At 39.4% G+C, this 144,179-nt stretch overlaps 1 protein-coding gene across 1 annotated transcript; it reads left to right on the top strand.

The window, feature by feature from the left end:
• The first annotated feature begins 28,322 nt into the window (after positions 1-28,322).
• On the top strand, positions 28,323-100,123 carry CNDP2 (carnosine dipeptidase 2). Its single transcript, XM_053714863.1, has 11 exons — positions 28,323-28,512; positions 29,450-29,593; positions 35,436-35,598; positions 38,025-38,113; positions 40,633-40,833; positions 41,404-41,488; positions 52,495-52,655; positions 53,734-53,898; positions 54,310-54,451; positions 79,555-79,702; positions 99,912-100,123. The coding sequence occupies exons 1-11, from the start codon at positions 28,453-28,455 to the stop codon at positions 99,976-99,978; spliced, it is 1,425 nt and encodes a 474-aa protein (XP_053570838.1). The 5' UTR covers positions 28,323-28,452; the 3' UTR covers positions 99,979-100,123.
• The last annotated feature ends 44,056 nt before the right edge of the window (positions 100,124-144,179 follow it).

Raw genomic sequence — 144,179 nt, 5'->3', positions numbered from 1 at the left:
TACCAGCACTGTAGGTAAGTGAGCGGTGACAATAACGTGCAAGTTAGAACCGCACCTCTCATAACGCAAAACTCGTAATCTAGCCGATAGTGTGTAGTTAATTACAGCAAAACTAATGCACAAATCTGTCTGAGCTGAATAAGTGCATGTGAATAAGATATATGTGACATGTATCATGCAACTAGAATATGGTCTGCATGAGAGAACAGGCACAACATGGAGGAACAGGCAAACAATGAAATGCACATTAGCATATTAGCATGCGTTCCTTACTTTGACCGCAACTTAATCACTATACAGCAAATTTCATATACTATACAGACAATGCGAGAAAACCTGTTATACATAAATGGGGCTCTGTAAAGCCGTTGTTACTTACGGGACCGTTACAGCCTTATCAGAAAACATAATCCAAGTACTTCCTTAAAGGGCACATGCCTACTAGACCCAATCAGCAGCCAGCATCAGCGTTGCCATGGCAACGCACCGTTCATTGCCAAAGTGCTCATAATAGTAGAAAAAGGAAGACCCAATCGATAACACAGATCCAATGGACGTTGCGTGGTCACAACAAACCAAGGCCACTGCGCTGCAAAAAACATGTTAACAGCATTAATCAAATAAGCACCTAATGAAATGACTAAAACATTGGCTAACCCTAAGGATATATATCCCCATGTATAGTATGTATTGAAAAACATATGACTAGATCCAATACAAAGTAATGTGTGTATAAAAACATAATCTGTGCATAGTACAGATAAGAGCCTATGACAAGAGGAAACAATTAACAATTGTTAAGGGAGTTATCCTAAAACCAAAATATACTGCAAGGGGATAATCGTCTATTGGAAATAAATGATGTACCAAATCTAGTACATAATTAATACTGACCTATTATGTATAATATAAAATGGAGCCTATGACAAGAGGATATAGTGGACCCTAAACTCAAAAATTTATACCAAAGTATACAGCAAGGGGATAATCGTCTATTGGAAATAAATAATGTACCAAATCTAGTACATGATTAATGCTGACCTATTATGTATAATCTAAAATGGAGCCTATGACAAGAGGATATAGTTGACCTTAAACTCAAAAGTTGATACCAATGGTCTAGGACTCTCATTAGATTTAAAACGGACGTGGACCCTTATTATTGATGACAAGATAGTCTACACACTATCGGCTAGATTTAGAGTTTTGTCGGTAAGGACCCGCGTATCTAACGCTGGCTTTTTTCTGGCCGCACCTTTAAAATAACTCTGGTATTGAGAGTCCACAGAATGGCTGCGTTAGGCTCCAAAAAAGGAGCGTAGAGCATATTTAACGCAACTGCAACTCTCGATACCAGAGTTGCTTAAGGACGCGGCCAGCCTCAAAAACGTGCTCGTGCACGATTCCCCCATAGGAAACAATGGGGCTGTTTGAGCTGAAAAAAAACCTAATACCTGCAAAAAAGCCGCGTTCAGCTCCTGACGCAGCCCCATTGTTTGCTATGGGGAAACACTTCCTACGTCTGCACCTAACACCCTAACATGTACCCCGTGTCTAAACACCCCTAACCTTACACTTATTAACCCCTAATCTGCTGCCCCCACTATCGCTGACCCCTGTATATTATTTTTAACCCCTAATCTGCCGCTCCGTAAACCGCCGACCCCTATATTATATTTATTAACCCCTAATCTGCCCCCCACAACGTCGCCTCCACCTGCCTACACTTATTAACCCCTAATCTGCCGAGCGGACTGCACCGCTATTATTATAAAGTTATTAACCCCTAATCCGCCTCACTAACCCTATAATAAATAGTATTAACCCTTTATCTGCCCTCCCTAACATCGCCGACACCTAACTTCAATTATTAACCCCTAATCTGCCGACTGGAGCTCACCGCTATTCTAATAAATGTATTAACCCCTAAAGCTAAGTCTAACCCTAACACTAACACCCCCCTAAATTAAATATAATTTTAATCTAACGAAATTAATTAACTCTTCTTAAATAAATTATTCCTATTTAAAGCTAAATACTTACCTGTAAAATAAATCCTAATATAGCTACAATATAAATTATAATGATATTATAGCTATTTTAGGATTAATATTTATTTTACAGGTAACTTTGTATTTATTTTAACCAGGTACAATAGCTATTAAATAGTTAAGAACTATTTAATAGCTAAAATAGTTAAAATAATTACAAATTAACCTGTAAAATAAATCCTAACCTAAGTTACAATTAAACCTAACACTACACTATCAATAAATAAATTAAATACAATTCCTACAAATAAATACAATGAAATAAACTAACTAAAGTACAAAAAATAAAAAAGAACTAAGTTACAAAAAATAAAAAAATATTTACAAACATTAGAAATATATTACAACAATTTTAAACTAATTACACCTACTCTAAGCCCCCTAATAAAATAACAAAGCCCCCCAAAATAAAAAAAATGCCCTACCCTATTCTAAATTTCTAAAGTTCAAAGCTCTTTTACCTTACCAGCCCCGAACAGGGCCCTTTGCGGGGCATGCCCCAAGAAGTTCAGCTCTTTTGCCTGTAAAAAAAAACATACAATACCCCCCCCCAACATTACAACCCACCACCCACATACCCCTAATCTAACCCAAACTCCCCTTAAATAAACCTAACACTAAGCCCCTGAAGATCTACCTACCTTGAGTCGTCTTCACCCAGCCGAGCCAAATTCTTCATCCAAGCGGAGCAAGAAGAGGTCCTCCATCCGGTAGAAGTCTTCATCCAAGCGGGGCAGAAGAGGTCTTCCATCCGATTGAAGTCTTCATCCAAGCGGGATCTTCTATCGTCATCCATCTGGAGCGGAGCGGCAGCATCCTGAAGACCTACGACGCGGAACATCCATCCTGGCCGACGACTGAACGACGAATGACGGTTCCTTTAAATGACGTCATCCAAGATGGCGTCCCTCGAATTCCGATTGGCTGATAGGATTCTATCAGCCAATCGGAATTAAGGTAGGAATATTCTGATTGGCTGATGGAATCAGCCAATCAGAATCAAGTTCAATCCGTCGGAGGTCTTCAGGATGCTGCCGCTCCGCTCCGGATGGATGACGATAGAAGATCCCGCTTGGATGAAGACTTCAATCGGATGGAAGACCTCTTCTGCCCCGCTTGGATGAAGACTTCTACCGGATGGAGGACCTCTTCTTGCTCCGCTTGGATGAAGAATTTGGCTCGGCTGGGTGAAGACAACTCAAGGTAGGGAGATCTTCAGGGGCTTAGTGTTAGGTTTATTTAAGGGGGGTTTGGGTTAGATTAGGGGTATGTGGGTGGTGGGTTGTAATGTTGGGGGGGGGTATTGTATGTTTTTTTTTACAGGCGAAAGAGCTGAACTTCTTGGGGCATGCCCCGCAAAGGGCCCTGTTCAGGGCTGGTAAGGTAAAAGAGCTTTGAACTTTAGTAATTTAGAATAGGGTAGGGCATTTTTTTATTTTGGGGGGCTTTGTTATTTTATTAGGGGGCTTAGAGTAGGTGTAATTAGTTTAAAATTGTTGTAATATATTTCTAATGTTTGTAAATATTTTTTTATTTTTTGTAACTTAGTTCTTTTTTATTTTTTGTACTTTAGTTAGTTTATTTCATTGTATTTATTTGTAGGAATTGTATTTAATTTATTTATTGATAGTGTAGTGTTAGGTTTAATTGTAACTTAGGTTAGGATTTATTTTACAGGTAAATTTGTAATTATTTTAACTATTTTAGCTATTAAATAGTTCTTAACTATTTAATAGCTATTGTACCTGGTTAAAATAAATACAAAGTTACCTGTAAAATAAATATTAATCCTAAAATAGCTATAATATCATTATAATTTATATTGTAGCTATATTAGGATTTATTTTACAGGTAAGTATTTAGCTTTAAATAGGAATAATTTATTTAAGAAGAGTTAATTAATTTTGTTAGATTAAAATTATATTTAATTTAGGGGGGTGTTAGTGTTAGGGTTAGACTTAGCTTTAGGGGTTAATACATTTATTAGAATAGCGGTGAGCTCCAGTCGGCAGATTAGGGGTTAATAATTGAAGTTAGGTGTTGGAGATGTTACGGAGGGCAGATTAGGGGTTAATACTATTTATTATAGGGTTAGTGAGGCGGATTAGGGGTTAATAACTTTATTATAGTAGCGGTGCGGTCTGCTCGGCAGATTAGGGGTTAATAAGTGTAGGCAGGTGGAGGCGACGTTGAGGGGGGCAGATTAGGGGTTAATAAATATAATATAGGGGACGGCGGTGTTAGGGGCAGCAGATTAGGGGTACATAGCTATAATGTAGGTGGCGGCTCTTTGCGGTCGGCAGATTAGGGGTTAATTATTGTAGGTAGCTGGCTGCGACGTTGTGGGGGGCAGGTTAGGGGTTAATAAATATAATATAGGGGTCGGCGGTGTTAGGGGCAGCAGATTAGGGGTACATAAGTATAACGTAGGTGGCGGTCGGCAGATTAGGGGTTAAAAAAAATTAATCGAGTGTCGGCGATGTGGGGGGACTTCGGTTTAGGGGTACATAGGTAGTTTATGAGTGTTAGTGTACTTTAGAGTACAGTAGTTAAGAGCTTTATGAACCGGCGTTAGCCCAGAAAGCTCTTAACTACTGACTTTTTTCTGCGGCTGGAGTTTTGTCGTTAGATTTCTAACGCTCACTTCAGACACAACTCTAAATACCGGAGTTAGAAAGATCCCATTGAAAAGATAGGATACGCAATTGACGTAAGGGGATCTGCGGTATGGAAAAGTCGCGGCTGAAAAGTGAGTGTTAGACCCTTTTTTGAATGACTCCAAATACCGGCGGTAGCCTAAAACCAGCGTTAGGAGCCTCTAACGCTGGTTTTCACGGCTACCGCTAAACTTCAAATCTAGGCCTATATTAGTTTACTTTGTGATTGGGTGGTTACCATGACTACCTTTTGGCGTTTTTTTTGGTCTTAATGGTTTGTGTAATGTTTGTTATATATTGTTTGCACTTTGTATACACTGTGTCTGAGGAAGGGGATACTTTGTCCCCGAAACGTCACTACTTTCACAGTAAAAAAAATTTGGAAAGACCAGAGAATGCAGTTTTGTGTTCAGCTATATATATATATATATATATATATATATATATATAATATTATATAAAGGTTAGATATGTACAGATATATATAGGAATATCTATATAGAAATACATAGAACCAATTCTGCTATGTGCAGAACATTGGAATATAAAAAGAAAGATGTGGTGTGATAGCTCCCAGATGGACAGTGACTTACAAAAATCCCCAAAGAAATTCACACAAATCTCAAAAAATGTGAAATTATGAAAGGTATAGTGAAGGGAAGGGGGAAATGCGCTCCAAACAGAGCTGTCTCTAAAAGTTTATAGAGGAATTGTCATTAAGTGCAAAATGATAATATATTAAATATTTAATAAACTCTTTATAAACAGCAGAAAATATATAAAGAATTATATATAAAAATTAATCAGGGGGGGCAGAGCCGGCCACCACCTTACTAGTGCTCCGTTATGTAGCATACTTCTGACGGTCCTACTACCTGCACAGAGCTCACAATAGGCAGGCTCGCATAAGAAGCTGCACTCGATACGCTGATGCCCTTAAAATGGGCGCATACGCTCCTCTGACGGCTCCATGCAACGAAAGATCTAAACCGTCATCCAGCCTGCTTGACTGGCCATGTGATTTAGGCCTCATTTTCAGCGTGTCCACGCAGTTATTAATCCTACTGCCAGCGCACACTAAAGTGCATCAATACAACAACAGACATCGGCCAGGTCAGTCAATAAGTCATACCCCCCAACTGTCCCGATTTTTGCGGGACAGTCCCGATTTTAGGGGTCTGTCCCCCTGTCCCGGGTTGCTAGCCATCTGTCACGATTTGCCCCATGCATTTAAAAAAAAAAAAAAAAGGGTTAGATACCTGTTAGATTCCCTGTGGAAAAGGAATGGTGTGTGGGTTAAGCAGGAGTAAGAAGACTGTATACACTCTGACCACGGGTAATGGTGACCTCTCTAACCTACCTCTGGTAGTGATGATGTCTAACCCCTGATGATAATACTAGCATGCCTTCAGTTTTATACAATGAGCAGTGCTAATACCAGGGTAACGAACAGTGACAGCCGCAGACTGCCAGCTAATGTGCTTGCCAACCCCAGGATCCCATACAATGTATTACAGATACCCATATATGATGTATTGTGTGTGTCTATCTGTATCCATAACTGTGTGTGTGTATCTGTATGTATAAGTTTATGCTATGTAGTGTGTGTATGTGTATCTGCATGTATAAGTGTATGCTATGTAGTGTGTGCATCTGCATGTATAAGTGTATGCTGCATGTATAAGTGTATGCTATGTAATGTGTGTGTATCTGCATGTATAAGTGTATGCTATGTAGTGTGTGTGTATCTGCATGTATAAGTGTATGCTATGTAGTGTGTGTGTATCTGCCTGTATAAGTGTATGCTATGTAGTGTGTGTGTATCTGCATGTATAAGTGTATGCTATGTAGTGTGTGTGTAACTGCATGTATAAGTGTATGCTATGTAGTGTGTGTGTATCTGCATGTGTAAGTGTATGCTATGTAGTGTGCTACTGTGCATTTTTGCTGACTTTAAAGGCCAGAATCTAGAATATTAATGGGGAATGCAGAGAGCAGTTTTAAAGAATGTATTATTAAATGTCCAATTAAGATAAAAATATTTAGCAATGTCTCTGCAAAGGTTAATTAAATACATAGCTCACATAGCCATACCAGTGGTTTGAGCTTGTGTTTGATTTGCTGCCTAAGTGTATTAAAATATATGACTTTATTTAGAATTGTATTAAAATTACTTTGGTCTTATGATTTTTAAGCCCCGCCCACCACATTTCAATTTTTTTTTGCCGCGGGGGGGTCGGGTGGGGTGGGGGGGGTATCCCTGGTGTCCCTCGTGTCCCTCTTTTGAATTTTGAAATGTTGGGAGGTATGATAAGTGGAAACACAAACCGACACCCAAAATAAAGCCACTTATCAGGCTTCCTCTTTAATGGCAAAAGCTGCAACCGTTATGGTACCCTGCAGTGACTTGTCAGCTATTTTATTTTATTGTATTTTGGCATGTTGTTAAACATTAAGGAAAGGCTGCATATAACACCTCAGGTAGAAAAACATATAACTAATTTAAAGAAAATATATACTCGGATGTGAGTCACAAAAATAGCACAAGCTTCATTCCAGCTCCATAGCGACACAGAGTAAACAAGAATCTAAACACAATTTTTGCAAATCATCTGCAAGCGGAACTTATACACACTTAAATACTCTAATAAATATTTATACTCCAGCTGGGGGTGAATTCTTGGCTGCAAGCAGAACTCCTAACTTTGGATCACATTGCTCTTTATTATACCTTTTTAATATCGCTCAGAAAACCGCACAGGCTGCTCTGAACAACATATAATATCTACTTGAAATATTGTCATCTAGAAGAACACCCAGGCAGGACACATTATCTAATTCAAAGCTGAATAACTTCTTCAAAGTACTTGAAACACCTGGTGTGGACCTCGCAAACACACAGGAACAAGATATGGAGGCCATGGAATCAGAGGCCAGCTTTCCTGAGCAACGAGACCATGAACCACTCACTAAAGCTGACATTGAAAACTTACCCATCAAAGCAGACTTCTCTTCTTTCTTAACAGATGTTGGGAAGATGATAAATAAGGCCTAGCAGAGGTGAAAAAAAAAGCTCTGACCTAGGAGATAGGGTCACATTCTTGGAAGAAAACATTGAGCAAATTAATAATGACAGTGACCTGCAAAATCGTGCTGCAACTATACAAGACTCCATGCTACACCAAATGCAATCACATATTGAACACCTTGACAATAGAGGACACCGTAGTAACATTAGAATAAGAGGCATATCTGAAAAGATAACGGCAAACTCAATACCACAACACCTGCAGGGCCTCTTTCAATCACTCCTTCAAGATGCCGATACCCCTAACCTACCCTTGGAACGGGCTCACAGGGCACTTAGGCCGAAACCACCGGATGACAAGTCCCCCAGGGACATCATACTTAAGTTCCAGCTCTACACAGATAAAGAGAAAATCATGAGTGCAGCAAGGAAGGCCAAGCAAATATTGTATGCTCTTCAAATATACCCAGACTTAAGCCCAACAACACTGGACAAGCGAAGGGAAGCTAAATACCTTACAACACATCTGCAGGACCTAAAGATCCCCTACAGATGGGGATTCCCGTTCTGCATTAAAGTAATCTCAGGCTCCCAAGTTGCTATCTATAGATCTCTGGATGATCTTGAGCAATTCTGCAAGCAATTGAACATACCGCAACCGAAACCTCCCTCCCTAAACAAGCCCATCGATAATGGAGATTTGACAAGGCCTGGCAAAAAAAATGGCTGGCTTAAATTCGCCCACAAAAAGATCAATAGCCCTCAACTGGTTCCACAAACAGAAATGTGAAATCATTTTCGTACAAGAAACCCACTTCCTGCAACAGTCTGAACCAAAGTTTACCACTAAACACTACCCGCTAGTTTATTTTAATTCACATGCAGATAGGAAAAGAAACGGAGTGGGCATATTATTCCATAACTCCCTGCCCTTTAATTTGCACTCCAAGCATACTGACAAGGACGGCCGCTATCTGATACTGGTTGGGGACCTCTTTCACAAACCCATCACGCTCGTAAACATATACGCCCCCAGCACAGGACACGCACAATTTTTCAGAACTATCTCTAAAGAGATATTGGGAATAGCAAAGGGTATAGTCTTCTTAGCGGGGGACTTCAATGTTGCACTTAACCCCTCTTTGGATCATTCACACACCCCTAACTCCCTTAAGGTTATTACACAGTATTTACGCTCTGTCAAACTCCTAGATGCGTCGAGAATCAAGCACCCGGCCAAAAACCGTTCACCTTCTTTTCCAATCCCAACAAAACTCACTCTACAGGGAGTGCAGGATTATTAGGCAAATGAGTATTTTGACCACATCATCCTCTTTATGCATGTTGTCTTACTCCAAGCTGTATAGGCTCGAAAGCCTACTACCAATTAAGCATATTAGGTGATGTGCATCTCTGTAATGAGAAGGGGTGTGGTCTAATGACATCAACACCCTATATCAGGTGTGCATAATTATTAGGCAACTTCCTTTCCTTTGGCAAAATGGGTCAAAAGAAGGACTTGACAGGCTCAGAAAAGTCAAAAATAGTGAGATATCTTGCAGAGGGATGCAGCACTCTTAAAATTGCAAAACTTCTGAAGCGTGATCATCGAACAATCAAGCGTTTCATTCAAAATAGTCAACAGGGTCGCAAGAAGCGTGTGGAAAAACCAAGGCGCAAAATAACTGCCCATGAACTGAGAAAAGTCAAGCGTGCAGCTGCCAAGATGCCACTTGCCACCAGTTTGGCCATATTTCACTGGAGTGCCCAAAAGCACAAGGTGTGCAATACTCAGAGACATGGCCAAGGTAAGAAAGGCTGAAAGACGACCACCACTGAACAAGACACATAAGCTGAAACGTCAAGACTGGGCCAAGAAATATCTCAAGACTGATGTTTCTAAGGTTTTATGGACTGATGAAATGAGAGTGAGTCTTGATGGGCCAGATGGATGTGCCCGTGGCTGGATTGGTAAAGGGCAGAGAGCTCCAGTCCGACTCAGACGCCAGCAAGGTGGAGGTGGAGTACTTGTTTGGGCTGGTATCATCAAAGATGAGCTTGTGGGGCCTTTTCGGGTTGAGGATGGAGTCAAGCTCAACTCCCAGTCCTACTGCCAGTTTCTGGAAGACACCTTCTTCAAGCAGTGGTACAGGAAGAAGTCTGCATCCTTCAAGAAAAACATGATTTTCATGCAGGACAATGCTCCATCACACGCGTCCAAGTACTCCACAGCGTGGCTGGCAAGAAAGGGTATAAAAGAAGAAAATCTAATGACATGGCCTCCTTGTTCACCTGATCTGAACCCCATTGAGAACCTGTGGTCCATCATCAAATGTGAGATTTACAAGGAGGGAAAATAGTACACCTCTCTGAACAGTGTCTGGGAGGCTGTGGTTGCTGCTGCACGCAATGTTGATGGTGAACAGATCAAAACACTGACAGAATCCATGGATGGCAGGCTTTTGAGTGTCCTTGCAAAACAAAGGTGGCTATATTGGTCACTGATTTGTTTTTGTTTTGTTTTTGAATGTCAGAAATGTATATTTGTGAATGTTGAGATGTTATATTGGTTTCACTGGTAAAAATAAATAATTGAAATGGGTATATATTTGTTTTTTGTTAAGTTGCCTAATAATTATGCACAGTAATAGTCACCTGCACACACAGATATCCCCCTAAAATAGCTATAACTAAAAACAAACTAAAAACTACTTCCAAAACTATTCAGCTTTGATATTAATTAGTTTTTTGGGTTCATTGAGAACATGGTTGTTGTTCAATAATAAAATTAATCCTCAAAAATACAACTTGCCTAATAATTCTGCACTCCCTGTAGACTAGATTATGTTTGTATAGATCAACTAAGTTTACCTCTTGTTCAAGATTCGGACACTAGCCCCACACCATGGTCAGATCACTCTTCGGTGTTTGTGGACCTGGAGTGGCCAGACCGTCCTTCCTCGGACATTGTCTGGAGATTAGATAACACACTCTTATTTCAACCCCACATAACAGATAAAATAGTGTGGGCACTGCGCCAGTATTTTCAATAAAACGATACTAACCAAACCTCACCACAAACAGCATGGGAAGCCCACAAGGCGGTAATTAGGGGAGAGTTCCTCAAACAAAAGGCTATTTTACTTAAAACATATAAGGCAGAATATAACTATATAATATAAGTTATTGAGCCAATTTCGTGAGGCTGAGCTTGCTGAGCAACCCCTCAAGTGACACAAATAGCAATAACCTCCTAGCAGCAAGACAAAACCTAAATAATTTGTTAAACAAAGAAGCGCATAAAAAGGCCTATTATCTTAAACAATTATACTTTACCGAAGACAATAAAGCGGGTACTCTTCTAGCCAGATCTCTTAAAAAACAGACATATGAAAGCTATATCCACAAAATGACCAAGACAGACAATACGGACACTTTTGACTGTAGAGAAATAGCAAACACTTTCAGCACCTACTATACTGATCTCTATAACATCCCCCAACTAGCTTGTCCACTGATATCCCAAAGATAGATCAATATCTCGAGAGGGCTAGGCTCCCAGTGATCCCAGAAACTATATCTCAATCCCTAGAGGACCCAATTAATAATAGGGAAATCTTAGAAGCAATCAAAAGTATACCCACGCAAAAAAAGCCCAGGGCCAGACGGGTTTACTAATCTCTATTGTAAACAGTTTAGACAAATACTAACACCGCATCTAGCTAAAATGTTTAATTAACTAGATCAGGAAGGACACTTCTCGCCACAACAATTGAAAGCCCATATTTAGGTGATCCATAAACAGGCCAAACCAGCAAACGACCCGAGCAATTATCGCCCTATATCGCTACTAAATGGTGATATAAAAATGTTTGCAAAAATTATAGCCAGACGACTTAATCCCATTATGCCCTCCATAATTCATGTTGACTAAGCTAGCTTTGTGCCGCGCAGGGAGACCAGAGACAACACTATCAGAGCTTTACGCCTGATAGAATATGCTCACGCAACTAACCAACCCATGGTCCTGGTCTCCACTGATGCGGAGAAAGCCTTTGACAGGCTGAATTGGGTTTTCTTACAAAGAACGTTGCACTTCTTTGGTCTCGGGGAAAAAATTATTAAAAGAATATTCCATCTTTACTCCACACCCACAGCAAGGGTGAGAGTGAATGGAGTTTTGTCCCAGGGCTTTTTGATACGTAACGGTACCAGACAGGGCTGCCCACTTTCCCCTCTATTATTTGTATTAACAATGGAAGCGTTATCATCCCATATCAGGAACAACCCAAATATTGCTGGACTTAAAATAGGACCGAACGAATACAAAATATTGATGTTTGCAGATGATATCTTATTGACATCTCATCTCCAAATGATTCCCTACCCCCCTATTAGAAGAATTTAATAACTTCGGTAACCTATCTAATTTCTCAATCAATAAACAGAAATCCGAAGTCCTTAATATAACTCAGCCAGGGAACAAATTAAAGGTCTCCAGCAAATCTGCCCATACAAAGCACATTCCGGTAAACTAAAATACATAGGCATACAATTAACCCCTCAGATATCACAACGTTACGACAATAACTATAAGTCCCTACTCAACTCTACCCAGCATACTTTGCTTACATGGCAGGATAGGCAACTCTCTTGGTGGGGAAAAATGCAATCCATCAAGATGACTATACTCCCCAGAATACTTTATATACTCCAAACTATACAAATTTTGCTCCCTAAATCCTATCTCCTGCAATTGCAAAAACTTATCAATACATTTTTATGCGTCAAAACTCGCCCTCGTATAAATGCAGCAACTATGTATAGACCACATGCGGGGGGAGGATTGGGAGTCCCTAAACTTGAGTCCTACTATAAAGCTATAATACTACAACAGATACTAGATTGGCACAATAAAAAAAGAAGATAAGGCTTGGATTTCCCTTGATTCACAGATTTTTAAAACCCCAAGCCCTGGTGCTTCATGCTGGATGCCTAAAAACATACGGCCCACATTCTGTTATAAGTCACAATTATATAGACACATATTTAGTAACTGGGATCACTTGGTCTTGACTACACCAAATTTTTCCACCCATTACTCCCCACTGACCCCAATATCTGCAAATATTAAGATTATGGGAGGATATGAATCAATGAGGAAACCAGTGGTAACATGGGATATCCCCTATACAGTCATTGAAACTTTAGAGCAGGGGAAACTAAAATCCCAAACGGACCTCCACAACGTAATAAACGGGACATTTACCTCTTAGCTCAAACATTCACAATCAAACCACTTTATACAGCACAACCACCTTAAGCGAAATCTCACTAGAACCCCAACACCCTTTGAACATCTGTGCCTTTCGGTTACTCTCCCCAGGGGATCCCTTTCGATATCCAAAAGGATATTAGACACGGTAAGCCAAACTCCACTCCCTCTTTACACAACATAATGGCAACGGGAGATAGGTACACAACTAGACGAAAATGACTGGACCAACATATACTGAAACACTCACAGATCCTCCACATCTGCTCGCTTACTAGAGCTAAACTTTAAGGTCCTTCTCTGATGGTACTTGATGCCTACTAGCCTCCACAAAATCTACCCCCTTTCCTCCCCACTGTGCTGGAGAGGATGCAAAGACACGGGAACCATGTTACACATGTGGTGGAAGTGTCCCAAACTCTCGGCTTTTTGGAAAGCGATAGAACACACACTGAAAATATTACTCGGACAGGACATCACTTTAACACCAGAAATTGCGTTACTGAATAAAAGCACTACTTGTAGATGCAGAATACGTTCCCTTCTCACACAGATGTGCCTAAATAGTACAAAACTCCTAATAGCGCGACACTGGAAGTCTACATTTATACCAACACACCATCTGTGGAAGGAACAAATGAATGAAACATCCCATTAGAACAGCATGGCTTTTATAAACGGAATAAACTCCCCCAATTTCTAGAGGCAAAATTTTACTGGGAATCTTTAGACAAAATGAGCCTCAACCCGGACCCGCCACCCTGAAAGACCAATACTGACAGTTACAGATAGTAAATAATAAGTAACCATACCCTTCACTTAGAATGGAAACCATTACCCCATCACATGCACCTAATTCTTTAAATTTTGAATGTATTTATCTCATGAGACATCTATCTTGTCTCGTGGAAAGCATTGTTTGATATTTTATTGTTTAATAGTGTTATTTGTATTTGTTTAAAAATGAGAGAGTTTCGGCATGCGAAACTGTCATTCACCTGGGTCGATTGTATTACCAGATATCTTATTTTCTTATGTTGCCAGACATGTATACCCTTGATGATGGCTACTTCGAACCTACTCTATGTAACCTTGAACAATGTCAAATGTTTTGTATGACATGTTGTAAACCAAAGCTCTCTTTAATAAAAAAAAAGAATAATAAAAAAAAATTAATCAGATGCCAGCATCTACATGAGAATACGTTAAAACATGTTAGTGTATACACAATAAAATTGCCAATTGGCACACAAACAAGATAAAAAAGTTTAAGACAAAAGATAGTCGTGTCACAGTCTCTTGAATACCAAAGTCTACATTTGACACACTCAAAGGAGCACAAAACAGGTCTGTTGTAATATGGGCTTAATAGCTTAAAATAAGCACCATACGTGTTTTCTTTGATCAATCAGTAGTTGGCGGCAGCACCTTTACCCTGCGTTTGTAAACGCTTGGCTTCTAAAATCATTGTCTGTTATTGTGAAAAAAAAATCCCGGTCACATGATCTATGTTCCTCCACTCCGATTGGTTGGTAGATCTGTCTGTTGAAACAAACAGTCTTCTCGTAAGTGATTTTTGATGTGCCATTTGTGTATATTGTAACCATGCAAATCCTATTACACTGTAATTCCTATTTCACTTGTGTAGCTAAAGATCCAAGTAGTCAGGGTTTTTTTCTTGGAAGAAGGTCAGTTAGAGCACCACAACAAGATTTAAAAAACAGAAACACTCGTAAATTTCACAAAGTGCTGGTTTAACCTGTCATGCTCCACCAACCTTCTATAGATGTGAAGGGGTGATATCACAATTTTCAGAAGTGTTCTAGGATCATAGAATAAGAGCACCACAATAGGTTTATTGTTGAGCACAAACTCGTTTTTATCACAAAGTGCTCGTTGCCTCCGTTCAGCTCTTTATGTCTAACACTTCTACTGTTAATACTAGTGAGCAAATCTACGCATTTCGGCAGTTATCAAGATAAAGGCAGGGTTAACTGCCGAAACGCGTAGATTTGCTCACTAGTATCAACAATAGAAGTGTTAGACGTAAAGAGCTAAACAGGGGCAACGAACACTTTGTGATAAAAATGAGTGGTTTTTGCTTAACAATAAACCTGTTGTGGCGCTCTTATTCTATGATCCTAGAACACTTCTGAAAATTGTGATATCACTCCTTCAAATCTATAGAAGGTTGGTGGAGCAGGACAGGTTAAACCAGCACTTTGTGAAATTTACGAGTTTTTCTGTTTTTTAAATCCTGTTGTGGCGTTCTGACTTTCTTATAAAAAAAAAAACCCTGACTACTTGGATCGTCAGCTACACAAAGGAAATATGAATAACAGTGTAACAGGATTTGCATGGTTACAATATACACAATTGACACATCAAAAATCACTTACGAGAAGACAGTTTGTTTCAACAGACAGACCTACACACCAATCGGAGTGGAAGAACATAGGTCACGTGACCAGGAAGTTTTTTTCACAAGAACAGACAACGATTTTAGAAACCAAGAGTTCACAAACACAGGGTAAAGGTACTGTCACCAAATACTGCTTGATTAAAGAAAACACGTATGGGGCTTATTTTAAGCTATTAAGCCCATATTACAACAGACCTGTTTTGTGCTCCTTTGAGCGTGTCAAATGTAGACTTTGGTATTGAAAAAACTGTGACACGCCATCGACTTTATCTTTTGTCTTACACTTTTTTATCTTGTGTGCCAATTGGCAATTTTATTGTGTATACACTAACATGTTTTAACATGTATTCTTATGTAGATGCTGGCATCTGATTAATTTTTATATATAATTCTTTACATATTTTCTGCTGTTTATAAAGAGTTTATTAAATATTTAATATACAGTATTATAATTTTGCACTTAATGACAATTCATCTATAAACTTTTAGAGACAGCTCTGTTTGGAGCGCATTTCTCCCTTCCCTTCACTATACCAGAACATTGCCAAATATTTACACTAAATACATAGTTAAAACTTGTATTAAAAATGAATTTTGCATAAATATGCTTTTACATGTTTTCATCTACTTAACAGCAAAGGGCTCCAATGCACTTCTATATATTTCTTTATATGTATACATATGTATTTATATGTCTGTAAATACATATATACACATATATAAATAGATATGTACACATATACAGACATACATACATATACATCTTTAGAGATGTATATATCTCAATGTTAAAGTATTTTCCCTTCCTTTTTTTTTCTAACACCTGAGTTAATTAAAGCTCTGAAGTCGCTTTATCATTCTAGCGTAAATCGTGATTGCACTCACGCGATCACATTTACTTTTAACTCGTAATATTAGCAGTAAGCCCAATGAGCACAAACCTTCGGGATAAACCCCTTATCGCTCGGGCGCTCCACTCGTTATCTAGCCCTAAGTTTTATTGTGAATCAACACTCCTTTTCATCTTAGTTGGTATGATATTGTGAAGACAAGCCCTTCCTGTGTTTACTCAAATATATTACTGTATTTGTATCTATCATGTTCAAACATTAATAAAAGATAAACACATTTGGAACAGTGGGATTGCAAAATTAGAAATAAACTTGTTTAGGACAGTGTGAAAGTACTTTAAAGTTGCGCAATTGTTGCAGCTGCAAAAATAGAATGTTGAAAAAGCAGTCTTTTTTTAAAAACATGTTTTAGTGGAATGTTTAAAAAAAAAATCACTATTGTAAAACAAAAAAATGGCAGCTACTGTCTTCTATGAGATATTAATGTATTGTACACAAAATCTTGTTCCTAAAAAGAAGAAACACGCCAAAAATGTACAACATGTTTATTTAAATAACGATCTTAGTAAAAATACATAATATAGTATAATACATATTTGACACATTATATACACATGTACAATATACCCGCAACCCCCAGCTCATATAGGTTTATTATTTACATACAAGTTTCACTATTGTATTGTAACAAAAGAGTTTCAATTTCAGCTCACACTTTTGAATTTTATTGTCATTCAATACTGTCTAAAGCGATGATTTTCATTATACCCTCACTGCACATGGCGATGCTGCTTTGAATGTTCCTCCACTGGCAAAGAACCAATTCTCCACTGGCAAAGAACCATTGCATCCCACAGTCAAGTGTAATGAAACGCCTCTTGGCGAGACCATCTTCTAACAGTGATTAGATTCCTTTAGAACATTTCACCTGCAATTTTCATTGAGATACAGATACCTCTTGAACATAGTGCTATTGTGACAATGCTTTCAACATCGGGCCCTTTAAGGACCAGTCAATACAGTAAATTGGCATAATTAACAAATGCATGATTACACGACAGTGCAATAGCACTTATGGCCGGATTTAACAAGCAGCGGATGCTGCTGAATCCGCCCGAAGTTTCTAGCTCGTCGGAAACTGAAGTTAAGAAGCAGCGGTCATAAGACCACTGCTCCTTAACTTCTCTGCTACCTTTTAGGTACTGGACTGCAATCATCCTGACCAGATACAATCAGGATGATTGACACCCCATGCTAGCGGCCGATTGGCCGCGAATGTGCAGGGAGCGGCATTGCACAAGCAATCACATTTAGCGATGCCGGGCTACAGCGAATCATGTCCGCCCGGTATTTAATATATCTACCCCCTCGTCTGAACTTCAAATGAGTAGTATATTCTGTGAATTCTTGCACATGTTTAGTAGGAGCTTTGTCTTAAAAAATGTAAATATAAAAAAACTGAACACATTTTGTTACAGAAATTAAAATTGGAAAGTTGTTTAAAATTGCATGCTCTATCTGAATCATGAAAGTTTCATTTTGACTTGAGTATCCCTTTAATCTTTGCAAATATACATATATTGGTCTTTGAACCAATTTTTAAAAAAGGACATTGCAGAATTAGAAAATGTTCAGAGAAAGGACACAAAACTAATAAGAGGAATGGAGGATTTTTACTATGAGGAGAGGTTAGCCAAACTAGGTCTCGTAAGATTACTTTATACAAATATTTAAAAGACTAAAATACAGTTGGCGGTAGCTCTGTTAATTCCAAGGCAATTGTTTGTGACAAGAGGTCACGATTTAAGGCTAAAGGAAAGGAGGTTTTTAATCTCCAGCAATATAAATATTTTTCACTGTAAGAGAAATCAAATTGTAGAACTCATTGCCTAAGGAAGTAGTTAATGCCTATACCTTAGATACATTTAAAATGGCTTAGCTATATTTCTGGCTAGAAACAAAATTCAGGATATTATTGCTTGTGTTAAATGGGTTAGGTTTCTAATTGTATTAATGATAGTTTAATTGGCAGCTTCTTATTATAAATCAGGTAGGATATGTACAGACTGCATTTGATAGACTTTTGTTTTCTTTCAGCCTCATCTACTATGTTACATAATATAACCATAAGAAACAAAAGCATTTGAGTGAGATCTCACTTTAGAAGAAATTTATCAGCCTTGGTAGGTGGATGCTCGATTACTATCATTATGACAAAAATAGAATATAAGAAAAAGGTGCATAATATTGCTACACAAAAACAACACTTTAGTATCAGTCTTAATATTACCAACTACACATGACCAAACAATAAAATTAGAGAGTATTTACTTGTGTTTTCAATATAGTAGCTGATTTATCAATCTTGGGTAGTCACTCCAGCAGTTATTGTTCTAATCAAACTATAATGTTCTACAATAACTGTTTTGAGAAAATGGGTATGCTTACTTTAAGCTATCAGTGCCATTAGGGAAGCCATATATATATATATATATATATATATATATATATATATATATATATATATATATATATATATATAAATAATTGGTTGAGGCCCAAATGCAGAAGGTCAAAATTTAGGGCCTCAGGCCTACCAACTCACAGCAGACTGAGAGGTAGATATCTGTGTCATCCAAGATGGGGTAAGGTGCCACTACAGTAAGTAACAGCTCATATAGAGTAACATATATATTGTGTATTTTTTGTATAGTCTGCTACATTCATGTTGATCATAGTCATACCCTAATTTTTGTTCCCATTGCCCCATAGTTCCATGTTTAAAGGGATATGAAATTCATATTTTTTCTTTCATAATTCGAATAGAGCATGCAATTTTAAGCAACTTTCTAATTTACTCCTATAATCAATTTTTCTTCATTCTCTTTTTTATCTTTAAAAAGCAGGAATGTATGCTTAGGAGCCGGACCATTTTTGGTTCAGCACCCTGGGTAACGCTTGCTGATTGGTAGCTACATTGGAGGAAAAGTTGTTCTACTGAGTGCTGAAAACTTTCCCAGCCACAAAATGCAGCTAAGTGTAGGGGCAGTACAACACACACTGAAGACATTTATTTTAAGACAAAATCATTTCTAGCTAAAGCAAGATCAGAAAGCGCTTAAGTGATCATACCATCAAAAAACTAGTATATCGGGGGGCGGAGCTAACCGCCGAGGTGACTAGACGCACAGAACAGTAGCTCCTGGCTTTATCATAGATTTTTGGGGCTCCTTTTGTTATAGCAGTCCATACAGGGTGGAAACATAATCTCCCTCTACCTAAAACCCTGCTGTACAAGCTGGAGCAAGATTTGGGAGTGCTCCCTCAGCTTATTGTCTAATCTACAAGGTGCGGCCTATTTCCGAGGTGGTGTGAACATGGAGAGCTCCCACATGGCTATACTAGCCCTCTTTTTGACGAATACGATCGCAATCTGCTGAGAAGATTGGACCGGCTCATATCGATTACCAGACCCCTGGGTACAGAATGAGATGATAAAGAACCTCTTGTGGCTCCTGATACCCCTGCGAGTCCTACCCAAGTGTCTACCACTAGGCATTCTGCATCGGAGATGGAGTTCCCCAAGAACAAAGGAGGGATGAATTCAGATTTACTTAAAAGGGGTGGTGAAGCACCTCTAGATAGAAGCCTGCATCCTGTTGTGACTCCGGAGGTCGGTGTGCGAATGGATCCCTGTGGGACCTCCCTGCCTGCCTTGGTCCTCATCCGGGGAGCTACTGTTGGCTCTATGAAGGCTGAGGAGGACGCACGAGCTGAGATGGTGACAGGGGAGAGTCTACGTGTTCAGCCCGTGCTCTTAGCGCTGGGACACCTCTCCCTGCATAAGTACAGATTTCTATTGCTGCACGATTGCCCGGAGGGGGACTGCGGTTCTCAGTGCCTGATGTCCGATATCCGTTTCTTACTCAGAGGAACTGTCACCTGGCTGGTCACACAGACTTACCTTACCGATCCATGTGCGATCTATACTGACCCGATCTATCAAATTACCACTGTCTTCTTTGCTGTCCAGACTGGAGTGGGGTAGTCACTCATGGCCCTGGTACCAGAGTGCCTGCAAGTATGGTCGCGGTGGGACTCTCTGATCTATGTGGCACTGGGTACAGAAAGTTTACTACGGGACACACGTATGAGGGACTACCTTTACCACTGTGACTCTGAGGGTTTGATCTGCAGAGCTTCATATATGTATGGCCTTGGAGTACCTAACACTATTTATCTGATTATCTATATTAGAATGTTGGTTTCAGTTTTTTTTTTACTTAATAGGATGTTTTACCTAGATTTGCTTTGAGAATTCTTATTGGTTATGTTTTTGTATGGGTGGTGTTGTGTTTATGGTCTACTATCTACACATATCATTTACTGACACAATATTTGACTCACATTCTACCCAAATGGGTTATTATACATCAGCTACTGTAACCTTATCATGGTTTCAAAACGGTTGTAAGCTAGAGCATGTTAAAACTTTTATTACCTGGTAAGGTATCCTAATTGATAGGCCAATAGTGACCCTACAATATAGCCACCTACACATGTGTCTTAGTCTCCTAATAGTTTAGCAGTAGTATATACTTAACCCATGATTGTACATTGCACCTCACCTAATATAGTGGGTGGGGTGATTTTATAATCATAAAGACACATGTTCTGAAATTATGTAGATTCCATACTTGTAACTTTCCTACTTGAGCTCCTACAGTCTTTATATAATAATATATACATTTTTCTTAGAACTTGAGCCCCCTCCGTCTTAAGCCCTCAGATTAGGGTGCACATCCAATGAATACTTGGCCCATGGTCATAGCCTGGAACTCACCTAGTATGTATTAAGCCTGATAGCCATTAGGTTATTGTTGATACATAAAGGGTTAATTATTTTTTATTATTGTTTATTTCCTATATTACTGATCACCACATCCATACCTTATAGTAAAGGATGACCATTGGCTTAGTGTTTTATGACATATCTTCCAGTCTGAGAAGTCTGAGGAATGGATAGATTTTTGTATTGTTACTGGAATCTATCGTGCACCCCCCCCCCCCCTCTTGTGCGGTGAGGGATAAGTATCTTTATCCTCTGCACTCTTTTTTTTTGGCAGAGTTACGCAGTCTCTGCCCAGCTTGAAGAACCTTCCATAACGTTTCTCCCATTTATATGTAAATAGGTTTTTCTGGCTTTAGCACAAGCAATATTGTCATGTTCATATGTATTTTCTATATTACTTATAAGCAACAAGTTCATACAATTTTATTAAGATTTCTGGGAATGCCTGTAAATTGTCTAGACTAATACTTTTACTAATAAGTATATTAATACAAATGCTCTATGTTAATATCCATCTATGCTTATACTACCAGCTGAGGAATTTATTTGGCACAACATACTTCTCAGTTTACAGTTACTGATGGCGGCTGACGCTGATTCAGATTAATTTTGGTGCCCTCCTTTATCATTATTTTCTGAGATTGTATCTACAATTCAAAGATTACCTCTACTTTATATTCGCTGAAGCTAGACTTTTTACTATTAGCTCCATTGACATGTCCTCACTAGTTCATTACAATCTCTGGTCCCTTGAATGGACCTGTTTGTCTGGAGGGCACTGCGAACTTATCACAAAACTGAGGTACCTGGACTATCCCGTCATGTTGGTCTTTTTTGTGTTGATGTCTCTGTAAGTTGTTCTGCTTTGTTTTTTTTTTTATTAATTTCTTATGACATGAGTATAATGTAACCTGTCTGATGTGACTGTCTGTATATGCCATTTTTACCTCAACAAAAAAAAAAAATATAAAAAAAAAACAAAAAAAAAACTAGTATATAAAGTTTATATCACATTATAAAATATGCTCTTCATCAACAATTCAAGCCCAGTTTCTGACACCAACAGTCATAATGCTAGTACTTATATATTATAAGCATATATAGCCCATTAATCCCCACCTAAGCCGACCCTCTAACACCACAATAATTTGCTTGGTCTCTTAACAATTTACACTAGGAGGCCCATTTATCAAGCTCCGTATGGAGCTTGAGGGCCCGTGTTTCTGGCGAGTCTTCAGACTCGCAAGAAACAGCAGTTATGAAGCTATATAACCCTGTCCACCTGCTCTGAGCAGGCGGACAGGAATCGCCACAATTCAACCCAATCGAGTACGATCGGGCTGATTGGCACCTCCCTGCTGGCGGCCCATTGGCCACAAGTCCGCAGGTGGCGGCGTTGCACCAGCAGCTCTTGTGAGCTGCTGGTGCAATGCTGAATATGGAGAGCGTATTGCTCTCCGCATTCAGCGAGGTCTTGCGGACCTGATCCGCACTGTCGGATCAGGTCCGCAAGACCTATGATAAATAGGCCTCTAGGTATTAATTCTAATAGCATGGTCCTGCTAGTGCTTCTGCAAGTGATCCTTCTGATACCTTTGACAAAAAAAACTGTTAAAATAACTTTTGTAATAATCTAAAATGAGCTTTGTGAAGAAATTGGAGGACAAGTTGTTCTACTGAGTGCTGAAAACTTTCCCAGCCAAAAAATGCAGCTAAGTTTAGGGGCAGTACAACACCCACTGAAGAGATTAAAAAAAATAATTCTATTTAAAGCAAGCTCAGGCAGTGCTAAAGTGACCACACCATCAAAAAGTATATAAAGTTTATATCATATTATAAAATATGCTCTTCATCAACAATTCAAGCCCAGTTTAACTAGGAACATCCTACTCCAGCAACCAAGAGCACAATTAAATGATACTAGGCAAAGTGTGGTCTTCAAAAGAAAAACATTTTTGTTAACTGACAAATCATGTGCAGGAAAACCAATAAAAACACAACTCATTGCCATGGAAATCCCATATTCTTTTGGATTTTTTTTTAGACCTTTTCTTGCAATATAGGGGTCTCTTCGTCACATACAGAACCCTGCATAGTGAGCTAAACATCTCTCAAGGTAAAAATTGTTTCTAAAAAATTTGGAGGGAGCTTGCAGTACTAACAACTTCTTAGATCATCTTGCCTGAGCGGAGAGCATTAAATCATTGGGCCCTTATTGATCTATGGAAAAATAGAAATGGGCCCAGCACTCACCATCCAATTAAGGGTGCACGCTACAGGGGTTTCTGCACTAACCCCCAAAGTAGACAAATTTGTAGAAAAGAGCAGCAGCACCACACTTTATGAACTTTTAACTGCTTTTAATGATGAAACATACAGGAAAGCAACAACGTTTCGGTTAATTATACAACATGATTAAGGTCAGTTGATGACCGAAACGTCATTGCTTTCCTGTATGTTTCATCATTAAAAGCAGTTAAAAGTTCATAAAGTGTGGTGCTGCTGCTCTTTTCTACAAATTTCCCTTATTGATCTATCACAGTCCACAATTTAAAATGTGGGTACATTTGCTCTAGAACTACTTGAGAACTCTCCTTTGAAAGAACAGCTGCAGTGAAGGCACTGCATAATCTAATTGTTTACCTGTAGTAAATCTAACATTAGAAACTGCACATCTCATCTTAATATGATTTTTTGTTGATAATTGTAACCTTCCAATCATTGTGAAATTAAAGGGACACTCAGGTTAATTTAAATTTTCATGATTCAGATACAGCATGTAATTTTAAACAACTTTCCAATTTACTTCCATTAAAAATATTTGCACAGTCTTTTATATTTACAATTTTTGAGTCACCAGATCCTACTGAGCATGTGCAAGAATTCACAGACTATACGTATATGCATTTGTGATTGGCTGATTGCTATCACATGGTAAAAGGGGAGTGGAAATATACATAACTGAAATTTGTTATAAAAAAATCTACTACGCATTTGAAGTTCAGACTAAGTGCTATTGCATTGTCTTGTTATCTTGCATTTGTTGATTATGCAAATCTAATGTGTTGACTGGTCCTTTAAATAATTATAACTTTTCAGGAGCTCTCAACCAAATGTCATCTTGTTTCTATAGTGTCCAGGTTTATATCTCTGAAACCTGTGTCTAACAAACCCTGTTAAGATATTGTATCAGGTACTATTAGTTTTCTAAGTGTATGCTGTCTCTAGCAGCTTGATGGTGTTTGCTGGTGTTGACTCCGTAAGTTTGCTAAACTAATAAAAAGGCTAGATAGTTTGCTGTGTCTCAAGAACTGTCATCTCACTGTTTCATTTCAGGTGTTGAGTATGAGCTGTTGACGATGGAGTGGGGGCCCTGTGTCTGGATAGGAGGTCTGCTTTGGGGGCCCTACTATACTGTGGGATCTGGTTCTGGAGGGTGGAGACCCTAGGGGGGTGTGGTGGTGTGGCCCTTGATGATATGGGCTCTGGTGGGGGGAAGCAGGCAGATGAAGGGTTGAAGGGGCAGAGTGGGAGCCCTTCCCTAATTTTTTTCACTGGGGGCTCTGGTTGGTCTGCCCCTGGTCTTAGGCACTGAAATATACTGTACTCTGTGTCTCAGGCTCTTATTAGCTTTAAGTGGTATGACTGTTGTGTTATACTGTAATGAAAATAGTGTCAGCTGCTGAGCCTTACTGTGTCACAGGTACTATCAGCTTGCTGTGTTATACTGTAATGCAAATAGTGTCAGCTGCTGAGCCTTACTGTGTCACAGGCACTATCAGCTTGCTGTGTTATACTGTAATGCATAGTGTCAGCTGCTGAGCCTTACTGTGTCACAGGTACTATCTGCTTGATGTGTTATACTGTAATGCAAATAGTGTCAGCTGCTGAGCCTTACTGTGTCACAGGCACTATCAGCTTGCTGTGTTATACTGTAATGCATAGTGTCAGCTGCTGAGCCTTACTGTGTCACAGGTACTATCTGCTTGATGTGTTATACTGTAATGCAAATAGTGTCAGCTGCTGAGCCTTACTGTGTCACAGGCACTATCAGCTTGCTGTGTTATACTGTAATGCATAGTGTCAGCTGCTGAGCCTTACTGTGTCACAGGCACTATCAGCTTGCTGTGTTATACTGTAATGCATAGTGTCAGCTGCTGAGCCTTACTGTGTCACAGGTACTATCTGCTTGATGTGTTATACTGTAATGCATAGTGTGTCATCTGCTGAGCCTTACTGTGTCACAGGCACTATCAGCTTGATGTGTTATACTGTAATGCAAATAGTGTCAGCTGCTGAGCCTTACTGTGTCACAGGTACTATCAGCTTGATGTGTTATACTGTAATGCAAATAGTGTCAGCTGCTGAGCCTTACTGTGTCACAGGCACTATCAGCTTGCTGTGTTATACTGTAATGCAAATAGTGTCAGCTGCTGAGCCTTACTGTGTCACAGGCACTATCAGCTTGCTGTGTTATACTGTAATGCATAGTGTCAGCTGCTGAGCCTTATTGTGTCACAGGCACTATCTGCTTGATGTGTTATACTGTAATGCAAATAGTGTCAGCTGCATACTTACTGTGTCACAGGTACTATCAGCTTGATGTGTTATACTGTAATGAAAATAGTGTCAGCTGCTGAGCCTTACTGTGTCACAGGCACTATCAGCTTGCTGTGTTATACTGTAATGCATAGTGTCAGCTGCTGAGCCTTACTGTGTCACAGGTACTATCTGCTTGATGTGTTATACTGTAATGCAAATAGTGTCAGCTGCTGAGCCTTACTGTGTCACAGGCACTATCAGCTTGCTGTGTTATACTGTAATGCAAATAGTGTCAGCTGCTGAGCCTTACTGTGTCACAGGTACTATCAGCTTGCTGTGTTATACTGTAATGCATAGTGTCAGCTGCATACTTACTGTGTCACAGGTACTATCAGCTTGCTGTGTTATACTGTAATGCATAGTGTCAGCTGCATACTTACTGTGTCACAGGCACTATCAGCTTGCTGTATTATACTGTAATGCATAGTGTCAGCTGCATACTTACTGTGTCACAGGTACTATCAGCTTGCTGTGTTATACTGTAATGCATAGTGTCAGCTGCTGAGCCTTACTGTGTCACAGGTACTATCAGCTTGCTGTGTTATACTGTAATGCATAGTGTCAGCTGCTGAGCCTTACTGAGTCACAGGTACTATCAGCTTGCTGTGTTATACTGTAATGCATAGTGTCAGCTGCTGAGCCTTACTGTGTCACAGGCACTATCAGCTTGCTGTGTTATACTGTAATGCAAATAGTGTCAGCTGCTGAGCCTTACTGTGTCACAGGTACTATCAGCTTGCTGTGTTATACTGTAATGCAAATAGTGTCAGCTGCTGAGCCTTACTGTGTCACAGGTACTATCAGCTTGCTGTGTTATACTGTAATGCATAGTGTTAACTGCTGAGCCTTACTGTGTCACAGGCACTATCAGCTTGCTGTGTTATACTGTAATGCATAGTGTCAGCTGCTGAGCCTTACTGTGTCACAGGCACTATCAACTTGATGTGTTATACTGTAATGCATAGTGTCAGCTGCTGAGCCTTACTGTGTCACAGGTACTATCAGCTTGCTGTGTTATACTGTAATGCATAGTGTCAGCTGCTGAGCCTTACTGTGTCACAGGTACTATCTGCTTGATGTGTTATACTGTAATGCATAGTGTCAGCTGCTGAGCCTTACTGTGTCACAGGTACTATCTGCTTGATGTGTTATACTGTAATGCATAGTGTGTCATCTGCTGAGCCTTACTGTGTCACAGGTACTATCAGCTTGCTGTGTTATACTGTAATGCAAATAGTGTCAGCTGCTGAGCCTTACTGTGTCACAGGTACTATCAGCTTTCTGTGTTATACTGTAATGCATAGTGTCAGCTGCTGAGCCTTACTGTGTCACAGGTACTATCTGCTTGATGTGTTATACTGTAATGCATAGTGTCAGCTGCTGAGCCTTACTGTGTCACAGGTACTATAAGCTTGCTGTGTTATACTGTAATGCATAGTGTCAGCTGCATACTTACTGTGTCACAGGTACTATCAGCTTGCTGTGTTATACTGTAATGCATAGTGTCAGCTGCTGAGCCTTACTGTGTCACAGGCACTATCAGCTTGCTGTGTTATACTGTAATGCAAATAGTGTCATCTGCTGAGCCTCACTGTGTCACAGGTACTATCAGCTTTCTGTGTTATACTGTAATGCATAGTGTCAGCTGCTGAGCCTTACTGTGTCACAGGCACTATCAGCTTTCTGTGTTATACTGTAATGCATAGTGTCAGCTGCTGAGCCTTACTGTGTCACAGGTACTATCTGCTTGATGTGTTATACTGTAATGCATAGTGTCAGCTGCATACTTACTGTGTCACAGGTACTATCAGCTTGCTGTGTTATACTGTAATGCATAGTGTCAGCTGCATACTTACTGTGTCACAGGTACTATCAGCTTGCTGTGTTATACTGTAATGCAAATAGTGTCAGCTGCTGAGCCTTACTGTGTCACAGGTACTATCAACTTGCTGTGTTATACTGTAATGCATAGTGTCAGCTGCTGAGCCTTACTGTGTCACAGGCACTATCAGCTTTCTGTGTTATACTGTAATGCATAGTGTCAGCTGCTGAGCCTTACTGTGTCACAGGTACTATCTGCTTGATGTGTTATACTGTAATGCATAGTGTCAGCTGCTGAGCCTTACTGTGTCACAGGTACTATCAGCTTGCTGTGTTATACTGTAATGCATAGTGTCAGCTGCATACTTACTGTGTCACAGGTACTATCAGCTTGCTGTGTTATACTGTAATGCATAGTGTCAGCTGCATACTTACTGTGTCACAGGTACTATCAGCTTGATGTGTTATACTGTAATGCAATTAGTGTGTCAGCTGCATACTTACTGTGTCACAGGTACTATCAGCATGATGTGTGTTATACTATAATTAATGCGAGTTGCTGGGGTTTGACGTGTCTCAGGCATTATCAGATTTATAGTTCTGCTTTTGCTATAGAGTTGCCACCTTGGGCATATTTGTGTGATACGCGGTGCAGGATTTAGCAATGTTTCAGACACTAGTAGTAGTCAGCTGATGGAGGCTTACTCACAGGATGTGGCGGTCATGTGACAAGCTCAACCCTTACCCAGCACTTTTCTGTTGCACCGGTGAGTAGGAGGAGTCTCTAGAGCAAGCGGAGCAGGTCATCTTATATAGCGAGCAGCTGATACTGGCACCGTCTCACTTTCCTTTCATACCTCTGTAGCTTACCGTAGTCCCACGTGTCCTGCACAATGGTTAACCTACAAAATTACTTTGAACACATTGAGAAGAACCAGGAGATCTATGTGAAGGTGAGTATAACTTGCGCGTAGGTTTATTTTTAATGCACTATTTATGTAATGTATTTGCAAAATTTTTTATTTTTTATTTTTTTTTAAGTCTTCATCATAAAATAAACAGTTTCTGTAAATGAATAGTGGCTAACCTCTCTAATTTACGACAATGCTTGTATGAAAAAAAGATGTATCACAGTGCTTATCTACCTAGGTGGTGTTTACCTGCTGTTTCTGGCTTCTTGTTTTCGAACTTAGTTTCTTGGGCAATACTGCAGTTCTAATACGAAAAAAGTGTAAACGGAGATATATTTAAAGGGAAAGGAAGCCCCAATATTTACTTTCATGATTTGCATAGAAAATAAAATTTTAAATAACTTTCCAATTTACTTCTCTTATCAAATATGCTTTATTCTATTGTTATCCTTTGCTGAAGGAACAGCATTGCACTACTGGCAGCTAGCTGAACAGTCTAGTTAATCACAAGACACAAATGTGTGCAGACACCAGTCAGCAGCTAACTTACTAGCGTAGGATATGTGTGTATTCTTTTTCAACGAGTGATACCAAGAGAGCAAAGCACATTTGAAAATAGAAGTGAATTTTAAAGTGTCTTAAAATTGCATGCTCTATCTAAATCATGCACGTTTAATTTTGACTTTCCTATCCCTTTAAAAGTGTTTAGAACAAAAATCACATAATGCAAAATTCTATACCATTATTTTTGCACCTACTTTATACTTCAAAGTATTAAAAAGATTTTTTTTTATCCCAAAGTAGAATTTTGTAGAATGCCTGGCTCTACACATGTGTAGGTTTACTGTCTCTTTAAGAAAGCAATGAGTGCATTTGCCAGGTGCTGCTGATGTTACAAGTGAGGAGGTGGGAATGTATTGTATTCAGATGTGCATATATTTATTTTATTGTTAAATTGTCCCTTTATTCATTTTCTCAGAGATTGGCAGAATGGGTTGCCATTCAGAGTGTTTCAGCCTGGCCAGAGAAAAGAGGTGAAATTAAGAAGATGATGGAAGTTGCTGCCAAAGAAATTGAGCGGCTTGGTGGCACAACTGAACTGGTAGACATTGGCAAACAAAAGGTAAAAATAAGATGATGGTTTAATGTGTAGAAGGCCACATTACATATGTCCTAAAAGAAAGGGACATTAAAGTGTCAGTAAACCTCAAAAATAATGTTATATAATTCTGCACATAGTAGTGCAAACTTTATAAAACATAATATTCCCTTTGATTTTTTTAAAACAAAAGCTGTTTTTCAGACCCGCTTTCAGTGCTCTTCTGAGCGGGTCTGTTTTTTTCACACAGCGCATCGGGCCAGCTGTATAGTCACAGCCCGGCCCGACCACGTCATTATACACAGTGCAGCTCGCTCCTGCTGTCAGACAGAGCAGGAGCGAGCTGCACTTAGTGTTATGGCGCGGTCGGGCCGGGCTGTGACTATACAGCTGGCCCGATGCGCTGTGTGAAAAAAACGACCCGCTCAGAAGAGCACAGAGAGCGGGTCTGAAAAACAGCTGTTTTGAAAAATTCAAAGAAAATATTATGGTTTCTAAAGTTTGCGCTAATATGTTATATAATTCTGCACTATGTGCAGAATTATATAACATTATTTTTGAGGTTTACTGTCTCTTTAAACGTGTAATTACAAGATGCAAAACATGTCCTATTAAAATCTAATATTTACTTTAAACTTATACATACTTTGCAGAGCCTGATTGAACTAAAAGTAAAGTTTATACAAAAGTAAAAAAAATCCATCCCCTTTACTCCCACTTACCTTTATATCCCCTCCCCCCCACTTGTCTGGCTCTGTTCTTGCAAGTGCTTGAAGACCCAAACTTTCAGTAGAGGCAGAGAGAAGGCAGCATAAGCCTTTATCTGTATGGATGCTAGCGTTACAGCTTCTTATTGGCTGTGGCACTATGCATGAGAGCAGAAGAAACGGCAGTGGATGGGTAATGTAAATGCAGAAAAAGAGAGGTGTGCTCTTCCATTTCTCAGATATTGGAAAAACAGACACAGGGATAAATAATGAAAATATATAAAAACTTTTTTTGTTTTTTTTTAACTGATTAAATATTTGTATATGTAAATGTCAAGGTGTTTTATGTCCCATTAAAGGGCCATAATACCAAAATGTTGAAACACTTGAAAGTGATGCAGCATAGATGTAAAAAGCTGACAGGAAAATATCACCTGAACATTTCTATGTAAAAAAGAAAGATATTTTACCTAAAAAATTCCTCAGTAGCCACATCCCATTGTAAAGGACTTCTAAGCAGCAAATCAGTATGTCTGTCCCAGGACAGCGGAAGGAGCAAGCGAAGGAGCAAGCTTTCGTACACTCTCATCTTATTTCCCTATTAAGTTTAAGGAAGTTTACTATGAAATCTCATGAGAGTTAAGTGAAATCTCATGAGATCACAGTAAAAGAGTTCATGATCTCAGCACTGTTGATGCTGATTGGCTGCTGTTCATTTCTTCAGTTTTTTTTTGTTTTTTTTTACCTGCAGCTGGGCAGCAGCTGAGTATAACATTTTACACAGAACTTACTCTGCCGAGCTGAGGAAATTGTGAGGTAAAATATTTTCCTTTTTTAAATAGAGATGCTCATGTGATATTTTCCTGTCAGCGTTTTTCAGTTATACTGCATCAGTTTCAAGTGATTTAGCATATGAGTATTATGTCCCTTTAAGAATTTTGACAAAGAGAGAAGGTTCACTAAATTCATACACTGAAATGCTTTTAAAAAGCCAGTGTGCAGTAATGTATGTATCACTCCTTAGCTACAGTTCCAGACTGTTGGTTTCTTTACATGATCGTCTTGCTAAATGCTATTTGGTTTCTGTTCCTGGAATATGCCAGGAGGAACATAAACATGTAAATATAACCAGCTGCCTCAAACAAGCTCTGCAATGAAAGAGCCCTGATTGTCAGCACTGACCTGGAGTGGTGTAGCTATACTATTAAAAGCTTAAAGGCATGCACTGTACATTACACTGCCAGGAAGTAGGCATTTCAAGTTATTTTGGCAAAACATTTTATTGTTGTAATGTTGTGCTATATTTCCTTTTGTTGTTTTAAACAAATTGAGCTCTGTACATGTAAATGCATTTGGCTCACACCCTTTCTTAGTAACATGACCCTTTTATATTTGTATATTTTCTTTAAGCTGACCATACCTTGTTAAATGCAATTTGGCTGATAATCAACTTTGTACACCTTTCTTTTACTATAGTTAAAATCCTGATTTTTCTTAAGTATAACCCACTGATTAGTGTTTTTTGTTGCAACAATGAAACAGACTGTTTATTAGACACCATTATTATTTTCGGTTATTTTTAGAGCGCCAACACTAGTATTTTGGTGTATCTCTTAAGTCTAAGAGAGAAATGTTGTCTGTGTCATGATAGCTATATCTAATATTAATTGCTTAGCTAGATTTATTCTGAAAGAGATACATTTATCTTTGCTAAATGTTATCTCACAACTTAAAGGGACAGTCTACACTGCAACTGTACTTACATTATTGTAATGCTTGCCCATTGATCACACAGTATATTATTATCCCCAGGAACATTTCTATTCCCATTCAGGTAAAAACGAGTAAGTTTCCAAGCGTTGGCTGTTTTGAAATGGCCTCTTGATCCCTCCTACATGTGATATCACTATGTCCATGGGGTTGTGGATGTGAACAGGGGCTGTGTATCGTGCAGAATGAGTTACGCTCGTGCACAGCAATTTGTGCATGTGCATTGCGCACTGACACTCCAGACCTTTCTGAACATGGAACCCAACTTGAGACCTCATTTGTTACAGCGGTCGACTTACAGAATGGAAGCGTTTCTGAAGCACATTAGAGGTTTAGAGACCTCAAGTTGAGTTCCTTGTTCAGAAAGGTCTGCAGAGTCACTTAATGCGCATGCGCGAATCGCTGTGCACAATACACAGCCACCATTCGCATCCACAACCCCATGGACATAGTGATGTCACATGTAGGAGGGATCAAGAGGCCATTTCAAAACGGCCAACGCTTGGAAACGTACTTGTTTTTACCTGAATGGGAATAAAAATGTTCCTGGGGATAATATTTATTATACTGTGTGATCACTGGGCAAGCATTACAATAATGTAAGTACAGTTGCAGTGTAGACTGTCCCTTTAACAACAATGCAAGGTAAAGGTATTTAACAGCTCAGTAGATTAAAGGGACATTAAACTTGTAGCATATATTGTCAGTTAAGCACTGCATTGCAAAAAATGTTTAAAAATAGTTCCTGTCATTTTGTTAGCAAAAATCATGTTCTTGGTTTTAATTGGAGTGGCCAGTTAGGGACAGGTATAAATGAGCGTGTGGTCTGAGATGATAAATCCCTGTGTAGAATATTGCAGGCTAGGTAAATGACCCCACACTTAAAGGAAGATTAAACACTTTGACATCTATAAACCTTTTTAATTCTGTGTATTTGAAAAAATCTTTTTAGTGATGGGGTGAAAAATAGGCCACTTGTTCAGCTGAGGAGAATTAGGGACAGATCAAGAATAGGCAAGAAGCATGTGCAAACAACCATTGTTTGAACCTCCTTTTTTTTTTTTTTTTTTTTTTTTAATATATGTTCCGAATTTGTCCTCAACAGAAAAGCTAGATAATGGAAAACCTAGGTTTCAACATGGTGGTGCTCATTACCTTATTGAAACTAGACCTTTTAATTTTATATCTTCAATATGTAAACAACTAATATGATAATAAAAATGCATCTACATACTACTCTAAGGCTAATCTCTACTTTGAATACATCATTATAGCTAGCATTAATTTACTGTTTAATGTCCCTTTAACTGTAATGATGTCATTTTAAGTGCAAGTTAGCCTCTCTTGGAAGAAATGGAACAAGTAAACCTTTTCAGAGTTATTCTACACATCTAGTACTGTCAGTACTGCAAAGCCCCTCAAATAATTTTAGAAACACACATTTTAGCTTGAGAGCCATTTGTCTCACTAGACGGGGTTCTGGATGTTGAAGGAGAGACAACTACAACATAAGTTGGGGGGGGAATCCCAAAATTTTGGTGTGATTTCTCTCCATGTCGACACGATTTTTATCTCGCAGACCTTTGGCAGTTTAGTGAACAAAATACTGTATTCTAATTTTTGGTCTCTATTGCATTGTGTAAACTAAATGTAGAAAGAATGTTGCACTGAGTAACAAGGCGCTGGTAGAGCCTGTTCCTGCCCCAGGACAATGTTTTACCGGTGCTTTTGTTATGGCTCTGCATAGAAGATAAAGATATTGCACCCTTGTTGCTCTTCAGCAAAGGTTTTCTCATCTTTCATATGTTGTGAAAATATTGGTCTTTACTTGAGAGCGCCTCTAAATTATGTATACTCCTAAAAATAGTTTCCTTATTTTATAAAAAAAGACAATGTTGCAATATGTAATGTGTCTTATGTTTGTGATCAATAATTTAGTTGCTTTCCTTAACAGAAACAATGTACTGTACTGGTTCTTTCAGTTAAAGGGACATTATACACTAGATTTTTCTTTGCATAAAGGTTTTGTAGATGATCCATTTAAATAGCCCATACAGCTTTTTTTTTTTTTTTTTTTTTAAAAGGATAGTTTTGCTTATTTTTAAATGACATTGCCCTGATTTTCAGACTCCTAACCAAGCCCTAAAGTTTTAGGAGAATACCGACATATTCCTACTCCAGCTTGCTTCTGTTTGTGTAAAGGGTCTTTTCATATGGAGGGGGAGGTCTATTTATTTCCCACTTGTAGTAGGGGTTCTAGTTATATTTTAAACAGTGCTAAACTGGGAGCTTCTAAGTAAGTTTTTTTTTTTTTTTTAAACGGTTTTATACTGGATTTTTATATCAGTATCTGTGCATATTATTCTTTATAGTAGTGTCTATATCATGCAGTTATATGAAAATTGGTGTATACTGTACCTTTTAAGAATGAAATATGGGACAGCACTGAAACAAACTTACAATCTACAAAAATATAAATCTTTTTTTATTTAAAATAACAATATAAATGTGGCATAATGGGTGAACATCACCAATATGGGACCACATGCATCAAAAACACACGCATAAAATCAATAAAAGAGATTCTTGCACTATATGTATAATGGAGATGGTCGACTTGGCCGCAAAACAAAGCGCGTACACTCAAACTGCAGACCACAGACAGGATTACCGGCCTGCAACTCCACTACTCGTTTCAAGGATAACTCCTCTTCCTCAGGTGGATTAGTTTACTGAGGGGCAGCTCCCTATTTATAGCTATTACTCCTTAATGAGTTATAAATGTGCATGGACTCTGGATATATCAAAAGTGCCACAATAACTTTTAAAACTAGTAGATATGTTGTGAAAATGTAGGTACCTTAGCTAATGTAAGGTAGCTACATTTTCACAGCATGTGAAAGATGAGAAAACCTTTGCCCTGTGCAGATGACCACCATACAACTTGGGTAAGACCCCCCCCCCCTCCTTTTGGTAGCCGGTTTGCACTTCAGAATGAAAGATGGAAAACCTCACAATAGTGTGTGTAATTTATTTTTTTATTATTATTATTATTATTATTATTATTTTTTTAAAACCATGTTTTCATTAAAAGAAAAAAAAATCTGATTAAAAGCTTCTAGTACAATTTTCCAAGAGTTGGCAGAAAGCTTCATGGGACAGAATTAAACAGGTAAGGTTATGGATTCCCCTTTAGCTAATTCACCTTGGAGCGCACAAATTGTCCCTATAACCATAACTTGTTATGCAATATTATTTATTATTATTCTTGTGCTCCAATGAATGGCCACCTAAACATTTTTATATTTACAGAGTTATAGTAGTTTTGGGAGCAATGGATGCTGCTTTATTACTTAAAGTAATGTATCACTATTTTATAACATTTCTAGCTTCCTGATGGCACAGAGATTCCCCTTCCTCCTATTATCTTGGGGATACTGGGCAAAGATCCTAAGAAGAAGACAGTTTGCGTCTATGGACATTTGGACGTCCAGCCAGCAGCTATTGAGGATGGCTGGGACAGCGAGCCTTTTGATTTGGTAGAAAGGGATGGTAAGCAACAGAAGTTTCATGGGCACTGTAAAACAGAGACTCATGGTTTTATAAGCCAATGGTTTGTGTTTGAATAAGGATTGTATTATTGTTACTATAGATATATCTAGAGACCATGTTTCTAATACATCTTGCACCTAGCTAATCCATTAATACTGTATAACAGTACACAAATAGTGAACTAAAAGAGTGCATATGTAGGCTTAAAGGGAAATGAAACCTTTTTGGTTGTTTTTCTTTTATGATTCAGAGCATGCAAGTCTTAACTTTCCGATTTTACTTCTATTTATTTTTTAGCTTTGTTGGTATCCTTTGTTGAGAAGCATGCCTAGGTAGGCACAGAAGCAGCAATGCACTCCTGGGAGCTAGCTGCTGATTGGTGACTGCACATACAGTCCTTGTCATTCACTCACACGTTGTGTTAAGCTAACTGTTAGGAGTGCATTGCTTCTTCAACAAAGGATATCAAAAGAATGAAGCACATTTTGATTGTAGATGCAAATTGGAAAGTTGTTTAAAATTGTGTGCACTATCTGAATCATGAAAGAAAAATGTTATGTTTTATGTCACTTTAAAAACCACCAGATCTGATCAATATTAAGGGGTTTTCAATTCCTGTTAGGACTCCAGACATAACACTACTATATTCTACACTTATGCCGGTTCCTAAAAATAGGAAAGAGAAGAGGCGCCTAATGGTGTGATATCCTGGATGCAGGCAAATATAGGCTTAAACAGACGTCGGGTATACTCACAAGCCCAGGTGCACATCCAGTGCAATAGTAAACCAACCGAGACTTCAGAGCCGCTCGGCTGACTCAATCACTGGTAGCAGCTTGCACTGGAACACGTCCTCAACAATGTAAGGTCCCAGGGTAAATTCAATTTCCCAAGAATAAAGCAAGGTTGGGTAAAAGGTAATGTATACGACAGGAAACACAGCAACGCGTTTCTCAGTGCTTATGTTGTTTCATCAGGCTATTATTCTACACTATCATAGGTTGCACACTCTAGTGACCCATTTCTAATTATCTCTAATAAGCCTCAGCAAAGAAGAAATCTTAGGTTAAAGTATGGTGATGCCCATTGCTTTAAGGACACTAACGCTTCATGCTGATTTTTATGATTATATAAATATATATATATATATTGTTTTTTTAATATAAATAGGTGAGCGTGCGCTTTATTTGAGAGATTTATATATATATATATTATTCTTAGGCTAATCTTTGCTTTAACAACATCATTTTCTCTAGCCTTTATTTAGTGTTTCATGTCCAATTATCGCCTCATTGCATTAAGAATTGTCACAGCAGCTGTACTTAAAGCAAAACGGGATAAAACTTAAGCTTCCTTTTTTTTCATACGTGCGGTGTCACAAGATTATTTCTGTTTTGCTGAGCACATTGGAAATGGTCATAAAACTTTGCAATCACTGCAATTTTCAAGCAATCTACACTTCTCTGATAAGAGTCTATCAATGCTTTAGTTTATCTTAAGAAAATATTAAGTGGTGCGTTTTTAAAGCAGGTCAGCAAATAACCTTATTAATTATATATACGCAGATAACAAGGTCTGTGAATTGTTCAATTTCTACAATTTGTTATGATAGCTATGGAGTTGTTAACATTGTTCTGTTTCTCCAGTTTTCTTCATATCTTTTTTACATTAGTGTTAAACATTCATTTTTCACTTTGTCAGTTTTATAGACTTTGATCATTTTAGCTTGTTTTTGCAGTGCCACCTTTTCTTCCTTGGGTTATACAAGGCTCTGGTTTAGGCATTCAGCCAGTCAGTATGTGATTTGTCAGCAACTTGAAATTCCTGTTCATAGCAGACTTCAGGCTGTGAACTAGATCTTTTAATTAAACCGTGACACAAACTTTCAAGATCCATTTGTAATGTACACTAGTAGTAACCAGGCCTTTTGGTAACCTATTAACAACTTGTTGCATGTAAAAGAGGGCATTTTGGGGGGAAAATAAACATATTTGTTTTTTTCTTTTATGCATGTGTGGTGGAATTGTTCACTATAGTTTTGCTCTTTAGCTTCTTTAAAATATGCGCTTTGCTAGCATAAACAAATAAATGACCCTTTTCATGTAAAAATATATTAATGTGTTTAAATACTACTATTCCATAAATATAGTAGAAATGTACCGCATTTAAAGATAATTTAGTTTCTTTAAAGTCCTACCATTAAATATTAGCACTGGAACACACTGCAGTATTAAAACTAGCATTTCTGAAGGTTTCTACATGTACGTGTTTTTGTTTTGTTTTATTCTGTGCAAGTTGCACATCTCTCTTACCTTTGCACCCAAGAGCATTAGAATAATGTTACATTAACCACATACCAGGCAGATGGTGTACTTGCATTACATGTGCCAGTGTGTACACTAAATATGCACTTTATTTATGTTTAGGTAAACTGTATGGGAGGGGTTCCACAGATGACAAAGGTCCAGTTCTTGCATGGTTTAATGCCATAGAAGCTTATCAACAATTAAACCAGGTAAGTGAAATCTAGTGTTTTATATGACTGGAAATTAAACAGTAACAAGTATTGCTCTTATTTTATTGATCTATTTAGAAACGTGTCACAGATTACCTGAACCAGACTATATTCCAGTGATAAAAGTGAGGATCTTTGTCACTGGTGTACAAGTCCAAAGTCACCCACAGTTAGACATAATTTGTGTTTAAAGCTACACATCACAGTGTAAGGTAATTACATAATCTTCATAGCATTTCTTTGTGGTCTATTGATCACATTTTTTTTAAAACCTTTTTGGGTTTTAAAAAATTAAATGTGTATTGTTTTGGAAGATATGTGGTCATCCTCTGCACTGAGCTGACAGTGTGGATGACTGCCGCATGTGCAATGCATATCCTGGGTAGTGCATGCATTGCATCTTAAATAGGGAAGACTGGAGTATGCAGGTGTCTTAAATTAAGATGTCTACCATAAGAATTTGACTACCGCGTCACCTCCGGTGACGTGTAGTCAGCTGCTGGAGGGTTGTGAAGCTCTCTGCGCATGTTTAAGGCACAAATAACAGTGCTCACTGGAGGCCCAACCTCCTACAAACAGCTGTTTAAGGCAGAATAGGTGACAACTTACTTTAGAACACCGATGTTCTAAAGTAAGTTGTCTACCGCGTAGAAATTGCCTCCTGATCGCTCTGTCCTTATCTCCATAACACAGATTTTATTTTCAAATAATTTTGAAATAGTTTTTACTTGCTGTATTTAGGTCCTTTTTCGCGGTTCTATACCTTTTTTATAGCAATATCTCAAATTACTCAACGCTGTACCGTGCTGTATTTTTGTGTTTTCTGAATGATCATTTCCTAAAGCACAGTACAGCGTTGACTAATTTGAGATATTGCTATAAAGGTATAGAACGGCGAAAAAGGAACTAAATACAGCAAGTAAAAACTATTTCAAAATTATTGCAAAATAAAATCTGTGTTATGGAGAGAAGGGGGTCTTATACCCCTGCCATTTGTATTTTATTTCCATTTTATGGCAATCGCTTACCTAATGTATTTACTGTATGGGGGACAGTTGCTCCAAAGGAACCCCTATTCCCCAAAGTCTGCGTAGTGGTCTCATGTTTCTTTAGGTAAGAGAAATTGCAGTTACGTGATTAATAAACAGGGCTGGTGACCCCTCTTTTGAAAGAGGCCTTTATTCCACACTCATCATAATGGTTCCTAAGACCCCTTATTTGAAAGAGTGAGGTCCCGTGATACTTTTAAAGGGTTTCATGTATAACCATCAAGTAAGAAAGGAAAGGTTGTTTTTAGAATGATTTTTCTGTCCATTTACAATAAAAATTATCAACATTTAGAACACCTGTCACATAATCATGATTTTTGCAGAGGGATTCCAGAGGCTCTGTCCTCACCCTCGTATTAACTTAGAAGAGCATAAGACCTCTCTATTTATTTAAAAAGGAAAGCCCTTTAACATGCAGGTGATTACAATTATATTGGTAATTACTAGCATCACTAGGGAGTATTTTTATGAAGGGGTTAATTAGAGCCCCCATGCTCCACAAAATGGGTGATGAGCAGTGATAGTAAGAAAGAAATGCGGCTTTGTCCAGTTTAAAACATTGAGTGGACTATTAACTTTATGCCCTGGCTGAGACACTTCTATATATATATATATATATATATATATATATATATATATATATATATATATATATATATATATATATATATATATATATATATATATATATATATATATATTCTCTCACATACCTCATATGATGTGCTCTTCTAGATAGCAGGTGATTATTATAAGAATAGCAATCATCTTTTTAGTGTATTTTTGGAGGCACCAGGCTCCAGTACACTCATACGTGCATTGACCTGGGGCAATTGATCACTCTTATAAGAGGAGAGATCCATCTTCCAAATGCGTGGTCACACACCCAAATACCCAAATTACTTTTGCCATAGTACATATAGGAAATATGCTTATGGAACAGAGTTGCTCTGACCACTACAGTACAAGCTACCTCAAACTAGCGACCTTGTTTCCATCCTCCTGTCAGGTGATTGTGAAAGAACTCCAATGGTGGAGTTGGAGGCCTGAAATAAAATAGGGTTATTTTCTGTTCTTGTAACATTAACTTTGTAGCGCTCTTAGCTTTTTTGCGAAATGTATACGTTTGTACCTTTTTTTTAAACACTTATGGTAAAGCTCCTTGTAATGATTATTAGCTTTTATGTAAAATTTTAAATAGTAAAATAAACCTGTACACACATGTATACTCTTACAGTTACCTTTTATTTTTATAAAATCTCCTGTTTGTGCTGGAATTCTTAATTTTGCACTGTTGACTTTAAGTTATGCACATGTCAGGCATATTTCTATCCTTACCAATATCTTTCACATAATGTAAAATACAACCATCAGCTGTATAGGCAAAAACAATAAGTGGGAATAAAAATCTTTTATCTCTGTTTATTTTAAGAATATGATTTAATAGATGGGTTTATATTTTCCTCCTAGGAAATTCCTGTAAATCTCAGGTTCTGCCTTGAAGGAATGGAGGAATCTGGATCAGAAGGTTTAGACGATCTTATTTTTGCCAGGAAAGATACATTTTTCAAGGATGTGGACTATGTGTGCATTTCAGATAACTACTGGCTGGGAAAAAACAAGCCCTGCATTACATACGGCCTACGTGGTATTTGCTACTTCTTTGTTGAGGTAACATATAAAAGAGTCCTATCTCCCCTTTTTAATTTAATGTTTGGCCTATTATAATTAACATTTGTCTTTGTTTTGCAGCAAACAAGCTGTGTATTATAATTAAGAATAACTGGTAATAGGAGTAGATTAGAAAGTTGCTGAAAATCGCATGATCTATCTGAATCATGAAAAAATATTAATTTGGGTTTCATTTCCATTTTTAAAATAATCTAATGTGTACAGTTACACAGTATTATGCAAATAACATACATTTCCTAATTTTAGACCGTTTTTACTCTGTATCTGAATGTGAAGATTCTCTTGATAGATCACGCAGTGCTGTGAATGTATTTCACGTGCCCAGTGCCGCTGTTCACTTACAATTCAAGGGGGTTAACATAAAAATAGATTGCAGTAGGTTATATTGCAGCACATTATTCTCGAACCGTGTATGGCTTGTAGTTGGCAGACTTTAGCTTCCTGTGTCCTATAAAGCAGTTGGGCAGAGTTCTTCACTGAGAGCGGAAATCACTGCAAACTGGTTCTATATGAAAAAAAGTATATTTCTCTCTCTCTCTTGCTCTGCAGGTGGAATGCAGCAGCAAAGATCTTCATTCTGGGGTCTATGGGGGTTCTGTCCATGAAGCAATGACTGACCTCATTACTCTAATGGGTATGTACTATCTAAATGCAGCTTATAACAAAATATATGCATACATACACACATATATATATATATATATATATATATATATATATATATATATATATATATATATATATATATATATATATGTATATATATATATATATATGTATGTATGTGTATATATATATATATATATATATATATATATATATATATATATATATATATATATATATATATATATATGTATCTCTTAAATAGTAGGACATTTTCAGCTAAGAAAAAAGACTGACTTAACTAAGTTGCCTAAAACCCAGCAAACTTAACTGATATTTAATACATTAGCAATAGTATAGATTTTTTTTTGTTTTCCCTCATTGTTGAAAGATTAGCTAAAATGAGTCATTATCTTAACAAGCACACACACATTTCATTCTGTAGTATCTAATTAAAATTCTTTCTAAGATATGTTTGTATATTTTAACTTCCAATTAACTCCTATTAGCAAGTTTACCTCTTACTGTTGGTCTTTGTGTTTGATGTTTGGCTCCTTTCTGTATGTTAACACGAGCATGGGTTTGTAACAATGTTATACAAGCTACCTATAGGGGGAGCTATAGCTGCAGCAAGAAGTGCAAAATGACATCAGGGGACCAACAGCTTTGCTTTTACTTTTTAATACACACACACATGCAGTATAGATGCACTCTGTTTTTGTTTCTAGCTATACTGCTGTCCTGTGCACAAGCTTAGTTTATTATAGAGCCCCTGAGCCTACTACACTCTCTGTGTTGCTTTTACACACATTGCTATGTGTTCTGCTTCTACACAGTGTGTCTTATATCCTCAGGTACCCTGAGCAGGCCAGATGTCTTAACTAGAGCACGGATGAAATAATCTGGCCTGTTAGGGGTACTTGAGAGCTGGAGTTAAGAGACACCGGCTGTAGACACATGCACACTCCTGAGCTTACGTAGTGTGCAGTTGTGGAAATATGACCAAAACCAATCCTGTATGGAATGAAAAGAGGCGCCAATAGCGTGATAACGTATATACAAAAGTCAATTGCAGCAAGCGACGATGATTATACTCACAAACAAAGCGGCACTGATTTGCGCCAGACACAGCAGACCGGGACCTGTTCGTCGCCCGGCAGACCAGCACTCGATAGAAACTCCAGGCGGTCATGTGGGACCCTTCAGCCAATCAGGTACGGGAACACGTCCACACCTTACTCCTAGCGGCCGCTCCACCAATGCAGCTTCAATGGCGATTATATCCTGCTATTGGGTTTATTTAAAACTGCAGGCAAATTTGATCTAATACTGTTACTAACCTGTATCAAATGTCACATTTGTTGTTTACGATAACTAGTATATATTGTAAAGTATTATAGGAAATTCTTTTGTGTATATTGACATAACAACATTGCCAATTGGGGAGTGTTTTTTAAAATAGAGCTTTTCATTGGTCCAGAGGGGTATTAATACAACAGGTGTGTGTTAATGATTATTACAGCCTGATGAAACGGCTCTGTGCAGCCGAGAAACGCGTTGCTGGTTTCTTTTTAAATAAATCCTTGTAATTATACCCCTTTGGAGTCCTTTCCTGTGATTTCGAATTCAAGCTTCTGGGTCTAGTGGATATTGGACGCTAATACCACCCGCCCTGTGTGTCCTACAAAGTATTCATTGAATACTGGTATTCCACTGTGCTCTTAGGGGAGGAAGGTGTGTATCCAGATCGTCTATGGATTGGTGGAGCGGCCGCTAGGAGTAAGGTGTGGACGTGTTCCCGTACCTGATTGGCTGAAGGGTCCCACGTGACCGCCTGGAGTTTCTATCAAGTGATGGTCTGCCGGGCGACGAACAGGTCCCGGTCTGCTGTGTCTGGCGCAAATCAGTGCCGCTTTGTTTGTGGGTATAATCATCGTCGCTTGCTGCAATTGACTTTTGTATATACGTTATCACCCTATTGGCGCCTCTTTTCATTCCATTCAGGATTGGTTTTGGTCGTCGTTTTATTTGAGAGAGCAGCCTTTTGATCTTCGCCCATCGTTTGTTCTTCATCTGCTTGGCGCCTAGCGCACCTCCAGAGTTTGACTTATCATTCTCTTTTTCTAGTTGTGGAAATATCACTAGGACATCTGAAAAATACTCCAATTCAGTATACTGTAGTAAAATAATAAGTATCTGTGTTTTAATGCACTGCACAGCTCTCTGCTTTCTGTTCCTCTTAGAAACACAGCAGCTTGAGGTCTCTGGATATGAAAATACTAATATTTATATAAATAATGCTGATATATTAAAGGGACATGAAGCCCATTTAATACTAGCAATCATAACCATGAATTTGGTTTATAGACAGAAATGTATCCAAATTTTTAAATGTATCTAGGGTATTAGCATTCACTACCTCCTTTGGTAATTAGTTCCACAATTTTATTGCTCTTACAGTGAAAAAACCTGTAAGAGATTAAATCTCCTTTCCTCCAACCTTAAATTGTGACCTCTGGTCACAAACAAACAATTTTCTTGGAATAAACAGAGCTTCTGCCATCTCTGTATATGGGCCTTGAATATACAGGGAGTGCAGAATTATTAGGCAAGTTGTATTTTTGAGGATTAATTTTATTATTGAACAACAACCATGTTCTCAATGAACCCAAAAAACTCATTAATATCAAAGCTGAATAGTTTTGGAAGTAGTTTTTAGTTTGTTTTTAGTTATAGCTATTTTAAGGGGATATCTGTGTGTGCAGGTGACTATTACTGTGCATAATTATTAGGCAACTTAACAAAAAACAAATATATACCCATTTTAATTATTTATTTTTACCAGTGAAACCAATATAACATCTCAACATTCACAAATATACATTTCTGACATTCAAAAACAAAACAAAAACAAATCAGTGACCAATATAGCCACCTTTCTTTGCAAGGACACTCAAAAGCCTGCCATCCATGGATTCTGTCAGTGTTTTGATCTGTTCACCATCAACATTGCGTGCAGCAGCAACCACAGCCTCCCAGACACTGTTCAGAGAGGTGTACTGTTTTCCCTCCTTGTAAATCTCACATTTGATGATGGACCACAGGTTCTCAATGGGGTTCAGATCAGGTGAACAAGGAGGCCATGTCATTAGATTTTCTTCGTTTATAGCCTTTCTTGCCAGCCACGCTGTGGAGTACTTGGACGCGTGTGATGGAGCATTGTCCTGCATGAAAATCATGTTTTTCTTGAAGGATGCAGACTTCTTCCTGTACCACTGCTTGAAGAAGGTGTCTTCCAGAAACTGGCAGTAGGACTGGGAGTTGAGCTTGACTCCATCCTCAACCCGAAAAGGCCCCACAAGCTCATCTTTGATGATACCAGCCCAAACCAGTACTCCATAAAACCTTAGAAAAATCAGTCTTGAGATATTTCTTGGCCCAGTCTTGACATTTCAGCTTGTGTGTCTTGTTCAGTGGTGGTCGTCTTTCAGCCTTTCTTACCTTGGCCATGTCTCTGAGTATTGCACACCTTGTGCTTTTGGGCACTCCAGTGATGTTGCAGCTCTGAAATATGGCCAAACTGGTGGCATCTTGGCAGCTGCACGCTTGACTTTTCTCAGTTCATGGGCAGTTATTTTGCGCCTTGGTTTTTCCACACGCTTCTTGCGACCCTGTTGACTATTTTGAATGAAACGCTTGATTGTTCGATGATCACGCTTCAGAAGCTTTGCAATTTTAAGAGTGCTGCATCCCTCTGCAAGATATCTCACTATTTTTGACTTTTCTGAGCCTGTCAAGTCCTTCTTTTGACCCATTTTGCCAAAGGAAAGGAAGTTGCCTAATAATTATGCACACCTGATATAGGGTGTTGATGTCATTAGACCACACCCCTTCTCATTACAGAGATGCACATCACCTAATATGCTTAATTGGTAGTAGGCTTTCGAGCCTATACAGCTTGGAGTAAGACAACATGCATAAAGAGGATGATGTGGTCAAAATACTCATTTGCCTAATAATTCTGCACTCCCTGTATTTATATAAAGTAATCCTGTCACCTCTTAAGCGCCTTTTTTCTAAAGAAAACAGACCCAGTTTGGCTAGCCTCTCCTCATAGGTTAAATTCTCTAATCCCCTTATTAGCTTTGTGGCCCTTCTCTGAACTTCTTCTAGTTCAGCAATATCTTTTTTTTGCGATTGGTCCCCAGAACTGCACTCCATACTCAAGGTGAGGTCTTACCAGTGACAGAATTATGCTATCCTCCCTTGAGTCAGTGCCTCTTTTAATACATGCTAGTATCTTATTAGCCTTTGAAGGTGCTGCCCTGCATTGTGCACCCATCTTTAGCTTGTTATCTATTACTACCCCCAAATCCCTTTCCTCCTGTGTTTGGCTAAGTCTTGTCCCATTTAAATAATACGTAGCCTGCTTATTTTTACTTCCAAAATGTAGAACCTTGCATTTTCCCGTATTAAATCTCATTTCTCCAACATCGGTGTGTCCGGTCCACGGCGTCATCCATAACTTGTGGGAATATTCTCTTCCCCAACAGGAAATGGCAAAGAGCACAGCAAAAGCTGTCCATATAGTCCCTCCTAGGCTCCGCCCACCCCAGTCATTCTCTTTGCCGTTGCACAGGCAACATCTCCAAGGAGATGGTGAAGAGTATGTGGTGTTTAGTTGTAGTTTTTGTTATTCTACTATCAAGAGTTTATTTTAAAATAGTGCTGGTATGTACTATTTACTCTGAAACAGAAAAAGATGAAGAGTTCTGTTTGTGAGAGGAATATGATTTTAGCAGCAGTAACTAAAATCGTTTGCTGTTTCCACATAGGACTGTTGAGATGAACTAACTTCAGTTGGGGGAAACAGTTAGCAGACTTTTCTGCTTAAGGTATGACTAGCCATTTTTCTAACAAGACTGTGTAATGCTGGAAGGCTGTCATTTCCCCTCATGGGGACATGTAAGCCATTTTCTTAGTCTCAAACAGAATAAAGGGCTTAATATGGGCTATAAAACTGGTAAACACTTTTATTGGCAAGATCGATTGCTTTATTTGGGCATTTTATACAGCTTGATGTTGATATTCACACTTATAAACTTTGGGGAACGTTTTTTAACGTCAGGCACTGGTTTAGACACCTTTCCAGTCAGGAAGGGCCTTCCCTGTAGTAGGCTGAGCCTAATTTTCGCGCCATTACTGCGCAGTTACTTTTGAGAGCAGGACATGCAGCTGCTTTGTGTGTGGGTCTGAAAGTAGTTGGAAAGGTTCCTAGAAGGCTTCATTTGGTATCGTATACCCCCCTGGGTTTGGTAAAGTCGCAGCAAAGGCTGTAGCTGGGACTGTAGAGTAGTTAAATCTGTAACCGGCTCCGGTTTCTTCATTTTAAGGGTTAAAGGCCTCAAATTTGGGGTGCAATGCTTTGAATGCTTTAAGACTCTGTGGTGAAAATTTGGTTAAATTTGAACAATTCCTTCATAGTTTTTCACATATTCAGTAATTAAGTGTGCCCTGTTTAAAATTTAAAGAGACAGTAACGGTTTTGTTTTAAAACGGTTTTTGTACTTTATTGACAAGTTTAAGCCTGTTTAACATGTCTGTACCTTCAGATAAGCTATGTTCTGTATGTATGGAAGCCAATGTGTCTCCCCCTTCAAAATTGTGTGATAATTGTGCCATAGCGTCCAAACAAAGTAAGGACAGTACTGCCACAGATAGTAAAGTTGCCCAAGATGATTCATCAGATGAAGGGAGTAGACATAGTTCTACATTATCTCCTTCTGTGTCTACACCAGTTTTGCCCACGCAGGAGACCCCTAGTACTTCTAGCGCGCCAATGCTTGTTACTATGCAACAATTGACGGCAGTAATGGATAACTCCATAGCAAATATTTTATCCAAAATGCCTGCATTTCAGAGATTGCTCTGTTTTAAACACTGTAGAGCAGGAGGGCACTGATGATAATTGCTCTGTAGTACCCTCACACCAATCTGAAGGGGCCATGAGGGAGGTTTTGTCAGATGGGGAAATTTCAGATTCAGGTAGAATTTCTCAACAGGCAGAACCTGATGTTGTGACATTTAAATTTAAATTGGAGCATCTCCGCGCACTGCTTAAGGAGGTGTTGTCTACTCTGGATGATTGTGACAACCTGGTCATTCCAGAAAAATTGTGTAAGATGGACAAGTTCCTAGAGGTTCCGGTGCACCCCAACGCTTTTCCTATACCCAAGCGGGTGGCGGACATAGTGAATAAGGAGTGGGAGAAGCCCGGCATACCTTTTTGTTCCCCCTCCTATATTTAAGAAATTATTTCCTATGGTCGACCCCAGAAAGGACTTATGGCAGACAGTCCCTAAGGTCGAGGGGGCAGTTTCTACACTAGCCAAGCGCACTACTATTCCTATCGAGGATAATTGTGCTTTCAAAGATCCTATGGATAAAAAATTGGAGGGTTTGCTTAAAAAGATTTTTGTACAGCAAGGTTACCTCCTGCAACCTATTTCGTGCATTATTCCTGTCACTACAGCAGCGTGGTTCTGGTTCGAGGAACTAGAAAAGTCGCTCAGTAGAGAGACTCTGTATGAGGAGGTTATGGACAGAGTTCACGCACTTAAGTTAGCTAATTCCTTTATTTTAGATGCTGCTTTGCAGTTAGCTAGATTAGCGGCGCAAAATTCTGGGTTTGCAATTGTGGTGCGCAGAGCGCTCTGGCTAGAGTCTTGGTCAGCGGATGTATCTTCCAAGACAAAATTGCTTAATATCCCCTTCAAGGGTAAAACTCTTTTTGGGCCAGAATTGAAAGAGATTATCTCAGACATTACTGGGGGTAAGGGCCACGCCCTCCCACAAGATAGGCCTTTCAAAGCCAAGAATAAGTCTAATTTTCGTTCCTTTCGCAATTTCAGGAACGGACCGGCCTCCAACTCTGCAGCCTCTAGACAAGAGGGTAATGCTTCGCAAACCAAACCAGCTTGGAAACCAATGCAAGGCTGGAACAAGGGTAAGCAGGCCATGAAGCCTGCTGCTGCTAACAAAACAGCATGAAGGAGTAGCCCCCGATCCGGGACCGGATCTAGTAGGGGGCAGACTCTCTCTTCGCTCAGGCTTGGGCAAGAGATGTTCAGGATCCCTGGGCACTAGAAATAGTTTCTCAGGGTTATCTTCTCCTAAGGTTCGCCTTTCTGGACAATCATTACCAGTTTGTGGCTCTCCCATTCGGGCTAGCCACTGCTCCAAGGATTTTCACAAAGGTACTCTGGTCCCTTCTGGAGGTTCTAAGACCAAGGGGTACTGCAGTGGCACCTTACTTGGACGACATCCTGATACAAGCGTCGTCTCTTTCAAAGGCAAAGGGTCACACAGACATCGTTCTGGCCTTTCTCAGATCTCACGGCTGGAAAGTAAACATAGAAAAAAGTTCCCTGTCTCCGTCGACAAGAGTTCCTTTCTTGGGGACAATAATAGATTCTTTAGAAATGAAGATTTTCCTGACAGATGTCAGAAAGTCAAAACTTCTAAACGCTTGTCAAGTTCTTCATTCTGTTCCACGTCCTTCCATAGCTCAGTGCATGGAAGTAGTAGGGTTGATGGTTGCAGCAATGGACATAGTTCCTTTTGCGTGAATTCATCTAAGACCATTACAACTGTGCATGCTGAAACAGTGGAATGGGGACTATACAGACTTGTCTCCAGTGATTCAAGTAGATCAGAAGACCAGAGACTCACTCCGTTGGTGGCTAACCCAGGACCACCTGTCCCAGGGAATGAGTTTCCGCAGACCAGAGTGGGTCATCGTCACGACCGACGCCAGTCTAGTGGGCTGGGGCGCGGTCTGGGACTCTCTGAAAGCTCAGGGGCTATGGTCTCGGGAAGAGTCTCTACTCCCGATAAACATTCTGGAACTGAGAGCGATATTCAATGCTCTCAGGGCTTGGCCTCAACTAGCAAAGGCCAGATTCATAAGATTCCAATCAGACAACATGACGACTGTTGCTTACATCAATCATCAGGGGGGAACAAGGAGTTCCCTGGCGATGGGAGAAGTGACCAAAATCATAAAATGGGCGGAGGATCACTCCTGCCACCTATCTGCGATCCACATCCCAGGAGTGGAAAACTGGGAGGCGGATTATCTGAGTCGTCAGACATTCCATCCGGGGGAGTGGGAACTCCACCCGGAGATCTTTACCCAGTTGACTCAATTATGGGGCATTCCAGACATGGATCTGATGGCGTCTCGTCAGAACTTCAAGGTTCCTTGCTACGGGTCCAGATCCAGGAATCCCAAGGCGTCTCTAGTGGATGCATTAGTAGCGCCTTGGACCTTCAACCTAGCTTACGTGTTTCCACCGTTTCCTCTCATTCCCAGGCTAGTAGCCAGGATCAAGCAGGAGAGGGCCTCGGTGATCTTGATAGCTCCTGCGTGGCCACGCAGGACTTGGTATGCAGACCTGGTGAATATGTCATCGGCTCCACCATGGAAGCTACCTTTGAGACAGGATCTTCTAGTACAAGGTCCATTCGAACATCCAAATCTAGTTTCCCTTCAGCTAACGGCTTGGAAATTGAACGCTTGATTTTATCTAAGCGTGGGTTTTCGGATTCTGTAATAGATACTCTGATACAAGCCAGAAAACCTGTAACTAGGAAGATTTACCATAAAATATGGAAAAGATATATCTGTTGGTGTGAATCCAAGGGATTCTCATGGAGTAAGATCAAAATTCCTAGGATCCTTTCCTTTCTCCAAGAAGGTTTGGATAAGGGATTATCAGCGAGTTCTTTAAAGGGACAGATTTCTGCTTTATCTGTCTTATTACACAAACGACTGGCAGCTGTGCCTGATGTTCAAGCTTTTGTTCAGGCTTTGGTCAGGATCAAGCCTGTTTACAGACCTTTTGACTCCTCCCTGGAGTCTGAATTTAGTTCTTTCAGTTCTTCAAGGGGTTCCGTTTGAACCTCTACATTCCATAGATATCAAGATGTTATCTTGGAAAGTTCTGTTTTTGGTTGCTATTTCTTCTGCTAGAAGAGTTTCTGAGTTATCTGCTCTGCAGTGTTCTCCGCCCTATCTGGTGTTCCATTCAGATAAGGTTGTTTTGCGTACTAAACCTGGTTTCCTTCCAAAGGTTGTTTCCAACAAGAATATTAACCAGGAAATAGTTGTGCCTTCTTTGTGTCCGAATCCAGTTTCAAAGAAGGAACGTTTGTTACACAATCTAGATGTAGTTCGTGCTTTAAAGTTCTATTTAGAAGCAACAAAGGATTTCAGACAAACGTCTTCTCTGTTTGTCGTTTATTCCGGCAAGAGGAGAGGTCAAAAAGCTACTGCTACCTCTTTCCTTTTGGCTGAAAAGCATCATCCGATTGGCTTACGAGACTGCCGGACGGCAGCCTCCTGAACGCATCACAGCTCACTCTACTAGGGCTGTGGCTTCCACATGGGCCTTCAAGAACGAGGCTTCTGTTGATCAGATATGTAAGGCAGCGACTTGGTCTTCCCTGCACACTTTTGCCAAATTCTACAAATTTGATACTTTTGCTTCTTCGGAGGCTATTTTTGGGAGAAAGGTTTTGCAAGCCGTGGTGCCTTCCGTTTAGGCAACCTGATTGGCTCCCTCCCTTCATCCGTGTCCTAAAGCTTTGGTATTGGTTCCCACAAGTTATGGATGACGCCGTGGACCGGACACACCAATGTTGGAGAAAACAGAATTTATGCTTACCTGATAAATTACTTTCTCCAACGGTGTGTCCGGTCCACGGCCCGCCCTGGTTTTTTAATCAGGTTTGATGAATTTCTTTCTCTAACTACAGTCACCACGGCACCCTATAGTTTCTCCTGTTTTTTTTTCTCCTGTCCGTCGGTCGAATGACTGGGGTGGGCGGAGCCTAGGAGGGACCATATGGACAGCTTTTGCTGTGCTCTTTGCCATTTCCTGTTGGGGAAGAGAATATTCCCACAAGTTATGGATGACGCCGTGGACCGGACACACCGTTGGAGAAAGTAATTTATCAGGTAAGCATAAATTCTGTTTTTGTTCCATGATTTAGAAAGAGCGTGCAATTTTAAACAACTTCTTAATTTACGTCCATTATCTAATTTGTTTCATTCTCTTGATATTCTTTGCTGAATAGCATATCTAGATAGGCTCAATAGCTGCTGATTGGTGGCTGTACATAGATGCCTCGTGTGATTGGCTCACCTATACGCATTGCTATTTCTTCAACAAAGGACATCTAAAAAATGAAACAAATTAGATAATAGAAGTAAATTGAAATGTTGTTTCAAATTGTATTCTCTACCTGAATCATGAAAGAAACATTTTGGGTTTAGTGTCCCTTGAAGTCTCTGGTAACCTACCTAAGATTATATTTTCCATTTCACAATAGGGGCTATAGACACTCTTTAAAGTATATTATGTTAATGTATCTTTGTCATTATTTCACAAAAACTAATATTTACTGAAAAGAAGATCATCAATCTAAATCTGTAATAATGGTTACATCCCTTTAACCGACATTGTGATAATGTGTTTGGCATTAGGTAGTTCTCCTTATCAGCCAATGAGTATTAGTAGATGCAACGCAACAGATACTGCTGTATTAGATTACATCTGAATTCAAACAGATTGGTCTTAACCTATTTATTTTTTTCTTAACCAAGATAGCCATATACTGAGTACAAGGTCCCTTTTTTTTTTTTTTTTTCTTTTTTTTTGAGGAACATTTTTCCTCCACTTTCTTAATTTATGCTTTTTCAACCACTCTGCATTATATTCCCCTCTCATCCTGTTCTACAAATTCTTTGATAGTGTCTAATGGTTAACTGCAATGCCTGATGTTCTAGAATGAGTACATAGTTGATGGTTACTATATAATCTACTCATGGTACATGTGTTGTGTGAGTATCTGCAGAGGTTTTTAGTCCAATCTATAGCTGCAACAGTGCTTCTAATATATCATTTTAAAGCTGTTTTGTGTAGAAGTAAACTACAGATGTAATTCTGCTTTATCTTTTCCTCCATAAAGGCAGTTTAATAGACAAGCGAGGGAAAATCCTTATCCCAGGAATAAATGAGGCTGTGGCACCTCTCGCAGATGAAGAGAAAACCATTTATGATGCTATCGATTTTGATCTTAAGGAGTTTTCAGATGATATAGGAGCTAATAAACTTTTACATGAGACAAAGGTACCAATACCATTTTTTAGCTGAGTATTGTTCATTAGTGCTGCTTGAAATGATAAAATGTATGCACTGATATATGCTTAAAAAAAAAAAAAAAAAAAAAACCTGGATTAGGTTAGTAAAAAAAACTAGATTTTGATGATTATCTTTACAGGCAGTATAATGTTTTAGCACTATTTTGACCTGGGGTAATTTGCTGCCTATGGTTGGTTTCTTTTGATGGGCTGCCTTCCTATCTGGTAAAGTGATAAATTTGTAATAGATCATATTACAGTTGCCTTCCAGTTCCTAGAGGGAAACTCTACAGAAGGCAGAATGTAATATGGTCCAAATGATCAATTTTACCTGGTTTTTATATTGTTTACAAATGGTTCCTTCACCATATCTATACTGAAAACATAAATTATTTTGTGTTCTCTAAAGAAAAACTAGGTAAACCAATAATCAGCGGCTGCCCAGTGTGTGAATGGGGGGGAGGGGAGGGGGGGGGAGTATGAAATACTGAAATGGGCATTTTCAAGAGATGTGGTAAGGGTGTATGTGTGTAGAGAGAAATACATAAGATAAGGATGTCTGCCTTTTTTTCAAGCTCAGCCCATTTAAATGTGTTGTATTAACAATAAGCAAAAGAACAGCTATTTTATTAAAAAAAAAAAAAACATAATTGAGCAATCTCTGATCCATTGTTATACGCTGCAGCTGGTATAATAAGTTATTGTAAACACATTAAGGGGAAACCAATTTAACGTCCCTTTTTAAGCAGATATGTTATGTGTGCTTTTAGTGACTACAGGGATTACCATTGACATCAGCTGTAGAGGTAGATTTAAAATTGGGAATAACACATTGGGTGGTTGACAACATTTTATATCACTATTAATAAAGCAAGGTTTTTTTGTTTGAGATATAGATAGAGAGAGAACAACAATGTAGTTGCCCTCATGATTGACAAACCCTAGTTTAACTTGTGTCTAAGGACAGTGTAGATCCGGTGGTAGAGTTAAACAGGAGGGTGGCATTGCCTTTTTGTGATTGGGAAAAGGACAGTACCTTAGTAAATGAATTCTCTTTATTTCTGCAGGAGCATATCCTGATGCACAGGTGGCGATACCCTTCTCTGTCTCTCCATGGTATCGAGGGAGCCTTCTCTGGAGCGGGAGCTAAAACTGTGATACCTAGGAAAGTCATTGGGAAGTTCTCCATAAGATTAGTGCCAGATATGCTTCCAGTGGAGGTAGAAAAACAGGTATGACGGTGTGGTGACCATTGAGTACATTCCCTGTTTTGTGTCAGTTTCAATGCTCGTGCTTGTCAGAAATATACAATATAGGAAATTACGTTTTTTGTTTTTTTATATTTTAAGAGACTTTACAATGTACTCAAATTTTGCACAGTCTTTGTATATACCCAGCCTATTTGAAATGTAGATTATTTGCTATTAATGGTCATGTCACATGCTAATAATGCAATTCTACTATATTTAATTGCCCTTTATGCTAATTGTTGACTGTACTATTCCTTTAAATATACTGTACTTGTGTGTCTGACTTGCATTACCCTGAGAAGTAGAATGCTCAGTTTTTCCAATAACTGCATCCGTAGACAAATGAGAAGCATTAGATGTAATTTTTCTAATGCAGAACATTTTTCATCAAAGGTTAAAGACTATCTGACTAAGGAATTTAAAAAGCTGGGAAGTCCAAATAAATTCAGTGTGACCATGGGCCATGGCGGAAAACCCTGGGTGTCCGACTTCAATCACCCACACTATGTTGCTGGCAGGAAGGCCATGAATACAGGTAAAGACCATGTACAAGTTAAAGGGACATTTAAAGTCCTGTTTTTAAATATGCACCAGAAATTAATTACTGCATGGGGAAATGTCTGTTCACAAAACAAATGTTATAAAATAGGTTAAAACTAGTTTGAAGCCGCAATGTTTTTTTTGGGGGGGTTTTATTATTTTCCAGAGAAATAACAAAGAAAAACAAACCAATACGAACATAAATAAAAAAAATATAATGTAACATAACATTGCACTGTTGTACAAGGTGCATAGTAATATTTTGTTACATTCTGTACATTAAGTCTTTTCGTTACCTAATAGTCATTCAGAATACTCATTTCATCTTACTCCATGGATAGAAGTCTTAGAATATCTCATATTTGTGGAGATCAACTCCCCTCCCCCTGGCTACGTCTGTTATTTTCATAAACATAATATAGGGTTCCCATTCTACGAGGAATTGTTTTTCCTTGTCTAATAACTTAGCTGAAAGTGCTGTTCTATGGTAGTGGTATTCTAATTTGCGAAGTATATGTGTAAAAGAGGGAGGTTCTGACTTCCAGTTTTTGGTAAGCTGCATTGTTTTAAAGGGATAGGTCAAAATGTAATCTTTCATGATTCAGATAGAGCATGCAATTTTAAACAGCTTTCCAGTTTACTTCTATTACCTAATTTTGCTTCCTCTCTTAGTATCTTTTATTAAAGAGCATACCTAGGTAGGCTCAGGAGAAATAATGCTCTACTAAGAGCTGACTGGTGACTTCACATATATTCCTTTTGTTATTGGCTCAGCCAATGTGTTCAGCTAGCTCTCAGTAGTGCATTGCTACTCCTTCAAAAAATTATACCAGGAGAATGAAGCAAATTTGGCAACAGACTAAATTAGAATGTTTGTTGTATGGTTTGTCTGAATCATGAAAAAAAATACTTTTGGGATTTATTTCCCTTTAAGACCACTTAGTTTTTTTTTGGGTTGGTTAACTATTGGATGTTGCTAGTTCCTGCACAAATAAAGCAACCACTGTGCAGCATGTAAGAGTGCCCGGGTTTAGAACAGTATGCACTCCAGCCTCTTTGGGTGGTTGGAGTTGAAAAATCTAACACTTTCTGATTTAAGCCAGCAAAATATAAACAGAAAGTGCATTGGAACCTTTTCACAAATGTGATGAAACATTTTCCAGGGCATTATATTTTGGGTTTAATTTAACTTTAATGAACGGTTTAACCTGGTCCTTAATCACACAGCACTTGAGCAGCCTCCCCACTAAAACATATGAGTGCTCAAATTGCAAACCCAATTACTATAAATTGGAAGCACAGGCTTATAGAAGAACAGATGTTTTGTAGGAATTGTGTGTGGTGGTGCAGGCGGTTGGTCAAACATCTACAGTCAACTCTCTTTTATATACAGAGTTGTGACATGTTACTTCAGTTTGCAACAACTGTATTAAGAATTTCAATATACTTTATTTCATGTAATTGGCAAGAGTCCATGATCTAGTGACGTATGGGATATACAATCCTACCAGGAGGGGCAAAGTTTCCCAAACCTCAAAATTCCTATAAATACACCCCTCACCACACCCACAATTTAGTTTTACAAACTTTGCCTCCCTATGGAGGTGGTGAAGTAAGTTTGTGCTTGATTTCTCCTGTTAAGTGTGGTCAGTCCACGGGTCATCATTACTTCTGGGATATTAACTCCTCCCCAACAGGAAGTGCAAGAGGATCACCCAAGCAGAGCTGCTATATAGCTCCTCCCCTCTACGTCACACTCAGTCATTCTCTTGCACCCAACTAATAGGATGTGTGAGAGGACTGTGGTGATTATACTTAGTTTTTATATCTTCAATCAAAAGTTTGTTATTTTAAAACAGCACCGGAGTGTGTTGTTCCTTCTCAGGTAGAATTTGAAGAAGAATCTACCTGAGTTTTTGGATGATTTTAGCCGGCGTAGCTAAAATTCATTTTGCTGTTCTCGGCCATTCTGAGGAGTGAGGTAAACTTCAGATCAGGGGACAGCGGGCAGGTTCACCTGCAAAGAGGTATGTTGCAGTATATTATTTTCTGAGGAATGGAATTGACTGAGAAAATGCTGCCAATACCAATATAATGTAAGTTCAGCCTTAAATGCAGTAGTAGCAACTGGTATCAGGCTGTTTATGTATATATGTGTACACTTCAGTATTCTGGGGAATGGCACTTCTCTGGGTAATACTATATGCATATAATCTTTAGCCTTACTTGCAGTGGGAACGTCTAGCAACAGGCTGTTTAATGACATTTCATGATATTTAATTTTAAACGTTTTTGCTGGCATGCTAAATTGTTTAAATATCTGAGGTACTGGGTGAAAAATTGTTTTTGGGCACTGTTTTTCCACTTGGCTGTCGTTTATTTTAATTTGAGACAGTTTACTGAACTTCCCTCACTGCTGTGGGTGAGGGGGAGGGGCCTATTTTGGCGCTTTTACTACGCATCAGAAATTCAGTCAAAAGTCTTTTTCTCTTCCTGCATGATCCGGATCGTCTCTACAGAGCTCAAGGGTCTTCAAAAATTATTTTGAGGGAGGTAATCACTCACAGCAGAACTGTGAGATTGTGCTTTGACTGTGATAAAAAACGTTTATATTTTGTACATTTTTTTCTGCTATTAAGGGTTAGTTATCCATTGCTAATGGGGGCAATTCTTTGCTAAATTTATGCTTTTACTGGGAAAAATCTGATTGTTATATTTTTTCCGGTTCCTTATTATTAAACTGTCATAATTTTTTCTGTGCTTCTTAAAGGCACAGTGCGTTTTTCATATTACTTGTAATTTGAGTGAAGTATTTCCAAGCTTGCTACTTTAATTGCTAGTTTGTTAAACATGTCTGACGCAGAGGAATATCTCTGTGCTATATGTGCAAAAGCCAAGGTGGAGCCCAATAGAAATTTATGTACTAATTGCATTGATGCTACTTTGAATAAGAGTCATTCTGTACAAATTGAACATCATTCACCAAACAACGAGGGGGAAGTTATGCCGACTAACTTGCCTCACGTGTCAGTACCTGCATCTCCCGCTCGGGAGGTGCGTGATATTGTAACGCCGAGTACTTCAGGGCGGCCATTACAAATCACACTACAGGACATGGCTAATGTTATGACTGAAGTTTTGTCTAAATTACCAGAACTTAGAGGTAAGCGAGATCACTCTGGGGTGCGAACAGAGTGCGCTGATAATATTAGGGCCATGTCAGATACTGCGTCACAATTTGCAGAACATGAGGACGGAGAGCTTCATTCTGCAGGTGACGGATCTGATCCAAATAAACTGGATTCAGACATTTCAAATTTTAAGTTTAAGCTGGAAAGCCTCCGTGTATTACTAGGGGAGGTCTTAGCGGCTCTGAATGATTGTAACACAGTTGCAATACCAGAGAAAATGTGTAGGTTGGATAAATATTTTGCAGTACCGTCGAGTACTGACGTTTTTCCAATACCTAAGAGACTTACTGAAATTGTTACTAAGGAGTGGGATAGACCCGGTGTGCCTTTCTCAACCCCTCCTATATTCAGAAAGATGTTTCCAATAGACACCACCACACGGGACTTATGGCAAACGGTCCCTAAGGTGGAGGGAGCAGTTTCTACTTTAGCTAAGCGTACCACTATCCCGGTGGAGGATAGCTGCGCCTTTTCAGATCCAATGGATAAAGAATTAGAGGGTTACCTTAAGAAAATGTTTGTTCAACAAGGTTTTATATTGCAACCCCTTGCATGCATTGCGCCTGTCACGGCTGCAGCAGCATTTTGGTTTGAGTCTCTGGAAGAGACCCTTGAATCAGCTCCATTAGATGAGATTACACACAAGCTTAAAACCCTTAAGCTAGCTAATTCATTTATTTCTGATGCCGTAGTACACTTAACTAAACTTACGGCTAAGAATTCCGGATTCGCCATTCAAGCACGCAGAGCGCTGTGGCTAAAATCCTGGTCAGCTGATGTTACATCTAAATTACTTAACATACCTTTCAAAGGGCAGACCTTATTTGGGCCCGGTTTGAAGGAAATTATCGCTGACATTACAGGAGGTAAAGGCCATGCCCTGCCTCAAGACAGAGCCAAACCTAGGGCTAGACAGTCTAATTTTCGTGCCTTTCGTAACTTCAAGGCAGGAGCAGCATCAACTTCCTCTGCACCAAAACAGGAAGGAGCTGTTGCTCGATACAGACAAGGCTGGAAACCTAACCAGTCCTGGAACAAGGGCAAGCAGGCCAGAAAACCTGCTGCTGCCCCTAAGACAGCATGAAGTGAGGGCCCCCGATCCGGGAACGGATCTAGTGGGGGGCAGACTCTCTCTCTTCGCCCAGGCTTGGGCAAGAGATGTCCAGGATCCCTGGGCGTTAGAGATCATATCTCAGGGATATCTTCTGGACTTCAAAGCCTCTCCCCCAAAAGGGAGATTTCATCTTTCAAGGTTGTCAACAAACCAGATAAAGAAAGAGGCGTTTCTACGCTGTGTACAAGATCTCTTACTAATGGGAGTGATCCATCCGGTTCCGCGGTCGGAACACGGACAAGGGTTTTACTCAAATCTGTTTGTGGTTCCCAAGAAAGAAAGAACCTTCAGACCAATCTTGGATTTAAAGACCCTAAACAAATTCCTAAGAGTTCCATCGTTCAAAATGGAAACTATTCGGACAATCTTACCCATGATCCAAAAGGGTCAGTACATGACCACAGTGGATTTAAAGGATGCCTACCTTCATATACCGATTCACAAAGATCATTACCAGTATCTAAGGTTTGCCTTCCTAGACAGGCATTACCAGTTTGTAGCTCTTCCATTCGGGTTGGCTACGGCTCCAAGAATCTTCACAAAGGTTCTGGGCTCTCTTCTGGCGGTGCTAAGGCCGCGAGGAATTTCGGTGGCTCCGTACCTAGACGACATTCTGATACAAGCGTCAAGCTTTCAAACTGCCAGGTCTCATACAGAGGCCTAGATTTGGAGTTTGGCGTTAGCCGTGAAAACCAGCGTTAGAGGCTCCTAACGCTGGTTTTGGCCGCCCGCTGGTATTTGGAGTCAGTGATTAAAGGGTCTAACGCTCACTTTTCAGCCGCGACTTTTCCATACCGCAGATCCCCTTACGTCAATTGCGTATCCTATCTTTTCAATGGGATCTTCCTAACGCCGGTATTTAGAGTCGTTTCTGAAGTGAGCGTTAGAGCTCTAACGACAAAACTCCAGCCGCAGGAAAATAGCAGTAGTTAAGAGCTTTCTGGGCTAACGCCGGTTCATAAAGCTCTTAACTACTGTACCCTAAAGTACACTAACACCCATAAACTACCTATGTACCCCTAAACCGAGCTCCCCCTACATCGCCGCCACTCGATTAAATTTTTTTAACCCCTAATCTGCTGCCCCTAACCCCGCCGACCCCTATATTATATTTATTAACCCCTAACCTGCCCCCCACAACGTCGCCGCCAGCTACTTAAAATAATTAACCCCTAATCTTCCGACCGCAAAGCGCCGCCACCTACGTTATCCCTATGTACCCCTAATCTGCTGCCCCTAACACCGCCGACCCCTATATTATATTTATTACCCCTAATCTGCCCCCCTCAACGTCGCCGACACCTGCCTACACTTATTAACCCCTAATCTGCCGAGCGGACCTGAGCGCTACTATAATAAATGTATTAACCCCTAATCCGCCTCACTAACCCTATAATAAATAGTATTAACCCCTAATCTGCCCTCCCTAACATCGTCGACACCTAACTTCAATTATTAACCCCTAATCTGACGACCGGAGCTCACCGCTACTATGATAAATGGATTAACCCCTAAAGCTAAGTCTAACCCTAACTCTAACACCCCCCTAAGTTAAATATAATTTAAATCTAACGAAATAAATTAACTCTTATTAAATAAATTATTCCTATTTAAAGCTAAATACTTACCTGTAAAATACATCCTAATATAGCTACAATATAAATTATAATTATATTATAGCTATTTTAGGATTTATATTTAGTTTACAGGCAACTTGGTAATTATTTTAACCAGGTACAATAGCTATTTAATAGTTACCTAGTTAAAATAATAACAAATTTACCTGTAAAATAAATCCTAACCTAAGATATAATTAAACCTAACACTACCCTATCAATAAATTAATTAAATAAACTACCTACAATTACCTACAATTAACCTAACACTACACTATCAATAAATTAATTAAACACAATTCCTACAAATAAATACAATTAAATAAACTAGCTAAAGTACAAAAAATAAAAAAGAACTAAGTTACAAAAAATATTTACAAACATAATAAAAATATTACAACAATTTTAAACTAATTACACCTACTCTAAGCCCCCTAATAAAATAACAAAGCCCCCCAAAATAAATTCCCTACCCTATTCTAAATTAAAAAAGGTAAAAGCTCTTTTACCTTACCAGCCCTGAACAGGGCCCTTTGCGGGGCATGCCCCAAGAATTTCAGCTCTTTTGCCTGTAAAAAAAAACATACAATACCCCCCCCCCCCAACATTACAACCCACCACCCACATACCCCTAATCTAACCCAAACCCCCCTTAAATAAACCTAACACTAAGCCCCTGAAGATCTTCCTACCTTGTCTTCACCATCCAGGTTCACCGATCCGTCCTGAAGAGCTCCTCCGATGTCCTGATCCAAGCCCAAGCGGGGGGCTGAAGAGGTCCATGATCCGGTCAAAGTCTTCATCCAAGCGGGGCAGAAGAGGATCTTCCATCCGATTGAAGTCTTCATCCAAGCAGCATCCATCCGGAGAGAAGCGGCAGGATCCTGAAGACCTCCAGCGCGGAACATCCATCCGGCCCGACGACTGAACGACGAATTACTGTTCCTTTAAGGGACGTCATCCAAGATGGCGTCCCTCGAATTCCGATTGGCTGATAGGATTCTATCAGCCAATCGGAATTAATGTAGGAATTTTCTGATTGGCTGATGGAATCAGCCAATCAGAATCAAGTTCAATCCGATTGGCTGATCCAATCAGCCAATCAGATTGAGCTCGCATTCTATTGGCTGTTCCGATCAGCCAATAGAATGCGAGCTTAATCTGATAGGCTGATTGGATCAGCCAATCGGATTGAACTTGATTCTGATTGGCTGATTCCATCAGCCAATCAGAAAATTCCTACCTTAATTCCGATTGGCTGATAGAATCCTATCAGCCAATCGGAATTCGAGGGACGCCATCTTGGATGACGTCCCTTAAAGGAACAGTCATTCGTCGTTCAGTCGTCGGGCCGGATGGATGTTCCGCGCTGGAGGTCTTCAGGATCCTGCCGCTTCTCTCCGGATGGATGCTGCTTGGATGAAGACTTCAATCGGATGGAAGATCCTCTTCTGCCCCGCTTGGATGAAGACTTTGACCGGATCATGGACCTCTTCAGCCCCCCGCTTGGGCTTGGATCAGGACATCGGAGGAGCTCTTCAGGACGGATCGGTGAACCTGGATGGTGAAGACAAGGTAGGAAGATCTTCAGGGGCTTAGTGTTAGGTTTATTTAAGGGGGGTTTGGGTTAGATTAGGGGTATGTGGGTGGTGGGTTGTAATGTTGGGGGGAGTATTGTATGTTTTTTTTTACAGGCAAAAGAGCTGAAATTCTTGGGGCATGCCCCGCAAAGGGCCCTGTTCAGGGCTGGTAAGGTAAAAGAGCTTTTACCTTTTTTTAATTTAGAATCGGGTAGGGAATTTTTTATTTTGGGGGGCTTTGTTATTTTATTAGGGGGCTTAGAGTAGGTGTAATTAGTTTAAAATTGTTGTAATATTTTTCTTATGTTTGTAAATATTTTTTTATTTTTTGTAACTTAGTTCTTTTTTATTTTTTGTACTTTAGCTAGTTTATTTAATTGTATTTATTTGTAGGAATTGTGTTTAATTAATTTATTGATAGTGTAGTGTTAGGTTAATTGTAGGTAGTTTATTTAATTAATTTATTGATAGGGTAGTGTTAGGTTTAATTATATCTTAGGTTAGGATTTATTTTACAGGTAAATTTGTTATTATTTTAACTAGGTAACTATTAAATAGCTATTGTACCTGGTTAAAATAATTACCAAGTTGCCTGTAAACTAAATATAAATCCTAAAATAGCTATAATATAATTATAATTTATATTGTAGCTATATTAGGATGTATTTTACAGGTAAGTATTTAGCTTTAAATAGGAATAATTTATTTAATAAGAGTTAATTAATTTCGTTAGATTTAAATTATATTTAACTTAGGGGGGTGTTAGAGTTAGGGTTAGACTTAGCTTTAGGGGTTAATCCATTTATTATAGTAGCGGTGAGCTCCGGTCGTCAGATTAGGGGTTAATAATTGAAGTTAGGTGTCGGCGATGTTAGGGAGGGCAGATTAGGGGTTAATACTATTTATGATGGGGTTAGTGAGGCGGATTAGGGGTTAATAACTTTATTATAGTAGCGCTCAGGTCCGCTCGGCAGATTAGGGGTTAATAAGTGTAGGCAGGTGTCGGCGACGTTGTGGGGGGCAGATTAGGGGTTAATAAATATAATATAGGGGTCGGCGATGTTAGGGCAGCAGATTAGGGGTACATAGAGATAATGTAAGTAGCGACGGTTTACGGAGCGGCAGATTAGGGGTTAATAAGTGTAGGCAGGTGGAGGCGACGTTGTGGGGGGCAGATTAGGGGTTAATAAATATAATATAGGGGTCGGCGATGTTAGGGCAGCAGATTAGGGGTACATAGGGATAACGTAGGTTGCGGCGGTTTACGGAGCGGCAGATTAGGGGTTAAAAATAATATGCAGGGGTCAGCGATAGCGGGGGCGGCAGATTAGGGGTTAATAAGTGTAAGGTTAGGGGTGTTTAGACTCGGGGTACATGTTAGAGTGTTAGGTGCAGACGTAGGAAGTGTTTCCCCATAGGAAACAATGGGGCTGCGTTAGGAGCTGAACGCTGCTTTTTTGCAGGTGTTAGGTTTTTTTTTCAGCTCAAACAGCCCCATTGTTTCCTATGGGGATATCGTGCACGAGCACGTTTTTGAGGCTGGCCGCGTCCGTAAGCAACTCTGGTATCGAGAGTTGCATTTGCGGTAAAAATGCTCTACGCTCCTTTTTTGGAGCCTAACGCAGCATTTGTTTGAACTCTCGATACCAGAGTTAAATTTATGGTGCAGAGAGAAAAAAGCCCGCGGAGCGTTAACAGCCCATCTACCGCCGAACTCCAAATCTAGGCCAGAGTTAGTACTGGCATTTCTAAGGTCGCATGGGTGGAAGGTGAACGTAGAGAAGAGTTCTCTCTTACCACTCACAAGGGTTCCCTTCTTGGGGACTCTTATAGACTCTGTAGAAATGAAGATTTACCTGACAGAAGACAGGTTAACAAAGCTTCAAAATGCTTGCCGTGTCCTTCATTCCATTCAGCACCCGTCAGTGGCTCAATGCATGGAGGTAATCGGCTTAATGGTAGCGACAATGGACATAGTACCCTTTGCACGCCTACATCTCAGACCGCTGCAATTATGCATGCTAAGTCAGTGGAATGGGGATTACTCAGATTTGTCCCGTACTCTGAATCTGGATCAAGAGACCAGAAATTCTCTTCTATGGTGGCTTTCTCGGCCACATCTGTCCAGGGGGATGCCATTCAGCAGACCAGATTGGACAATTGTAACAACAGACGCCAGCCTACTAGGTTGGGGCGCTGTCTGGAATTCCCTGAAGGCTCAGGGATCATGGACTCAGGAGGAGACTCTCCTTCCAATAAACATTCTGGAATTGAGAGCAGTTCTCAATGCCCTTCTGGCCTGGCCTCAGTTAACAACTCGGGGGTTCATCAGGTTTCAGTCGGACAACATCACGACTGTAGCTTACATCAACCATCAAGGAGGGACAAGAAGCTCCCTAGCGATGATGGAAGTATCAAAGATAATTCGCTGGGCAGAGTCTCACTCTTGCCACCTGTCAGCGATCCACATTCCTGGAGTGGAGAACTGGGAGGCGGATTTCCTAAGTCGTCAGACTTTTCATCCGGGGGAGTGGGAACTTCATCCGGAGGTCTTTGCCCAAATACTTCGACTTTGGGGCAAACCAGAGATAGATCTCATGGCGTCTCGCCAGAACGCCAAGCTTCCTTGTTACGGGTCCAGGTCCAGGGACCCGGGAGCGGTCCTGGTAGATGCTTTGACAGCACCTTGGACCTTCGGGATGGCCTATGTGTTTCCACCCTTCCCGATGCTTCCTCGATTGATTGCCAGGATCAAACAGGAGAGAGCATCAGTGATTCTAATAGCGCCTGCGTGGCCACGCAGGACCTGGTATGCAGATCTAGTGGACATGTCATCCTGTCCACCGTGGTCTCTGCCTCTGAGACAGGACCTTCTAATTCAGGGTCCTTTCAAACATCAAAACCTAATTTCTCTGAAGCTGACTGCTTGGAAATTGAACGCTTGATTTTATCAAAGCGTGGTTTTTCGGAGTCAGTTATTGATACCTTAATACAGGCTAGGAAGCCTGTTACCAGAAAGATTTCCATAAAATATGGCGTAAATACTTACATTGGTGCGAATCCAAGAGTTACTCATGGAGTAAAGTTAGGATTCCTAGGATATTGTCTTTTCTACAAGAAGGTTTAGAAAAGGGTTTATCTGCTAGTTCCTTAAAGGGACAGATCTCAGCTCTGTCCATTCTTTTACACAAGCGTCTGTCAGAAGTTCCAGACGTTCAGGCTTTTTGCCAGGCTTTGGCCAGGATTAAGCCTGTGTTTAAAACTGTTGCTCCACCATGGAGCTTAAATTTAGTTCTTAACGTTTTACAGGGTGTTCCGTTTGAACCCCTTCATTCCATTGATATCAAGCTGTTATCTTGGAAAGTTCTGTTTTTAATGGCTATTTCCTTGGCTCGTAGAGTCTCTGAGTTATCAGCCTTACATTGTGATTCTCCGTATCTGATTTTTCATTCAGATAAGGTTGTTCTGCGTACTAAACCTGGGTTCTTACCCAAGGTTGTCACTAACAAGAATATCAATCAAGAGATTGTTGTGCCATCATTGTGTCCGAATCCTTCTTCAAAGAAGGAACGACTTCTGCACAATCTAGATGTAGTCCGTGCCCTGAAATTTTATTTACAGGCAACTAAAGATTTTCGCCAAACTTCTTCCCTGTTTGTCGTTTATTCTGGACAGAGGAGAGGTCAAAAAGCTTCTGCTACCTCTCTTTTTGGCTTCGTAGCATAATACGTTTAGCCTATGAGACTGCTGGACAGCAGCCTCCTGAAAGAATTACAGCTCATTCCACTAGAGCTGTGGCTTCCACTTGGGCCTTTAAGAATGAGGCCTCTGTTGAACAGATTTGCAAGGCTGCAACTTGGTCTTCTCTTCATACTTTTTCCAAATTTTACAAATTTGACACTTTTTTGCTTCTTCGGAGGCTGTTTTTGGGAGAAAGGTACTTCAGGCAGTGGTTCCTTCCGTATAAAGATCCTGCCTGTCCCTCCCGTCATCCGTGTACTTTAGCTTTGGTATTGGTATCCCAGAAGTAATGATGACCCGTGGACTGACCACACTTAACAGGAGAAAACATAATTTATGCTTACCTGATAAATTCCTTTCTCCTGTAGTGTGGTCAGTCCACGGCCCGCCCTGTTTTTTATGGCAGGTCTAAATTTTTAAATTATACTCCAGTCACCACTGCACCCTATAGTTTCTCCTTTCTCGTTTGGTTCTTGGTCGAATGACTGGGTGTGACGTAGAGGGGAGGAGCTATATAGCAGCTCTGCTTGGGTGATCCTCTTGCACTTCCTGTTGGGGAGGAGTTAATATCCCAGAAGTAATGATGACCCGTGGACTGACCACACTACAGGAGAAAGGAATTTATCAGGTAAGCATAAATTATGTTTTTTCTTCTATGATAAGCGCTTCTCAGCATTTTGAAGCCCAATTCCTCTCAGAGTACAGTGTTTGTCAGAGGGATGTGAAGGGAGTATCACCTATTGATTTTTATGTTTTTCCTTGCGGGAAATCTTTTCAAAGGTTCTCTGTTATCGGTCGTAGGGATTCATCTCCTACCTCCCTTTTCAGACGATATACTCTTACATACCATTACCTCTGCTGATACTTTTTCAGTACTGGTTATCTGCTATATGTGGATGGGTGTCTTTCGGTAAGTAGGTTTTCATTATTTAAGACACTCTCAGCTATGGTTTGGCGCTCTATGTATTTATATAAAGTTTTAAATATATGTATTTTACTTATATTTGCCATGAGTCAGGTCTATGTATATTTCCTTTTTGCAGACGGTCAGTTTCAGTTTGGGAAGCATGTTTTAGGAAGTTATTTTTCTTACCTGGGGTATAGTCCGTTTTTTGTTTGTTTGTTTTTTCAAATTGACTGTTTTTCTTTTAATTTCGCAGGCAAATTAGGCTCGCGAGGTCGCAAAATGCTGTTATTTATTGCGTAATTCTTGGCGTGAGAATCTTTGACGCAAGTTCGTCATTTCCGGCGTCTTAATTGAAGCCAGGTTTCCTTGCACAAGGTTGCGTCTGTTATGACGCGAGTTACGTCATTTCCGGATGTTGTTGGCGCAAAAAAAATTCAACTTCATTTTGTGTTGTGCATCATACTTGGCGCTAAAATGTATTTATTTATTTTTCACCCCACTTCCTATGTGCCTCTTGTCTTTTATATGCTCAGAGGGCTATGCTGTTTGCTTTTTTCCCCATTCCTGAAACTGCTATATAAGGAAATTGAAAATTTTTGCTTTAATGTTGTTTTTTTTCTTTTACATTTTGCAAGATGTCTCAATCTGATCCTGTCTCAGAAACAGCTGTTGGAACCATGCTGCCTGATCACAGTTCTACCAAAGCTAAGTGTATCTGTTGTAAGTTAGCTGAGATTATATCTCCAGCTGTAGTATGTAACAGTTGTCATAAGCTTTTGCATCAGTACTTGTACAGTATCTGTTGTTCCTTCAACATCTAATGTACATGATATCCCTGTTGATATGAAAAATGATATTGCTGATGCGATACAGAAGTCTTTGTCTGCTATTCCGCCTTCTAATAAACGTAAAAGGTCTTTTAAAACTTCTCATAAAATTGATGAAATTTCTAATGACCGACAACATACTGAAATATCCTCCTCTGATGAGGATCTGTCTGATTCAGAAGATCCTACCTCAGACATTGACACTGACAAATCTACTTATCTTATCAAGATTGAGTATATTTGTTCCTTGTTAAAAGAACTGTTGGTTACTTTGGGTATTGAGGAGTCTAGTCCTCTTGATATCAAAACTAGTAAACGTTTATATTCTGTTTATAAACCTCCTGTAGTACTCTAGAGGTTTCTCCAGTTCCTGATGCTATTTCTGATGTCATTGCTAAGGAATGGATTAAGCCTGGTACTTCTTTTATTCCTTCTAGGTTTAAAAGGTTGTACCATTTGCCAGTGGCTAGATTAGAGTTTTGGGAAAAAGGCCCCAAAGTTGATGGGGCTATTTCTACTCTTGCCAAACGTACTACTATTCCTGTGGAAGACAGTACTTCTTTTAAAGACTCTTTAGATAGGAAACTTGAATCTTCTCTAAGGAAAGCTTATTTATTTTCTCGCTATATTCTCAGGCCTGCCATTTCTATGCTGATGTTGCGACTGCATCAACCTTTTGGTTGGATAGCCTAGTGCAACAGGAAACGGATCTTGACTTGTCTAGCATTGTTAGTTTGCTTCAACATGCTAATCATTTTATCTGTGATGCTATTTTTGATATTATCAAGATTGATGTTAAATCTATGTCTTTAGCTATTTTAGCTAGAAGAGCTTTGTGGCTCAAATCTTGGAATGCTGACATGGTATCTAAGTCTAGATCACTTTCTCTCTCTTTCCAAGGTAACAATTTTATTTGGTCCTCAATTTGGTCCTCTATTATTTCAACTATTACTGGGGGGAAGGGAGTTTTTTTGCCTCAGGATAAAAGATCTAAGGGTAAATCTAAAGCTTCTAATCGTTTTCGTTCTTTCCGACAGAATAAGGAACAGAAAATCAATCTTTCCCCTAAAGACTCTGGTTCCAATTGGAAACCTTCTTCAAGTTGGAATAAATACAAGCCTTTTAAGAAACCAAAGCCAGCCCCCAAGTCTGCATTAAGGTGCCGTCCTCAATCCAGTTCAGCTGGTGGGGGGCAGATGGAAATTATTCCAAGACATTTGGGCAGATTCTGTTCAAAATCAGTGGATTCAGAGTATTGTCTCTCAAGGGTATCGAATAGGATTCAGAATGAGACCTCCTGTGAGAAGATTTTTTTTTATTTTTTTTTGTGTCTCTCACGTTCCAGTAAATCTGGTGAAGGCTCAGGCTTTTCTGAAGTGTGCTTCAGATCTAGAGCTTTCAGGGGTAATCATACCAGTTCCGTTTTAGGAACAGGGTCTGGGGTTTTATTCAAATCTATTCATTGTCCCAAAGAAAGAAAATTAATTCAGGCCAGTTCTGGATCTGAAGTTTTTGAATAATTTTGTAAGAGTCCCACATTTCAAGATGGTAACTAAGGACTATTCTGCCTTTTGTTCAGCAAGGTTATTATATGTCCACGATAGACTTACAGGATGCATATCTTCACATTCCAAATCATCCAGACCACTATCGGTTTCTGAGATTCTCTTTTTCTAGACAAGCATTACCAATTTGTCGCTCTTCCATTTGGCCTAGCGACAGCTCCAAGGATCTTTTCCAAGGTTCTCGGTGCCCTTCTATCTGTAATCAGAGAACAGGGTATTTCTCCAACATAGGTGTGTCCGGTCCACGGCGTCATCCTTACTTGTGGGATATTCTCTTCCCCAACAGGAAATGGCAAAGAGCCCAGCAAAGCTGGTCACATGATCCCTCCTAGGCTCTGCCTACCCCAGTCATTCTCTTTGCCGTTGTACAGGCAACATCTCCACGGAGATGGCTTAGAGTCTTTTAGTGTTTAACTGTAGTTTTTATTATTCAATCAAGAGTTTGTTATTTTAAAATAGTGCTGGTATGTACTATTTACTCAGAAACAGAAAAGAGATGAAGATTTCTGTTTGTATGAGGAAAATGATTTTAGCAACCGTTACTAAAATCCATGGCTGTTCCACACAGGACTGTTGAGAGGAATTAACTTCAGTTGGGGGAACAGTGAGCAGTCTCTTGCTGCTTGAGGTATGACACATTCTAACAAGACGATGTAATGCTGGAAGCTGTCATTTTCCCTATGGGATCCGGTAAGCCATGTTTATTAAGATTGTAAATAAGGGCTTCACAAGGGCTTATTAAGACTGTAGACTTTTTCTGGGCTAAATCGATTCATTATTAACACATATTTAGCCTTGAGGAATCATTTAATCTGGGTATTTTGATAAGTTTATATCGGCAGGCACTTTTTTAGACACCTTTCTCTTTAGGGGCTTTCACAAATCATAGGCAGAGCCTCATTTTCGCGCCGGTGTTGCGCACTTGTTTTTGAGAGGCATGACATGCAGTCGCATGTGTGAGGAGCTCTGATACATAGAAAAGACTTTCTGAAGGCGTCATTTGGTATCGTATTCCCCTTTGGGCTTGGTTGGGTCTCAGCAAAGCAGACACCAGGGACTGTAAAGGGGTTAAAGTTAAAAACGGCTCCGGTTCCGTTATTTTAAGGGTTAAAGCTTCCAAATTTGGGGTGCAATACTTTTAAGGCTTTAAGACACTGTGGTGAAATTTTGGTGAATTTTGAGCAATTCCTTCATATTTTTTCGCAATTGCAGTAATAAAGTGTGTTCAGTTTAAAATTTAAAGTGACAGTAACGGTTTTATTTTAAAACGTTTTTTGTACTTTGTTATCAAGTTTATGCCTGTTTAACATGTCTGAACTACCAGATAGACTGTGTTCTGAATGTGGGGAAGCCAGAGTTCCTTCTCATTTAAATAAATGTGATTTATGTGACAATGACAATGATGCCCAAGATGATTCCTCAAGTGAGGGGAGTAAGCATGGTACTGCATCATTCCCTCCTTCGTCTACACGAGTCTTGCCCACTCAGGAGGCCCCTAGTACATCTAGCGCGCCAATACTCCTTACAATGCAACAATTAACGGCTGTAATGGATAATTCTGTCAAAAACATTTTAGCCAAAATGCACACTTATCAGCGTAAGCGCGACTGCTCTGTTTTAGATACTGAAGAGCATGACGACGCTGATAATAATGGTTCTGAAGGGCCCCTAAACCAGTCTGATGGGGCCAGGGAGGTTTTGTCTGAGGGAGAAATTACTGATTCAGGGAACATTTCTCAACAAGCTGAACCTGATGTGATTACGTTTAAATTTAAGTTGGAACATCTCCGCATTCTGCTTAAGGAGGTATTATCCACTCTGGATGATTGTGACAAGTTGGTCATCCCAGAGAAACTATGTAAAATGGACAAGTTCCTAGAGGTCCCGGGGCTCCCAGAAGCTTTTCCTATACCCAAGCGGGTGGCGGACATTGTAAATAAAGAATGGGAAAGGCCCGGTATTCCTTTCGTCCCTCCCCCCATATTTAAAAAATTGTTTCCTATGGTCGACCCCAGAAAGGACTTATGGCAGACAGTCCCCAAGGTCGAGGGAGCGGTTTCCACTTTAAACAAACGCACCACTATACCCATAGAAGATAGTTGTGCTTTCAAAGATCCTATGGATAAAAAATTAGAAGGTTTACTTAAAAAGATGTTTGTTCAGCAGGGTTACCTTCTACAACCAATTTCATGCATTGTCCCTGTCACTACAGCCGCGTGTTTCTGGTTCGATGAGCTGGTAAAGGCGGTCGATAGTGATTCTCCTCCTTATGAGGAGATTATGGACAGAATCAATGCTCTCAAATTGGCTAATTCTTTCACCCTAGACGCCACTTTGCAATTGGCTAGGTTAGCGGCTAAGAATTCTGGGTTTGCTATTGTGGCGCGCAGAGCGCTTTGGTTGAAATCTTGGTCAGCTGATGCGTCTTCCAAGAACAAGCTACTTAACATTCCTTTCAAGGGGAAAACGCTGTTTGGCCCTGACTTGAAAGAGATTATCTCTGATATCACTGGGGGTAAGGGCCATGCCCTTCCTCAGGATCGGCCTTTCGAGGCCAAAAATAAACCTAATTTTCGTCCCTTTCGTAGAAACGGACCAGCCCAAAGTGCTACGTCCTCTAAGCAAGAGGGTAATACTTCTCAAGCCAAGCCAGCTTGGAGACCAATGCAAGGCTGGAACAAGGGAAAGCAGGCCAAGAAACCTGCCACTGCTACCAAGACAGCATGAAATGTTGGCCCCCGATCCGGGACCGGATCTGGTGGGGGGCAGACTCTCTCTCTTCGCTCGGGCTTGGGCAAGAGATGTTCTGGATCCTTGGGCGCTAGAAATAGTCTCCCAAGGTTATTTTCTGGAATTCAAGGGGCTTCCCCCAAGGGGGAGGTTCCACAGGTCTCAGTTGTCTTCAGACCACATAAAAAGACAGGCATTCTTACGTTGTGTAGAAGACCTGTTAAAAATGGGAGTGATTCATCCTGTTCCATTAGGAGAACAAGGGATGGGGTTCTACTCCAATCTGTTCATAGTTCCCAAAAAAGAGGGAACGTTCAGACCAATCTTAGATCTCAAGATCTTAAACAAGTTTCTCAAGGTTCCATCGTTCAAAATGGAAACCATTCGAACAATTCTTCCTTCCATCCAGGAAGGTCAATTCATGACCACGGTGGATTTAAAGGATGCGTATCTACATATTCCTATCCACAAGGAACATCATCGGTTCCTAAGGTTCGCATTCCTGGACAAGCATTACCAGTTCGTGGCGCTTCCTTTCGGATTAGCCACTGCTCCAAGGATTTTCACAAAGGTACTAGGGTCCCTTCTAGCTGTGCTAAGACCAAGGGGCATTGCTGTAGTACCTTACTTGGACGACATTCTGATTCAAGCGTCGTCCCTTCCTCAAGCAAAGGCTCACACGGACATTGTCCTGGCCTTTCTCAGATCTCACGGATGGAAAGTGAACGTGGAAAAGAGTTCTCTATCTCCGTCAACAAGGGTTCCCTTCTTGGGGACAATAATAGACTCCTTAGAAATGAGGATTTTTCTGACAGAGGCCAGAAAAACAAAACTTCTAGACTCTTGTCGGATACTTCATTCCGTTCCTCTTCCTTCCATAGCGCAGTGCATGGAAGTGATAGGTTTGATGGTAGCGGCAATGGACATAGTTCCTTTTGCGCGCATTCATCTAAGACCATTACAACTGTGCATGCTCAGTCAGTGGAATGGGGACTATACAAACTTGTCTCCGAGGATACAAGTAAATCAGAGGACCAGAGACTCACTCCGTTGGTGGCTGTCCCTGGACAACCTGTCACAAGGGATGACCTTCCGCAGACCAGAGTGGGTCATTGTCACGACCGACGCCAGTCTGATGGGCTGGGGCGCGGTCTGGGGATCCCTGAAAGCTCAGGGTCTTTGGTCTCGGGAAGAATCTCTTCTACCGATAAATATTCTGGAACTGAGAGCGATATTCAATGCTCTCAAGGCTTGGCCTCAGCTAGCGAGGGCCAAGTTCATACGGTTTCAATCAGACAACATGACAACTGTTGCGTACATCAACCATCAGGGGGGAACAAGGAGTTCCCTGGCGATGGAAGAAGTGACCAAAATCATTCTATGGGCGGAGTCTCACTCCTGCCACCTGTCTGCTATCCACATCCCAGGAGTGGAAAATTGGGAAGCGGATTTTCTGAGTCGTCAGACATTGCATCCGGGGGAGTGGGAACTCCATCCGGAAATCTTTGCCCAAGTCACTCAACTGTGGGGCATTCCAGACATGGATCTGATGGCCTCTCGTCAGAACTTCAAAGTTCCTTGCTACGGGTCCAGATCCAGGGATCCCAAGGCGGCTCTAGTGGATGCACTAGTAGCACCTTGGACCTTCAAACTAGCTTATGTATTCCCGCCGTTTCCTCTCATCCCCAGGCTGGTAGCCAGGATCAATCAGGAAAGGGCGTCGGTGATCTTGATAGCTCCTGCGTGGCCACGCAGGACTTGGTATGCAGATCTGGTGAATATGTCATCAGCTCCACCATGGAAGCTACCTTTGAGACGAGACCTTCTTGTTCAAGGTCCGTTCGAACATCCGAATCTGGTCTCACTCCAGCTGACTGCTTGGAGATTGAACGCTTGATCTTATCGAAGCGAGGGTTCTCAGATTCTGTTATCGATACTCTTGTTCAGGCCAGAAAGCCTGTAACTAGAAAGATTTACCACAAAATTTGGAAAAAATATATCTGTTGGTGTGAATCTAAAGGTTTCCCTTGGGACAAGGTTAAGATTCCTAAGATTCTATCCTTCCTTCAAGAAGGATTGGAAAAAGGATTATCTGCAAGTTCCCTGAAGGGACAGATTTCTGCCTTGTCTGTGTTACTTCACAAAAAGCTGGCAGCTGTGCCAGATGTTCAAGCCTTTGTTCAGGCTCTGGTTAGAATCAAGCCTGTTTACAAACCTTTGACTCCTCCTTGGAGTCTCAACTTAGTTCTTTCAGTTCTTCAGGGGGTTCCGTTTGAACCCTTACATTCCGTTGATATTAAGTTATTATCTTGGAAAGTTTTGTTTTTGGTTGCAATTTCTTCTGCTAGAAGAGCTTCAGAATTATCTGCTCTGCAGTGTTCTCCTCCTTATCTGGTGTTCCATGCAGATAAGGTGGTTTTACGTACTAAACCTGGTTTTCTTCCAAAAGTTGTTTCTAACAAAAACATTAACCAGGAGATTATCGTACCTTCTCTGTGTCCGAAACCAGTTTCGAAGAAGGAACGTTTGTTGCACAATTTGGATGTTGTTCGCGCTCCAAAATTCTATTTAGATGCTACAAAGGATTTTAGACAAACATCTTCCTTGTTTGTTGTTTATTCCGGTAAAAGGAGAGGTCAAAAAGCAACTTCTACCTCTCTCTCTTTTTGGATTAAAAGCATCATCAGATTGGCTTACGAGACTGCCGGACGGCAGCCTCCCGAAAGAATCACAGCTCATTCCACTAGGGCTGTGGCTTCCACATGGGCCTTCAAGAACGAGGCTTCTGTTGATCAGATATGTAGGGCAGCGACTTGGTCTTCACTGCACACTTTTACCAAATTTTACAAGTTTGATATTTTTGCTTCTTCTGAGGCTATTTTTGGGAGAAAGGTTTTGCAAGCCGTGGTGCCTTCCATCTAGGTGACCTGATTTGCTCCCTCCCATCATCCGTGTCCTAAAGCTTTGGTATTGGTTCCCACAAGTAAGGATGACGCCGTGGACCGGACACACCTATGTTGGAGAAAACAGAATTTATGTTTACCTGATAAATTACTTTCTCCAACGGTGTGTCCGGTCCACGGCCCGCCCTGGTTTTTTAATCAGGTCTGATAATTTATTTTCTTTAACTACAGTCACCACGGTTTCATATGGTTTCTCCTATGCAAATATTCCTCCTTAACGTCGGTCGAATGACTGGGGTAGGCGGAGCCTAGGAGGGATCATGTGACCAGCTTTGCTGGGCTCTTTGCCATTTCCTGTTGGGGAAGAGAATATCCCACAAGTAAGGATGACGCCGTGGACCGGACACACCGTTGGAGAAAGTAATTTATCAGGTAAACATAAATTCTGTTTTCCTTATTTGTACGATATATTGGTACTAGCTCCATCTTTACATTTTTAGTTGAATCTCACACAAATCAACTAGTGTTGTTTTTTCAAAGTCATGGTTGGAGGATCAATTTACCAAAGAGTTTCTTGATTCCTCAGACAAGGGTCACCTTTTTAGGTTTCCAGATAGATTCAGTATCCATGACTGTCTTTAACAGACAAGAGACGAATGAAATTGATTTCAGCTTGTCGAAACCTTCAGTCTCAATTATTCCCTTCAGTGGCTATGTGCATGGAAGTTTTAGGTCTCATGACTGCAGCATCGGATGCAATCCCCTTTACTCGTTTTCTTATGAGACCTCTACAGCTTTGTATGCTGAATCAATGGTGCAGGGATTATTCTCGGATATCACAATTGATATACTTAAATCCCAACACTCAACTCTCTCTGACTTAGTGGTTAGACCATCATCATATAATTCAGTGGGCCTCTTTTGTTCGTCCTACCTGGACTGTGATCACAACAGATGCAAGTCTTTCAGGTTGGGGAGCTGTCTGGGGATCTCTGACAGCACAAGGGGTTTGGAAACCTCAAGAGGCGAGGTCCCTTTACTCGTTTTCATATGAGACCTCTACAGCTTTGTATGCTGAATCAATGGTGCAGGTATTATACAAAGATATCACAATTAATATCCTTAAATCCCAATGTTCTACACTCTCTGACGTGGTGGTTAAATCACCAGCGTTTAGTTCAAGGGGCTTCTTTTGTTCGGCCAACCTGGACTGTGATCACAACAGATGCAAGTATTTCAGGTTGGGGAGCTGTCTGGGGATCTCTGACAGCACAAGGGGTTTGGAAACCTCAAGAGGCGAGGTTACCAATCAATATTTTACTCCGTGCTATTTTCAGGGCTCTTCAGGTTTGGCCTCTATTAAAGAGAGAACCATTCATTTTTTTTCAGACGGACAATATCACAACTGTGGCATATGTCAGTCATCAGGGTGGGACTCGCAGTCCCCTAGCTATATAAAAGAAGTATCTTAAATACTTTCTTGGGCGGAATCCAGCTCTTGTCTAATTTCTGTGGTGTATATCCCAGGTGTAGACAATTGGGAAGCGGATTATCTCATCTGTCAGACCTTACATCCGGGGGAGTGGTCTCTCCATCCAGATGTATTTTGTCAGATTGTACAGATGTGGAGTCTTCCAGAAATAGATCTGATTGCTTCTCATCTAAACAAGAAACTTCCCAGGTACCTATCCAGTTCCGGTGATCCTCATGCGAAGATGGTGGATGCTTTAGCAGTTCCCTGGTTTTACCAACCTGCTTTATATCTTTCCGCCTCTAGTTCTTCTTCCAAGAGTGATCTCCAAGCTCATCATGGAACAATCGTTTTGTGTTTCTGGTAGCACCAGCATGGCCTCACAGGTTTTGGTATGCGGATCTTGTCCGTATGTCCAGTTGCCAACCTTGGCCACTTCCTTTAAGGCCAAACATTTTGTCTCAAGGGCCGTTTTTCCCATCAGGATCTCAAATCGTTAAATTTGAAGGTATGGAAATTGAACACTTAGTGTTTAGTCATAGAGGTTTCTCTGACTCAGTGATTAATACTATGCTACAGGCCCGTAAGTCTGTTTCAAGGAAAATTTATTTTAGAGTTTGGTAGACCTATATTTCATGATGTTCTTCTCATAAATTCTCCTGGCATTCTTTTAGAATTCCGAGAATTTTACAGTTTCTTCAGGATGGTTTGCATAAAGGGTTGTCTGCTAGTACTTTGAAGGGTCAACTTTCTGCTCTTTCTGTTTTATTTCATAGAAAGATTTCTAAGCTTCCTGATATTTACTGTTTTGTTCAGGCTTTGGTTCGTATCAAGCCTGTTATTAAATCAATATCTCCTCCTTGGAGTCTTAATTTGGTTTTGAAGACTTTGCAGCCTCCTCCTTTTGAGCCTATACATTCTTTGGATATTAAACTAGAAGAGTTTCCAAGTTGTCTGCTCTCTTGTGAGTCTCCTTTTCTTATTTTTCATCAGGATAAGGCTGTTTTGTGGACTTTGTTTAAATTTCTTCCTAAGGTTGTGTAGTCTAACAACATTAATAGGGAAATTGTTGTTCCTTCTTTATGTCCTAATCCTAAGAATTCTCTTGAGAGATCCTTATATTATTTGGATGTTGTAAGAGCTTTGATATATTATGTTGACAATACTAAAGATTTCAGGAAGACTTCTAGTCTATTTTTTGTCTTCTCTGGGTCTAGTAAAGGTCAAAGCTTCTGCCATTTCTTTGGCATCTTGGTTAAAGCTTTTGATTCATAAGGCTTATTTGGAGGTGGGTCAGTCCCCGCCTCAGAGGATCACAGCTCATTCTACTAGATCAGTCTCCACTTCTTGGGCTTTTAAGAATAAAGCTTCAGTTGATCAGATTTGCAAAGCAGCAACTTGGTAAAATTTGGTAAATGTATGCAAAGACCATTTTTCTGTATTTGCTTCTTCTGAAGCAGTTTTTGATAGCAAGGTTATTCAGGCAGCTGTTTCAGTTTGATTCTTCTGCTTATGTTTTAAGTTTTTATTTTTTCTTTAAATTTATGACAAACTTATTTTTAATTTTTCAGCGGAAAATGGCTGTTTTTTATTTTATCCCTCCCTCTCTAGTGACTCTTCTGTGGACTTCCACATCTTGGGTATTTCTATCCCATACCTCACAAGCTCATGGACTCTTGCCAATTACTTGAAAGAAAACATAATTTATGTAAGAACTTACCTAATAAATTCATTTCTTTCATATTGGCAAGAGTCAATGAGACCCACCCTTTTTATGGTGGTTATGATTTTTTGTATAAAAGCACAATTATATTTCCAGTTCCTCTTTTTGTATGCTTTTCTACTCCCTTATTTTATCACCTCACTACTTGGCTATTCGTTAAACTGAATTGTGGGTGTGGTGAGGGGAAACTTTGCCCCTCCTGCTAGGATTGTATATCCCATATTTCACTAGCTCATGGACTCTTGCCAATATGAAAGAAATAAATTTATCAGGAAAATTCTTACATAAATTATGTTTTTTTCCCATTTTCAAGCCAAGTATTTGCTGTGTCGGACTAAATTCACTTCTCATCACCCCTACATATTTATATAACTTAAAGGGATGTTAAACACTATACATTTTATAAGCAAAGTATAAAGTTTTTTTTCCCCACCTCCCTCTAGTCATGGGTGCCTCCATCTTGTAATCTGTCTTTCACTGCATTGCAGTATTTTTGTGTTTGCACATGTGCAGTAACTCTCCTTCAGATACATGCAGTGTCACCTAAGTTTCAAAATTGTGGCACCCATAATTAGAGGGAGGTGCATGAATATACTTAGGTGTAGATTTAACACGGGCCGAATGGCCCTTGTTCCCCCGCGAGCCTTCAGGCTCACTGGAAACAGCAGTTATGAAGCTGCGGCCTTCAATCCTCCTGATCCTATACAATCGGGCTGATTGACACCCCCTACTAGCGGCCGATTGGCTGCAAATCTGCAGGGGCAGCATTGCACAAGCAGTTCTGGTGAACTGCTTGTGCAATGTTAAATGCTGACAGCGTATGCTCTCCGCATTTAACGATGTCTGTCGGACATGATATGCTACAGCGTATCATGTCGGATAGACATTGGTATATCTACCCCTATGTGTTTAATGTCCCTTTTAATGCATTTTCACAAGTCTGCCTCCAGAATATGAAATGGCAAAGCATGAACTGCACACATATTGTGCTCTTACACTGCATGATAGTGCAAAGTGCATATTTTATGTAAGCTTGCTTGTGGAACTATATTAGCTGGCAGAATACTGTGTTCATATACACAATGCAAGCAATTTCCACTAGTCTGGGAACAGATTTAAAAAAAGCTAAATTGTCTTATTCCTATCTTTATTGTCAAGCTGTCTAGTGACATTTTATCTATATTAGAGCATACTATTTATATGAAAACATACTTTATGCAGTCAGCCATTTATTAAATGAATGGCCATGATTATATAGTCATTTAATTTAGTCATTTAAATGTACTATATAGATTTCAAGACATTTAAATCTAAAATGTACAGCAGTGCATTCTAAATTCAATTTATTTTTTATTTATTTGTTGTTGTTTTTTATGTACTGGAAGTTACAAAATATGCTTCTTTTAAAATGTGTCCCTGCAGGAGTGATATGTTACTGTGCATTAATTCTCCTCTGCACTTGATGGAGATGCTGCAGTTTGGTGCTTGTAATCAGTCCCCATTACCAGTGTGCTGTGTGCACAACAGGTTGTTTCTCTCAGTGATAACTTTTTAAAAGGAGTATTTTTACAAAAATGTACTGCTGTGTATTTCAAACCCATAGTCTGTTCCTATTAGCACATTTTCCAGACTGTAACAACTCCGCCTATTAAGTAAATAAACCTCTTCTGCATTATATTTTAAGGCACACATTTGCTGTACAAATATGGGATCTCTCCTTTCTTTTCTAGTTTTCTCTGTTGAGCCTGACTTGACCAGAGAAGGAGGAAGCATTCCTGTTACCCTGACCTTTGAGGAGGCAACTGGCAAGAATGTTATGTTGCTACCTGTCGGCGCTGCAGATGATGGGGCACACTCTCAAAATGAAAAACTGAATAGGTAAACTCCAACCCAGAACTCATTTCTGTTTCTTTTTGTTTTAGATTTTTAAGCCTTAAAGGAACATTAAGCACTTTAAGAGTTTAATATTTTCTTATGTTTTCTTACGCATAGTAAAACAACTGTGCAATATACGTTTTCATTTCTTGTTTGCCCCCCTTTCATGTAATTTTAGCTTTAAACTTTGTGGCTTTTCCATGAGCTGGAAAAAGCACACTTAAAGGGACAGTCAACACCAGAATTTTAATTGTTTAAAAAGAAAGATAATCCCTTTATTACCCATTCCCCAGTTTTGCATAACCAACACTGTAATACAAATACACTTTTTACCTCTGTGATTACCTTGTATCTAAGCCTCTGCAGACTGCCCCCTTATTTCAGTTCTTTTGACAGACTTTCATTTTAGCCAATTGGTGCTCACTCCAGGGTAACTTCACGTGCATGAGCTCAATGTTATCTATAGGAAACACATGAACTAATGCCCTCTAGTGGTCAGAATGTGTTCAGATTAGAGGCAGTCTTCAAGGTCTAAGAAATTAGCATATGAACCTCCTAGGTTTAGCTTTCAACTAAGAATACCAAAAAAACAAAGCAAAATTGGTGCTAAAAGTAAATTGGAAAGTTGTTTTAAAATTACATGCCCTATTTAAATCCTGAAAGTTTTTTTGGACTTGACTGTCCCTTTAAAACTTCTTAAGTCTAACCCTGCTACATATACTTCCCTTATTGGCTTTAACGCATAAAAATTACAAATAACGTATAATAAAAATAATAATTTGCAGAGTGCCAACAGATTCACTTTAAACTAGCATTGTGACTGTGGTTAGTCTTGTCAGCTGCACAGATTGGCTCCTGCAAATAAGGCAAGTGGAGTTTGGCAACTGAAAAATAATTGCAGCAAACAATTTGTTTTAAATATGTTTAGACTTGGCAAACATTTTATTCTTTAGCAAGACGACACAAGTTTTTTACTTCCCCTAGGGCAAGCCTTTCTTTTATGAGAAAAATTTGGAAATAGGCTCCTAAAATCCTTGTGAATATAATGGAGAAAAAAATGTACTGAAATACATCCCCCCGATATAGAGTATATTAGACCTCAATCAGGCACAGTGAGTTGAAGGGGATGAAAAGGTCAGAATTAAAATGTTTATAGGTGCATTGAAAGGGACACAAGTCAAAATTAAACTTTCTTGATTCAGATAAAATATGCACAGCCTTTTTATATTTATACTTTTGAGTCACTATCTCCTACTGAGCATGTGCAAGACTTCACAGAATATACGTATATGCATTTGTGATTGGCTGATGGCTGTCACATGTTACAGTGGGAGTGTAAATTGACATAACTTTCAAATTTACAAATACAGCTAAGAGGAGCTGAAAAAGTGATACACATTAGCACTCAGATCCCTCAAAAGTGATAATGGATGGTTACATCAACTCAAGAATAAAAAATAATACTTTATTGCTAAAAGTTAAAAATAGGTTACTTTATTCAACAGCCCGTACATGTCTAGTTGTTTTTAAAGATAAATCCTGGTCTAAATGGGACCAGGAAATTGAAATAAACACAATGTTAATCTGGGTTGTGTTGTATGGGGTAAATACAAAATGTTTATGAAACCACTAAAAGGGAATTACCAGTCATTCGACCGGCACAATCTAGCTCACACTGGGGTGATAGTATCCTCTGGTAATGGTTAGGCTGGTATGTATCAGTTGTATAATAATAGTGCTTTGGTGCAAATTTGGAACAATATATATTGCTTGGAAATTACTGAAAAAGGTCATATATACACAATGAAAAGGATCATTTCTTTTTGTGAATCTCCTCCACATACGCTCCTATAGGGTGCTATGGTGTATATACTGAATTACTAGTGTGAGAACACACTTATGAAAGTATACGGTAGGAGCTGCAACCGCCCACTTATGGTAACCACCAATGATAGATAATGTAATTCACTAATAAATTGTGATAAAAATATCTGGAAGTATCCTCTTTATATATAGATACTGTCATTGGACTTGTTAATATCAACCTGTGGTTAGAGGTGTAATCTCCCACTCATATTGTTTATCCCTATTGAGCCATTATAGTGTATTGCTAGAGGTCACTAAGATAGTAAATATAAGATATCCTATTGATACTTTGCTTCAGTTAGTAACTTTTATGTCAATATTAACAACCTGCGGTTACAAATGTAATCGCCCACTTGTATTAGACACTATTATTTGGCGGTAATAGTTCACTGCTTAATTGCACCAAAGAAATAATACTAGATAGGTATCGTACTGATACATGGATACTGTAACAAACTGCAGTTACAAATGTAATCGCCCAGTTTTATTACACTATTATTTAGCCGTAATGGTTTACTGCTCAATTGCGCTAAATAAATACTACTAGATAGGTATTGTACTGATACATGAATACTGTAATACAATTGGCATTGTTTAATAATCAATTGGCTGTTACAACTGCTATGTTTTGGTAATCTTAATACAGAGCTCAGATTTATGTGTCGGAAGCTATAATAGATTAAAGTCCATATTAGTGTGGAATCAATACTGCATGTAAATTACCCTAAAGCCTGAATAAATGGCTAAGTAGCAACTCAGACTGCAATTAACTGCCGTTATACGAGTCTAGTTATATTTAAAATGGAAGGGTCCCATAAGCCCTCTCCCCTGACATGTTTCGCCGGTTCTCCGGCTTTTTCAAAAAAGTTGTAACATCCAATTTATTATTAAACAATGCCAATTGTATTACAGTATTCATGTATCAGTACGATACTATTTTGTCTTAACCCCATACAACACTTAACCCAGATTAACATTGTGTTTATTTCAATTTCCTGGTCCCATTTAGACGAGGATTTAACTTTATTCAACAGCCCGTACATGTCTAGTTGTTTTTAAACTAACCCATTTTTAACTTTTATCAATAAAGTATTTTTTTTATTCTTGAGTTGATGTAACCATCCATTATCACTTTTGAGGGATCTGAGTGCTAATGTGTATCCCTTTTTCAGCTTCTCTTAGCTGTATTTGTAAATGTTGTAATTGATACACAGCACCTAAGGGCCGCACTGACATCATATTAAAGACCAGTGAAATACTAGTAGTGGCTTTATACCTAGTAGAGTAGTGCCACCATTTTTCTATCTTTGTCATAACCTTCAAATTTGTCAGAAAAAGTCTATTCATTTGACGTTCAGGCTAATTGCTATTGCATTGTCTTATCATGCATTTGTTGATTATGCAAATCTACTGTATTTATTAGTCCTTTTTTTAAATTAGTTTTTAGAAAAAAAGCTTACAGTAAAAGTTCTTACTGATTTTCAGCAGCATATGCACTTATGCTGTGAGAGCCTGTGCACCAGTATTCAAAGGCCATGCTTGCTCAGAGAGCTGGCAGAGGTGTCTATTGCATCTGTGAAGATTATTTGTGCCATACAAGCCAGTGGGGACTCTCTCGGAAGATGTGGTGTTTGAATACTGGTTCATAGGCCCTCGCAGCATATGCAGATGAAATACAGTAATACATTTTACTGGCAGCATTTTTGCTGATGGAAAAATACTGAAAAATGTATATATTTAAAACTGCACCCATGCACAATTCATTTTTGCCCTTTTTATGTCCCTTGAAGATCTTCCATACAGAACAATCTAGCTAATCCAGACTAAATTCATAATTCTAGCAAATTGTGCAATTTTTTTTTTTGCCATACGATCTAGAGTACTTTTATTTAAAAGCTAAAAACTGTCTGGCGTTTCTTGCATAGCAATAATGGGATTTCCGATTTGGGGAAAATGTCAGTTTAGGGGGAAAAAATTTTTTTAGAGCATGATGTTCAAAACAGCTCAGATAATAGTTTATTAATAAAAAAGAAGGAAGTAAATATAATTAGTCTTTATTATATTGAAGAGCACCCCGGACGTTGACTGTTAAGTGTGTGTGCTGGTTTCCCTCTGCATTTAAAAAAATAAAAAAAAAAAATAAAAAAAAAATATATATATATATATATATATATATATATATATATATATATATATATATATATATATATATATATATATATATATATATATATATATATATATATATATATATATAGCAGAATTATTAGGCAAGTTGTATTTTTGACGATTAATTTTATTATTGAACAACAACCATGTTCTCAATGAACCCAAAAAACTCATTAATATCAAAGCTGAATATTTTTGGAAGTAGTTTTTAGTTTGTTTTTAGTTTTAGCTATTTTAGGGGGATATCTGTGTGTGCAGGTGACTATTACTGTGCATAATTATTAGGCAACGTAACAAAAAACAAATATATACCCATTTCAATTATTTATTTTTACCAGTGAAACCAATATAACATCTCAACATTCACAAATATACATTTCTGACATTCAAAAACAAATCAGTGACCAATATAGCCACCTTTCTTTGCAAGGACACTCAAAAGCCTGCCATCCATGGATTCTGTCAGTGTTTTGATCTGTTCACCATCAACATTGCGTGCAGCAGCAACCACAGCCTCCCAGACACTGTTCAGAGAGGTGTACTGTTTTCCCTCCTTGTAAATCTCACATTTGATGATGGACCACAGGTTCTCAATGGGGTTCAGATCAGGTGAACAAGGAGGCCATGTCATTAGATTTTCTTCTTTTATACCCTTTCTTGCCAGCCACGCTGTGGAGTACTTGGACGCGTGTGATGGAGCATTGTCCTGCATGAAAATCATGTTTTTCTTGAAGGATGCAGACTTCTTCCTGTACCACTGCTTGAAGAAGGTGTCTTCCAGAAACTGGCAGTAGGACTGGGAGTTGAGCTTGACTCCATCCTCAACCCGAAAAGGCCCCACAAGCTCATCTTTGATGATACCAGCCCAAACCAGTACTCCACCTCCACCTTGCTGGCGTCTGAGTCGGACTGGAGCTCTCTGCCCTTTACCAATCCAGCCACGGGCACATCCATCTGGCCCATCAAGACTCACTCTCATTTCATCAGTCCATAAAACCTTAGAAAAATCAGTCTTGAGATATTTCTTGGCCCAGTCTTGACGTTTCAGCTTGTGTGTCTTGTTCAGTGGTGGTCGTCTTTCAGCCTTTCTTACCTTGGCCATGTCTCTGAGTATTGCACACCTTGTGCTTTTGGGCACTCCAGTGATGTTGCAGCTCTGAAATATGGCCAAATTGGTGGCATCTTGGCAGCTGCACGCTTGACTTTTCTCAGTTCATGGGCAGTTATTTTGCGCCTTGGTTTTTCCACACGCTTCTTGCGACCCTGTTGACTATTTTGAATGAAACGCTTGATTGTTCGATGATCACGCTTCAGAAGCTTTGCAATTTTAAGAGTGCTGCATCCCTCTGCAAGATATCTCACTATTTTTGACTTTTCTGAGCCTGTCAAGTCCTTCTTTTGACCCATTTTGCCAAAGGAAAGGAAGTTGCCTAATAATTATGCACACCTGATATAGGGTGTTGATGTCATTAGACCACACCCCTTCTCATTACAGAGATGCACATCACCTAATATGCTTAATTGGTAGTAGGCTTTCGAGCCTATACAGCTTGGAGTAAGACAACATGCATAAAGAGGATGATGTGGTCAAAATACTCATTTGCCTAATAATTCTGCACTCCCTGTGTGTGTATGTATGTATGTATATATATATATATATATATATATATATATTCTTTCAAGTGCTGCTGGTTTTGGATTTGTGGTTGACGGTGTGGCAGCTACCTGATCTCAGCGTGCTTGGGAAATGCTGTGCTCCTATGTAGTGGATTAGTTAAAAGGAATACAAGTCCTGAGAGTAACGTGTAGGTTTATTCAGTACAGGGACATCCTTAGAGCATTTACTTTTGCACTATAAATATCCCTTTAACTAGTTCATTTTAGCACTACTGGTCCCGAGAATAAATGGCCAGTGACTCAATCAGCAGAAGCCCCAGAGTAGTATTTTAACTATGTGTTTGACCCATTTTGTGGTGGCTAACACATAGTATTGCAGGGTTGCTATTACTGAAACTACATTCTCTAGTTAGAGCAAATAGGTTTAGTCAGCAAAACTGCACAGGTCTGTTCATACTTGCAGACACTCAAGGTTGCAGCATTGTTTAAGAGAACAGAGAATTAAACATGTAGGTATGTATGTTCTGTAGCATCATCATTTTGTATTATAATAATAATCCCTAGTCTTTTTGGCTTGCATTGCTAATTAAATAAATGTACAATTTTGCGTCTCTCTTTAATCTGCACCCCATACAAACCAATGTATTGGTCATACAGTTAGCACATTTACATGTGTTTTTTTATCAGTGAATCACCCTTAGTGAACCCAGTGGGTTGTCAGTTTCCCAATACACCTACATAAGAAGGGGGATCATTATGCTTATAATTATATATTTTTTAGTGAAGCGAGTCTGAATTCTGTCCATACATCAGCCCATTAAAATTGAGTTTGTGCCAAGGTTCTGTTTCTGTTTTTGCTTTGCATTCTGTAGCTTGTATTACCTAGCAGCCACTCACTTGTATGTCTCAGGGTTAATTGGGTGAGGTCTAAATGAGTCCATCCCTGTCCTCATTAGGTATGTTCTATATAGTCTGGCAAGCAAAAGAGGAACCTCATGTGTGTATCAGTAGGCCATATCGAATAACAATGTGTGTTAAGTAAAAGTGTAATCGCATGTCAAACGAGCATCCTAATGTGCTAGTAGAGGCAGGCTGATGAATTTACAGGTGTATCAGCTCACCTACTCCCTGAGACTGCAATTGTCCCAGGAATCCTCAAGTCTCAAACCACACCAAACATCGATTAAAATGGTGTGCTGGCTTGTATAGATAAGGCTTATAAACACTGATTGTTAAAAATTGGTTAATTAAAACAACTTTAAAATAATAGTGTATAAAATAGTGGACATCAAAAATGCTTCCCCAGATCATGCAACACGTTTCGCAGAAGACAGCTGTTTCATCAGGTATAACATACTAAGCTGCACTTATTTAAATGCAGTTACAGCCAATCAAATTGTTGGAACACAGGTGGAAAATGTGTGTCATAATACGCAACCAATAGTGTAATGTAGATTGCAACATTCAACCAATGTAGATAAACATCATTAACAAAGTAAAATATTAAGCAACAAAAGTATACGTGGTATATAGCATATATTGCAAACATATAACAAATGCGTGTACCTCAGTCGTATTCGTTACCGTTATAATCATTTTCAATTAGGAACAGTCCAGACCCTTCTCAGAATGGAGGATCATCCCAGGCCACCGCTCAGGGTGATAGTTTGTCACAATACTAGTTGAGCCCATAAAGACAAACTGTAAGCGCAAATGCGCCGTCGGTAATCAAACATTTCAGTGTATTTCCTGGTTACCGAACACGTTACTGAGGACCTTTTACGTGACCACGATCCGTGAATAAATAAGTATGTGTGTGCCTGATAGTGTGAGATCAAGACAACCTATATGTATAAAGTGCTACCTGTTATGTTATGAGTCCCAATAATGTGTATATCTACAAGATATGTTGAGAACATAATATCAGGACAAAATATGTGAAAATAATATCTAACAGAATGTTTGATTATCAATTGATGCAAATTATCAGGATATGTGATGTCATTGACAAATGGTTATATGTGTGCAAATTATCAGGAAATGTGATGTGCCATTAACAAGTAATGTGTGTACTGATGTTACTAAATGTGTGTATCTCTCGTAATATACAAGGCAACAGGGTAAGTTTATATAGCGATAGTGGTACTCCAATTAATAATGATATGAGCACAATTCGAAACTAACTTAAATAATGATTTAAAAAAGGAAGTACCAATGTTGTCAGGGGGTGTGTATAGTGATTGACTTACTATAAGGGAACGTTCCCTGATGGGAAGTAACTAATAACAGTCAGCTACATTACGAGTTTTGCGTTATGACTCAAAAAGCATCGTTATGGCCCATAACAATGATTTTTCCCTACCTCTGCTATTACAAGTTTTGTCAGAATAGCTGTACCGCACACTTTTTTGACCGTCACGCAACGTCAGTACTGCACTTTAAGAAAAGTAATTTTTCAATGGGACTTTCATAGCGCCGATATTACGAGTTCTGCTGTGAGGCCAAAAAGTGAGCGGTACAGCCTAAAATGACAAGATCTGTACCGCCATCTAAAGTCAGTAGTTATGAGTTTTATGCTACAAAGCTGTAGCATAAAACTCATAACTTAACTGTTAAAAAGTACACGAACACCCATAAACTACCTATTAACCCCTAAACCGCCACCCTCCCGCATCGCAAACACTATTTAAATATTAGTAACCCCTAATCTGCCGTCCGCCCACATCGCCGCTATAATAAACCTATTAACCCCTAACCCCCTCTAGCTTAAATATAATTAAAATAAATCTAAATAAAACTTACTATTACCTAAATAATTCCTATTTAAAACTAACTACTTACCTGTAAAATATCCCTAAGCTAGCTACAATATAACTAATAGTTACATTGTAGCTATCTTCTGTTTTATTTTTATTTCACAGCTAAGTTTGTATTTATTTTAACTAGGTAGAATAGTTAGTAAATAGTTATTAACTATTTACTAGCTACCTAGTTAAAAAAAATACAATGTTACCTGTAAAATAAAACCTAACCTGAGTTACACTAACACCTAAAATTACAATAAAATTAAATTTAATAAAATACAATTATCTAAATTACAAAAAAATAAACACTAAATTATACAAAAAAAAAATGATCGGGGGCGGAGCCTGGCCGTGCAGGGAAATGGCTGCCTAAAACCTGGCTCTTAAGCCCCACATCCAAATTAAGCAAGAATAGGGATAAAGGATGCCCAATATTTTATAATAGAAAGGACTTTGTAAGTGGCTTGGAGGTACAGAACACACAGGTGACTTGTGAAACAGAGGAGCTGTGACAGTCTTGGTGCCGCGGCCCCCACCGGCCCTGCATTGACGGAACTAAGAGGTGAATTACAGACAACAAGGAGCTGGAGGTATATCCCGGTCTCCCCACGGAGCTACAAGCAAAGAGTGCCCATTACCGCACAAAGGTTAGAGGGGTGACAGCTGCGGAACTTACCTACTAGACGCGGAGCAACCGCGACATAGACCCGGCATTGGGGAACTGGTGGAGAGGAGACCGGGCCGCATCTGGAGCACTGCGGGCGGTGAGTCGGCATCGGTGAGTAATCTCACAGACAGTAGTGTGAGTGAAATAATTAGGGGCTTACCGGACTGACAAAAATAATTGCGGCAGTAAGGCAACACTAGTCTGGGATCCCCAAAACGGAAAGTGCCACCATAACCACCGACACCCACAGGAAAATAAGATCATTGTTCACTCTCATAAACAGTAGTGTGACTGGAGTAACTAGAGGATTGTTGGGCTGATAAAACTGTCTAGAACTGTAAAGTAACACAAGTTTGTGATCCCTGAAACAAAAGATACCACCATAAGTACTGTCATTAGCTGGGAAGTAAGATATTTTTTTTTAACTGCGTCATAGACAGAGTAAATTGGAGATTAGGCCTTAAGCAGTGCGCAGCTCAGCCAACTGGTAGAAGAGCAAGAAAGGAAAGCAGTCTAACACACTAGCATTGCAGATCGAAAAGAGAGTAATATCAGAGAGACATTGATCAGCTCCAAAGTATTGAAATACAGTCAACAGTGTGCATTTGTTATAAGCTGTTTACAGAGCAGTGACAGCTGCAGCTCAATACCATAGAATATAAGTGAGATTACAAATTGGAGTACTGGATACTAAGCAATATGTCAAATAAAAAAGGTAACAGACCTGACAAAGGAAATAAGAACAACAGCTTAACCAGCTATTTAAAAATGACAACAATATCTGCTGAAAAGGAAGACACTGAAATATCAAGAACAGCATCCTCAGCACCTAGTGAGAGGCCCATAACAGACACATTACCACAGGAGCCCCTTACAAGGGAAGACTTGAACACTATCTCTTCGAAAGCAGACATCAATATAGTATTGACAGAAATGAGATCACTGTTTGGAGATTTGAAAAAAGATCTGAACAGCGTTACCCAGCAAGTGCAATCTCTCCAATCCAAACATGAGACATTGCAGAAGCAGGTGGATGTAAATACACAACATATACAAAGCCATGAAGGAGACATACAATTCCTGTTGTCCAGAATTGAGGACCTGGACAACAGAGGAAGGCGCAATAACATGAGGATCAGGGGTGTGCCTGAAACAGTAAGCAATAACGCCATTGAAGGATACCTTCAGGATCTATTTCGGACTATAAAGGGAACGCCAAGCGCTCCAGAAGTATCCATGGAAAGGGCGCACAGGGCGCTTCGTCCAAAACCTTCCCCTAAGGCGCCACCACGAGATATTATAGTTAAATTTATGAGCTATAAAGACAAGGAACTTATCTCACAAAAAGCGAGGGCCATGAGGACTGTGACCCATGCAGGTATCCAAATCCAAATCTTCTCAGACCTGAGCCAATTAACGCTCCAGAAACGGAGGGATCTAAAATTTATCACTAGTGTCCTCCAAAAGCATGGCGTTCCATATAAATGGGGATTCCCGGTGAGCATTATTGCCACCAGGAACGGAAAACAAGCTACATATAGAACATCTGCTGACCTCCCAGATTTCTGCAAGGTCTTAGATCTGGACATTCCACCGCCAGAACAGGAATCTACACCACAGGATGAATGAGACCCAGAAGACAGTAACTATGCATATAATGTAATGTAGAGTGAAATGGAACTTTAACACTTGTGTATGAGCTGTTACATGCCAGAGAGCTTAAAGGTCTCAATAGTTTAAATATAGTTATGCTCATTGACTCTTTATTAACATGTGTATAGTGGGCAGGCTAATTGTCTATGGAAACAGAATTTTAGTGAAACAATCAAAACTGTAGTACACAACGAGCTGCCTAATTCTTACACATAGTATTAGGACCTACGCAGCCTCAGATAAACTCACACTCGATCTAGCATGGAGAGGCAGAGATGATCATAACTTACACGTAGAGAAATAGCCCCTATGATAGGCCAGAAACACCAATGAATTATAAAGTATGAAAGGAGGCTCATCTGGTAATCTGGTGAGCTGGAGACTCATGTAGTGTAAAGGCCCACTGAAAGCAATACACATGACCTTCAATGAAGGGTATAGTACACTGACATAGCTGAACTTAGCTAGAAAGGATTTAGGAGGAAAAATATTGTACTGTGCCTAACAATTATAGACATGGACTCTGCACTCCAAAGGTTTAAGGTGTGGAGGGATTAATAATTACTCTTTAGTGGGAGTTAATGTTGATGTTGCGTTATAAGGTTAATAAAATTTGTGTATTGTTGGATTATTATAATATGTTGAATTTAAACTTATACTTATGTTTAGATATTATTGCCACAGATATGGAACAGCAATCTGAATTGTTCTTCTGAGCCCAGATGTAATTGGGCATCCTGGACCCCTAAATATCCTAGATTTTTCTTTATTAAGTAGTTTGGATGTGGGGATACTGACCCCACACTCTATTACCTGACACTTTTGATTGCCCTTAGCTAACCTGTCAGGTAAATCTACCCGCTTTAGGGTATTTCTATTCTTTTATCATTCCTTATTTCTCACATTCTAGAGGACACACAGAGATAATAAGAATTATCTGAACTAAACTGTAAATAAGAACTCTGAGGGGTGTACTTAGTCTTTATATTAACCCTTGGTCCTCGTATACCTTTTAATCTAATCTCTCTTTTCATTCTTTCTCTCTTATCTTCTATTAATTTCCTCTATCCCCCCCCCTTTCCCCCCCCCCCTCTTGTCCTCCCTGGCCCCCCCCCCCCATCAGTATGCCTCCACACGTGACACATAACCTGTCAATTCTGACACTTAACACAAAGGGACTGAACATCCCAGAAAAAAGGTCACACCTAATGAGAGATGCTCAAAGATTGAAATGTGATATACTATTCTTGCAGGAGACCCACTTTAAGCGAGGTAGAGAGCCGAAGTGGCATTGCCCTAAATTCCCCACCACCTTTTTTGCCTCAGGTAACCAAAAAAAGAATGGAGTAGGGATAATGATTAAACATTCTTCCCCATGGATTACTATTCATGAGGAAAAAGACCCAGAGGGCAGATTCTTAATCCTAATAGGCAGGCTATATAACAGAATGGTGACTTTGGTTAACGTGTACGCACCAAACCAACATCAAAACAAATTTCTGAAGGCCCTTACAAATAAAATTTTGGAAATAAGTAAAGGAGCGCTAATAATAGCAGGAGATTTCAACATACCATTAGATCCCCAATTAGACACGTCAAGGGCTACAGTTTCTATCTCTAAAAGAGTGGTTAAACAATGTAGCAACCGATTAGACGGACTGGCAGTACATGATGTGTGGCGAGTTTTACATCCTATGAAGCGAGACTACACTTTTTTTTCCCACCCTCACAGCCTCTTTACAAGAATAGACTACATATTTACAGACCAATCCATGCTGGCACTAGTCACAGATGCACAGATACTCCCAATGACATGGTCAGACCACGCACCAGTAATCTGCAAATTAAACTGGCCCACGATTCCTACACAGCCATACATATGGAGGTTTGACGATTTTATGCTCAATAACCAGGTTATCAAAACACAAATAGAAAACACACTGAGAGAATACTTCCAACACAACTCAACACCTGACCTGCAAACTAACACTATTTGGGAAGCACATAAGTGCGTCCTCAGAGGAGAACTCATGAAACAAAAATCTCAACTGGCTAAGCAAGCCAGAATAAAATATACTTCTCTCCTGAATAAAATACAAGACTTAGAAAAGCGCCATAAAAAACTCCCGACTGACAGCTCCCTTAAGACAGACCTACTTCAAGCTAGGGAGGAATTGCAGAACTTACATTCTATAGAACACCAAAAGACTGCACTAAAGCTTCAGCAAAAATTTTATGAATTTGGGGATAGACCTGGCAAACTTTTAGCAAGAGCACTGAAGAGAGGGCAGCTAAAAACACATATACACACTATCCTAGATAGGAAGGGGAAGCCCTGCACAAATAGCCCTGCAATAGCGGATGTCCTAAAAACATATTACCACAAATTATATAATATACAGAATGTGGGGGAGGTTCGGGAGGGTGGGGACAGCGATGGTCACACACTAGAAATGGATACGTATCTTAACTCGGTCACGTTACCCTCCCTCACATGCGAGGAAGCGGGGGACCTGGAGTCACCCATTACCATTGAAGAAGTAGCTAGAGCCATAGACGACTTACCTGCGGGCAAGAGCCCTGGCCCTGATGGGTTTAGCGCCAAGTATTATAAACTGTACAAACACATCCTCGCACCACAACTGACAACCTTATTCAATGAAATAGGAACGACACAAGAATTCCCACCAACAATGTTATTAGCTCACATCACCACAATCCCAAAACCGGGGAAGCCAGCGAATCGCCCTGAAAACTTTAGACCTATCTCACTGCTGAATGTGGACCTAAAATTATTTGCTAAAGTACTCTCCACTAGGTTGAACAGACTTTTACCAAAGTTGGTGTCACCAGATCAAGTCGGTTTTGTCCCGGGACGAGAGGCTAGGGACAACACCATAAAAGCATGCCTTCTGGTGAATTATGCCCAATGCAAAAACATACCATCCATATTGGTATCAACAGATGCTGAGAAGGCCTTCGACAGGGTGAGCTGGCCCTTTCTCAGGGCCACCCTGTCGAAGATGAATTTCGGGCCCCATTTTATGAGCAAAGTTTTCTCACTTTACACAGTGCCTACGGCACAAATTAAAATAAACAACATATTGTCTGAACCCTTCCACATCAGTAACGGCACCCGACAGGGTTGCCCGTTGTCCCCTCTACTTTTCGCTTTGACAATTGAGGTATTGGCGCAAAAAATTAGGGAGAACCAAAAAATATCAGGGATAAAAATAGGTCAAAAGGACCATAAATTGTCACTATATGCTGATGATGTCCTATTATCATTGTCCAATCCGCTTCTGTCCCTCCCAGAAACCCTACGGGAATTTGAAGACTATGGTAGGGTGTCCAACTTTCAATTAAACCAAAGTAAGTCAGAAATCTTAAATATAAATCTTACACAGACAGAACTGTGTAATCTTATAGACAAATGCCCATTAAGGTTACAAACCCGAACACTTAAATACCTGGGAATTAATATAACAGCATTACCTGAATCACTATTTGAGGCCAATTATGCTCATCTACTACATTCAATCACATGCGATCTGTCCTCATGGAAAAGCAAAAAAATATCTTGGTTAGGGCGAATCGGAGTAATCAAAATGAACGTGCTTCCGCGAATCCTGTATTATTTGCAGACGCTCCCGATTCCCCTCCAAAAGACTTACTTGCAGAAGCTACAGAACACACTAGAGGACTATATATGGGGTGGTGGAAGACCAAGGGTAGCAAGAAGTACACTATATCAGACAAAGGAAAGGGGAGGGTTGGGGATCCCCAACCTATTACAATATAGAAGAGCAATAGCCCTACAACACCAAATAGAATGGAGTATTAACCATGAGCAGAAAACTTGGGTACAGATCGGAAGGGAGATAATAGGTGTAGATAATGTGGGTTCACTGGGGTGGATCTCCCCCAAGGCCAGACCTGGGGCAATCCAATCCTACATATTTATAAAAGAGTTCTTTACACAATGGGACAAGATCTTGTTGGAATTTCCCCACATTTCCACAAATCCCTCCCCACTGACCACATACACACAAAACCCAGACTTCCCCTTTACGAGTGCGCAGAGGCCCCCATCGAATACATTGCAACTAGAAAGGACTGTATTCCACAGACTTATTACAAATAACAAGCTTAAGGGATGGGAGGAATTAGCAGACTCAGATCTAGGTGTCTCCTGGTACTTTTATATGCAACTCCGACACTTCATGGGGTCGTACAAGCAAGCAGAACTCCTAACCAGGCAATTAACGATACTAGAGAAACTCAGCTTACTCCCAGAAAATCCGGGACATTTGATCACCATAATGTACCGAACACTATTGTCACACGAGAGGACGCCTCTGCCGTCCTTTGCAGCCCAGTGGGGCAAAGAGTTGTGCTCGTGCCCCACGGACAGTGAATGGAAAAAAATTTTCATTCATCACACAAAGGCTTCTGTATCCGCTAAAACAATTGAATCAAATTACAAGTATCTGTCTCGGTGGTACCTCACCCCCGTCAGATTACAAAAGATATATAGGCAAACTGACGGGAAATGCTGGAGAGGGTGTGGGGAACAGGGGACTCTCTCACACATATGGTGGAACTGTCCACTGATTGAGGTTTACTGGAGGAACATTCTAGACAGGATAGATAATAATTTACAGATCAAACTAAACAGGAGCCCTAATCTATTACTATTTCATAACCTCCCCAAGATTGCTGACAAACCCAAGAGGCAACTCTTGTATATATTGCTCAATAGCGCTAAAGCCCTAATCCCTAAAAATTGGAAAACAACAAACATACCCTCTATCTCAGATTGGACAATTTGGGTAAATAGGAACCTACAGCTGGAACGCTATAGGTACTGGAGAGAAGACAGAATCGAAATACATGAGTATATGCTGGAGTTGTGGAAACCCATGAATACTTGAACACATAGGCATAACGTATGTGGTCTATCAATGAACCTTGTCCCATACCATCTATCCCTCCCTTACTTTTCCTTCTTCCCTCTCCACTCCCCCCCCTTTTTTTTTTTTTTTTTTTTTTCTCTCCCTTTCTCTCTTCTCTTCTTTTCCTCTAATGACTTTATTTAATCAATAACTTACATACCCTGGTGTGCGCTATAACACCAGTAGCATAAGTCAAATTAATTTCTGTTGATATTGACAATGTTTAGTAAAAGACCTGGAAATTATACTGGAAAAAAGGCAACAACATGTACACCTTTACTGCTGTGTGAACGGTGGTGGGCTCACATTGTAACAAGAGCCAAGTCTGTTATATATATATTTTTTGTGTTAATAAAGATTTCAAAACTTAAAAAAAAAAAAAAAAAAAAAAAAAAAAAAAAAAAAAATGATCAAAAATAAAAACGAATTACTCCTAATCTAATAGCCCTATTGAAAAAATAATGTACAAGTGATTAGCGAGCCAGCCATAATGCAAAATTCGTAATCTGGCTGAGTGTGTGCAATCGTTCAATGGTCCATCTCATAGTTACTAATTGGACAATGAAAAGGCGGACTCTGTCGCTTCAGAGTTTAAAAACTTTGTGTGATGTATCAATATAAGCAAACCACAATGGTAAAAGCTGTACTCGTTCTCTCTCTGGCTATACAAAAGGAAACTAAAATGCAGCTGTATTTATCACTTCATTCAATCCAGTGGGAAATAACGACTGGGGGCCCTATCCGATATGCAGCGGGCGACACCAAATTTTTTGCTGGTTTGGTATCACATATACGGCGTAACATAGAAGTTATGCCCATATATTTCTGCCTTTGGCCGTAGTTTTTTTGGCCCATAGACGGGTATACCAAACCCGCGCAGTTTGGTATCCAATATACAGCGTAAGGACTTACGTGGCGAAAATGGAGAAATCTTACTCCATTTTCACCTCGCCACAAATTGCAGGCGTAGTAAGCCTTACGCTGAGTATTGGAGCCCCGTAGCTCCCTAAACTGCCTACAAAATAAAACCTAACGCATGCGCAATGTCTATCTACCTGTCAACCGCAATCCCCCGCCGCAATCCCTAATAAAGTGTTTAACCCCTAAACCGCCGCTCCCGGACCCCGTCGCCAGCTACATTAAATGTCTAAGAGAGAGCCCCCCCCTTTTTTTTTTTTTTTTTCTTCTTCTTTCTCTTTTCCTTTCTTTTGTGTAGTTGCGTTTGAGTGTTTGTGTAGTTCTGTCTCGGTATAGATTATATGTATAAAATACCCTCGTTGAGCACATAGTGTATCATTATGTTAACCAAGGACATGTATTATTGTTTTTTATATTATTCTAAGATTTGCTTTTTGTCCTATTTGTCATTTTCTTTAAATGTATTATGTAAACTAAGACACTATGCACTGCGTGGCGCTCTCAATTTTTATTTTGTACTCAATGTTGGTTTACAAATAAATATTTAAAAAAAAAAAATGTCTAACCCCCTAATAAGAGCCCCTACACCGCCGCCACCTACATTAAAGTGATAACCCCCTAATGTGAGCCCCTACACTGCCGCCACCTATATTAAAATTATTGCCCCCTACCCCGCCGCCACCTATATTAAAATTATTAACCCCCTAATCTAATCCCCCTACCCCGCCGCCACCTATATTAAAATTATTAACCCCCTAATCTAATCCCCCTACACCGCCGCCACCTACATTAAAGTGATAATCCCCAAATGTGAGCCCTACCCCGCCGCCACCTACATTAAAGTGATAACCCCCTAATGTGATCCCCTACCCCGCTGCCACCTATATTAAAATTATTAACCATCTAATCCCCCTACACCGCCGCCACCTATATTAAATATATTAACCACTAAACCTAAGTCTAACCCTAACACCCCATAACGTAATTATTATTAAAATAAATCTAAATAATAACTAATTTATTCCTATTTAAATCTAAATACTTACCTATAAAATAAACCCTAAGATAGCTACAATATAATTAATAATTACATTGTAGCTATTTTAGGGTTTATATTTATTTTACAGGTAACTTGGTATTTATTTTAACTAGGTACAATAGCTATTAAATAGTTAATAACTATTTAATAGCTACCTAGTTAAAATAATTACCAAATTACCCGTAAAATAAATCCTAACCTAAATTACAAATACACCTACACTATCAATAAATTAATTAAACTACAATTATCTAAACTAAAATATAATTAAATACACTAAACTATATTACAAAAAATAAAAAGATTACAAGAATTTTAAGATAATTGCACCTAATCTAAGCCCCCTAATAAAATAACAAAGCCCCCCAAAATAAAAAAATGTCCCTACCCTAAACTAAATTACAAACGTAATCAGCTGTATTACCAGCCCTTAAAAGGGCCTTTTGTGGGGCATTGCCCCAAAGTAATCAACTTTTACCTGTGTTAAAAAAAAAAAAAAAAAAAAACACCCCCCCCCCCCATTACAACCCACCACCCACACACCCCTACTCTAAAACCCACCCTATCCCCCCTTAAAAAAAACCTAAGTCTAACCCCCAAGTGGTCCTTACCTGTCCTGAAGACCGGGGGAGAAGGTCCTGTTCCAGGCGGAGAAGTCTTCTTCCAGGCAGCAACCTCTTCTTCTTCTTCCAGGAACCAGCCGGCGCGGAGCGGAGGAGTTGAAGATTGATGACCCCGGAGCTGAAGACCGTCCTCTCTGGAACTGAAGACCAGCGATGCAGGAACGGAAGATGGGCGACGCTTTAACTGAAGACCGCTGAGCCATGGAGCGTGGAGGATCCTCTTCATACGATCGCCGCCGTACACTGAATAGGAATTCAAGGTACACAATTAAAAATGGCGTCCCTTGAATTCCTATTGGCTGATTTGAGCCTTCAAATTCAAATCAGCCAATCGGATGAGAGCTACTTTAATTCTATTGGCTGATTTGAATAGCCAATAGAATAAGAGCTACTGTAATTCTATTGGCTATTCTAATCAGCAAATAGAATTACAGTAGCTCTTATTCTATTGGCTACGGGGTCCGGGAGCGGCGGTTTAGGGGTTAATACATTTATTGTTAGGAGTGAGAGGGGGGATTGCGGATAGAGGGGTATACGTGTCGGGCTATGTTTGGGAGGCGTTTTCGACAGTAACAGGAGATTTAGTAGCTTAGTCAGGTTTTTTTTAGGCGGCGGCAGTTTCTAAAGTGCCGTAAGTCACTGGCGACTCCAGAAATTTTGTACTTACGCAGATTTCTGGACATCGCTAGTTTGTCAGACTTATGGCACTTTAGCAACTGCCGGCGCCGTATATGAGAGAGCTCGCTGTGCAAGCTGAAACTACGGGCGGCGCAGGTTTCCACGCTTGCGCCGAAACCTGCGCCGTATATCGGATCGCGCCCTGGATCTATTGTTTCCAGTCGTTAAGTCTCTCTCTGGCACAACCTTGCGTATCTTTTACATTTTTGGGAGTTTGGTATAGCCTTTTTCAGGTAATAGTTAACATACATTGATTTTTTTGTTGTTGTGTATTTTACAGCGCCCCCTACAGACCCCTTTATAGGTTCTTTAGTTTAGATTATGTTCTATATAGGTTGCAAATAGAAGTGACTTACATCACCTATTGAAATTTATTTGTATCAAGGCAAAAACCATACATTTATCCCTGACGGGTAAACACACACACACACCCTTTTTCATCTAAGCACAAGGATAGTACACAGGCAAAGGTTTTTGTTTGTAAAATGTAGCTGCATTTTGTCCTTGCTGCAGCCCATTCAAATTGTGCACAGGAAATATATGTTCTGTTGTTTCCCAATACAGGAGTATGGGTCATGTATACATCAGGTCTGGTTACCTTAGCTGAACTCCCTGTACATGTGATTGATGTTTACATGTCAACATCTTGCTTTTCCAAATATAAATGTTTATCCTCATCACAATATCGTAAAGTGATTAAAGTCTTATTTTGTTGAATTTTTTTTTACTTACTACAATTCAGTATATGCATAAATGTATCTTTATTGCCCGCGTTGTATATATCTTAAAGGGACAGTAAAGTCTTAATTAGACATTCATATTTTAGACAGAACCTACAATTTTAAACAACTTTCCAATTTACTTTCAATTTGCTTCCTTCTCTTGTTATCCTTTGCTGAAACGTTTATCTAGGAAAGCTCAGGAGTAGCAAAGAACCTAGGTTTTAGCTGCTGATTGGTGGCTGCATATCTTATTCATCATTGGCTCACCCATGTGTTTAGTTAGAAACCTGTAGTGCACTGCTGCTCCTTCAACAAATGATACCAACAGAATGAAGGAAATTTGATAATAAAAGTAAACTGGAAAGTTGTTTAAAATTGTATGTTCTACCTAAATTATGAAAGATAATTTTTTTGGGTTTAATGTCCCTTTAAGTACCATTTAAAATATCACTTTCTACGTCTCCACATCACTAAGAGGTGTTTGTTTTTCTTATTTTACAGATACAATTATATTCAAGGAGTCAAGCTTTTGGGAACTTACCTGTACGAGGTTTCTAAACTGGAATAAGTTAAATTCTTCAAATGGATTTTCATCCATTTATGATATATATCCTTCAAAGGATGATATATATCCTTCAAAGGATGATCAAGATTTTTTTTTATATACTGTAACTGCAAAAAAACAATAAAAAAAAAAAAATTTAAAACTTGAACGCTGTGAAATTATTTTATTTTTGTGTGTGTGTGTTCTTTTCTCCAAGGCACATTTGGCGTAGCTATAGAACTAGTATTATATGGGTGTGCTGGAAAAGGTTTAGCATAATTAAGAGTTTTGAGCCAGCAATGTCTTTTCCATCTAATTGAGCAACATTTATATGTTAAATCCATTATTAATTTTTTCTTAAGAATTTAGAGTATTACAAAGCATTATATGAATAACTATACAGGCTTATGCCTAGGGCTTACTTTCTCCTAAGGTGTTGGCAGAAGTGAAGCCTATTACAAGGCATTGGATATTAAGAGAGAGGAATAATTTAAACCCAAACAGCCTACATATCAAGTAATTTTTTTTCCACCTACACTTTTCAAAGTTCCAACTCCTATTCCAAAAGCATTGGCATATTTCTTTTACAAGATATGACGAGTCCACGGATTTCATCCTTACTTATTGGATATCGCCTCCTGGTCAGCAGGAGGAGGCAAAGAGCTCCACATCAAAACTGCATAAATAGCTCCTACCTCAGCCCCCCCCCCCCCCCAGTCATTCACTTTGCCTGTGTTAGTGATAGGAAGAGGCAAAGTGAGGTGTTGGTTATAGATTCTTCAATCAAGTGTTTATTATTTTTAAAGTAGTGCCACAGTGTGCTACTTTGTTCTGGGGTGTAGCCTAGACCAGATCAGTCTCTTCAATACAAAAAGAGAAGCATCTGGTGGCTTTCAGGCAATAGGAACTGGTGGGACATAATTCTCACTGCGCCTCCTATACATATTTGCTGCCCTCATATAGATAGCCTAAGCTCTTTTAACTCAGGCTATGGAGGGAGAAGACCTCTGAAAACCTGCTGGACTGCCATGCTGTCGCACAGCTTTCAAGGTAAGTGCTAACTTTATTATTCTGGGCCTGCAAGCAAGAAGAGAAGATTCAGGACAGAGGAAGTTTAGCACTTTTCTGGGATTGTTATCTCTTTATTTGTAGATGCTATGACAGCGTGGTAATGGCAGGCACTGGGACTCAGGAGTGAAGTCCTAATTTGTATGACTCTATTCTAAGTGTCGGCACAGCATACAGCCAACTGTTCATTTGTGTATGATATTTAAGGCAGATGGTCATGTAGTGTCTGTGTAGTGTCAATCTGCAGCATGTGTCTTTATTTAACATGGACATAGGATGTGCAGTTTTCCTTAGATTGCTCCTGGTAGTCGATCTTTGTAGATTAATATGGCGACCGGGAGTCTGTGTACATTTACGCCCACGAAGGGTGGGGTGTGTTTTGGCGCCGTTTTTCTCAGAAGCGCAACTGAACAAGAGCTGTCTGTCTGCTGCGGTGTGTTATCACGCCCACGATGGGTGGGGCCGTGTTCAAAACTGCTCTCGCTTTATCGGAAGATAGAGCTATTTACATGCTTAACGCAGTATTGTCATACCTCATCTTACTTTCACTGAGGTCCATTTGGTGCTGTTTATTGTGTAATGCACTATTATGGATGTACGTTTTCATAATAAAGTGTACAGAATTTTATTTTAAAACAATTTAACAGTATATCCCTCCTCCTTACTCATATTTGCCTTATGACTCGGAGTGGAGGACTTTAATGTGTGAGATACGTTTCTTCTCCTTGCCGTCTGATGTATAGCTAACGGAATGGAGAATTTAGCTTGGGCAGATCACTTCCGGTTTTCGGAAGCCCTGATACTTCGCTCATGACGCACGTATATGCACGCTAGTACCTTAGTTGCCTGAATACTGTGAAGAGACAGTATCAGAATTTTAACGTTACAATGGTCTAGTTTTAATAAACCCTCAAATGACTCTAAGTTTAAGGTGAATGGCCAGAGACTGGAGGTTCCATTAACTCCAGGCACGCCAATGAGTAGAGTTTAAAATTTAAAGTGACAGTCACATGTTTTTCATATGTTCCATTCTGACCTAATTACGCCTTCCTCAGCTATAGCAGTTAGGAGTCTGATAATTCTGCGCAATCCATTCCAAAACTGTTTTATAAGATTGTGTCCGCATTCATTTTGACACACAGGCAGTGCTCTGCGGTTGCTTGCAAGGACGTTGCCTTTGTGCATAGTAATGTTTTTGGTGCTACTTTATTACTATGATTATAAGATGGATTGTTTTTCTGTACGACAGAAATAGGTCGTACTTTTTCAATTTAAGGTGACAGTGTTACAAAAAAAAAAATTGTACCTTTTTATTAAGGGTCTTATGGCTGTTTGTTTCTTCATCCATTGTGATGTAGGATGTTATAACAACACGTTATGTTACTTTAAGATTTAAAGGACAAGTAACTTTTTTTTCTGAGTAGGTGAATAACACAAGTGGTGTCAACATGAGCAGCGCCTTGCGGCCTTTACGGGTGTTTTGCCGCGCTTTACAAGTACCTAATACATACATAGGTATTTCATTAAAGAAAAAGTATTGCTTCCTATGGGAAGATTTAGTTCCTTTTGAACCCTTTATTGAGTGCCCCTTTTTTCTGGCATTTTGCCTGAATCCTAAGACTGGCAGGTACCCAAATTTGCATGTACATTTCTGAAGCTGGTGATGCAATATTGCACGCGACTGTTATTTGCTTTTGCACAATAAGTAAATAGTCTCAGTTATAACAGTCAGGGTCATTTTTATTAGGACCCTACTGCCGGTCCTTGGTGTGCATTCTTCCTTTGTGACTTAGGATAGAACAGCAGCACTCAACAATTGCATCCCTTAACTTAGCTGTTTCGGTTATGATGTTTGTTGATATTTTCTTGCAGATTACCTGTTCGGCGGCTAAGAGTTTGGGATTTCCCATTTTAGCACGCAGTGCCTTATGGTTGAATTTTTTTAATCTGCAGATGTGTCGGTTAACCTGTTTTTGACTATTCCTTACAAGGGGAGGACCCTGTTCGGGCCTGACTTGAAGGAGATTATTTCTGACATTTCAGGAGGAAAGGGTCTCTTCCTCTCTCAAGATAAGACATTTAAGCAAAAGGCACGACAGAGTAATTTTCGTTCCTTTCGTATTTTCAAGGGAGTCCCCTCTTCCATTAAACAGGAAGGGAATTATTCTCCAGCCAAAGCCACCTGGGACCCTAACCAGGGTTGGAATAAGGGTAAACAAACAAAGAAACCTGCCACTGCTACCGAGACGGCATGAATGGGCGGCCCCCGATCCGGGACCGGATCTAGCAGGGGGCAGACTTTCTCCCTTTGTCCAAGCTTGGATGAGAGATGTTCAGGATCCATGGACACTAGAACTCGTGTCTCAAGGGTATCAGTTGGAGTTCAAAAATTCTCTCCCAAGGGGTTAGGTTCCTGCTTTCACGATTATCTGTAGACCAGATAAAAAGAGGCGTTCTTACGTTGTGTAGAAGACCTCTTCACTATGGGAGTAATTTGTCCCGTTCCAATACAGGGGCAGGGGTTTTACTCAAATCTCTTTGTGGTTCCCAAAAAAGAGGGAACGTTCCGACCCATTTTAGATCTCAAGAGTTTAAACAAGTTTCTCAGAGTTCCATCCTTCAAGATGGAGACTATCCGGACATTCTTCCATTGATCCAGAAGGGTCACTTTATGACTACCGTGGACTTAAAGGATGCATATCTTCATATTCCTATCCACAAAGATCATCAACAATTCCTAAGGTTTGCTTTCCTAGACAAACATTTTCAGTTTGTGACTCTTCCTTTCGGGTTGGTCACGGTGCCCAGGATCTTCATAAAGGTTCTAGGGTCTCTGCAAGCGGTTCTTAGACCGCGGGGCATTTCAGTGGTGCCTTATCTGGATGATATTCTGATCCAGGCGTCTTATCAATTGACGAATTCTCATACCGACATGGTTCTGTCCTTTCTAAGGACTCACGGATGGAAGGTGAATCTAGAAAAGAGTTCTCTAATTCCTCAGACAAGGGTTCCTTTCCTGGGAACTTTAATAGACTCTGTATCCATGAAAATCTTCTTGACGAAGGTCAGAAAGTTAAAGATTCTGAATTCATGCCGAGCCCTTCAGTCCAATCCTCGGCCGTCAGTGGCTCAGTGCATGGAGGTAATTGGATTGATGGTGGCGGCAATGGATGGGGTGCAGTTTGAAATTCCCTGAAGGCTCAGGGAGTGTGGACTCAGTCGGAGTCTCTACTTCCAATCAATATACTGGAATTGAGAGCAATATTCAATGCGCTTCAGGCTTGGCCTCAGTTGGCTTCGGCCACATTCATCTGATTTCAGTCGGACAACATCACGACTATGGCTTACATCAATCATCAGGGAGGAACAAGGAGTTCCTTAGCGATGACAGAAGTATCCAAGATAATTCAGTGGGTGGAGGCTCACTCTTATCGGTCAGCAATTTACATCCCAGGAGTGGACAACTGGGAGGTGGATTTTTTTGAGCAGACAGACGTTTCATCCGGGGGAATGGGAACTCCATCCGGAGGTCTTTGCTACCCTGATTCTCAAGTGGGGCAGACCGGAATTTGATCTGATGGCGTCTCGTCAGAATGCCAAGCTCCCAAGATACGGATCCAGGTCCAGGGATCCTCAGGCCGAACTGATAGATGCCTTGGCTTATGTGTTTCCACCGTTTGCTCTCCTTCCCCGGGTGATTACACGGATCAAACTGGAGAGGGCTTCGATGATTCTAATCGCTCCTGCGTGGCCTTGCAGGACTTGGTATGCCGATCTGATGGACATGTCCTCTCTGCTGCCGTGGAGGCTTCCATTGAGGCAGGACCTTCTCATTCAGGGACCCTTCCATCATATGAATCTAATTTCTCTGCAGCTGACTGTTGGCGATTGAACGCTTGATTTTATCTAAGCAGGGATTTTCTGATGCGGTCATTGATACCTTGATTCAGGCACGAAAGCCTGTTACTAGAAAAATTTACCATAAGATATGGCGTAAATATCTTTATTGGTGTGAATCTACGGGCTACTCATGGAGTAGGGTTAGGATTCCCAGGATTTTATCCTTTCTCCAAGAAGGATTGGAGAAAGGGTTGTCAGCAAGTTCCTTAAAGGGACAGATTTCTGCTTTGTTTATTTTGCTTCACAAGTGTCTGGCAGATGTTCAATCTTTTTGTCAGGCCCTGACTAGAATCCGGCCTGTGTTTAGACCAATTGCTCCTCCTTGGAGTTTGAATTTAGTCCTTACTGTTCTTCAAGGGGTTCCGTTTGAACCTATGCATTCCATAGATATTAAGTTATTATCTTGGAAAGTTTTATTTTTGGTTGCTATTTTCTTCTGCTCGCAGAGCTTCTGAGCTTTCGGCATTACAATGTGATTCTCCTTATCTTCTTTTCCATTCTGATAAGGTGGTGTTACGTACCAAACCTGGTTTTCTTCCTAAGGTTGTTTCTAACAAGAATATTAATCAGGAAATTGTTGTTCCTTCCTTATGTCCTAACCCTTCTTCTAAGAAGGAGCGTTTGTTACATAATCTGGACATAGTCCGTGCCTTAAAGTTTTTCTTGCAGGCGACTAAGGATTTTCGTCAAACATCTTCATTGTTTGTTATTTTTGCTGGGAAACGTAGGGGTCAGAAAGCTACTGCTACCTCTCTTTCTTTTTGGCTGAAGAGTATTATCTGTGTTGCATATGAGACTTCTGGACAGCAGCCTCCAGAACGAATTACGGCTCATTCTACTAGGGCTGTGGCTTCCTCATGGGCATTTAAGAATGATGCTTCTGTTGAACAGATTTGCAAGGCTGCAACTTGGTCGTCTCTTCACACTTTTTCCAAATTTTCCAAATTTGATACTTTTGCCTCATCTGAGGCTGTTTTTGAGAGAAAGGTTCTTCAAGCAGTGGTGCCTTCCATTTAGGTTCCTGTCTTGTCCCTCCCTTTCATCTGTGTCCTATAGCTTTGGTATTGTATCCCATAAGTAAGGATGAAATCCGTGGACTCGTCATATCTTGTAAAAGAAATGGAAATTTATGCGTACCTGATAAATTTATTTATTTTACGATATGACGAGTCCACGGTCCACCATGTCATTTTCTAAGACAGGTCTTTTTTTATTAAACTTCAGTCACCTCTGCTCCTTGGCTTTTCCTTTCTTTCTTCCTAACTTCGGTCGAATGACTGGAGGGGGAGGGAAGGGAGGAGCTATTTATGCAGCTCTGCTGTGGAGCTCTTTGCCTCCTCCTGCTGACCAGGAGGCGATATCCCAGTAAGTAAGGATGAAATCCGTGGACTCGTCATATCGTAAAAGAAATAAATTTATCAGGTAAGCATAAATTTCCTTTTTTTTTCTAGTGTATAATCAATTGAAAGCTCATATAACATCAGAGCCTACATTTACAGGGCCCACAAACTGAACAGGGATTACATGATAGTTTTTGCAAAATTTGGAAATCTAAGCGTTGCATCAAGTGTAAAAGTACTAATGCTATTTATGGCATTATTTGCAAGTGTAAAACTTTTCTTTTCATAAGGCAGTCCACAACTTCATTCCTTACTGTTGGGAAATACAACACCTGGCCACCAGGAGGAGGCAGACACCCCAGCTAAAGGCTTAAATATCTTTCCCACTTCCCCTATCCCCCCAGTCATTCTTTGCCTTTCATCACTAGAGGAGGATGGCAGAGAAGTGTCATAAGATTCAGATAGTCCTTAAATGGGTATGTTCCCTTCAAGAGAGGACTGGAGTTTTAAGAAATCATATAAACCTCTCAGTGAGAGTATTGATGAAAGTTTGAGTCTGGAAATGCAGGGAAAGTTTTTCTGTGAAGCCATTTAGACTGTATCTAACAACTCCAGAGCAATCGGTGTTAACAAGTTACACTGCTTGGTTTTCCACACTCGGGTCCCTGACAGAGCATCGCTACAAGGCTGTCACACTTGAGAGACTGTATCTGTTCCACAGCATGGATCCTGGAGGGTAAGTCTGTTATTTTTAAATAGCAGGGACACCTTATATAGGGTCACAGTGGAGACTCCTCTATACCTCAATAGAATCAAGGGTTAATATCTCCTCAGTGGGAGTTTATTGGGAACAGTTTGGGGAGTTTATATACTTCTTTAATATTTGTGAAGAATGTTTTCAGGGCTCATTTAGACTGTGCTTTTGGCTGGAACAAGTCAGGTTTCACTTTTGTGAGTTGCGCAGCTCCTAATAGCTTTGCACACTTTTTCATAGCAGGGAAGGTCCTGCCTTGCGCACCATGTGACCGGGTGCGGCTTCATTCACTTCCTTACGATCCTGCTGCAGACAGCACTCCTAAGGAGCGTTTCTTGACAACTTGTCTGGGTCTAGGAAGTGGTAAGTGCCCCAGCCATTGGTTTTGTAAAGGTGCCTTTCTATATTTAAAACATTTATTTTTGTATCTTTTTTTTTTTTTTCTCTTTCTACTGTGGAATTACATACATACTATGGAGGACTCTGTTAATATGTTAGAAGATTCCACTCCTTCTGTTGTGCTTAATACCTGCTTATATTGTGAGGAGGCCGTGGTTTGCCTGCCTGCTCAATGTTGTTCCAATTGCAAAAAGAGGTAATGAGCTATATGAAGGTTCAATGGGTACATGACCATCCATCTATTCATACATTCATATACTAGATTTAGTGAACATTGTAATACTATAAAAACTAAAATTGAAACTCATAGTGTACCTGATCACTTCAGAACCTTTCATATGGTTTAAGGATAAAAATTAATAGATTGGATCCCTCCTAACAGTTCTAACAATAGACTAAGAACTCTACGTCAACGTGAAACATACTGGATTCACAAACTCGATACCCTTAATAGTTCTCAACCTAAAGTATTAAACATAGACCTTGATTTACAAGCATTCATGTAGCCACTAGATATTCATTCTTGGAGAACTTTCTTAATAGAATTGCATAATAGAACCAAAAAAGTATTTTGTGGACATAGGTCATACACCTTAGTTTTAATTGTATACTTCAATCATTAGTTATAATGGATGGATCTATTTGTAATCAACAGACTCATTTTACACTTACAATATATATATATATATATATATATATATATCAAATACTTTCTTGGCCATCAACTTTAGGTGAATTCCCCTATTCATATACAATTCATGAACTCTCCCACTCTATACAGTATATTAATGTATGAATAGATGGATGGGCATGTACCCATTAAACGTTCATATAGCTCATTACCACCTCTTTTTTTAGGATTTAGTTTTATAGATTGTGATAGCTCCATCAGTTTAGTGGGTAATAGTACTCTTAACAGTTTAAATATTGTGTTTTTAATATTAAGTAGTGTTCACTGCTATTTTAGGATTCACATACCATTTTCTTACCTTAATAGACATTTAGGTTATCATTAATCATAATGTCATACGTTTACACATTTATACATTTTTAGGAATTTCCGGCAGCAGCACTATTGAGTCTTTTCCCACTAGGTTCATGTATGTCTAATAAAGTGCTTATGAACTTAAATTTAATTATAGGCTGCTGTTATACCATACACTTTATTAATTTTATGTACCATTTTTCAAAAATTGTTTTTTTACATTACCAGTACCACCAAGTCTGTTTATATCTTTTATATGTGATATCCTTTATATGGGGTGATCTATAGTATAACAAATGTGGTTTAAACACAGTACAACCGCTGTGCTAACCACTAAGAGAACAGAGGTGCGCCAATTAAAATAAGTCTCAATATAAAATTACCAGTAGTAAACTTAGTTATTATGCCAAAAAAATAAAAAATAAATATTAAGTAAACAAGCATAAACAATAATAATAATAATTAATATATAAATAAAATCCTTTCAGATAAGTGTTAACCCAAGATTGATAAAGTTCATCAATCCAATGGTAAGCTGCTCTCTCCAAGTTGTAGGCAGAAAGTAAAGGTGTCCTGAAAAACAGAAAGAGAAGAGGCGCTCTTTGTGCAGCAAGTTCCAATAATTGAAAATCTACTGATAGTGCTCAAGGTAATATACTCACAAACATATATGCACATGCAGTGCAATAATAGATAGACCGAAACTTCAGAGCCGTTCGGCTGACTCCTCAATGGCGACTCTGCCAAACAAATGCTGAAGCCCAGGTGCTGGTAACGAAGATCCAGTTTCTCCAGACAACCTCCGTGATAGGCTGCAACGAACAGCTGATGAGCTGATGAGAAGCTGTTAGATTAAGTTCCTGATTCAGCTCTTTTAGTTTGGAATGCAGAATCCACAGAGCAAGTAATACCTGCTGCAGGTTTGGCTAAAATATATACAGGGTATATGAACTGAAGCAAGCTCACTTCAGTTCATATACCCTGTATATATTTTCACCGCACACAATACTATACCTCCTGAAGTCTGTTCGCAAACAGAAGAAACTCGTTGAGAATTTTTGTCCACACAGGTCCCATCGGCCTCACCTGGCACCAACTGTACACAACTCTGAGACACCCGCTCTCCTGGAAGATAATAGGAGTCACTGCAGGCCGCAAGCACAGGTTGAATAAGAAGCAGGCTGAGAGTGTACTTGAAAATATCAGAGGTCGAGGACATTGGGTTGATATTTTTCTTGTGCCTATTTTAACCTATTTTCTTGTATGTTTATTGTGCTTTATTGCATACTATTAAAACGTTTACTCTTAGAGTGGTCCTGCGCTCTTCACTTATGTTTTGTCTTGTCAGCTTTCCTGGGAGGTAAGTCACAGCTCTCCCTGTGTTATTTGAGCAGCAACAACAGCCTTTCCCATTTAAGACTTCATCATTGATCTACCTACTCCAACAGCTGAGTATAAAGGCCATCGACATTGAAAGTTTCTTGGGACTTTATGTTTCAACCAGGAATTCACTCAGATTCAGGTGGGACTGTTCTATGATCTGTTTTTATACTTTACAGATCATGCAATTCTATTTCACAATATAGTGACTTTTTGGTTGTATTTTTTTCACAGTTTCTATTTTTGTATTTCCATTTTATATTCATAAGTGTTGGTGTGTGTTTTATACATACAATAGTATACTATTTATTATTTATATTGGTAACTGGGAAGCACAGCATATACTTTCAATTTCTATCTTTCCTCCATTATCTCTTCTCTCTCATGTGGTGGCCCGCATGAAACAGGAGCAAGCATCGGTGATTCTAATTGCTCCATCCTGGCCACGCAGGACTTGGTTCACGGATCCGGATGGGGATGTCCTCAACTCCTCCGTGGAGGTTACCTTGTCACAGGGACCTGCTGATACAGGGACCTTTCCTTCATCAAAATCTAGAGTCTCTGAATCTGACTGCATGGAGATTGAACGCTTAGTCTTAGCCAGGAGAGGTTTCTCTCAGAGTGTCATCAACACTTTGATTCAAGCTCGTAAGCCAGTTACTCGCCATATCTACCATAAGGTGTGGCGGACTTACCTGCACTGGTGTGAGGAGCGTCTTTTTTTTCTTGGCATAAGGTTAAAATTGCCAGCATTTGATCTTTTCTCCAGAATGGACTGGAGAAGGTCTATCTGCTAGTTCCCTGAGGGGACAGATATCGTCCCTGTCGGTGTTGCTGCACAAGAGATTAGCTGAGCTTCCGGATGTGCAGTCCTTCGTTAAGGCCCTGACTAGGATCCGACCTGTGTTTAGAAAGATTGCTCCGCCATGGAGTCTCAATCTTGTTCTTCGTGTGTTGCAGCAGGCTCAGTTTGAGCCCATGCATAATGTTAACATTAAACTGTTATTTTGGAAGTTTTTGTTTCTATTGGCCATTGCCCCTGCTCACAGTCTGAGATTTCTGACTTGCAATGTGACCCCCCTTACCTTCTTTTTCATGCCGATAAGGCGGTTTTACGTGCTAAGTTAGGTTTCCTTCCTAAGGTGGTGTCAGATCGCAACATTAATCAAGAGATTGTTGTTCCTTCCTTGTGTCCCAATCCTTCGGCGAAGGAACGTTTGCTTCACAATCTGGATGTGGTTTGTGCCTTAAAGTTCTACCTTCAGGATACTAAGGAGTTCAGACAATCTTCATCTTTTGTTTCTACAAAAAAAATGGGTTGTTTAGAGTGGCGCTCTGGAGAGAGATAGAGGGTGTAGGCGGGTAATACTCAAATACTAAAAATAGTATATAAAAATGTTTAATTCATATGAAATATGTAAAATAAAAAAGGGTATATGACAGATAAAATAATTGTCAGAATATGCATGAGTGTAATGTTGTTTCCACAGCTATAAAAAAATTCAGCAATATACAGACATAATCTACATAAAAATGTGCTTTAATTTAAAATGTAATCAGTTACAATAGGTGAGTTCAAGCAGTGTTACGTACGGTATCCTCTATTTCATTAATTTGTAACACCGTTCTATGTATAAACAGCTGACTGAAATGCAAAAGAAAACTGGTTCAAATCTTTTGTAATAAGCTGCTAATGCATGGGTATTAGGCTTCCGCCTGAAATCATGTTAATATAAATCGATCAATTATACTGTTGCTTATCAGCAGAATGGTAGATGGAAACTTAATGCAATGTGTATATTTCCTTTAGAATAGTCAGAAAGGTTTCTCTGCTGTATTTCAGTATATGTAATATTGTACTCCAAGTTTCAAGGTAGATAAAAAAAAAAAAATGACCAGTCAGTGATCCAATGTTAACTTGAAAGTATTGCTATCCTTACCGGACCTCCGTGGAGATGCTTGTTATAATCCCAAAATGCAGTAGCACTGAGTCAGACTTGTCTGCTGTGGATCTCCTAGCTGTAGGTATTCAGCTTTTGCCCTGCATCTTCACTGACTGTGCTGCAAGGGGGTCACCTGACTAGTAGCCAATCAGATGGTCGATGCAGGATTTGGCTCCAAATTTGAAAAACGGATGTGATAGTATCACTGTGTATTTTGTAATCCTCCTGAATAACAAGCCTTGATTCTACTAGTTTCGGCAGTGTAATGCCTTAATCAAGATGGCTTGTTGTGAATTTAGTGCTCCTATTTATACCTCCTTAAAGGTGCCGTGTGCAACCCTTAAAGGCACAGTATTATTTTTTTAACAGGTGTTGTCTCCATCAGCCTATGTGATTGCTCCGTTTTGAATTCCATTTATTTATATTCTGTGATTGTATGTATCATCTCTGATTATATAGTCAAACAGATTCAATACCTCCTTTATTGAGTTCACATATATGCTCATATGAGTAAATATATTATGTATAGAAAAAGGGGTTGTCATATTCTTTTTATTTATTAAAAACTTAGAGAAGACAAAAAGTTTTTTCAGTTTATGGTTTGAAAAGAAATTATTTTGGAAAATAAAATAAGGAAAAAGAGAGTTCCTAAGTGAAATGTTAGAGCAAAAAAGATTGTCTGTAAATGTGCTGACAATTAATTGAAGGAGTTTCGATCTAATTCGGCATTTAAGCCTCCTGGTGTCAATGTGCCAAAGTGTAATATAAGCTCTGCTTCAGTGTGTTGGTGTATGTATCAAAAAGACACTGGAAGCTTTTAAAGAAAACTGCATTAGGCTTTACTTGTACAGATGCATCAGCAATATTTGGAACATACCAAAGGACTTGTAAAACTATAGTCAGCACACACAGAGGAGGAAAAACACAATAGAGATTAAAAAAACAACTTCCTTCCTGTATAAAAGAATGAACAAGATCACAGATATAAACAATCAGCAATCTAAACTGAACAGCGCCATCTACAGCATCAATGTTGTTCATACATGTGGTATAGTACATGCTGTTGTATTTCCCAACACCCCTTCTCAACGGCATGTACATAATTACACAACATTCAGTTTCTTTTGAAGAAAACAATGCCGTTCCTTTGGCAACGGCTTTGTGAGTGCGTCTGCAGTCATCTCTTCCGATGGGCAGTATTGAATGTCAATAATACCTTGTTCTTGCATGTCCCTGAGTAAATGATATTTTACATCAAGGTGCTTGGTTCGAGGATTCACTCTTTCTGATTGTGTCAACTTTATACACCCTTGGTTGTCTTCAAGAATTGGTATGGGTTTAGACACATCCAGTCCCATGTCTTGAAAAAGTTGACAAATCCAAATTGCTTCTTGACATGCATGTGCTGCTGCTATATATTCTGCTTCCGTTGAAGAGAGTGCAACAGTCGCTTGTTTTCGACTGGACCAACTTATTGTTCCTTCTCCATACTGGAAGATGTAACCACTTGTAGATTTGCGGTCAGTGGTATCTCCGGTCCAATCAGCATCAACATATCCAATTAGTTTTGGGTTTGATGTTGCTGGCAGTCGCAGCTTCATCCGAATTGTTCCTTTTAGGTACTGTATCACCCTCTTTACTGCATTCCAGTCGCGTTGACATGGTGTTGCAACTTTTCTACAGAGTATACCTATTGCTGCGGCAATGTCTGGTCTTGTCACGGTGGCAATGTATAGCAATTTTCCAATTGCCCTGCGGTAATTGTCATTATTGGGTAACAAGTTATCTATTCCGTTGTTTTTCAGGTAATCTGGTTCCATAGGTGTTTTCACCTCTTTTGCATCTTGCATGTGAAATTGCTCTAATATTTCTGTAATTTTCTGACTTTGGTTAAGAAGATAGCTTCCATCCTCTTCCCTTTCTATTTGGATTCCTAAATAATAAGTGATGTTCCCTAGTTCTTTAATCTCAAAGTTCTGTTTTAATATATTAACTATTTGGTTACAGTCCCCTTCTTGTTCAAAACAAGTTATGATGTCATCAACATAAATTAGGATGTATATCCATTTGTTTTCTTGATGCCTTGAATATAGACATGGATCTGCTTTGCTTCTTGAGAATCCTTGTTTCTTGAGTACTTCATTCACTTTTTCATTCCACATTCTCGCAGCTTGCTTTAGTCCATAGATGCTCTTTTGAAGTTTGCATACAAGGTTCGGTTCCCTCTCAAATCCAGGTGGCTGTTCCATGTAGAGATCCTCTTTGATGTCTCCATATAGGAAAGCAGTTTTGACGTCCAGGTGCCTCACTTGCATTCCCTTTCCGGCTGCAATGCTAAGGAGCGCTCTGATGGTGGAGTGTTTTACAACTGGAGCAAAAGTTTCATCATAATCTTCTCCAAATTTCTGTGAATATCCCTTTGCAACTAATCTTGCCTTGTATCTGTGGATATTTCCTTCTGCATCGTATTTTACTTTAAAAGTCCATTTGCTTCCTATAGCTTTGCGACCGGGGGGGAGCTCAGTGAGTGTCCAGGTTTTGTTTTCCTGAAGTGATTTTATTTCTTCTTCGGCTGCTTTTCTCCATTGGTTGGCTTCCCTTTTTGGCAATTTTTCAATATCTTCCCAGGATGTTGGTTCGAGTGTTTCATGTGTCTTAGCGATGTATGACAGCTTGCGGGGGTGGTATACCTTTCGAGTTGATTTTCTGATTTCTGGTTGTTCAGTGGGTTCTATTGGTTTGTGAGTAGCTGTTTTTTCTATTGTGAGCTCCACTTCTTGCTCTGTCTCCTGTACAGCTTCACTTTGGTCAGCATCTCTTGCTGATTCAGTGGAGAGGTTCTCTTTATGGCTTTCGAGGGACATTTTTTCTGATGTTTGACTTTCATCAAAATAAACACTGCGGCTTATTGTGATCTTGTTGGTCTTTGGATGAAGAATTCTATAGCCTTTACTTTGTTCACTGTAGCCCATAAGAATGCCTTCTATGGCTGTGTTCTCTAATTTGGAGCGTTTCTCACTTGGAACATGGGCATATGTTTTACATCCAAACACTCTAATATGTCCCATACTAGGTTTTGATCCATTCCACATTTCATATGGGGTGCTCTCAATAGTTTTTGATGGTAGCCTGTTTTGTAAGTATGTTGCAGTCATTATTGCTTCACCCCAGTACTGGTTAGGTAAATTGGCGTCTGAAAGCATGCATCTTGCCATTTCTATGAGGGTGCGATTTTTCCTTTCTGCAACACCATTTTGCTCAGGAGTGTATGGTACAGTCGTTTGGTGTATAATGCCTTGTTTCTTCATGTATGACTCCACTTCCTTACTCATATATTCCCCTCCATTGTCGGTACGTATTATTCCTGGTTTCCGTTGAAATTTATTGCTGAATGTAGCTATAAATTCTTGAAGTTTCTCTGATGTCTCACTTTTGTGCTTCATCAGATATGTTGTTGTGTACCTGGAATAATCGTCAATGAAAGTCAGTAAATATCTGTTCCCGCCGGGTGTGGGGGTTTTCATTGGTCCACACACATCACTGTGTATGAGTTCCATGGGGTGAGTGGTTTTTCTTTGACTGGCTTGTGGAAGTGGGGTACGTGTGGCCTTTGCTTTGATACAACATGTGCACTTCATGAGCATGTCACAAGGCAAAGTTATCATGTCTTCTGATAAACCTTCCTTTGAAAGTTCCTTTATGGCCTCTGGGTTTCGATGCCCTAATCGCCTGTGCCACAGGTGGATACATTTGTTGTGTGGATTATGAATGGCTGTTTTGGCTTGCTTCCTTTCAGTGATAAGTTTGTACAGGTGTTTTCGTTCAATCTTCCTTTTGCTAGGATTTGTTTCCTGTTTCGAATTGTGCATTCATTGCCTTGGAACTGAACTGTGAGTCCATTGTTAGCAAGAGTTTTCACTGATAGGAGGCTTCCTTCTAAACTTGGGACATACAGAACATTCTTTACTAGAATGCTTTGCTTACCTCCTGATGGTGTGATGCAAGTCAGGAACCCTTGACCATTACCTTCAGCTGTAATACCCATTTGCTAGGAAGACTTTATCTTTAGTATTGAAATCAATTTCTGTGAAGAATGTCTCGTCACTTGTCATGTGACTAGTTGCCCCTGAGTCAATGCACCATCCGTGTGGTGTACTATTCAGAGTCACTTTAAAGCTGCCGCTCCATGATGCAGCTGCAGTTTGCTTTGTGGCTGCCTTAGCTCTCTCTCTTGTAGGTGGTTCTAACCTTCGCTGCTCAGCTTTCCAGATTGAGCAGTTCTTTTTCAGGTGACCAACCTTTTTTGCAGCGAAAACACACTCTGGTTTCTCTGTTTTGTTTTGTGCCTTCTTGCGCCTTCAGAGCTACCTCTGATCTCTCATTTTCTTCACTATGCATGTTTTCCTTTCTTCTATTATATTCATCAATTAGTTTTCCCTTAGCATATTCTAGTGTTAGTTCTTGTTCAGGTCTGGTTTCTAGAGCATTGATAAGGGCACTATATGACTCTGGAAGGCTGCATAGTAACAATGCTACTATATGATTGTCTTTAATTTCTTCTCCAATTCCACATAGCTGTTCCACAATCTCTAGCATAGCATTCACATGTTCACACATTTCCTGGCCTTTTTCCAGCCTCATCTTATATAGTTTGCGCAGCAAATATAGTTTACTATTTAAGTTTGAACGCTCATGCAGTTTTTGTAGTGCAGTCCACATACCTTTAGCTGTGTTTTCTTTTCTTATGTGAATGAGTTGATCATCCTCCACTAACAGGCTTATAACTGCTTTTGCTTGTCTGTTTTTCTTGTCCCATTCCCCTGGATTATCAGTGGGTCTGTTTGTATCCAGCACCTCCCATAAATCATCTTTGGATAACAGCATTTCAAGCTTAAACTTCCACAGCTGGTAGTTGGTATTATTTAACTTCGCTATTGCATATTTCACATCTGAACCACTTGCCATCTTTCAGTAATTTGGATGCAGCTCTTGTTTCCTCACACAGTATTTGCTTGGATCATAGATGCAACACTTACTGACTTGTAGTTTCTTTTTCTTCAGTGTCTGGGCCCATAACCTGTTGGTGTATGTATCAAAAAGACACTGGAAGCTTTTAAAGAAAACTGCATTAGGCTTTACTTGTACAGATGCATCAGCAATATTTGGAACATACCAAAGGACTTGTAAAACTATAGTCAGCACACACAGAGGAGGAAAAACACAATAGAGATTAAAAAACAACTTCCTTCCTGTATAAAAGAATGAACAAGATCACAGATATAAACAATCAGCAATCTAAACTGAACAGCGCCATCTACAGCATCAATGTTGTTCATACATGTGGTATAGTACATGCTGTTGTATTTCCCAACACAGTGCGTAATAGGTGTTGTGTGATATTGCCTCCCCTCTTTAGTTTTACTTTTTTCACACCCCAATATAGTAGACCATCTGTTTTTTGGCCATGACTCTCTTTAAAATGCATCTTTTTTTGTCATCTATGCAGGTAAGTGTAGGGGTCAGAAGGCCACTATGTCTTCCCTGTCTTTCTGGTTGAGAAGTGTCATCCGCCTAGCTTATGAGACGGTGGGACAACAGCCTCAGAGAGGATTACGGCTTTTTCCACTAGAGCAGTAGCTTCTTCCTGGGCTTTCAAGAACAAAGCCTCAAATGATCAGATTTGTAAGGCAGCTGCATGGTCCTCCTTACATACTTTTTCTAAATTTTACAAGTTTGATGTGTTTGCTTCGGCGGTGGTGACCTCAGATTAGGGTCCGCCTCTTTGTTCTCTCCCGTTATTCCTTCAGTGTCCTCTGGAGCTTGTTTTCCTAACAGTAAGGAATTAAGTCGTTGAATCTCCCTGCCTTATGGAAAGAAAACAAAATGTATGCTTACCAGAAAAATTCCTTTCTTTTCTGGCAGGGAGAGTCCATGATCCCGTCTGTAAATTATTTTCTGTTTGGGCGGCTCCGGTTTTTTTTTTCTTCTGATGTTTCTCCTACTTTTCCTTGTTCCCTCGGCCGAATGACTGGGGGGATAAGGGAGGTGGGAGGGATATTTAAGCCTTTGGCTGCGGTGTCTTTGCCTCCTTCTGGTAGTCAGGTGTTGTATTTCCCAACAGTAAGGAATGAAGTCGTGGACTCTCCCTGCCAGGAAAGAAAGGAATTTATCTGGTAATCATTAATTTTGTTTTGTTTTTTATGTAAAGATGACCACTATGTATTTAATTACTCAAATGTTACGTGATTTGCATACATTTAGAAATTTTAAAGAAGGGTTGTTTTTGGAAGCATAATTTTGGGCAAGAATCATATACTTCAATAATATTTACGTATTTTCATAATCCCTTCCAAAATATGACTATAAAGGATATTTATCGTAAGCATTATTGTCCCACTAGTCAAGCCCATACAGTATAAGGGAAGACAAGTTGATGAGATCTTGCTGGGGGAAAAAAAACATGTTTTTACATACTGTGATATCAATTAGTCAGTTTATACCCTTGCTACGCATCTGATAAGGTGAAACCTTCTTATGCTCACCTTATAGAATGTAGTCGTGACCATTATCCATTCAATCGCGGACAATTGTAAATCTTAATACACACCCACATATAATGGTATGATGAGTACTAGCCAGAGTTTTTACGTAGGGTGTGTTAGACAGCTGCATATTTAAGTAGCTGCTTTTGCATGTAAACACATTTTCACCTCTAACCAGTGGTGGATCGTTGGGGGGGGGGGGGGCGTGCACCTTGCAAGAAAAAAAAAGTGCTTATATATCTGCACTATACAATGGGGTCTCTCTAATCTCTATTATAAACTTATAAACCCCAAAAGCCAGTATTGGCTATTTCACGTGACTACCCTTGATGACAATTTAGTAAGGTGATCACAGTAACAGCAGTGGTCACTGGGCTATTTTCAATATTATAACAGAATTTATGCTTACCTGATAAATTACTTTCTCCAACGGTGTGTCCGGTCCACGGCGTCATCCTTACTTGTGGGATATTCTCTTCCCCAACAGGAAATGGCAAAGAGTCCCAGCAAAGCTGGTCACATGATCCCTCCTAGGCTCCGCCCACCCCAGTCATTCGACCGACGGACAGGAGGAAATATATATAGGAGAAACCATATGATACCGTGGTGACTGTAGTTAGAGAAAATAATTCATCAGACCTGATTAAAAAACCAGGGCGGGCCGTGGACCGGACACACCGTTGGAGAAAGTAATTTATCAGGTAAGCATAAATTCTGTTTTCTCCAACATTGGTGTGTCCGGTCCACGGCGTCATCCTTACTTGTGGGAACCAATACCAAAGCTTTAGGACACGGATGAAGGGAGGGAGCAAATCAGGTCACCTAAATGGAAGGCACCACGGCTTGCAAAACCTTTCTCCCAAAAATAGCCTCCGAAGAAGCAAAAGTATCAAATTTGTAAAATTTGGCAAAAGTGTGCAGTGAAGACCAAGTCGCTGCCTTACATATCTGGTCAACAGAAGCCTCGTTCTTGAAGGCCCATGTGGAAGCCACAGCCCTAGTGGAGTGAGCTGTGATTCTTTCAGGAGGCTGCCGTCCGGCAGTCTCATAAGCCAATCGGATAATGCTTTTAAGCCAAAAGGAAAGAGAGGTAGAAGTCGCTTTTTGACCTCTCCTTTTACCAGAATAAACAACAAACAAGGAAGATGTTTGTCTGAAATCTTTAGTAGCCTCTAAATAGAATTTTAGAGCACGGACTACGTCCAAATTGTGTAACAAACGTTCCTTCTTTGAAACTGGATTCGGACACAAAGAAGGTACAACTATCTCCTGGTTAATATTTTTGTTGGAAACAACTTTCGGAAGAAAACCAGGCTTAGTACGCAAAACCACCTTATCTGCATGGAACACCAGATAGGGCGGAGAACACTGCAGAGCAGATAACTCTGAAACTCTTCTAGCAGAAGAAATTGCAACTAAAAACAAAACTTTCCAAGATAGTAACTTAATATCTATGGAATGTAAAGGTTCAAACGGAACCCCTTGAAGAACTGAAAGAACTAGATTTAGACTCCAGGGAGGAGTCAAAGGTCTGTAAACAGGCTTGATCCTAACCAGAGCCTGAACAAATGCTTGAACATCTGGCACGGCTGCCAGTCTTTTGTGAAGTAAAACAGATAAAGCAGAGATCTGTCCCTTTAGAGAACTTGCAGATAATCCTTTCTCCAAACCTTCTTGTAGAAAGGATAGAATCTTAGGAATTTTTATCTTGTTCCATCAGAATCCTTTAGATTCACACCAACAGATATATTTTTTCCATATTTTATGGTAAATTTTTCTAGTTACAGGCTTTCTAGCCTGAATCAGAGTATCTATTACAGAATCTGAAAACCCACGCTTTGATAAAATCAAGCGTTCAATCTCCAAGCCGTCAGTTGGAGGGAAACCAGATTCGGATGTTCGAATGGACCCTGAACAAGAAGGTCCTGTCTCAAAGGTAGCTTCCATGGTGGAGCCGATGACATATTCACCAGGTCTGCATACCAAGTCCTGCGTGGCCACGCAGGAGCTATCAAGATCACCGAGGCCCTCTCCTGATTGATCCTGGCTACCAGCCTGGGGATGAGAGGAAACGGTGGGAATACATAAGCTAGGTTGAAGGTCCAAGGTGCTACTAGTGCATCTACTAGAGTCGCCTTGGGATCCCTGGATCTGGACCCGTAGCAAGGAACCTTGAAGTTCTGACGAGACGCCATCAGATCCATGTCTGGAATGCCCCATAATTGAGTTATTTGGGCAAAGATTTCCGGATGGAGTTCCCACTCCCCCGGATGGAATGTCTGACGACTCAGAAAATCCGCTTCCCAATTTTCCACTCCTGGGATGTGGATCGCAGACAAGTGGCAGGAGTGATCCTCCGCCCATTGAATTATCTTGGTCACTTCTTTCATCGCCTGGGAACTCCTTGTTCCCCCCTGATGATTGATATATGCAACGGTCGTCATGTTGTCTGACTGAAACCTTATGAATTTGGCCTTTGCTAGTTGAGGCCAAGCTCTGAGAGCATTGAATATCGCTCTCAGTTCCAGAATGTTTATCGGGAGAAGAGACTCTTCCCGAGACCATAGACCCTGAGCTTTCAGGGATTCCCAGACTGCGCCCCAGCCCACTAGGCTGGCGTCGGTCGTGACAATGACCCACTCTGGTCTGCGGAAGCTCATTCCCTGTGACAGATTGTCCAGGGTCAGCCACCAACGGAGTGAATCTCTGGTCTTTTGATCTACTTGAATCGTCGGAGACAAGTCTGTATAATCCCCATTCCACTGTCTGAGCATGCACAGTTGTAATGGTCTTAGATGAATTCGTGCAAAAGGAACTATGTCCATTGTTGCAACCATCAATCCTATTACTTCCATGCACTGCGCTATGGAAGGACGAGGAACAGAATGAAGTACTTGACAAGAGCTTAGAAGTTTTGATTTTCTGACCTCTGTCAGAAAAATCCTCATTTCTAAGGAATCTATTATTGTTCCCAAGAAGGGAACTCTTGTTGACGGGGACAGAGAACTTTTTTCTTTGTTCACCTTCCATCCGTGAGATCTGAGAAAGGCTAGGACGATGTCCGTATGAGCCTTTGCTTTTGACAGGGCCGACGCTTGAATCAGGATGTCGTCCAAGTAAGGTACTACTGCAATGCCCCTTGGTCTTAGAACCGCTAGAAGGGGACCCTAGTACCTTTGTGAAAATCCTTGGAGCAGTGGCTAATCTGAATGGAAGTGCCACAAACTGGTAATGCTTGTCCAGAAAAGCGAACCTTAGGAACTGAGGATGTTCCTTGTGGATAGGAATATGTAGGTACGCATCCTTTAAATCCACGGTAGCCATAAATTGATTTTCCTGGATAGTAGGTAGGATCGTTCAAATAGTTTCCATTTTGAACGATGGTACCCTGAGAAATTTGTTTAGGATCTTTAGATCCAAAATTGGTCTGAATGTTCCCTCTTTTTTGGGAACTATGAACAGATTGGAATAAAATCCCATTCCTTGTTCTCTTATTGGAACTGGATGTATCACTCCCATCTTTAACAGGTCTTCTACACAATGTAAGAATGCCTGTCTCTTTATTTGGTTTGAAGATAATTGAGACCTGTGGAACCTTCCCCTTGGGGGTAGTTCCTTGAATTCCAGGAGATAACCTTGAGAAAACTATTTCTAGCGCCCAAGGATCCTGAACATCTCTTGCCCAAGCCTGAGCAAAGAGAGAAAGTCTGCCCCCCACTAGATTCGGTCCCGGATCGGGGGCTATCCCTTCATGCTGTTTTGGTAGCAGTGGTAGGCTTCTTGGCCTGCTTACCCTTGTTCCAGCCTTGCATTGGTTTCCAGGCTGGTTTGGGTTGTGAAGTATTACCCTCTTGCTTAGAGGATGCAGAATTAGAGGCTGGTCCGTTTCTGCGAAAGGGACGAAAATTAGGCTTATTTTTAGCCTTAAAAGACCTATCCTGTGGGAGGGCGTTGCCCTTTCCCCCAGTGATGTCTGAAATAATCTCTTTCAAATCAGGTCCAAATAATGTTTTACCTTTGAAAGGAATGTTAAGCAATTTTGTCTTGGAAGACACATCCGCTGACTTTAGCCAAAGCGCTCTGCGCGCCACGATAGCAAACACTGAATTTTTCGCCGCTAATCTAGCTAATTGCAAAGCGGCATCTAAAACAAAAGAGTTAGCCAATTTAAGTGCTTGAACTCTGTCCATAACCTCCTCATACGAAGATTCTTTACTGAGCGACTTTTCTAGTTCCTCGAACCAGAAACACGCTGCCGTAGTGACAGGAACAATGCATGAAATTGGTTGTAGAAGGTAACCTTGCTGTACAAAAATCTTTTTAAGCAAACCCTCTAATTTCTTATCCATAGGATCTTTGAAAGCACAACTATCTTCGATAGGAATAGTAGTGCGTTTGTTTAGAGTAGAAACCGCCCCCTCGACCTTGGGGACTGTCTGCCATAAGTCCTTTCTGGGGTCGACTATAGGAAATAATTTCTTAAATATAGGGGGGGGGGGACAAAAGGTATGCCGGGTCTTTCCCACTCTTTATTTACTATGTCCGCCACCCGCTTGGGTATAGGAAAAGCGTCGGGGGGCACCGGAACCTCTAGGAACTTGTCCATCTTACATCATTTCTCTGGAATGACCAAATTGTCACAATCATCCAGAGTAGATAACACCTCCTTAAGCAGTGTGCGGAGATGTTCTAATTTAAATTTAAATGTCACAACATCAGGTTCAGCTTGATGAGAAATTTTTCCTGAATCTGAGATTTCTCCATCAGACAAAACCTCCCTCATGGCCCCTTGAGATTGGTGTGAGGGTATGTCAGAACAGTTATCATCAGCGTCCTCTTGCTCTTCAGTGTTTAAAACAGAGCAATCGCGCTTTCTCTGATAAGTAGGCATTTTGGATAAAAGATTTGCTATGGAGTTATCCATTACAGCCGTTAATTGTTGCATGGTAATAAGTATTGGCGCACTAGATGTACTAGGGGCCTCCTGTGTGGGCATAACTGGTGTAGACACAGTAGGGGATGATGTAGTATCATGTTTACTCCCCTCATTTGAGGAATCATCTTGGGCAATATCATTATCTGTGGCATTACTGTCCTTACTTTGTTTGGACACTATGGCACAATTATCACATAAATTTAAATGGGGAGACACATTGGCTTTCATACATATAGAACATAGCTTATCTGATGGTACAGACATGTTAAACAGGCTTAAACTTGTCAACAAAGCACAAAAAACGTTTTAAAATAAAACCGTTACTGTCACTTTAAATTTCAAACTGAAAACACTTTATTACTGAATATGTGAAAAAGTATGAAGGAATTGTTCAAAATTCACCAAAATTTCACCACGGTGTCTTAAAGCATTAAAAGTATTGCACACCAAATTTCAGAGCTTTAACCCTTAAATTAACGGAACCGGAGCCGTTTTCAAATTTAACCCCTATACAGTCCCAGCTATATGCTTTGCTGAGACCCAACCAAGCCCAGAGGGGAATACGATACCAAATGACGCCTTCTAGAAGCTTTTTTAGTGCTTCTTAGATCCTCACACATGCATCTGCATGCCTTGCTCTCCAAAAACAACTGCGCAGTAATGGCGCGAAAATGAAGCTCAGTCTATAACTAGAAAGGCCCCCAGACTAAAAAAGGTGTCCAACACAGTGCCTGCCGTTTTTTAAATGTTCCCCAAGATTATAATGCCAATTATTAGCTAGAATCTGCATAATATGCCCCAATAAAGCAATCGTTTTAGCCCATAAAAATGTCTACCAGTTTTTAAGCCCTTTTTTAAGCCCTTTATTCTTTTATATTTGACTAAGAAAATGGCTTACCGGTCCCCATGAGGGGAAATGACAGCCTTCCAGCATTACATGGTCTTGTTAGAATTATGGCTAGCCATACCTTAAGCAGAAAAGTCTGCTAACTGTTTCCCCCAACTGAAGTTACTTCATCTCAACAGTCCTGTGTGGAAACAGCAATCGATTTTAGTTACTGTCTGCTAAAATCATCTTCCTCTTACAAACAGAAATCTTCATCCTTTTCTGTTTCAGAGTAAATAGTACATACCAGCACTATTTTAAAATAACAAACACTTGATAGAAGAATAAAAACTACATTTAAACACCAAAAAACTCTTAACCAGTTCCGTGGAGATGTTGCCTGTGCAACGGCAAAGAGAATGACTGGGGTGGGCGGAGCCTAGGAGGGATCATGTGACCAGCTTTGCTGGGACTCTTTGCCATTTCCTGTTGGGGAAGAGAATATCCCACAAGTAAGGATGACGCCGTGGGCCGGACACACCAATGTTGGAGAAATATTATTTACTAAACTCTATGCAAAAATTATACATATTTTTTTACAGATTTTGCTGCAGCTATATCGCACGCTATGAATTATAAATGAAATAACATATGAATCTGTGTGAATCTGCTGGGCCTGCTGGAAAAAAAAACATATAATTTGTGTGGGTCACTCACTGAAATGGTTTTAAATGTAGATAGCAAAAAACCTCAAAATTGTCTCAGCACTTGGGTGTAAAAAAAAGGCTTAGCAGTGAAAGGGTTAATTTGAAGGCAATCCCTTAAACAGTAAATTAAATTTGCCTGGTATAAGTTATACCTCCAGCATCTACCATCACATATATACTGTATATATTCCAAAATCAACAAGGCACTCTCCGGTTTTAATATGCATCAAATTTCTTTAATGTGATGTATCGGGGTTGTGCCCCTTTCTTTAGACCATAAAAAAATAGTATATAAACACAGACTTACCCCCAATATATATCCTCATCACCGTGCATCTTAGTCCAGAGCATGAATGCTAACGGCTTTCCGGTGGAGCAACTGCAATTTGATGCATATTAAAACCGGAGAGTGCCTTGTTGATTTTGGAATCTATGCTGATGTTTAAGCACGCCCTGGAAGCTACCTGAATTGCTGGGAGTGCTGATCTGTATTACTCTTGTTTTATATATATATATAGATATATATATATAGATATATATATATATATATATATATATATATATAATCTCACAAAGGTGAGTACACCCCTCACATTTTTGTAAATATTTTATTATATCTTTTCATGGAACAACACTGAAGAAATGACACTTTGCTACAATGTAAAGTAGTGAGTGTACAGCCTGTATAACAGTGTAAATTTGCTGTCCCCTCAAAATAACTCAACAACACAGAGCCATTAATGTCTAAACCGTTGGCAACAAAAGTGAGTACACTCCTAAGTGGAAATGTCCAAATTGGGCCCAAAGTGTCAATATTCTGTGTGATCACCATTATTTTCCAGCACTGCCTTAACCCTCTTGGGCATGGAGTTCACCAGAGCTTCACAGGTTGCCACTGGAGTCCTCTTCCACTCCTCCATGACGACATCACGTTGCTGGTGGATTTTAGAGACCTTGCGCTCACCCACCATCTGTTTGAGGATGCCCCACAGATGCTCAATAGGGTTTAGGGCTGGAGACATGCTTGGCCAGTCGATCACTTTTACCCTCAGCTTCTTTAGCAATGCAGTGGTCATCTTGGAGGTGTGTTTGGGGTCGTTATCATGTTGGAATACTGCCCTGCGGCCCAGTCTCCAAAGGGAGAGGATCATGCTCTGCTTCAGTATGTCACAGTACATGTTGGCATTCATGGTTCCCTCAATGAACTGTAGCTCCCCAGTGCCAGCAGCACTCATGCAGGCCCAGACCATGACACTCCCACCATGCTTGACTGTAAGCAAGAATCACTTGTCTTTGTACTCCTCACCTGGACTGGTTTAACTATTATAATATGTTATGCAAAGATCATAGAATTTATCTTTAGAACTAGCCTTATTCACAATTAATATTACAGTATGGGTCAATAACTTTCAGACAACTATATTTTAACAGAGCTTGATTAAACAATAGAACAATATACACTCTAATTAAAACACCAGGAGTTATATTTATTCTTAATGTAAACAGTCGGTTTAAATGCCAATTTATCTATGTTGAAATAAGTTCTTATTTACCTACAGTTAAGACAAATTCTAAAATATATTTATATATTTGCAAAGATAAATTACTTAGCATACAAAAGACAAGCTTAACACTGTACAGGACTATAAAACACAAGGTTAAAATACAATTTTTTCTTTTAGACCTGCTATTTGATTATAATTACTAAATACATTTGAATATTACTTATATTTAGCAACCTCTTATATTTTACCAAAAATAACCAAATTGATATTCAGCTTCCAATATTTCTCAACAGGTCCAATTTCACCTCAGAATACAAAAATAGAGTTTTGCAATGTGGAGAAGTAAGGGTAGCTATTATGCCTTTTAATAACTGTATCCAACGCAGCCAATTTCAGTTACCAGTTAGCAGACAGACAGCCGGCCCTTTACCATCCTATGCTTGGGATTTTATCATGTGATATAACCCCACCCTTTTTTGTTAAGTACCATTATTGGTGAATTGATTTGGGAGAGCCTTTGGATCTGAGCATGGATTGGCCCTGGGGAATTTCATTTTTAACAGCCAAAGGCCTTTTGGCTGTAATACTGGATTTTGGCCATCGGGGGCAGCAGACAGAGACAGTTTCATTCAATCATTTCTATACAATAAAAACATTTCTTTAAATGTGTATGTAAAATGTTATCATTTCTTTATATTAATAAGTTACATGTTCAAATAGACAGGGGTCATACAATATCATATTTTTCTGATCACTTTAAAACCATATGTGAATATATTCCATTTATAATATAAAAAAAAATCCATTTACAATAGCATTTGATTATTTCCCCATATTCATACAAAACTGCAGCATATTTCACATACAGTGCACTTCTTTCTGATTGTATAGATTGATGCCCATGTCCAATTGTTGTCTGCAACACAAAGAAATAATTGTTAGAAATGTTAAACATTCATATATCTATTTGCAATATTTATCAATCTCAGCAAATATTTATCTAATATGAATGCTATCTGTCACTGCTTCTTAGGTCCACAATTTCTCATATTCAGGTGTTCATCATATTTAATATCACATAAATAGACAATCTCATATCCATTAAATATATATTTTCCTACAATGCTGATGTATATTTTACTTGAAATCTAAAAACAGTTGTATTTTAAACAGTGAATTTTGAGAGTCACAATACAACATATTTTCTGTTTAGCTAGCAATACAGACGTGTATTTGATGTTCAGGGGCAATTAACAAGCCTGTGCTAATTTTATCATTTCCTTGGGATTTTGACCAGCTTTTCCCTGCTGATTACAGACTCAGCGTCCCTCTCACCACAGGTAGTAGTATCCTGATCTAGGTATCATGCTTATCTTTGTTTGAAAAAGATATAATCTCATCAAGTGGTGAGGTAAAAAAAAAATATTTTGAAGTTTGTATTTGGCTAGGGAGCAGATGTCCTCTTTTGAAGTTTTTGGGACATCTCGTCTGCATTGAGTTTTAAGATGTGTATTCAGATTATATGGGTTTCAAGTCAATTCTTGACATCAGAATTTTAACCTTATAGTAAATATCTGATAAGAATATGGCTTCATATATAAACAAATTTGTTTGTCTCATTCTTTACATATATGTTAGTATATTTCATTCACCTGTACCCTGACATAATTCCCCCTTCCAATTTTAAATAGATGTAGGACACATGTATTTGAATTGGCTTGAAGTCAGTGGTATTTGGTGAGTATGTTGACAGTATGCATTATAGGCAGTCTTCTATGAAGAGAGTCCATTATTTTGAGCCCCTATTCTCATTAGTTAGGCCTCTTTTAAACTACAGCATTTATTTAGTGCATTTGGGGATATGGCATTTCATTCTCCCTCTATGACTTGTAGTTGGAATCTAGGATGGCACGCTCGCAACTGATTAATATGGACCCACTTATCCATAAAACTATCATTTTTAGGGATCCTAATTTTATAGGCGACTGGAGATATTTTGTCAGTGATGACAAAAGGACCCTTCCATGATGGAAGAAATTTCTTCTCCTTAACCTGATCTCTTCCAAAGTTATAAAGATAAACTTTATCATTTATTTCATATTCCTTTTTGGACGTTTTGAGATCATAATAGGTTTTAGTGGCAGTCAAAAAGTTAATTTGAGCAAATGCAAAGGCATATTGCAGGTGCTTTCTTAGGTTCTCCACATATTGATGTGTATTGGCAGCATTTATCAAGTTTTTTGGTCTGATGTACGGTACAGTAGATGTTGAGGTAGAACCATTCTTCTACCAGTCATCAGTTCAAAAGGTGACATCTTGGTAGCACTACTTGGAGTTGCTCTTAATGCCATTAGGACTAGAGGTAGTTTTACATCCCAGTCTTTACCCGTTTCACTCACAAACTTTTTGAGGTTTTTCACAATGGACTGGTTGTAACGCTCTACACCACCACTTGAGGCAGCTCTATATGCAATATCGAGCTTTCTTTTAACTCCTAGTATTTTCCACATTTTGGTCATCACTTCACTAGTGAAGTGGGTTCTCCGATCTGATTGGATTCTTTGGGGCAAACCAAATCTGGAAAACGTTGGTTGATGAGCAAAGCTGCACATGTTTCAGCACTATTGTTAGGTGCACTGATGCACTCTACCCATTTAGTGAACAGGCAGGTCACTGTTAACATGTATTTGTTACTTCTTGATGACCTTGTTACTGGACCAATAAATTAAATTTGTATATCTGACCATGCTATTACCATCCCCTTTTTCTGCAATGGCGCTCTATGCGTTGGCGCGGTGGGTTGGAACTGTGGACAGATTAGACAACCTTGACAGTAAGTTTTAACATCTTTCAACGTGAGTGGCGAAAAGGCATAATCACGCAATATTTCATACGTGAGTTTGGCACCACGATGACCAGATGTGGGAGCATCATGGGCATGTTGAAGCATTAAATCTCTGAACTTGGTGGGTACTACCCATTGCTGGATGCCAGTTTTAGAGATTCTAATTAACAAACCATCCTGTAACTGGAATTGTGATCTGGATTTCATTAAGATTCTAAGATCTTCTTTGCCAATACAATCATCTTTTGAGATGGGGTTGCTTTCAGGATCTTCTATGTGTTTATAGAAGATGCCTAAAATGGGGTCTTCTTTTTGACTAGTGATCAGGTCCTCACTAGGAGAATCCTGACTTCATTGTACCAGATTAGGCTCACTCTGTTGTTTAGCCTGGTTTCTGGTAACGGCTTCTACCTGAATTGCACCCATTAAATGGTCAATATTAAGGAGTTCTCCAGTTATGGCTTCTTGTTTGGCTAATGAATCCACAAGATCATTGCCTTCCTTATCAGGACCTAGAACCCTGGAATGACCCTTGGTCTTCTTCCAGTGTATGGTTAAATTGTTGGACACCACCAGATTATCAATCTCGCAGAATAACTTGCCATGCTTGACTGGCTTGTTGTTACTTTTCTGCATGTCATTTCTTTTCCAACCCTTTGACAAAGCCAGGTTACTGGCGAAACATGTTAGGGGATAGTGGTGTTGCTTCATTTTAATTGTTAGTTATCATATTGGTATAAGTCTGCGCTCTTAATTTACTACCTATGTATTTAAACTAAAATTAAGTAATTTAGGTCGCAGCCCTTGACAATCTAACCTCTGTGGGGGTTAATCTGATAACATGCCGAACTACTAGTGTTCGGAAGACTACTAAGGTATAGGCCGGTAACAATTATTTTCACAAACATAGCAAAATCCTTTCAGATAATTTTACATGGCTACTTGTACACACAGCAGAGTTGATAAAGTGCTATTGATAGTTGGGTATAGGCCGGTAAATAATTTATATTAGGTTACTTACGAAGCTATCTATGTTCAGTGAACTTTAAAGGTATAGGCCGGTAAAATATACATATCCAGCTATTTGCAGAGTCATCAGTGTTCAGTTAATTATAAAGGTATAGGCCGGTAACCATTGTAATTCAAGTAAAACTATAGGTATAGGCCGGGAAATAATTAATATTAGGTTGCTTACGAAGCTATCTATGTTCAGTGAATTACAAAGGTATAGGCCGGTAAAATATATATATATCTAGCTACTTGCAGAGTCATCTTTGTTCATCTAATTATATAAAGGTATAGGCCGGTAACTATTGCAATTCAAGCAAAACTCATTTAGATATCCGGCAGTGACAACTGTTACACTCAGCAGTGCTGTCTGAGCCCCATCGATAGTATGGTATAGGCCGGTATAATAAATAAAAGTATTTTATCGTACATTAGAAACCTACAAGCAGGTAAAAGCAGACACCTTGCAAAGTGATTTCATTACTATGCAGTAGACAGGTAATAGTATGTCTACAACGCCAGAGTCCAATATTATGTGAGCATCAGCACTTTGTGTCAAACGGTACTGAAATAAGGCTAATAAAGCATCTTGGTGTGTTGGTAAATAATCCTAGTGAATTAACATCTAGTAATACGGCACCTCAAAATATATACACTTGGGTATAAGTAAAGTTATAGGCCGGTCCCTATTAATCTATGCAGCTACAATCTATAGTTTGGCTAACTTATATAATGGTAAACCGAGCATTTAACTGAACAGAGTATAACTTTACTACCCAGTAGGCATAGGCAGGCAAATTAACCCTTTACTATGTGTACAGAGATTATTAACAAATATTTGTGAGCTTATAGATGTAATATCTCTCAGCGGATGATTATGATATTTGATGTAATATGCAAGTACCTTAACTAACGGAACGGAAAATACATTGTCGCTTACCTTAGAGGACAATAACAGTTAAATAACAAGTAATTATAAGAATACCTTGTATACTTGCAAAAAGGTATTGGCTGGTAATTTTCCAGTTTGGAAGAACATTATTAGGTACTTGGTGATCACTCACTTCACCAATGTGGGTATAGGCCGGTAACACTACTCATACGGAAATAAAGTTATATAAATCACTATAGCTATACAGCATTAACAGGATCAATAGGAGAGTAGGTAACCAATTGTACACATGCCATCTGTATCCTAAGACACATATATGGGTGATTTAAAATATATAAGTACGTCATCATACTGCTGTGATAGTGCCAGCCATATTATTGTAGACCTCTGTACTATTATCTATCAGTGACTTTCACCTAAGCCAACTGAAGGTAGTTTCCAATTATCCAACCCCCAGGCTACCCCGTGAAGAGGCCTTTTACAGAGTATCCAAACCAATATGATTCTAACGTTGATTTTAAATGTGTGTCCTTTTGTAAATACATTATTTTAAATATTTTGATTAAAAGGTATATTTTAATGTGTGTGCTTTAAACTCCATCCCAGTGTCTGAAATCTATCTATCTCAATATTGCCTAGCAGGAATGCGAGTGCTATTCTAGTGTACACCAATATCAGTTTTTCACAGATTTTTTTGAGTTGTCATTTCTTTTCCAAGTTGGCAGGTATTCAACAAAACTGTTACGCACATAATTTGAGTCAGTAATGATTACAAATTCATGAATACCTTGTTCAATAGCCATTTCAATGGTTTTTAGAACAGCAGTGAGTTCTGCAACTTCACTGGATCTTGGTCCAATGTTGAAACCTATAGATATATTTGGGAATCCATTTGCCCAAGTTATACCAATGCCAGCGACTAGTCTGCGCTCATTATCAATAGTGGCATGGTAAGTACAACCATCAACATATACCCAAGGTAATGTTTGACAATGGTCCTCATTGTATATCTTATACGGGGAAAGCAATTGTTCCTCCAGGAAATCATCTTCTGATAATTCCTCCCCAGGATCCTTAGCAGTACAGTCGTGGAGCTCAGCAAGCCCCTGTGTGACTGGATTCTTTCTATTCTGCTTCTAGCAAATTTCTAAAGGCCAGCCTTGTAAGGAAAGAGTCCACGCTGTTATGCGGCTATTAGACAAATTTCCATCTCTTATTTTCTTACTTTGCAGATATAGCAAAGGCTGGTGGGCCGTTTCTACAATCATTTTCTCGCCCTGTATATAGCTGCAGAAATTTTGTAGAGCCCATACAGTGGATAAGAGGGCTCTTTCGCATTCGCTAAATTTTATTTCTACTGGGGATAGAGTTTTGCTTGCATAAGCAATGCCTTTGCTTAAATTATCATGCTTTTGGTATAAAACAGCACTCATGCTTATATCTGTGTAACCTGTCATTAAAAAGAAAGGTTTATCACCTTCAGGGTACGCTAAGCAAGGTGCTTGAGTGAGTTTTCTCTTCAACTCCTTGATGGCTGTCTCTTGAAACTCACTCCAGTGCCATTTCACATCCTTCTTTAAAAGAAGTAGTAGTGGTTTAGCTAATTCTGCATAATTATCAATTAATTTGCGAGAATAATTTGTCATACCCAAGAATGATCTCAATTCCTTTGTTAGTTGGGTTTTTAGAATTTACTATAGCTTCCACCTTTTTCTTCTGAGGATTTAACCCTTCAGAAGTAACTTTATGTCCAAAGAAGTTTACACGAGTGTGGCACCATTGAGCTTTTTGTAGGGATAATTTGACACCTGCCCTTTTAAGTTGGCTGAGGACGTGTTTAAGCTCTGCGATGTTTTTCAAAGATTGTGCTTTTGATTAAAACATCATCAACATAAGATAAGGTCCCCCTTTCCAGTGCATCAAGCATAGCCTTATGCATGAATACAGCAAATTCATGTCCAGAATATATGTATCCAAAAGGAAGTCTCTGAAATGCATACTGGACCTTTTGGAATGAGAATGCCAGCTTATACTGGTCCTCCTCATGTACCTTTATGGTCCAATATCCCTGCGCGCAATCAATGGCAGTGAATATTTTGGATCCCTGCATCTGCGCTAGGCACTGGTCAATGTATGGTACAGGCCAGCCAGACATGTACACTCGCTTGTTTAGCTGTCTTAAGTCAGCACACAAATGCCATTGTCCATTGGGCTTAAGAACACTTAGAATAGAATTGTTATAAGAGCTGTGCACCTGTCAGATAATACCCCTTTCTTCCAAGTTCCTTATGATTTCTGCAAGAGAATCATATGAGGCTAAAGGAAGTCTGTATTGTTTAACAAAGACAGGTGGTGCATTGTGATCTGTTTGTATTCTTGCAATGTGCAAGTCTGTAGTCCCATAGTCATAAGAATCCCTAGCAAAAATATAATTGTACTCCATCAGGAGCTCTCGTAGCTGTCGGCGTTCATCTTCACTGGAACAGCCATTAGCTAAGGATATTTGTTCTTCAACTATTTGCTGAAATCCTGAAAAGATTTCAGACTGTCCTATTTCTTAGGCTTCTTCCAACCTAGAGGTGAGGTCCCCTTGATTGTAATTTATATTGCCCCATGACTCTGGGTATTGGGGTATTCTTGCTGTTTGATCGGCTGATCAAACACCAGGGAGGCTTCTTCAATTTTACAGATGCCTTCCTCTGAGCTGAAGGGATAAATAGACTGAATAGTAAATAGACCCTCTGGTATAGAGGCAAAGGATTGTTCTATTAATTTTTCTTCAGTTAAGTATCCTTCAAGTATTAGCCCAATTACATTATTCTGGAATCCAAAAGTGTAATAACTTGAATCCTATTAATATCCTATGGTAGTTCCCTTGGATAAGGTTATATCCTGTGGGGTCATGTTATGCACAAAAACATGTACTGGAATAGTTCCAATATTTACCAAAGGAGTATAGGTCATTTTGATACCCATATTTGTATTCTATGGGAGAGGCAAATTAGTGTTTCAGAAGTTTTAAATTTCTGACCTCTCTTTACCTGTAATGGTAAAAGGAATTTTTCAGTCCAAGCAGGAATTATAACATCGCTAGACACCTGCATATTCACAGCATATGGCATTTGCTGGTTTGATTCCAGGGCTGCGTTTTCATCCTGAAATACTTCAGGGTCCCCTTTTAACCTGCTCCAGAGGCAAGAGTTAATCAAATCTATTTGTATGGCATATCTATGTAAGAGATCATTGCCAACGTATATTTGATTATGGGGAGTGTTTAAAACTAAAAACAGGTGTTTTGCTGATTTATTACCTATAGATATAGATAATAAGTACTTACCTGTGATGTTATAGCTTTCAAACCTGTCATCCAGGCCGTGGACACAGTGGTCTTGGGGAGAAAGGTATTTAATCATTTTATGTTCAGCTATCTGCGCTAATAAGCCTTTCCTTATATAGCTAGCTTCCTGTTTCAAATTCAAATTAGCCTATTTGGTTTTCCCAAGGTCATGCACTTGTATATGGATAAATAGAGCCTCTTTAACTCTCTCAATTCCTGCGAGGTATTGAGCATGGCCTCCCGTCTTAGAAATTTTATGATCCCCCTTGTGGAGAGATATGGTTAATACATCGCCGTCTAAGGAAATATTCGCTATCTTTCCAGGCGAAATTTTAAAAAGTATTACCATCAGAGCCACTTAAAGGAGTCTGATCATCTATTTGTAAGATAGTGACTTCAGGTATAGAGTTATTCCTGAAATGAATCTCCACAGCATCTGGCTTCTCTTCCACCACGTGACAGTTATGTCGTGTGTGAGATATGCCGGATCGCTCATAATTAATTGGCCATTTTACTTGTGACCAAATTACATTATTTATGCAATCAATTATGGTGCTTAATCGCTTCAGGAGATCACTACCAATAATTAAACGATCAGTTGGCAGATCCACTATAACGACAGGTTGTCTTATGACCCTGTTTCCCAGTTTAAATTTTAACCATGCCGTACCATAGACTTTTATAGAGTCACCCCAACTCCTATTAGAGAACCATCAAATTCTTTTATTTTAGGTTTGTGGGGTGTTAGCTCATTTAGCTGTGTGTAGTACCCATGGGATAGAATAGTTGCCTGAGACCCAGTATCAATTAATCCCATGATAGGGTTGGAGACTGAATCCTGCAGCTCAGCTAATACATAATATCTCCCTGCAGTTTCTACCATTTTCACACATAAAATTGGCATGATCATACATCTGTGGGCTTCGCCACGTGTTACCTGAATCCGCTGTGTTACCTGATGCAGAAGAAACTTCATTACCACTCATGTCCTCTAAAATAGGGCTGATTGGGTTCTTGTGTACTGCATCTGTGGAAATAAGTTTAAGAGAATGCTGCAAAGGAAGAGATTTGTTAAAGCTTTCAGGCCGAGGTTGCTTGTCATCACAGCTAAATCGTCCGTTTCCGGTCCGTGGGGAGAGAACATGATTAGTACCATTTTTGACATTTATCATTTTATTTTGTATATCTTTCCCCTCCCTTTCAGGTGATACTGCAGTATTTATGACTGTGCCTTTGGCCCACTGCTTGCCACTGGCTGTACCCCTAAAGAAGGATGGTTAGGTTGCTGAGCCGTAAACGCTTGACTCATATTAGCGAATTGTTCGCTCAACCGAATTAGCTGGGTACTAAGCTGATCTACTTGATCGTACAAGTTACCTCTACCCCTGGGCCTATCTCTTGATGCCCTATAGTACTGATTCCTGGACCATAGGGTCCCCTCAGAAGCAGGGCCGCTGTTTCTATCCTGACATGGTTGCCCCTGGGGTTCAACTTGTTTAGCGTTAGTATTTTGGGGAGCACTATTTACTTGGGGTGTCTGGTTACCCTGAGAGTATTTTCGCCACTTATTGTATCTACCTTTGCGGGGATACCTATTATCTTGTGGGTATTCTTCTCTTTGGGAGTAATTATTTACTTGGGTATGCCCCCCATTTTGGGTATAGTCTCTCTGCGCCTCAGCCCGTGTTGGGTGAGGGGCAGAGTTAAAACTTTAACTTGGGCCACCTCCACATAGGTTTTCTTTTTAGATTCCAAATCGAGGGGGTTAGGTGACACCCTAGTTTCTGCCACAATTTTGGGACTGGGTTTTGATCCCCCTGTTCACCGGACTGCTGAATAGAGTATAACTTTGTACTCTCTTTGATCAGCCATTCCAATGAGCAGTTATCATCAAAATCTCTAGCTAAATTAATTTTGATGGGTGCGGGCAGTGCTTCAAAAAATAAATTCACAAATTCTGAGCATTCAAATATGGGATTATCTTCAGCCATACTGTACGCATTTTTCAGTACAGAAAGGAATTCTATAGGGCTTTGATTTGCACTACATTTTAAACCGTATACAGCTATTTTCTCTGCAGTTTTAGTGCAATGTTGCCCGAATTCTTTTCTGCACTGTCGTTTTGTCTCATTCCAGGAATGAATATTCATATCCTTTAGTGAAGCAAAGAATTTGTGATATTTACCTTCAAATACCCAGGGCAGAAATTCAATTTTTGACTGCTCACTTGTAACATTCATTATGGACAAAGCATTTTCAAAGGTCTCTAAGTGGTCAATTATAGAGTTGGTTCCCTTGTTAGAGAACTTAGGTATTGCATCCTTTAAGAAGGTAATGATTTTAGGGGTGTCATATACCTTATTAGATGTATCTCAGGATTTCCTAGGAGTTTTATTTTTGGGGTTGGAGCATCTCTTATTTGCCCTTTTATTATGGGGAAACCCCCTACTTACATTAGTACTATGTGGGCTATTTAGGTAGTTAGCTCCGCCCTCTGACTCACTACTAGAGCTTCCCTCCCCCTCATCAGCTGAGTTATAGCTGCTCCCTGAATTTATATAATGAGGTGACTGTCTAAGGGGTCCTTAGTCTAAATTCTTCCCTAAATTTCTGCATTTCATCCCTGATACATTCTCTAAGAGAGTTAGAATTATCTGCATTATTCTCGCTGCTAATAGAGGGGGTTTCATTTTGATGATACAACCTTTTTTAAATCCCTTAATTCTCTCTGGCTTTGCGTGAATCTTTGCTAGTAAATCTAAGTTATGCTTATCTAAGGTGGCTATGTCTTGGGCAAACTCATCAATTTTATTTTCGGCTAATTTTAAATTCTCTTCGCATCTGCGTGAGGAGCGAATACTATTTTCTAGCCCCTGTATTTTCAGTTCTTTCTCTATGAGATATAGTGACATTTCGTCAATAATGCATATTACAAGGGGCCAAGATTTTAGTATTAGTTTGTCGCATTTTTTGAGAATTTTGCATTGATTAATTTTTAATAATTCTTGGAATAATTCACTTTTTTCATTCCACCTTTCATCATCAATAGCAATATTTTTAGCCTTAATTTCAAGCATATCCATATAGTCATTTAATTCACCCTCAATATTAAACCTCTCTTTAATGTGGCCTATAATGTTCGTCTTAAGAACCTCACCTCGAGTAAGGGGTATTGTCGGGGAACAATTTTTTAACGCTATGAACAGATTCTAAAGATTGACTCCTAGTAACAGACATTATTATATTGGCTTAGTATTTAGTTAAATTAAAACACTAATACCATTTTGGCCAATAAGAGAAAAAAAATATACAAGGTGGCCCTCATTTTACAACGGTTCAATTTACACCGTTTCAGAATAACAACTTTTTTTCCAGTCATGTGACTGCTATTGAAAAGCATTGAGAAGCAGCGCATTTATTAAAATAGCCAGTAGGTGGAGCTGTCCGCTTGTGTTGCAGCAAAGCCAAGCAAGGTAAAATAATAAAATAAATCAGTTTAACCAGACCTGAGCTATTGAGCAGATTTCAAAGGAACAAGCTCTTCCTGTCTATAAATCAGTCCAGATTGGAATGCATAAAAAGAACTGTTTGAAGAAAAATGCAAGTGAAGTCTGTGTTGTGTGATTATTTTATTAGGTTTATAATGCTGTTTAGCAAATGTTTTTGTTCATTTAACTTAGTTTAATGATATATTCTGTGTTGTGTGATTATTTTATTAGGTTTATAATACTGTTTAGCATTTAAAGTCTTAATTTCAAAATAATGTATTAGGTGTTACTTATGACAATTTTGAGAGGGGCCTGGAACCTATCTCCCTCACTTCCCATTGACTTACATTATAAACTGGTTTTCAATTTACAACGGTTTTCGATTTACAACCATTCCTTCTGGAACCTAACCCCAGCGTAAACTGAGGGCTACCTGTATATATATATTTTCAAAAATATTAATATTAATTTTGAAATATAAAAATTAATATTTCAATAAAAAAAAAAAAAAGTATTTTCAAAATATTAATATTAATCTTGAAATATGAAAATCAATATTTCAATTTTTCAAAAAAATGTATATTTTCAAAAATATTAATATTAATCTTGAAATATGAAAATCAATATTTTTTTATTTTTTTTAATAATTTTTTTATTGCGGCATTGAGAATAAACAACATAATGAAGAATATATCCAGGCACATAACAGAAGCAAAAAGAAGAAACTTATACAGATCACATATGAAAAGTAGACGTGAATGGAAACAGTGGCGTACTAATGTAGCATTGGTTATCGCAATTTCTGATCTATAGTAGTGCCGTATTTATACAGAAGTAAGAGTCATTGTCATGAAATAAAGCTATATCAAAAACAAAAGAATAACAGCTGACAAAAATTATAGTACTACCTTTGTGATCTTGAGTGTAAAATATAAAACTGTATGTATAAAACGTGTGACTGGAACATATAGGAATGAAACCTCGATTTTTAAGACTGATAACTAGTAGTCCCTACCCCAAAATAACAGATATTCTGTAAGCTAGATATAATGAGAGGTAGGTAGTTGGCTGTTGTCAGGCCTCCCGTAGGCCTGAGTATCTGGGGGGGGGGGAAGCAGCGGGCAAGAGCCGCTCATAATGGAGGGGAGATGGGAGGGCAGAGCCAGTTAAAATGTTCTGAAGGTACAGACTATAGGGCTGTTTAACTTTATAATGTAAAGAGCTCCAAGATGGAAGGTGAATGTCAAGAGTGGTGCGGTCAGAACTCATGTAAAACTGGGAGATGTACCCCTGGGTTAGCTACCATGAAGAAATATCATTTCAATAACAGTGAACTAATCCTGAGGGGACAAGGATCACACTAATGATACAGAGATAAGAATCAATTTAAATATGATGGGTAACAAGACATAAGCTGCTTCCAGTTATATGAAGGGTAGCAGTGAAAACTATATCAAAATTGTGCAGTTGCAATGGTAGACTATTTTAAGAAAGCTATATATAAACAATACATAGTAGTCAGCATACAGTAACATGTGTAACCAATATTAAAGATTAACATTTAGAATATGAACATCTGTCAGAAGATATACTGCCTGCATATACCTATAACAATATGTCATGGAGTTACAATTGTCAAGAGAGTACTATACTGGCTGCTATAGCTCCCATAAGAATACCTCAGCCGCACTCAAATGACCCAGTTCAGAATATTATATTGCGTATATAAGAAGAACAGCTTGAATACCCTGTAGTAACAGGGCACACAAGCTTGTACCATAAAATGGCTTATAACACAGCATGGTTCCCAAAACTGCATAATACAGCCCCTCGTAAACCTATCAGCTTCTGTTGTACTTGCTTTAACTCCACAACTATTGAGAGGCCAAGTCATATGTTATGCAAGGCAGCAAGCATCGCAGATGGTAGTATGTAATGAGGGCTATTTACCTTTTAAGCACATCACACATTGTACAGTATTACTGGGAACAGAGCCATTACAGTTTGTTTCTCAGGTTAGTGTCTAAGGGAGTGGCCCTCTAGATACGTGAATATAGTTGAGGCATGTTGACATACATCCATTACCAAAGCCAAACATTTGTTAAAACATGCTAGACAAGCAAAATATCTTACCAAGTTACATATAGCTGGAAATTAAATATAGAGCTTATATGGCCTCATAATGTTGGGTAATGAGCCAATCTAAAAATTAAGTAATTAGACATATCCTTGCCAAAAACTAATGTATAGTGCAACAGTCACCTAAGGAAATAATTTGAGGCTTAGGGGCTTAGGAGACAAAATATACCTGTATATGGAAATGTAGAAGTATGAGAATAAAATCTTCCAACATTGTACATAAGTTATGTGCTGAACAAGGATAAACACCTGTTATCGTATATAAGGGGTACAGGAAGTAAAGTATAGTGAAGTACACCTTAACCCGCTCCTATAGCCCTGAGTAAGCTTAATTTTGAATGTTGGTAAGTGGGGCAGACAATGCAACAAACAACGAGTTGACATTAACAAGGGATATACTGCCCAGCCACAGGGATATAAATGTAATATGAGCTATGTGCGTAGTGGAAGAGATGGATACAGCTATTTACTAACAATAATATAGCTAGGTACCCTGTAATATGACTACGGTGCTCATAGTGTGGGGGTATGCCGCTAAAAGATATATGAGAGACTAGTGCTTTACTTGTAGAGTCATCAATAGGTAATTGCTGCTTGCTATGTATGTGACCTAACATGAGTTTAAGATGTGTTTTACCAAAGAACATCCTATGCTGAAACAAGAACAAACATTGTGAAGTAATATATAAACTTTTAGGAAAACTTATATAGTTGCTGTAGCGCATAGTAAAATATTTTAGCGTCCAAAGGAGTTAAATAGTTAGCATGCTGGATATTATATGTTGCGGGGAGTAGTGGCCATGACAGTTGCCTAAAAGAAGGCAAAACATCCCAATATGTACAACTAGAGTCTGAAAGTACAGCCTAGTAATGTCGATTGAAAAATAAAAAATAAAAAGTCTCCCATACGTGTTGAACACAAGTCACACAAGAGTCTACTTAGCTGTGACAAATTCTAACACAGACCAGCGAGAGTTGGGTGCTTGCGGTATGGGGCAGCCATTATAAGTTTACCCCACTCCAGTTTTAAGTCCCACCGGTACAGGATTCTTCAAATTCTGCAAAATATATGGGTAAGCGATGATACTCCATGTAGGAACAGCTGCGGCAAGTCCCAACTCTGGGATACAGGGCCCGATACATTGAAAGAGAGGAGGAAGAGTACTGGCACTAGTTCAGTGTGTACAGGAATATATGGAAACAGTAAGTGTTCCGGTGCTTTCCCACCAAGGATAATACAAATGGGAGAAGGAGAGGTAAGGGAACCTCAATTAAAGCTAGTGGTTGTACAAGCACTCATTCCTGTAAAGAGTCAATTAAAAAACAATCTTTAATGTGTAATTTTAAAATACCGGCCTAAATACCGCAGAGTACCTTTAAGTTAAACTAAGTCACAATTGTCCCCCTGTTTCCTGGCCGATAGCAGCTCCCTCGGCTTCAGGTGACAGGGACAACGGACTACTAAAATTAAAATCAATCACCAACATGCAACTAAATGCACAAAAAATGTGAGCAGCAAACTAGTTTCGGCTGTACTATCAGCCTTTCTCAATGCTATGGACAAACCGAGGCCCGGGTGCCACCCCTTTAAGTAGCACTATGCATCATCCGTTAGCCAATCATCAGTAGTTATAGGAACACTCCTACTTCTGATCCAATCCCTGTATATTGAGGGATTGTGAAATACACTCGCTTTATAATTAGTTCATAAAAGATCTATCACATCTGTGATTAAATGTTTCTTGGGCGATCTTATGTATTAAGTGCTTATAGGTAGGTTCCTTTACTTCCCATATTATAAGTCTTTATTCATAAAAATATATATGGTTAATAAGATATGATTCTAGTCGGCCGTGGTGTTGAGAACGCTCTATTTATGATAAAATGCAGATCCCATCCCTTATAGCAGTTAAAGTCCTAACATGAGACGTGTCTGCTTTTTGTTTTGTAAGTTACTTGTTTTAATTCAGTTAGTTCTGTTAGGAGCGGCACGTAAATGATCAGGTTCTATTGGTCTCTTAAGACACTCCCAATTCTGGCGTTATCCAATAAACATCCAACGTTATATGTATAGGCAAAGTGCTGTTACGTAGGTGTATTCAGAGATACCCCATATAGTCTACACTAAATCGTAATGCTTAATATTATAAAGGTCACTTTGTTGTCAATAACTCACTTTACCTTCAAAGAACACTTATACTTAGGGTTGTGTCAAATTATTATAACTCGATAATTCGGGATATCCTATTGGTCTACTGGACACTCCCACCCTAAGTGTCGTCCATTCAGAGCGCAAGGTTTTGTATACAGGTAGGGCGTGGATTTGCTCTCATCTAGCAATGCCCCAATTGGTTTACATAATATAATCTAATATTATATCCTGGTTGTGAATAGACATTAAGCGTTCTAATCGGTACGTATATTAAGTGATAAGGTGTCACCAGAAACTCCAGTTTCCGTACCGTACCGTATTGCTAGATGAGAGCAAATCCACGCCCTACCTGTATACAAAACCTTGCGCTCTGAATGGACGACACTTAGGGTTTCACACAACCCTAAGTATAATCATATCTTATTAACCATATATATTTTTATGAATAAAGACTTATAATATGGGAAGTAAAGGAACCTACCTATAAGCACTTAATACATAAGATCGCCCAAGAAACATTTAATCACAGATGTGATAGATCTTTTATGAACTAATTATAAAGCGAGTGTATTTAACAATCCCTCAATATACAGGGATTGGATCAGACGTAGGAGTGTTCCTATAACTACTGATGATTGGCTAACGGATGATGCATAGTGCTACTTAAAGGGGTGGCACCCGGGCCTCGGTTTGTCCATAGCATTGAGAAAGGCTGATAGTACAGCCGAAACTAGGTTGCTGCTCACATTTTTTGTGCATTTAGTTGCATGTTGGTGATTGATTTTAATTTTAGTAGTCCGTTGTCCCTGTCACCTGAAGCCGAGGGAGCTGCTATCGGCCAGGAAACAGGGGGACAATTGTGACTTAGTTTAACTTAAAGGTACTCTGCGGTATTTAGGCCGGTATTTTAAAATTACACGTTAAAGTTTGTTTTTTAATTGACTCTTTACAGGAATGAGTGCTTGTACAACCACTAGCTTTAATTGAGGTTCCCTTACCTCTCCTTCTCCCATTTATACAGGGCCCGATGTCATAATAGGTGGTGAGGAGAGACCGTCCTCCGTGACTCAGGCCGTTTCCCTGGGGATCCACTTCACTGAGCCTCTTCCTCGGGTGTACAGGGTTTTCTTTCCACGATGGAGGACCGGCCGCATCCCTCCACCCCGGTTCTGCACTATGCGTGAGTAAGGTGTTTTGCCTATGTAACCAGCAAGTGTCCGCTCGGCTCTCCGCTATGTTCCCAATGAAAATCAATATTTAAAAAAAAAATCTTTTTATATTTTCAAAAATATTAATATGAATTCTGAAATATGAAAATCAATATTTCAAATTTTCAAAAAAAAAAATCTTTTCACATTTTTTTTTAAATAATAATTTATATTTACATTCAAATATATCATATCAATATGATAAATAATAATAATAATTTCTAAAGCAAAGTGCCTCCAAATAATATGTCAGTATATGGCTGGGTTATAATACAGTATATTTAATAATTATTCTTTAAAATGAACCCCCAATAAAAATGCATATACCAAAACAATAAAATTAATGTAAATTCATGAATTCTTTTTATTAGTTAAAATTTATAGAATTATATTTGTAGAAAGCCAGACCTGAATCAAACTATACACGTTTAACTATTATAATATGTTGCATGTTCAAATACACATGGGTCATACAGTATAATTTTTTTCTGATAATTTTAAAACCACATGTGAATATATTCCATTTATAATATATAAAAAAATCCATTTACATTTGATTATTTCCCCATATTCATACAAAAACCGCAGCATATTACACATTCAGTGCACTCCTTTCTGAATGTATAGATTGATGCCCATGACCAATTGTTGTCTGCAACACAAATAAATAATTGTTAGAAATGTTAAACATTCATATATCAATTTGCAATATTTATCAATCTTAGCAAATATGTATCTAATATGAATGTTATCTGTCACTGCTTCTTAGTTCCACAATTTCCCATATTCATGTGTTCATATTTAATATCACATAGACAGTCTCATATCCATTAAAATATATATTTTCCTACAATGCTGATGTATATTTTAC

The sequence above is a fragment of the Bombina bombina genome, chromosome 5 (genome assembly GCF_027579735.1).
Source record: "Bombina bombina isolate aBomBom1 chromosome 5, aBomBom1.pri, whole genome shotgun sequence".
NCBI lineage: Eukaryota > Metazoa > Chordata > Amphibia > Anura > Bombinatoridae > Bombina > Bombina bombina.
Note: the sequence above shows the minus strand (reverse complement) of the source record. Positions and strands in the feature narration are given on the sequence as shown.

Excerpts from the sequence above, each read along its gene's own strand:
- CNDP2 (XM_053714863.1), top strand. The coding sequence starts at position 28,453 with ATGGTTAACCTACAAAATTACTTTGAACACATTGAGAAGAACCAGGAG. Across the intron at positions 53,899-54,309 it reads CAGTGGAGGTAGAAAAACAG|GTTAAAGACTATCTGACTAA; the intron begins GTATGACGGTGT and ends TTTTCATCAAAG. Across the intron at positions 79,703-99,911 it reads CAAAATGAAAAACTGAATAG|ATACAATTATATTCAAGGAG; the intron begins GTAAACTCCAAC and ends CTTATTTTACAG.